Source organism: Schistocerca nitens, chromosome 9, assembly GCF_023898315.1.
Source record: "Schistocerca nitens isolate TAMUIC-IGC-003100 chromosome 9, iqSchNite1.1, whole genome shotgun sequence".
In the NCBI taxonomy this organism is placed as follows: domain Eukaryota; kingdom Metazoa; phylum Arthropoda; class Insecta; order Orthoptera; family Acrididae; genus Schistocerca; species Schistocerca nitens.
In genome coordinates this window covers 484,328,977-484,443,367 of record NC_064622.1, presented here as the reverse complement: position 1 = coordinate 484,443,367, position 114,391 = coordinate 484,328,977, and the positions used below count along the sequence as shown (strand labels likewise).

At 43.0% G+C, this 114,391-nt stretch overlaps 1 protein-coding gene across 1 annotated transcript; it reads right to left on the bottom strand.

Moving 5' to 3' along the window:
- Window positions 1-1,661: 1,661 nt before the first annotated feature.
- On the bottom strand, window positions 1,662-103,597 carry LOC126204369 (fatty acyl-CoA reductase 1-like). Its single transcript, XM_049938743.1, has 7 exons — window positions 103,376-103,597; window positions 81,528-81,776; window positions 71,113-71,258; window positions 54,596-54,705; window positions 49,577-49,769; window positions 26,909-27,151; window positions 1,662-1,797 (listed from the first exon to the last, which is right to left on the bottom strand). Exons 1-7 carry the CDS (start codon window positions 103,595-103,597, stop codon window positions 1,662-1,664), a joined length of 1,299 nt encoding a protein of 432 aa, XP_049794700.1.
- Window positions 103,598-114,391: the final 10,794 nt, after the last annotated feature.

The window sequence follows — 114,391 nt, the reverse complement described above, 5'->3', positions numbered from 1 at the left end:
ACGTGTTTTTTCAAGATTTTCAATATTATTACAAAATCTTCTATATTTTACATATTTCCCACATTTTCCTGTATTCTCCGTGCAAATGTACAAGAATATATCTCTATTTATTGCTTATCCTAACATGTTTCCCCCATCAATATAGAAGGAATCCACAAAGTGTCTGAATACTTGGGTGGTACATTATAGCTGGTATGCTTACTAATGAAATTGTGTGTATTTTTCTTTCATGCAATGCAGACTAATACAACTTAGTGGAGTGTAAAAGTTGTTGCAGGTGCGCTATTACTACTTCATGAAGCACCTGTTAATAGATGATACAGCTAATAGTTACAACAGTATTGTGTGCGGAGTGCAATAAAACATTGTTTTTAACCCTATGTGAAAAAAGCGGAAGTACTGTCTGCCAAGTCTAAATTCTGACACTGCAATCTCAATACCTTAATAGTGGTCAGTGTAGGTAAGAATTATAATTAGTATGTTACAGATGGTTAATGTGATACCAGGATCAGATATTTTTCTATGCAATACACACCATTGCCGCATCAAGTCGCGGTTTATAAATAGTTTTTTTTTTTGGGGTATTCTCTAATGTGCTAAACCTAAAATAAGATTACAACATTATCCATCAAAATCACTGACGTTTGTATACATTTAAGCCAGTTCTCCACAGTGGACAACAGACAAGTCGTGCATAATCACACGGCTTTCTTGATCATTTCCCCACATATGTAAGTCATAGTTTGATATTAAGTAACTACACGTCCCCATTCCTTCAGTTAATGGAGGAGATTGGATGAAAGTAGAATGGACGTATCATCTGTTTAGTGGTCATGGTATGAGTCCTACAAAAATCCATGAGTTACCTAAGAGACAGAAATAATGTCATTGAGAGACTACAGATACCGATCAGTTGCCCCATAACCACCCCTGCTGTCAGCGCTGGTTATACGAAATGGAACAGATCCCCTCCAAAATTGCATTGTCTTCGCATAAACATACTCATCTGCAGATCATCAGGGTGAAGTATTGTTTAATAGCGTTTTTGTGAGTATTAATGCAATGGTTCCTATGCTGTCTGAAACATACTGCCAGGAAAGTATCTACAGGCTCGTTAGAGTGAAACAAGGCTTATAGTGTTTCGTTGGAATGAAAACGTGTACACATCTGAAAATAATAGCCGTAAATAAATGTATTCTTACTCCTATTTGGAGAGGAGTGTTACAGAAGTCAGCATAGCTGGATGGCTTCTGTTCATCACGCTAGTCTTCCAACCCATGATATGAGTTGTGCACGTAATAAATCTTTCTGCTGTTGATGTGTGATACGAATATCTCATTACGCATCTGGTCAGCTTGTCAGGTGATATATCAGCCCACGGTGAAAGAGCATGTTAGAATCAGTTGGTGCTCTCTCTCGAGAAGCAGCGAGTCCTCGAATCAATCAGCACATGTGAGTGGAGAGAGCGGTTAGCCACCCAACGGCTACCAATGACAGCAGCCACTATATCAGCGCTCATTAAATGATGAACCACACTGCTGCGCATGTTTCATGTACACAGTCACGTGTAGATTATTTTATTTCTTTCTCCCCAGTCGTAGCAAGTGAAAACATATGTGAAACGTGGAGTTAATCCATTCCGTTAACAATATATCATGTTGTCAATATGAGTAATACATGAACTCAGAGTAGTATATCATCAGTAGACCGACATTACTTCCTGGTACCGGCAGTGGTGGGGGCAGCGGCAGCAGTGGGGGCAGGGGCGGTGCAACTGCGACCCACGTGGCCTGCAATCTGTAGCAAGTTTTCTCAAGACAACATTATTTCCACCAGGTACAAACATCTTGGATCTTAGCATCAGGATTTTTTTTATTTCACGAAGTTTTGCTGGGGGTCATAAAGACCTCAAGTAATTTCCACCTGATGTATTGGATAATTATGAAGAACTAATATGGACACATACATTACAGTGGTTCATTGTAACACTCATCCTTTTATTTCCATAAATGTTACATTCAGAAAACAGGAAGAAATTTAGATTAGGGTCATACTGACCCACCAGTACTCAGTACAACAAAACACCACTTTTAACGTATACTAATTACAAAACTGAACTGAACATTATTGGAAGCTACTGTCTCAGAGGAAGCAACGCATATATTTTCAAAGTAGTAGCTTTGAAAACAAGAGAGAGATATATGTAAGTCTGCAGGCTTTCGTGGCCAGTGCCACTAAATTTAAAATCTTCTGTGTTGTTAGGAAGCGTCATATTTCTTTCTAAAATAATCGACGTTTAGACCCCTCTGCTGGGATTTCCTACAGGGTATTTCGGGGCTCACTATAGCTAGAAGACTGTCAGAGACCAGTGTCGCGTCCTCTTATAAAGGGGAGTTTCACCGAGTGTGTGATTGGTGGTTAAAATTCTTGTGGCCACCATTGGTGGGCCATCGTCACAGGCTAATATTCCCGCGCTGATGCAGAAGAAGGGGCGTTATTGGCTAAACTCTTGTGGATACTATTGGTAGCCCATCGTTATTGGATAGAAAGGCACTATTCCACACATACGTTAGATAATGGTTATTGGTTGAGATGACGCAGCGTAACAACCCAGAAGTTTCTTGACTTTAGCGACAATGGCTACGAAAGCCTGTAGACTCACATAGAACGCTTGTATGAGCAAGAGGTTTCTACCACCAGCAGAAGACTGGAAAACCTCCACAGAAGAAGAGGTAAATTACTAAGCGATCTGGCCTTTCTCTCCCGGTGTCGTGATAGTGCCGACAGTGAAAGCCAGGAGGATTTACCGAAGGGAGAGACAAGTACTTCTTCGTGAAAGAATCCAGCAATTACTCAGACTCTTGAATTATGCTGGCTCCGTTTTAACTGATCTCTCTTTTCACTGGCGGCAGCTCTCTCACCCCAGGACTGGGATAAAGCGGACTGATTAACGTTTGATCATTCAGCAAGGTTTTCGGATTTCAGTGCTATGAAACAAAACGAGAATTTCGAGAAGGTAGCGGTTAAAGTGCGCAAGGAAGACGCCACTGTGGACCCGAAACGAGTAGTGGTGAATCCCTCGTCAGAAGTACTCCATGAAGCTCCTGTTTAACTTCTGGCGAAGGTCTGAATTTCGCAACTACACCGAAGAGAATACCTGTTGAAGAAATCGTAAGTGCCGTCGAAGCACCCTTGTTTCGCCTTCCGAAAGTGCAGGCCGAAGAAGTAAGACACCATGTGTCGAGAGTTCTATGGAAATCGTAATCTCTGAAAGGCAAAATATAGACGCAGGAAGGGGAAACTGTCATTGATCTCATGAGAAACGAAAGCATCTTTGTAACGAAATCGGGTAAGGGGAATGTTACCGCTGTTTTGGACGCTGTGGATTATCACAGGAAGATGGAACAAATACCCGCTGATCCTGTGTATCGCAAGTTGAAAGCCGATCCGACGAACAGAATCATTCGGAAAGTCAAAACCTGATATCAGACTCCAGATTGGACAGCCGTATTGCAAAGAATGTAACACCTCGAATACCTGTGTCGTGTCACCCAGAATGAGTGGACTCCCCAAGATACATAAAGAAGATGTTCCTTTGAGGCCTATCGTAGTGGGATTAACTGGCCAACTTAATTTGTAGCACGTCATTTATCTGGCAAAGTGAGACGTCTAGTTGGTAAAACAAATGCTTTTGTCAAAGAATCGAAACATTTTTTAGAAATTATACGCACACTGAAGATATCTGCAGGTGACATTTTTACTAGGTTCGATGTGATATTTTCATTACTAACATCCCAGTATCAGATACAATGGAGGTCATAAGGGAGAAAGTTGCTCCAGATGTTTGTGACTTAATTAAATTATGTCTTCGTTCGAGCTGTTTCCTCCTGGTCAGTTCTATGACCAGGCTGACGGCCTTGCTATGGACTCACCCATATCGTCAGTTGCAGCTGACATTCTTATGGAACTTTTTGATCAACAGGCATTAAGTGGTGCTCCTTTGGAGTCTTCTTGTTGCCTCAGCTATCTGGTTGATACATCTGCTATATGGCCACATAGCGAAGAAGAACTTGATGCGTTCCACAATTTCTTAAATGAGATTCACCACTACATCAAATACCTTGGAGGTTGAGAGTGAGATCGATCCCTCGTTCCCAGATGTGCTGGTATACAGAAGATTTGATGACACTCTAGGTCACAGAGTGTATAGAAAGCCGACCAACACAAACAGATGCCACTTCGCACCGCCACCCAGCCCAGAAGCAACCAATGCTCAAATCTCTGTCATCACGTGTCTTCCATAAAAGCGATGACGACAACCTGGAATCGGAGTCAGAATTTTTAAGAAGGACAATAGAGGCAAATGGCTATGATTGTTGTTCAATCGTCAGGGCTTTTAGGGGGAATATTAATCACGCTAATAAGAATGACGAGGAACAGCCTTCTCACTCCGTTAGCTTAGCATTCATTTCTGGATCACTGACCACATATGCAGAATTGTAAAGAAAACTGGTGTCCAGCTTTCTTCCTTCAGTCAAAACAAAATAAAAGATCTTTTCTGACGAAAAAGGTCTGCATCTGATTGCCTTCACAATGCAGGCTTCTGTGAAGTGATATGTGGCTGTGGAAATGTATATTAGGGCGAAACAGGAAGAACTGTTAAAGAACGCATTAGGGAACACGAACGGCACATGCGGCTAAAACAAAGTGTGAAATCGGCACGGAGAACATCATGAGAACTGTGGCTGAGGTATGGATTTTAATAACATACGTGCACTGGCTAAGGAAACGAACATTCATAGAAGGAAGGTTCCAGAAGCGGTTGAAATTTACAAGAATTCACCTAATTTCAATAGAGAGGACGGACATAGGCTTCCGGCATCGTGTCTTCCCGCTATCAAGGAAGTGATTGTGCGGCCGTGGTGTGCGAGCAGTACAAACAATACGGTGCAAGTCACGTCGGAGGACAATAATACTCTGGGTAAACATTACCCCTCTCTTGCTCTGTCCGTTTCGCATCTAGCCAGTGCTGATGGGCAACCAAAAGTAGGAGGTGGAATTTGAACCAGTAATCCTTCTCCAGCGTGGGTGTGGAATAGTGCGTTTCTATTCTATGACGATGGGCTACCAATAGTATCAACAAGAGTTTAGCTAATAACGTCCCTTCTTCTGCATAAGCGCTGGAATATTAGCCCATGACGATGGCCCACCATTGTTAGCCACAAGAATTTTAACCACTACTCCACCTTTTCCAGCACAAACTTGAGAAAACGCCCCTCTATAAGAGAACGCGACACTGGTCTAGAAATATTGGACAACGAAATATCCTGAAGAAAATCCCAGCAGAGGGGTCGAAATGTCAATTATTTTAGAAGGAAATATGACGCGGCCTAACAACCCAGAAGATTTAAGAGAGACACATATTTTCAAGGTGTTTATGGGGCCATCTTTTGCCCACTCATACTAGGAAGGGTACAACAACAGTTAAGGCAAGAAATCCTAAAAATACGTACAAAAACTTTCGGAAAATAGTAGTTTCATTGGTGCAGGCGTTTGAAATGGTTCAAATGGCTCTGAGCACTATGCGACTTAACATCTGAGGTCATCAGTCCCCTAGAACTTAGAACTACTTAAACCTAACTAACCTAAGGACATCCATGCCCGAGGCAGGATTCGAACTTGCGACCGTAGCGATCGTGCGGTTCCAGGCTGAAGCGCCACCCCGGCCGGCGAAAATGTGGCATGTGCTAAACTTTTTTTTTCCTTTCATCATTTCATGGGGCTCGCCAGCGAGAAGAAATTTCATAAAGTCTGAAATTAAGTGTGAAGCTTGTTGCTAATTCTAGTTACTCTCATTCTCGAATAGCGGTGGACCAAACAATGGCTATTCTCGCGTCGTGACCGAGCGAGGTGGCGCAGTGGTTAGCACATTGGACACACATTCTGGAGGATGACGGTTAGAACCCACGTCCGGCCATCCTGATTTAGGTTTTCTGTTCTACATCTACATCCATACTCCGCAAGCCACCTAAGGACGTGTGGCCGAGGGTACCTTGAGTACCTCTATCGGTCCTCCCTTCTATTCCAGTCTCGTATTGTTCGTGGATAGAAGGATTGTCGGTATGCCTCTGTGTGGGCTCTAATCTCTCTGATTTTTATCCTCATGGTCTCTTCGCGAGATATACGTAGGAGGGAGCAATATACTGTTTGACTCCTCGGTGAAGGTATGTTCTCGAAACTTCAACAAAAGCCCGTACCGAGCTACTGAGCGTCTCTCCTGCAGAGTCTTCCATTGGAGTTTATCTGTCATCTCCGTAACGCTTTCGCGATTACTAAATGATCCTGTAACGAAGCGCGCTGCTCTCCGTTGGATCTTCTCTATCTCTTCTATCAACCCTATCTGGTACGGATCCCACACTGCTGAGCAGTATTCAAGCAGTGGGCGAACAAGCGTACTGTAACCTACTTCCTTTGTTTTCGGATTCCATTTTCTTAGGATTTTTCCAATAAATCTCAGTCTGGCATCTGCTTTACCGACGATCAACTTGATATGATCATTCCATTTTAAATCACTCCTAATGCGTACTCCCAGATAATTTATGGAATTAACTGCTTCCAGTTGCTGACATGCTTTATTGTAGCTAAATGATATGGGATCTTTCTTTCTATGTATTCGCAGCACATTACACTTGTCTACATTGAGATCCAATTGCAATTCCTTGCACCATGCGTCAATTCGCTGCAGATCCTCCTGCATTTCAGTACAATTTTCCATTGTTACAACCTCTCGATATACCACAGCATCATCCGCAAAAAGCCTCAGTGAACTTCCGATGTCATCCACAAGGTCATTTATGTATATTGTGAATAGCAACGGCCCTACGACACTCCCCTGCGGCACACCTGAAATCACTCTTACTTCGGAAGACATCTCTCCATTGAGAATGACATGCTGCGTTCTGTTATCTAGGAACTCTTCAATCCAATCACACAATTGGTCTGATAGTCCATATGCTCTTACTTTGTTCATTAAACGACTGTGGGGAACTGTATCGAACGCCTTGCGGAAGTCAAGAAACACGGCATCTACCTGGGAACCTGTGTCTATGGCCCTCTGAGTCTCGTAGACGAATAGCGCGAGCTGGGTTTCACACGATCGTCTTTTTCGATACCCATGCTTGTTCCTACACAGCAGATTTCTGGTTTCCAGAAAAGTCATTATACTCCAACATAATACGTGTTCCAAAATTCTACAACTGATCGACGTTAGAAATATAGGTCTATAGTTCTGCACATCTGTTCGACGTCTCTTCTTGAAAACGGAGATGACCTGTGCCCTTTGGAACGCTACGCTCTTATAGAGACCTACGGTACGCCGCTGCAAGAAGGGGGGCAAGTTCATTCGCGTACTCTGTGTAACATCGATCTGGTATCCCATCAGGTGCAGCGGCCTTTCCTCTTTTGAGCGATTTTAATTGTTCCTCTATCCCTCTGTCGTCTATTTCGATATCTACCATTTTGTCATCTGTGTCTAGAGAAGGAACTACAGTGCAGTCTTCCACTGTGAAACAGCTTTGGAAGAAGACATTTGGTATTTCGGCCTTTAGTCTGTCATCCTCTGTTTCATTACCATTTTGGTCACAGAGTGTCTGGACATTTTGTTTTGATCCACCTGCCGCTTTGACATAAGACCAAAATTTCTTAGGATTTTCTGCCAAGTCAGTACATAGAACTTTACTTTCGAATTCATTGAATGCCTCTCGCATAGCCCTCCTCACACTACATTTCGCTTCGCGTAATTTTTGTTTGTCTGCAAGGCTTTGGCTATGTTTATGTTAGCTGTGAAGTTCCCTTTGCTTCCGCAGCAGTTTTCTAACTCGGTTGCTGTACCACGGTGGCTCTTTTCCATCTCTTACGATTTTGCTTGGCACATACTCATCTAACGCATATTGTACTATGGTTTTGAACTTTATCCACTGATCCTTAACACTGTCTGTACTTAAAACAAAACTTTTGTGTTGAGCCATCAGGTACGCTGAAATCTGCTTTTTGTCACTTTTGCTAAACAGAAAAATCTTCCTACCTTTTTTAACATTTGTATTTACGGCTCAAACCATCGATGCAGTAACCACTTTATTATCGTTGATTCCCTGTTCTGCGTTAACTGTTTCTAATAGTTCGGGTCTGTTTATCACCAGAAGGTCTAATATGTTATCGCCACGAGTCGGTTGTCTGTTTAACTGGTCAAGGTAGTTTTCAGATAAAGCACTTAAAAATATTTCACTCGATTCTTTGTCCCTGCCACCCGTTATGAACGTTTGAGTCTCCCAGTCTATATCCGGCAAATTAAAATCTCCACCCAGAACTATAACATGGTGGGGAAATCTACTCGAAATATTTTTCAAATTATCCTTCAGGTGCTCAGCCACAACAGCTGCTGAGCCAGGGGGCCTATATAGACATCCAATTACCATGTCTGAGCCTGATTTAACCGTGACCTTCACCCAGATTATTTCACATTTCGGATCTCCGTCAATTTCCTTCGATACTATTGCATATCTTATCGCTATAAACACACCTCCCCCTTCACTGTCCAGCCTGTCTCTGCGGTATACATTCCAACCTGAGTTAAGAATTTCATTACTGTTTACATCTGGTTTCAGCCAGCTTTCTGTCCCTAGTACTATGTGGGCATTGTGACCGTTTATTAATGAGAGCAGTTCTGGGACGACGCTCCTGCAGTTTACTATTAGCAGATTAATATTGTTATTCCCTGTTGCATTTTGCCTACTCCTACCTTGCCGCGTCTCAGGAGGCGTCGGGCCTAGGGAGGGAATTCTCTAACCTAAAAAATCCATATGTGCACTCCACACATACTCCGCTACCCTTGTAGCCGCTTCCTGCGTGTAGTGCACGGCTGACCTATTCAGAGGGACACTACATTTCTTCACCAGATAGCGGAGGTTGAGAAATTTGCACCCCAGATCTCCGCAGAATCGTCTGAGCCTCTGGTTTAAGCCTTCCACTCGGCTCCAAACCAGAGGACCGCGATCGGTTCTGGAAACGATACTACAAATAGTTTGACTCCACCCCGCGAGCGAGGCTTTCCACCTTCACCAACTCCGCCAACCGCCTGTACGAACTGAGGATGACCTCTGAACCCAGACGGCAGGAGTCATTGGTGCCGACATGAGCAACAATTTGCAGTCGGGTGCACCCAGTGCTCTCTATCGCCGCCGGCAGGGCCTCCTCCACATCTCGGATGAGACCCCCCGGCAAGCAGACAGAGTGAACACTGGCCTTCTTCCCCGACCTTTCCGCTATTTCCCTAAGGGGCTCCATCACCCGCCTAACGTTGGAGCTCCCAATAACTAATAAACCCCTTCCCCCCTGTGCCTGCTCGGACCTTGCTGAAGGAGCGGCCACATGTCCACTCACAGGCAGAGCGGGCGATGCCACACGGCCAGCCTCCACATTTACCCTCCGCCTCGTGAGCCGCGAACGCCGCTGAACCCGCCACTCCCCTTGGGGAGAGGGTGGCCCAACCGCGCCCGTTACCCGTAGGGACAGTGGGTGAAGCATGTAACACCTGGGGTGTACCATGCGACGCACCAGACTCCCCACTGTCGCTACACTCCAAGGCAGCAGCCTGAAGACGGCTGACCGCGGCCATCAACACGTTCAGCTGTTCGCGAACAGTGGCCAGCTCCTCCTGCGTCCGTACACAGCAGTCACACATCCTATCCATCCTAAGAAATCAATTTACTGTAGAGAGTTAATCAACTTTTAACTAGACTGTTAATTCACTAAAGGCGGCTGGTAGTTGAGTAAACTGTGGTTACTAGACACCTCTTGTAGAAAACAACGGAAATAGCACTACCTGTCTCTGGACAGTATTCAAAACAGACACTAACACTACTGGCACAATGGCTGACTACAGGGACTCTCTCTGACTGTATTCAAAACAAACACGAAATCTATGGAACACTATTACTAGACAATTAAAGCTTCCTAAAAGCAAAAACACACGGAAGAAGAAGTGACAAGTAAAAAAAATACACTTAATACTTAAATTAACGTAGCTCGCTGTACAGCAGACGCTTCAAGAAATGCCTGAATGGTTCCTTTGAAAGGTAACGCCCATAATCAGATGGGACTGATGACCTCGCTATTTGGTCCTCTCGTCCGAAACCAACGAACCAATCTCGCGTTTTGGGCTACACTCCTTTTCCACACCCACCCCTATCGGTTTGATAGGAGGGTGATTCTTACTTACTCCCACAGTGATCCTTTACAAATTGAAATCGAGACTCACATGGCCAGGCCACGGTTTTCCGATACTTTCACGGTCCCGGGACGGTCACTGCAGTCTGTGCTGAGCTGTTAACTGAGACACTCGTCACACGTTCCACATTTTCTGTGGTTATTTCACCCAGTGCTGCATGTCTGTTATCACTGACAACTCTACGCAAACGCCACTGCTCTCTTCGTTAAGTGAAGGCCGTCAGCCACTGCGTTGTTCCTGGTGAGAGACAACGCCAGAAGTAACTAAGGGTGTTGCGTATTATTGAGAAATGTAGACTACTGGCTACACATAAAAGGAAAGAAGAAGTGAGTCGGGAACTGGTGGGGGTAGGGGAATACAGTGAGGCATTGGTGTACGTTATTGTTTCTAGTGATGATGATGTGTGGACGACTGATTACCTATTATCGATAATATTGGTAGTTGGAGATTAAGGTCATTGGATGCAGTGCACAGGCTAATGTTACGGCAGCAAAGGCCATTCCATTTCCAAACAACAGTCCTGGCATTTGCCAGGAACGATTTACGGACCTCAGATCCGCCAGAGGTGGGTGCCAAGGAATAGCTAGGTACCTAGAAAGCAGAAATGGTTAGAAGTATACGTAATCTGAGTAACTCTGGTTTTTACAAACCTCACGACAAGTCTAAAAAAAGAACCTAATCATCATGAATGATCACAGTACAGAAACGCGACTATGAACCGCTGAGGCTTTGGCTGACTCGACTAGGCTGGCTCCGTTGCAGCTCCCTGGTGGCGCCTCGCTCACGTGCGGTCGCGGCGTGTCTTCGAGACGGCTTTGGATTGGCGGGGCAGTCACGTGGTTTCCTGCGAACGTCGGGAGGCCCAGAGAGGTTGACCCAAGCCGCGGTATGATACTCTTCCTGACGGGCCATGACCCTCTTGCTACACACTTGCACCGTTTTGGCCTTTGAGAAAGTGGTACATGTGAATGGGGACATGTCTTCGGTCCCCCAGACACGTAACACTACCATGTGCCACCCTCAAACACACGTAAGTCCGATGACAGAGTCGACGACAAAGGGCAATCTTTAAGGAATCCATACAAATGGGGCATGCTTAACTGCATCACTGATAACGTATCGAGAGCGCTACACAAGACTCATAAGCCGTAACGACCACATACATACAAGATCATGACCACAAACCATCTTACACCATCACGTGATGCATGGCACAAAAGTGATTCAAACACCGATATCAAAATGGATGAATGTTCAGACACAAGTGATAACACGAATAATAAAGTGTCACCATATACAGATAGGTATACGGCATAGTAGAGATCACAAGACCACAGCAATACTGAAAGTAATACATACGTGGAATTTAGAAATAATTTAGTAATAAGAAATAAAAAAAAAGACTTTTCTGTTGTTACAAAGTAAAACATGTAATTCTTTGGTTCTCCAAACCGTTATTTTCAAACATCTAAATGTGTAAACATGTAAACCATGTAAGATGAGAACTGAAAACTTGTGAATTTTATAATATCCAACATAGAAATACATATACAGTATAATAAGACGCAACTTCACTTGATAAGATTCGGACCCCCTCCATGAACCATGGACCCTGCCGTTGGTGGGGAGGCTTGCGGGCCTCAGCGATACAGATGGCCGTACCGTAGGTGCAACCACAATGGAGGGGTATCTGTTGAGAGGCCAGACAAACGTGTGGTTCCTGAAGAGGGGCAGCAGCCTTTTCAGTAGTTGCAGGTGCTACAGTCTGGATGATTGACTGATCTGGCCTTGTAACACTAACCAAACCGGCCTTGCTGTGTTGGTACTGCGAACGGCTGAAAGCAAGGGGAAACTACAGCCGTAATTTTTCCCAAGGGCATGCAGTTTTACTGTGTGGTTAAATGATGATGGCGTCCTCTTGGGTAAAATATTCCGGAGGTAAAATAGTCCCCCATTCGGATCTCCGGGCAGGGACAACTCAAGAGGATGTTATCAGGAGAAAGAAAACTGGGATTCTACGGATCGGAGTGTGGAATGTCATATCCCTTAATCGGGCAGGTAGGTTAGAAAATTTAAAAAGGGAAATGGATAGGTTAAAGTTAGATATAGTGGGAATTAGTGGAGTTCGATCGCAGGAGGAACAAGACTTTTGGTCAGGTGAATACAGGGTTATAAATACAAAATCATATAGGGGTAATGCGGGAGTAGGTTTAATAATGAATAAAAAATAGGAGTGAGGGTAAGCTACTACAAACAGCATAGTGAACGCATTATTGTGGCTAAGATAGACACGAAGCCCATGCCTACTATAGTAGCACAAGTTTACATGCCTACTAGCTCTGCAGAGGATGAAGAAATTGATGAACTGTATGATGAGATAAAAGAAATTATTCAGGTAGTGAAGGGAGACGAAAATTTAATAGTCATGGGTAACTGGAATTCGAGAGTAGGAAAAGGGAGGGAAGGAAACATAGTAGGTAAATGTGGATTGGGGTTAAGAAATGAAAGAGGAAGTCGTCTGGTAGAATTTTGCACAGAGTATAACTTCATCGTAGCTAACACTTGGTTCAAGAACCATAAAAGAAGGTTATATACGTGGAAGAATCCTGGAGATACTAGTAGGTATCAGATAGATTATATAATGGTAAGACAGAGATTTAGGAACCAGGTTTTAAATTGTAAGACATTTCCAAGGGAAGATGTGGACTCTGACCACAATCTATTGGTTATGACCTGTAGATTAAAACTGAAGAAACTGCAAAAAGGTGGGAATTTAAGGAGATGGGACCTGGATAAACTGACTAAACCAGAGGTTGTACAGAGTTTCAGGGAGAGCATAAGGGAACAATTGACAATAATGGGGGAAAGATATACAGTAGAAGAAGAATGGGTAGCTCTGAGGGATGAAGTAGTGAAGGCAGCAGAGGTTCAAGTAGGTAAAAAGACGAGGGCTAGTAGAAATCCTTGGGTAACAGAAGAAATATTGAATTTAATTGATGAAAGGAGAGAATATAAAAATGCATTACATGAAACAGGCATAAAGGAATACAAACGTCTCAAAAATGAGATCGATAGGAAGTGAAAAATGGCTAAGCAGGTATGGCTAGAGGACAAATGTAAAGATGTAGAGGCTTATCTCACTGGGGGCAAGATAGATACTGCCTACAGGACCTTTGAGAAAAGAGAGCCACTGGTATGAATATCAAGAGCTCAGATGGAAACCCAGTTCTAAGCAAAGAAGGGAAAGCAGAAAGCTGGAAGGAGTCTGTAGAGGGTCTATACAAGTTCGATGTACGTGAGGACAATATTATAGAAATGGAAGAGGATGTAGATGAAGATGAAATGGGAGATACGATACTGCGTGAAGAGCTTGACAGAGCACTGAAAGACCTAAGTCGAAACAAGGCTCCGGGAGTAGACATCATTCCATTAGAACTACTGACGGGCTTGGGAGAGCCAGTACTGACAAAACTCTACCATCTGGTGAGCAAGATGTATGAGACAGGCGAAATAACCTCAGACTTCAAGAAGAATATAATAATTCCAATCCCAAGGAAATCAGGTGTTGACAGATGTGAAAATTACCGAACTATCAGTTTAATAAGTCACAGCTGCAAAATACTAACGCGAATTCCTTACAGACGAATGGAAAAAGTGGTAGAAGCCGACCTCGGGGAAGATGAGTTTGGATTCCGTGGAAATGTTGGAACGACTTATCTTAGAAGAAAGATTAAGGAAAGGCAATCCTACGTTCCTAGCATTTGTAGACTTTCTAGCATTTGAGATAGCTTTTGACAGTGTTGACTGGAATACTCTCTTTCAAACTCTAAAGGTGGCAGGGGTAAAATACAGGGAGCGAAAGGCTGTTTGCAATTTGTACAGAAACCAGATGGCAGTTATAAGAGTCGAGGGACATGAAAGGGAAGCAGTGGTTGGGAAGGGAGTGAGACAGGGTTGTAGCCTCTCCCCAATGTTATTCAAACTGTATATTGAGCAAGCAGTAAAGGAAACAAAAGAAAAAAATTGGTGTAGGTATTAACATCCATGGAGAAGAAATAAAAACTTTGAGGTTCGCCGATGACATTGTAATTCTGTCAGAGACAGCAAAGGACTTGGAAGAGCAGTTGAACGGAATGGACAGTGTCATGATAGGAGGGGATAAGATAAACATCAACAAAAGCAAAACGAGGATAATGGAATGTAGGCGAATTAAGTCTGGTGATGCTGAGGGAATTAGATTAGGAAATGAGACACTTAAAGTAGTAAAGGAGTTTTGCTATTTGGGGAGTAAAATAACTGATGATGGTCGAAGTAGAGAGGATATAAAATGTAGACTGGCAATGGGAAGGAAAGCGTTTCTGAAGAAGAGAAATTTGTTAACATCGGGTATAGGTTTAAGTGTCAGGAAGTCGTTTCTGAAAGTATTTGTATGGAGTGTAGCCTTGTATGGAAATGAAACATGGACGATAAGTAGTTGGGACAAGAAGAGAATAGAAGCTTTCGAAATGTGGTGCTACAGAAGAATGCTGAGTATTAGATGGGTAGATCACATAACTAATGAGGAGGTATTGAAAAGAATTGTGGAGAAGAGGAGTTTGTGGTACAAGTTGACAAGAAGAAGGGACCGGTTGGTAGGACATGTTCTGAGGCATCAGGGGATCACAAATTTAGAGGGAGACCAAGAGATGAATACACTAAACAGATTCAGAAGGATGTAGGTTGCAGTAGGTACTGGGAGATGAAGAAGCTTGCACAGGATAGAGTAGCATGGAGAGTTGCATCTAACCAGTCTCAGGACAAGACCACAACAACAACAACAACAACAACAACAACCCTTCGGAAAGACGAGGCTCGACGCTGAAACACGCCCGGGAGGAAAGGGGGTAGATATGCTGTGCTAATAAAAGCTAGCCTTTAGCGCTCTAGACTGTACAACACTCCCCGGACACAGAAACGGGGATGTATATTTAACGACCGTATGCTTAAACCCACGTACCGGATCCTACCCGCGGCGATTGATCGGCTGCTCTCAGCGCTGCCTACTATGATGTGTCCTGTAATAACTATTGTCTAGCAGGGAGCAGGAAGAGAAGCCACTCACACCAACAATACCAAGCTGATCTGGCAGAATTCACTGCATTCCATTAAACACTCGCACAGGGGGGGGGGGGGGCTGCACTGCTCACAATTGACATTATTCCACAATGGACTGTAAGTACGTGTCCATTATGACGTATATGGTTGCTGTCTACACGATGGTACCCAAAGCAAAAACACGGTGCGAGGAACACAAAATAATCACCGTTCAACGGATGTTTTATTAGTCGACGACTGGCACAGTTCTTTCAACAGTACTAAACAATTGATTAGCTTATAACACGAGGGTATGCTCCATATAATTTCGTGTACGATATAAGAACGAGACAGAACCTGCGCTCGTGATATTCAGCCAGTCAAGAACTAGCAGTTACGATCATACCAGTCCACATTATGATTCCGTAACCGTTGCGACGCGGTTGATTGTTGTTCTCCCGACACGACACACGAAATCGAGGAATATCACATTTTGGACAGACATTGAAACTGCGTCGTGAACATTGAAATTAAATGCAAAACTTGCGTGGCAAACATTTTAAATTACTTCACCATAACTTGTGATACGTGCGGCAGCTACGGCATCAACACAACACTCCGCCCACGCTCCACGAAAGCTACGCCACGACTCTCCGCTGTTTCTCTACGCTCGGCAGAGGCGACAATCGATAGTCAACGATACAGTTCTATGCGTACAAGGCCATATATCCAAGTCTCTCTCCCACTTATGGCATAGGCAGAATGTGGAAGTAACTGCGGAAACAAATGGTACTGTCATAACTGATACACAAACCACATAGTGCTAATCTCACGACATACATACATATAATGGTGACCATATTAGAACATAATATCCTGTTTCACGTGAGACAGGCTCGAAGTGTATACTGAAGCCCTACCACTCAAAATATCCAGGTACACGGAACTCTTTTATTGGCTAAATGTTTCTTTTCGTCTATTATTTTCTTCTTAAGTATATGGTAAAATTTGTTTTCCTTTTCCAAAATGTACTTAACGCATCCCATTTCTAACTAGCAATTTAGTTATGTAAAAAACAAGAAAAGTAACAGCGCTGAGAGAAGCTGTAGAAAAAGATGAAGAGTCCATCTCTGCAGCTTGTTACTAGTTTTTGGAAGGAAACGATCCTCGATAGTTATCAGTCTGTAATAGTCACTCTGTAATGTTAATGAATAAATAAATAAACAAATAAATTATTACAATTTCAGAAAAAAATCGGTGATTTTTTTCAAGAGAAAAATCTTCACACTTTGAGAAAGTCAATAGTCCACCTCTGGCCCTCATCCAAGAAGTTATTCAGCTTGGCATTAATTGACAAAGTTGTTGGCTGTGCTTCTAAAGGATACACGCCAAACGTCTCCCCTAATGGTCCGTTAGATCGTCAAAATCCCGAGCTAGTCGGAGGGGTCTACCCATAATGTTCCTTTTTTTTTTTTTTTTTTTTTTTTGGGAGAGATCCGGTGATCTTGCTGGCCAAGGTAGGTTTTGGCAAGCATGAAGACAAGCGATGGAATCTCTTGCCTGCTCAAATATAAGCCTAGAATGGCTTGCCATGAAGGGCCACAGAACGGAGTGTACAATATCGTCGACGTACCGCTGTATTGTAGGGTTGTCACGGATGACAACTAGAGGGGTCCTGATAAGAAAATAAATGGCACTCCAGATCACCGCTCCTGATTATCGGGCTGTATGGCAGGCAACAGTCGGGCTGGTATCCCACGGCTGTCCTCGGAGTCTCCATACACGTTTTCAAACCAGACTCTCATTGACTAGAGTGAAACTGGCTGCAGTGACGAGTCTCGCTCCGGATTCAGCCCCAGTGACCGGCGAAGACTTGTCACGAGACGTCCCAGACAGCAATGGTATACCAACCTGACCCGACTGTCGATCGACATACGGCCCGACAACCACGAATGGTAGTCCAGGGTGACTGCCCCTACAGCACAGCATTTCGTCGGCGATATTCTGTGCTCCGTTTTGTGTTCCTTCATGGTAGGCAACCCTGGGTTTATAATTCAGCAAGATAATGCTGGCCTGCTCACGGCAACAGTTTCTACTCCTTGTCTTTGTGCTTGCCAAAACTTACCGCCGGCCGCGGTGGTCTCGCGGTTCTAGGCGCTCAGTCCGGAGCCGCGCGACTGCTACGGTCGCAGGTTCGAATCCTGCCTCGGGCATGGATGTGTGTGACATCCTTAGGTTAGTTAGGTTTAAGTAGTTCTAAGTTCTAGGGGACTGATGACCACAGATGTTAAGTCCCATAGTGCTCAGAGCCATTTGAACCATTTGAACCAAAACTTACCTTAGCCAGCAAGGTCGCCTGATGCCTTCCTAAATGACAATATTTGGAGCGTATGGGCAGGGCTCACCAACCAGCTCGGGAGTTTGAAGTTCTAACACGTCGATCGGACAGGATTTGGGACGATGTCCCTGAGGAGAACATCCAACAATGCTGTCACTCTATGCTAAGGGCCAGATGTGGACTAATCTGTTACTGACTTGCTCAATTCATGAAGGTCTTCTTCTTGCATATATCGTCCAAAGTTTCTAAAACTATAATCATCTGTTGGTCTGTGTATGTACACTCAACAGCAAAAAAAGTGGGTCATGCCTGAATTGCAACGTGTAGGCTGCACCTGAATGTATGCAACCAACATAGCATATCTGTGTTGCACATCGTCACAACCCTCCACAGTACAGTCATTGTAAGATACACAATGAGTACCGCTAGAGACTACTAGAGAACACCGGTCTTTATGACAGTACGTACAGATGTAAAGTAACACCACGATAGTACAGAAGGGATCAGACAGTCCTTAACGTTTGTAAACTAAACTTAATTACAATAAGTGACATTTCAGAAGTTATGGGACAACTAATTCTGTCACATAAATCGTTCAGTAATCCTTAGGCACGATTAAATATTTTAGACAGTATGTGGATTTATAACGTTGTATGGCAATTGGAAACAAGTTCTTTGCTACCTAAAAGGTTTACCTAACACATTCTGAACGTCGTTCAGCGTTCAACGGGGAGTGGTTTCGCATGAACTTTATGTAATACTAAGCTGTTAAAAGAAAACGCGATTAATGGCGGCAAGCACTATACGGAAATCTCAACATTAACAGCGAATCACAAGTGATGTCATTGTTCACATTAATCAACAGTCACTAGGCAGAAAGAGACGTCAAATATTGACGTTTACACCAGTATCGGTTATCAATTCTCAACTTGAACGGAAATGACGATAATGTTTGTACGAAACCATGAACCTTAACATGGCAATTACCTTTATGGTAATTAATCTCGAAAGACGTTGTATATTGTTGCATTGTCAAGGAACAAAGGATGCACATGTTTTAAATTGAAATGCCATCATGTAATGCTGGTGACAAGGATGCGAACCCAGTACCTAATCGAATTGTTTAATAAGTACGTAAAATCAGAATGTAGATATCACAGTTTCTCACCAGTAGTGAGGTTGGAACCTTAAATGACGACTGAAGTTGTATTGCCTGACCGGAATTCGAACCCGACGCCTACCGCCGTCGTTGTCTAACCAGGAACAGATGAGAAATGTCCAATGTTGGTTCACCATTAGCGAGATGTACGACGTTTAACTAGAAATAAGGCGACGAAAACGTCTATGCTGACTGAGAGTCGAACGCCACACGCATGTTTATGAAGACATGTTTATAATCAAATTCTTATTCAGTAGTAGCTAGGAGTAGTATGTTTGGTTGCAAATCTTAAGGCCTTTCACATCCCTAGTGACGTGTTGCCTAATATCTGCGATATCGTGGTGTTAATTTACAAATGGATTGACTGCCGTAAAGAGTAATGTTCTCTAGTAGTCGTGTATCATTGAGATGTAAATGAAGTGCCTCAGCAGAAAGTAATTTCCGTCGTGCAGCACATATTGTTTCAGAGACACTGAGTACATGTTATAAGTGCTCAAAACGTGTATTATATACTACGTAAATACTATTATTTGGAGAAGTTGCCGCCAAACCGGTTTACTTTTACAAAAAAGTGGTTCAAATAGCTCTGAGCACTATGGGACTTAACATCCAAGGTCATCAGTCCCCCAGAAGTTAGAACTACTTAAACCTAACTAACCTAAGGACACCACACACATCCATGCCTGAGGCAGGATTCGAACCTGCGACCGTAGCAGTCGCGCGGTTCCGAACTGAAGCGCCTAGAACCACGGCCACCGCGGCCGGCTTTACTTTTATATTGTTAGTTGTCGTGGCTGAATACACGTTTTCTTAAGGCTACATCTAATGCAGAGCGCTTACAAGGAAGAATAGTTTCCTGCGTCATTGCTAGCTAGGTGAAATATTTTGTGGTAGCTATGTTTAGAAGGAATGTATTTTTGAACGTATTTTTCGTCAAATATTTGAATGAATCGTCAACTGTAGGTGTGCCTGCACATGTTATAGCATAATAGCTGTAGCTAAGTTATACTACAGACTTGGGTAAGCTAGGTGTAACTTTTGATCCTTCAAGGGGTGATCGTGGCCTTCCGGCCCAGGTCTGTACTAGCCGCGACTCGCGAGCTACGGGCCAGCCAGGCTGGCCGAGGCGAGACAGAAGTGAGCGAGCTGGCGGTGGCGTTGGTAGGCCAACAGCCCGGGACGAGCCAGCACGGCTGCGCCGCATGCCTCTGCCTCTGCCGCTCCATTTGACGTAAATATGTTTACCTCCTCTCCTGGCATCAGTGTAAGAGCGGCAGGTAGATATTCACATCAGGCTGTCTGACATAATGGCTCACTGGGAGAGGTCTATTCGAGATACAGTCGTCACCCTCATTGAAGAAGGAGGATGTTCCGTCAGAGAAGCTGGCAGACGGTATGGGGTACCACATACCACTGCAACGAGAAATTGCAAGAGGACCATTCTCCACGTCACAAGTCTGCATTTGTTCAGCAGCGGCTCTCCACGATTGGCATCAACTGGATGTTTGTGATGTCCTTAGGTTAGTTAGGTTTAAGTAGTTCTAAGCTCTAGGGGACTGATGACCTCAGACGTTAAGTCCCATAGTGCTCAGAGCCATTTGAACCTTTTTTTGAAATCCATTCCCAGATCCCGCCCTCCTTCCTGTTACCCTTCCCTTGACATCTGCATCAACATCCAAATGAATACTCAGCAATTCATAATTATGTGTTTGGCAGGGGGTTGTGTGGTCTGGTGGATTAATCTTGTATTGGTGTGTAAAACGTGTAGGTTCACATCTCACGTCAGGCGTAGATTTTTAACAAACACAAGTTTCTTCACCCCTAGTAACGCGATGTGCAGAACGCCAGTAAGCTCCGTAGTTCTGTATCCGCAGTAAAGATAACATCCCTTTGCTGCCGACTGGGGCAGAGCGGCATTCGTTTGAGCTGTTACAGGTGGAGAAACCCCGGAAGGCAGAGGCTCTGTCACCAGGAAGTCGTAAACTAGAAAACGTATTTCATTTAATGAAGAAATGGCCATGTAAGTACACAAGGCTCTTACTTTATTTGAAAATGAGACGTTGGAAATTGTGGTGCTGGACTGGGATTCGAATTCGATTTCACTTTCCCCAAGATTGCAAACTCTTCTAGGCCTCCTCGAAAGGCACCTGTCTGGTTTAGAATCCTGATCAGCACAAAATTTTCATTATTTCATTTCAAGCACTCCGAACTACTGGTGAAAACTAGTTGCATTTTCAACGTCTCTTCGTGCGCCGTCAGCTGTAACGTGTTCGTTTCACCTCACAGCCACATGATGAGCTTTTTATCACATCATTACAAGATCAAACGTTTCCTTACATCTTTTCAAATTCAAACATTTCTCTCCGTCCTACTGGCGAAAACTGATTTGGGTTTGACGTTGTGTTCGTTGTGATCACCAACGACGATATGTTGTGGATTCAACTTCTAACCAGCAGAGTATTTTCCACCACATCATTGAAAGTACAAACATGCCACTCCTAGCTATTACTGGAAAAAAGAATTTGATAGTTAAAGAGTCTTCATGACCACGTGTGCAGGGTTTGAATTCCATGCAGCACAGAACTTTTCGTCGCCTGATGTCTAGCTAAACACGCGCACATCTCGCCACTGGTGAACCGACAATAGCTATTTATCGTGTGTTCCTGGCTAGAAAACGACGGCGCTAGATGCTGGGTTCGAATCCCAGTCAGGCAAAATCAATTCTATCGTCATTTAAGGTTCCAACAGCTCACTATTGGTGAAAACATTTGATATTTAACTTCTGATTTTACGTACTTCGTTAACAATCCTATTAGGTGTTGGGTTCGCATCCCTGTTACAAGCTTTACATGATGGCTTTTCAATTTTAAACATGAGTATACCAATTCCTTGTGAATGATACCATATTAAACGTCGTTGGGGGTAGTTCCCAGGAAGGTAACTGTTATGACAGGATTCCCAGTGCAGTACAAACATTTTCGTCATTTATTTTCAGGATCTGAATTGATAACTAATACTGATGCAAACGTCTATACTTCACGTCTCCTTATGCTTCGTTATCGGGTCTCAATAAGGCACAAAGAAAGCTTAGCTTAGTTAGCAATGGCTATAGGTGCTGGGTTTGAATCCAGGTCCAGAACGACGACGTTGGTCATGTCATTTAAAGTTCAAATTTGTGTACACTTAGCTGTTGACGAGAACAATGATATTACTGGTGATTCGCTGTTAATGTTGAGATTTCCGTTGAGTGCTTGGCCGCGCGAGATTTGCCGAGCGGTCTGACGCGCTGCGGTCATAGACTGTGCGGCTGGTCCCAGCGGAGGTTCGAGTCCTCCCTCGGGCATGGGTGTGTGTGTTTGTTTAGGATAATTTAGGTTAAGTAGTGTGTAAACTTAAGGACTGATGACCGTAGCAGTTAAGTCCCATAAGATTCCACACACATTTGAACATTTTTTTAGAGTGCTTGTTTTCGTTATTCGTGTTTTTTTACTGGTTCGTGCAATATCAAGTTTCCAGAGCAACTCGAAGTTGAGCGACGTTCAGCACGGGGATGGAAAACCTTTTTGAGAGCGAAAATTTTTTTTCCAATTGCCGTACAGCTTTGTAACTCCATATATCGTCTCAAGTATTTAATTTTGACTAAGGATTACTGTACGATATATGTAAAATAATCCGTTTTCTCAGAGCTTTTGGGATATCACTTGTTGTAATTAAGATTAGTTTATTATGAGTGTTATGGGGTGTCTCATCGCTAAGAACGTGTTTTATAATATGTTTTGTATGACGATTTTAGTTGACGCTTAGACTGACTGCGATAAAGATCTTTGGTCTCTAGTAGTCTCTTGCGGTACCCAGTGTGTGTAGTCAAACGACTGTACCCCACGGGGTTTTGGTGTTTAGAGGACCTGAAACACAGCTACGTTATGTTGGTTGTATTCGGCAGTGAAACACTTTTTTTCCTGTCAAGTGTACATCACATCTACCTGTTTCCGTCCCGTTCAGATTATTCATTCGTGGTTCGTCGTTTTTTTTTTCTCTTAGGTGTATTATAAAGAAATATAGACGACTGGCAGTCTGTTATGAAACATTCGATATTGAAATTGTAATGACAGATCATTAGAGAAGTGGCTCAACCCTGGATTATGAAACATTGGGGAAGGAAATTGGCGATAGCTTTTTCAAAGATCCCATACTGGCATTTTCCTGGATATCAGCATTTGGCAGCCTACTATCGATAAGTCAGCACTGGTAATTGGAATTTAACGTCCTTACAGAGGCGAGCTGGTTGGAGGCAATCTAAAAACTAATATTACGGAAGGAGGAGTGATAACGCCATGCTCCTTTCCAAGGCACTACCTTTGCATTTGCCTGGAGTGATCTACAGAAGCCAAGGAATACCTAATTTGGTAAGGCTGCAGGGGTATTTGAATCACCATTCTCGCAAACCCAAATTCAACTCTGCACCACCACGCTGGGTAAGTCAATATGGAGACTGATGAAGGATGAGGGAGCGCAGGTGAGGGATCAGAAACGTAGCTTATTGGGTGATGGAGAACGCCTACCTGTTATTAATATGTCAATTTAGAGATTCAAGATAGTAGAATAGTGACGAAAGGGGGAGTGAGTGTAACTAAGAAATGGGAAGTGTACCTTATTGTATTATTGCGAGTTGCAGACGATTATCTACCTATTATCAATTAGGCAGTTTTGAGAGTTAGAGTTTAAGGTCCTGTCGACAGTGAAGACAATGGTGTCGGAGAGCAAGTTTGGATTACAAAAGGATAGGGAAGAATACTGACTGCGCCCTTTTCATACTTGAATTTGCCTGAAGCTATTTAGTTAAACCACAGAATTCCTTTACCTGGATGGCCAGACATTTATTTGAGCAATTATTCTCCAAAATTCTGGTCCATTCTGCAAATCTCTGTCCATTCAGTGAGCCAACATGGAGGTAGAAGAAGGAGGAGCAGCATTAAAAGTGTCGAGTCAGTGCAAGTGAGAGATAACAAGTGTGTCTTTTGTATCTTCAATTATTAAAAACTCTAACTGACTGCCTACATGTTATCGATAAGTTAATAAGGAGATTGAAGACGGAAGAGCAGCAATGCAGGGGGTGAGCAAGTGTTGTGAGAATTCAGAAACGTAACGTACTGTCTGATGGCAAAATGTAGACGGCTGGCTACCTTTCATCAATAAGTCGATATGCAATATGAAGGTGGAAAAGGAGTGAAGAAATTGGTTGTAGCAGTATCCAACACTTCCTAAATAGTTAACTAATTATGGTGTGAGATGGAATGGCCCTGCCATTACTCCTTAGTGTGTCTGAATCGTCGTTTGGAAACTGTTGCGTGTGGAGGGTTACTCTGAGGAATTTGTAGTCAATATGTCTAGCAATTTTCTTCTTCCCTATATCGGTGGAATGCGACGTTTTCTTACCTTGTGTATTCTAATGTTGTAAAGATGTCCCCATTCGCCTTCTCTGCTGGCTAAAGTTCCTAGCTTGCGTTCAATTAATGAAATGACAAGTGAGAAAATCACAACGCCACTATGATGAGAATCTCAAAATAAAGGGGTGTGGTCTTATTTTATTCTCTATCTAGGTCAACGAGAGGGATAATGTGACAACTTACAGTACAAAATTTTAATCTACTGGTACAATGAAAATTTCCGTAATACTCAGAATTCTTATGAAATAAATATTGGATAATTCTATAGCTCTAACCGAAAATATTTCTGAATACTCTCGCAATACTATCTGTAAGGAGAACAGGGAGGATGACTGACTTGATCAATAGGTACTGTAGAACACGAGTGTTAGAATATGAAACGGTTACATTCTTGTGCTACATATCTTCTTGCATTGTACATACAAAATATATATTAACTACCGCCAGACACAATGCCGACTGATGGCGCTGCGCAGTATCGAAGGTATGTGTATGAGCAGAGCAGAGGAGAATGGCGAATCATCGCAAACGGGGAAATCCACTGACAATGGTCAGGTTGTTTCAGGCAGGTACCTGTAAACGAGCTTCTGAGAAAAGGGGAAGCTGGGTGACTTATTCTGAGCTATAGTCGCGATCATCTGAGGAAAATGGTTGAGAAATGGAGAAACCAGAAGTAGGCGACAAGATGTGGTCGTCAGCGCCTCACAGCAGAAAGTTGCCCACTCTGTAAAGCAGGTTACGTGAGCATATGTGGCGTATCTGACTACAGTGCTGGTACAGACAGGCGCAAGTGCTTCGGACCAAACTGTTCAGTGCACATTGGTGAACGTGAGGATCCACAGCAGGCGACCTTAGCGTTGACCAAACGACATTGTCAATTACGACGCGGGGGAGGGGGGGGGGGGGGGGAGGATCATTGACACTGGATCGTACACCAATGAAATGAAAACATGTCACCCAATCAGATGTATCACGTTTGTTGTTTGTGGTAGTAGTGTTCAGATACGCCAGTATCCAAGCTAACAGCTGTTGGAAACTGCCACCACACCACGGATCTGGGATTATGGGTGCAGTATTATGCTATGGTGGACATTCCGTGGCACCTGTGGTACTAACCACAGGCACCATGACACCCATGGCTCACGCGAACATTACTGTATGCTGGATGTCTTCCACGATGGTCATGGCATCTATCAGCAGGGTGATTGTCCTGTTATGAGGCTAGAATAGTGGTACAATGGTTAGAGGGACAGGATGGTAAAATGCTGGTGTTTTTACTACCAAATTCACCTGACCTGAAGGCGATGAAAAATGTCTGGGATGGTGTGGGTGCCAGTTCCATGCTCTCTAACCACTGGCCCGTAGCTGACCGGACTTTCGTGACTTGTGCCTTGACATCCAAATGCCACTTACGAACGGAAACCTAGCAAGATTCTGTTCGAATTCATGCCACGCAGAATATCTGCTGTATTGCTTTCTACACGTGGATGAAGTTAAGCAAGAGGTCATAACTGGTCCGGGGCCGGGGCTCACAACCCGAACCACACGCCACACGCCACTAAGCACTAACGAAGGACTGGGTCCCTTACTTCGATTGCACATAATTCATTAAGGTCAATCCAGCACATTTATTTCAAATAAGATAAATGAAGCTACATTTGAATCTGTCTGACATTAAACAGGAATAAAAAACAAAAAAAACAATTTTAATATCAGCTGATTTAGTGCGTGAAGCGCGAGTTAAGCCAATAACCAGATAAACTAAACAATTCTCCGTAGTTCAAAGAAAGAGAAAAGCAAAATTGAATCAGTACCCCCCCCCCCCCCCCCCCACTAACATATATCCAAAAAACCTTATATTAAATGCCTTCCAGGCAACCAGTAACCGCCGCAGGAGTTTCACGATTAGCAAACGGCCCCAGCGTAACAGACCATCACACATGTGCTTACGCCCGAGCCACAACTCGCCAGTCTGACCGGCCGCCCCAAACCGACTGCCTCTCGCCGTCCCGTGCGCCCCAGCCGAAAACACAAAGATGCTCATTCTCGGGGACGCACCAAAGATGATCGCTGATGATCGACCAGCGATCTGGCTCAATAACGTTTTGGCACATCAGAATCTCATTCCTTATGAGCCTAATAAAGATTCTTCGTTTTTCCTTCTATAATGTTGTAAGCGCTTGCCATTTCCAAGATTTAATTTACGTATTGTCATATTAAACAGCCAAAGGCTCATAAGTTCCATAAACTTTAAAACTGGTGCCAACACTCGAGAATTGTGTTACAATACATAGCTCACGATAATGATACCAGGATGTTCCATTTGAGCCGGCCGCTGTGGCTTCAGTCTAAAACCGCGCGACCGCTACGGTCGCAGGTTCGAATCCTGCCTCAGGCATGGATGTGTGTGATGTCCTTATGTTAGTTACGTTTAAGTAGTTCTAAGTTCTAGGGGACTGATGACCTCAGATGTTAAGTCCCATAGTGCTCAGAGCCATTTGAACCATTTTGTTCCATTTGATGACAGTCTATCTAAAGTGTACTGCCACAGTATGACACTAAATCACTATCATGATGAGTACTTGAGCGTATGTGTTTATACGTACAATGGTTTCCTTCCACAAAGACGGATGAAGAAGTCGAGAATATGTGCAGGCAAGACTTCGAGGAAGAAGTGGCAGATTGTGTACCACACGACTGAAGTCGTCACAATTGGCTGACAATACCACAGAACTGGTCGTAGAGTAACCTCCGTCGCATTTATCCTCAGCATATTCTTCGTGACGCCTCCCCAGGTGACGTAGTTCTGACGACCGTTAGTTATGTTGCAAACATACGGATTCGGCTGCCTGTAACAAATATCAAGTTAGTGTTGATAGTGAACTGTAAATTGCCCCAGTCCTGGGATAATTGTCATTGTTAGTGTTTAAAATGCTATTTTTCTTTTTTAGTGTTTAAAATATTTTCTATGATTTTATCTACACTACCGGCCATTAAAATTGGTACACCGGTGCACCAAGAAGAAATGCAGATGATAAACGGATATTCATTGGACAAATGTATTATACTAGAACTGACATGTGATTACATTTTCACGCAATTTGGGTGCATAGATCCTGAGTAATCAGTACCCAGAACAACCACCTCTGGCCGTAATAACGGTCTTGATACGCCTGGGCATTTGAGTCAAACAGAGCTTGGATGGCGTGTACAGGAACACCTGCCCATGCAGCTTCAACACGATACCACAGTTCATCAAGAGTTGTGACTGGCGTATTGTGACGAGCCAGTTGTTCGGCCACCATTGACCAGACGTTTTCATTTGGTGAGAGATCTGGAGAATGTGCTGGCCAGGGCAGCAGTCGAACATTTTCTGTATCCAGAAAGGCTCGTACAGGACCTGCAACATGCGGTCGTGCATTATCCTGCTGAAATGTAGGGTTTCGCAGGGATCGATTGAAGTGTAGAGCCACGGGTCGTAACACATCAGAAATGTAACGTCCACTGTTCAAAGTGCCGTCAATGCGAACAAGAGGTGACCGAGACGTGTAACCAATGGTACCCCATACCATCACGATGGGTGATACGCCAGTATAGCGATGACGAATACACGCTTCCAATGTATGTTCACCACGATGTCGCCAAACACTGATGTGGCCATCATGATGCTGTAAACAGAACCTGGATTCATCCGAAAAAATGAAGTTTTACCGTTCGCACACGCAGGTTCGTCGTTGAGCACACCATCGCAGGCGCTCCTGTCTGTGATGCGGCGTCAAGGGTAACCGCAGCCATGGTATCCGAGCTGATACTCCGTACTGCTGCAAACGTCGTCGAACTGTTCGTGCAGATGGTTGTCTTGCAAACGTCTCCATATGTTGACTCAGGAATCGAGACCTGGCTGCACGAACCGTTACAGCCATGCGGATAAGATGCCTGTCATCTCGACTGCTAGTGATACGAGGCCGTCGGGATCCAGCACGGCGTTCCGTATTACCCTCCTGAACCCACCAATTCCATATGCTGCTGACAGACATTGGATCTCGACCAACGCGAACAGCAATGTCACGATACGATAAACCGCAATCACGACAGGCTACAATCCGACCTTTATCAAAGTCGGAAACGTGATGGTGCGCATTTAACCTCCTTACACGAGACATCACAACAACGTTTCACCAGGCATCGCCGGTCAAGTGCTGTTTGTGTATGAGAAACCGGTTGGAAACTTTCCTCATATCAGCACGTTGTAGGTGTCGCCACCGGCGCCAACCTTGTGTGAATGCTCTGAAAAGGTAACCATTTGCATATCACAGCATCTTCCTGTCGCTTAAATTTCGCGTCTGTAGCACGTCATTTTCGTGGTGTAGCAGTTTTAATGACCAGTAGTGTACAAAAGTTACATTCACCAAAAATTTCATAATCATTATAAATTATGTATTCTTTTGATGAACAAGGCCTACATGTTGGTTAGTAATGTCTGCTGGTATCTGGTTAACATCTCTTTTTTTTCTTGTGCCTTTCGCCCACATCTCTGCAGGTTTGCCGTGGCTACTGTTAGAGCTGGCACAGATCATTTAAGGGGGTGACAAGATCCCATCCTCTCGCTACCTCGTTACCAAGTGGATAGTGTGTGCAATTTTACCCATGTGAAAGTCTTCCTAAACATTTGCGAATCGTGTATCTGAGGCGAGACCTGGGTACCAGCCCATCATTCACCTCGTGGGATGTGGGAAACGCCCTAAAGACCACATCCACACTGACTGGCACACCGTGCCTTGTCCCAATCATGAAAGCAGGGTGCTACAACGTGCGACTATCCAGGCGGGTGATGATATGTGATTAACCATTGTCTGGAAACAGTCTTCTGGTTTACATTCGAAAAAAAATCTTATTTGTATCTCATACAGTTACTCCGTCACATTCACAATGAGTATTACCCCAAATGGTATTCAGTGAAGACGGCTGGGGAATGATCAATTATTCGATTGCGTGTGAATAATGGACCTTATAAACCTTTTATTTGTATTAATTATGTGAAACCAGGGCTTGGAGGGAATATGTGGCTGTATTTGTCCGTAATAGTTCCCGTTACTGCGTATCGAAGATACTCTGTTCTTCTGCATAATGTAATCTTCATGTTTGATGGTAGTAATAATGTTTTTAAGGATCCAGTCGTCAAATTTTTGATATATTTAATGTTGCATTTTGAAGTTTACGGCTAACGCAGCACACTAGCTTCATATTCAATTTCAGTTGAAGAGTCTTTTCAAAACTATTACCACTGCGAATTATAGAAAAATATGAAACGAAGGAGGAAGTGTAGAATTGTTGCCAAGATCTTTAGAGATTGTTGATGGAAGGAAGAAGGAGGAGGATTCGAATAGAAGCCTGAATTTTGAGCAAAGACCCAGCCAGGTACTCGCCTCTAGTCGCTTGGAATGACAGAGAACGTAAGTGAGGGCGGCTCCACTGTTCTATCGACTGCGGTAACTATAGTTTATCCTCCATTGGTAGGAGGGCCTATACAAGGGCAATGTACTTGAGGACAATATTATGGAAATGGAAGAGGATGTAGATGAAGATGAAATGGGAGATACGATACGGCGTGATGAGTTTGACAGAGCACTGAAAGACCTGAGTCGAAACAAGGCCCCGGGAGTAGACAACATTCCATTAGGACTACTGACGGCCTTGGGAGAGCCAGTCCCAACAAAACTCTACCATCTGGTGAGAAAGATGTATGAGACAGGCGAAATACCCTCAGACTTCAAGAAGAATATAATAATTCCGATCCCAAAGAAAGCAAGTGCTGACAGATGTGAAAATTACCGAACAGTCAGTTTAATAAGTCACGGATGGAAATACTAACGCGTATTCTCTACAGACGAATGGAAAAACTGGTAGAAGCTGACCTTGGGGAAGATCAGTTTGGATTCCATAGAAATATTGGAACACAAGAGGCAATACTGACCCTACGACTTATCTTAGCAGCTAGATTAAGGAAAGGCAAACCTACGTTTCTAGCATTTGTAGAATTAGAGAAAGCTTTTGACAATGTTGACTGGAATACTCTCTTTCAAATTCTGAAGGTGGCAGGGGTAAAATACAGGGAGCGAACGGCTATTTACAATTTGTACAGAAACCAGATGGCAGTTATAAGAGTCGAGGGGCATGAAAGGAAAGCAGTGGTTGGGAAGGGAGTGAGACAGGGTTGTAGCCTGTCCCTGATGTTATTCAATCTGTATATTGAGCAAGCAGTGAAGGAAACAAAAGAAAATTTCGGAGTAGGTATTATAATCCATGGAGAAGAAATAAAAACTTTTAGGTTCGCCGATGACATTGTAATTCTGTCAGAGACAGCAAAGGACTTGGAAGAGCAGTTGAACGGAATGGACAGTGTCATGAAAGGAGGGTATAAGATGAACATCAACAAAAGCAAAACGAGGATAATGGAATGTAGTCGAATTAAGTCGGGTGATGCTGAGGGAATTACGAGGGCAGTTCAATAAGTAATGCAACACATTTTTTTTCTCGGCCAATTTTGGTTGAACAAACCGGAAATTTCTTGTGGAATATTTTCAAACATTCCCGCTTCGTCTCGTATAGTTTCATTGACTTCCGACAGGTGGCAGCGCTGTACGGAGCTGTTAAAATGGCGTCTGTAACGGATGTGCGTTGCAAACAACGGGCAATGATCGAGTTTCTTTTGGCGGAAAACCAGGGCATCTCAGATATTCATAGGCGCTTGCAGAATGTCTACGGTGATCTGTCAGTGGACAAAAGCACGGTGAGTCGTTCGGCAAAGTGTGTGTCATCATCGCCGCAAGGTCAAGCAAGACTGTCTGATCTCCCGCGTGTGGGCCGGCCGTGCACAGCTGTGACTCCTGCAATGGCGGAGCGTGCGAACACACTCGTTCGAGATGATCGACGGATCACCATCAAACAACTCAGTGCTCAACTTGACATCTCTGTTGGTAGTGCTGTCACAATTGTTCACCAGTTGGGATATTCAAAGGTTTGTTCCCGCTGGGTCCCTCGTTGTCTAACCGAACACCATAAAGAGCAAAGGAGAACCATCTGTGCGGAATTGCTTGCTCGTCATGTGGCTGAGGGTGACAATTTCTTGTCAAAGATTGTTACAGGCGATGAAACATGGGTTCATCACTTCGAACCTGAAACAAAACGGCAATCAATGGAGTGGCGCCACACCCACACCCACCCCCCTACCAAGAAAAAGTTTAAAGCCATACCCTCAGCCGGTAAAGTCATGGTTACAGTCTTCTGGGACGCTGAAGGGGTTATTCTGTTCGATGTCCTTCCCCATGGTCAAACGATCAACTCTGAAGTGTATTGTGCTACTCTTCAGAAATTGAAGAAACGACTTCAGCGTGTTCGTAGGCACAAAAATCAGAACCTACTTCTCCTTCTTCATGACAACGCAAGACCTCACACAAGTCTTCGCACCCGAGAGGAGCTCACAAAACTTCAGTGGACTGTTCTTCCTCATGCACCCTACAGCCCCGATCTCGAACCGTCGGATTTCCATATGTTTGGCCCAATGAATGACGCAATCCGTGGGACGCACTACGCGGATGATGAAGAAGTTATTGATGCAGTACGACGTTGGCTCCGACATCGACCAGTGGAATGGTACCGTGCAGGCATACAGGCCCTCATTTCAAGGTGGCGTAAGGCCGTAGCATTGAATGGAGATTACGTTGAAAAATAGTGTTGTGTAGCTAAAAGATTGGGGAATAACCTGGTGTATTTCAATGCTGAATAAAACAACCCCTGTTTCAGAAAAAAAATGTGTTGCATTACTTATTGAACTGCCCTCGTAGATTAGGAAATGAGACACTTAAAGTAGTAAAGGAGTTTTGCTATCTGGGGAGCAAAATAACTGATGATGGTCGAAGTAGAGAGGATATAAAATGTAGACTGGCAATGGGAAGGAAAGCGTTTCTGAAGAAGAGAAATTTGTTAACATCGAGTATTGATTTAAGTGTCAGGAATTCGTTTCTGAAAGTATTTGTATGGAGCATGGATGATAACTAGTTTGGACAAGAAGAGAATAGAAGCTTTCGAAATGTGGTGCTACAGAAGAATGCTGAAGATTAGGTGGGTAGATCATATAACTAATGAGGAGGTATTGAATAGGATTGGGGAGAAGAGAGGTTTGTGGCACAACTTAACTAGAAGAAGGGATCGGTTAGTAGGACATGTTCTGAGGCATCAAGGGATCACCAGTTTAGTATTGGAGGGCAGCGTGGGGGGTAAAAACCGTAGAGGGAGACCAAAGGATGAATACACTAAACAGATTCAGAGGGATGTAGGTTGCAGTTGGTACTGGGTGATGAAGAAGTTTGCACAGGATAGAGTAGCATGGAGAGCTGCATCAAACCAGTCTCAGGACTGAAGACCACAATAACAACAACATGGTAGGAGAGTAATGCAAGCACTCCAGCCCAGTAACAGGGTACAAGCGGTTGAGATACAGTATCGTAGCGGCTGTTGAGATGAAGCTCACATCCTGGATTCAGCACTGGGAGAGTACACAGTCTGAGACTGCCTCCTCCTCTTTCCCTCCTCACCTTCCCTCAAATACACAGTTATAGCATACTGTCGCCCCCTCCTTCAATGCGCCACAGATACCTAATTTATACTATATAAAATGCACTCTTCTTTTTGTTTCTTTCCTTACTTGTTATGCCTAATTATATGCCGCATTTCAACTTATCAGCTTGGTCTGAGAGGGTGCGGGATTAGCCGAGCGGTCTCAGGCGCTGCAGTCATGGACTGTGCGGCTAGTCCCGACGGAGGTTCGAGTCCTCTCTCGGGCATGGGTGTGTGTGTTTGTCCTTAGCATAATTTAGTTTAAGTAGTGTGTAAGCTTAGGGACTGATGACCTTAGCAGTTAAGTCCCATAAGATTTCACACACATTTGAACATTTTTTTGGTCTGAGGGGTTGGTTCTCTTCTCCTCTTCCAAAGCTCTTAATTCGCTGTATGTGGTTTGTTGCGCCCATCTGTTCACAGTTTTATAGCAGTCTTTCCAGCTTTTCAGCGAATATGGGATTGTCCGCATGCAAAACACGTTTTGGTTATTTACTTTTCCAAAGTAATTTCAACGAAACAATGCCATTACCTCTTGTTTACTTCATTCTTTTTACTTGAAACTCATTGCAAAATTTCTATGTTTGCTGCAGTCTTTTTCATCATAGAGGATCACCCGTTTGTTTATAGAGTTTTAGTTGCTCTAACAACACAAAAAAATCACAACGTTTCATAGTGACAGTAATCCAGTTTGTCTGTTGTACTGTTCTACAAAACACATTATACTTGTCAAGTGCCACATTATTACTTCCATATCTAAAATGTATGCAGAAGCATGTAAGCATTGACATACAAAATGTCTACATGTGCATATCTACATATATACTCCGCTAGCCACCAAGTGGTGTGTGGCGGAGGGCACAATTCGCGTCAAAGTCATATTTTACCCCGTCTGTTCCACTCGCTGATCGCGCGAGGGAAAACGACTGTCTGAACGCCTCAGTACGAGCTCTAATGTCCCTTATCTTTGAATGGTGATCATTGCGCGATTTGAAAGTTGGTGGTAATAATACACTCCTGGAAATGGAAAAAAGAACACATTGACACCGGTGTGTCAGACCCACCATATTTGCTCCGGACACTGCGAGAGGGCTGTACAAGCAATGATCACACGCACGGCACACCGGACACACCAGGACCTGCGGTGTTGGCCGTCGAATGGCGCTAGCTGCGCAGCATTTGTGCACCGCCGCCGTCAGTGTCAGCCAGTTTGCCGTGGCATACGGAGCTCCATCGCAGTCTTTAACACTGGTAGCATGCCGCGACAGCGTGGACGTGAACCGTATGTGCAGTTGACGGACTTTGAGCGAGGGCGTATAGTGGGCATGCGGGAGGCCGGGTGGATGTACCGCCGAATTGCTCAACACGTGGGGCGTGAGGTCTCCACAGTACATCGATGTTGTCGCCAGTGGTCGGTGGAAGGTGCACGTGCCCGTCGACCTGGGACCGGACCGCAGCGACGCACGGATGCACGCCAAGACCGTAGGATCCTACGCAGTGCCGTAGGGGACCGCACCGCCACTTCCCAGCAAATTAGGGACACTGTTGCTCCTGGGGTATCGGCGAGGACCATTCGCAACCGTCTCCATGAAGCTGGGCTACGGTCCCGCACACCGTTAGGCCGTCTTCCGCTCACGCCCCAACATCGTGCAGCCCGCCTCCAGTGGTGTCGCGACAGGCGTGAATGGAGGGACGAATGGAGACGTGTCGTCTTCAGCGATGAGAGTCGCTTCTGCCTCGGTGCCAATGACGGTCGTATGCGTGTTTGGCGCCGTGCAGGTGAGCGCCACAATCAGGACTGCATACGACCGAGGCACACAGGGCCAACACCCGGCATCATGGTGTGGGGAGCGATCTCCTACACTGGCCGTACACCACTGGTGATCGTCGAGAGGACACTGAATAGTGCACGGTACATCCAAACCGTCATCGAACCCATCGTTCTACCATTCCTAGACCGGCAAGGGAACTTGCTGTTCCAACAGGAAAATGCACGTCCGCATGTATCACGTGCCACCCAATGTGCTCTAGAAGGTGTAAGTCAACTACCCTGGCCAGTAAGATCTCCGGATCTGTCCCCCATTGAGCATGTTTGGGACTGGATGATGCGTCGTCTCACGCGGTCTGCACGTCCAGCACGAACGCTGGTCCAACTGAGGCGCCAGGTGGAAATGGCATGGCAAGCCGTTCCACAGGACTACATCCAGCATCTCTACGATCGTCTCCATGGGAGAATAGCAGCCTGCATTGCTGCGAAAGGTGGATATACACTGTACTAGTGCCGACATTGTGCATGCTCTGTTGCCTGTGTCTATGTGCCTGTGGTTCTGTCAGTGTGATCATGTGATGTATCTGACCCCAGGAATGTGTCAATAAAGTTTCCCCTTCCTGGGACAATGAATTCACGGTGTTCTTATGTCAATTTCCAGGAGTGTATATGCTCTACATCTTCGGCGAAGATGGGATTTCGGAATTTAGTCAGCAGCCCCTTCCGCTTAGCGCGCCGTCAATCTACAAGTGTGTCCCAACTTTCTATGAGATTTGTAACGCTCTCGCGATGGCTAAATGTACCAGTCACGAATCTTCCCGCTCTTCTTTGGACCTTCTCAATCTCTTGATTCAGACCCGACTGGCAAGGGTCCCATGCAGACGAACAATACTCTAAGACTGGACGAACTAACGTATTGTAAGCTATTTCCTCTGTTGAAGGACTGCGTCGCTTCAGGATTCTACCAATAAATCGCAGTCTAGAGTTCGTCTTGCCTGTTACTTGTGTAATCTGATCATTCCATTTGAGATCATTTCGAATAGTCACACCCAGATACTTGACGGGTGTTACCGCTTCCAAAGACTGGGCAATTTTGTACTCATACATTAATGGGGATTTTCGCCTTGTTATGTGCAATAGCTTACACTTACTAATATTGAGAGACAGCTGCCGGTCATTACACCACGCATTTATTTTCTGCAAATCCTCATTGATTTGTTCACAACTTTCGTGTGATACTACTTTCCTGTAGACTACAACATCATTGGCAAACAGTCTAATGCCGCTGTCAATACCATCAACGAGATCGTTTATGCAGATCGTAAAAAGCAGCGGACCTATTACACTGCCCTGGGGCACACCTGAAGTTACACTTCTTTCTGTTGAAGTCACCCCATTCAGGACGACATACTGCTCCCTGTCTGTTAGAATACTATCTATCCAACCGCATATGTCATCGGATAGGCCATAAGCGCGCACCTTTGGAGCAAGCGACAGTGCGGAACTGAGTCGAACGCCTTTAGAAAGTCGAGAAATGTGGCATCAACGTGGGATCCGGTATCTAGAGCCTGCTGTATATCATGCACAAAGAGGGACAGCTGTGTCTCGCATGACCGCTGTTTCCCAAAACAGTGCTGGTTTCTGCAGATGAGCTTCTCAGAGTCTAGAAAGGTCATTATGTCTGAACACAAAATATTTTCCATGATTCTACAACAAATATATGTCAGTGAAATTGCCCGGTAATTATGTGCATCGGATTTTTTACCCTTTTTGTAGATTGCTATGACCTGAGCCCTCTTCCAGGCCCGTGGAACTTTCCGCTGTTCCAATGATATGTGAAAGAATCTGGATCCATGTGGAGCACGTGTTGACCTCACCGCGGACTTCTACACTGAGCCACACACAACAGATTTCATCAAAGTGTACGGGCCTGAAGATGGCGTTGACGCAACGTCGAAACTAGTAGTGAAGTAAATAAAAAATCTTAAGTACAGTTGGAGGAATTTCATTTTTAATAAACATTATACTAGCTGTGTTCCACCTTTATCCAGTTTAAATTAGGATGTACGAAGATAAAATCTTACCGTGATACCGTCTGGGTTTAGAACTTCGGTCTTCTGTTTATCATCATCCGTTACATTACCCGTACTGTCAGCAAGATAAGGTACTGAATTGTTTGTAACTTTCATTGATTTTATGTACGACCAAAATTTTTTATCTGCAGATAAAAAAATATTGCTTTCAAATTCGTTAAAAGAATCTCTCATTGACTTTCTGACAGCTGCTTTCATTTCGCTTAATTTCTGTTTGTCAGCGGGGCAGTGACTACGTTTAAAACGACTGTGCAAAATACTCTGCTTTCTCAGCAACTTCCTAATATGTTTGTTGTACCAAGGTGCATCCTTTCCCTCCCCTATATTATTGCTAGGCACATACCTCTCTAGCACATGGTGGACAATACCTTTAAATTCCGACCAAAGATGCTCAATATCTTTGTGTCCCACGATGAATGCTTGGAGCTGACTATGAAGATATTCGTTAATGATAGTTTTATTTGCTTTTCCAAACAAGAAAACTCTACGCTGTTTCTTTAGTTGTTTGGCAACTTCCACTGACATAGAAGCCACAACGACTTTATAGTCGCTAATACCTTCTTCTAGATTAACTTCCTCAAAAAGATCAGGTATGTTTGTCCTAAGATATCTAATATGTTCCCATCTCTAGTTGGTTTACTAACCAATTGCTCATGGTTGTATGTTAACGGCCCTCCTAGAATAACATCACACGAGTTTTTGCTTCTGCCCCCTGTGATGAAAGTGTAATTCTTCCAGTCAATGTATGCCATATTTAAGTCTCCACCTGTAACTAATTTATAATTTGGATATTTATTCCATATTTACTCAAGATTTTCCCTGAAACCTTCTGCGACGATTGTTGCGGATGCTGGTGGTCTATAAAAACATCGTAATGCAATAGTCAATCCTTGTCTGATTGACAGCTTTATCCAGACTGTAATTATTCAGACTTTCCCGACGAGGAGTTGCCATGTTGATTAATCAGGTTTCTGCCGGTTATTCGTGTCTTTCCTGCACGATATTTCAGCTGCTTGACTAGCAGTCTTCTTCAGGTGCTGTCTCATACTGCACGTGAAGAAGACTGCGAGTCACGCAGTTGAAATATCGCGCAGGAAAGACGCCAATAACCGGCAGAAACCCGATGAATCAACATTTATCCAGATTATTTCACAGTCCGACCTAGTATCGATCTCAACTGCGTTTAAACAACTTTCAACTGCAATGAACAAACCACTTCCATAGCATCGGTCCTTTCCTTCCTAAAAATTGTCCAAACGGAGTTCAAATTTTCACTGCTATTTATGCCTGGTATCAATCAGCTATCGGTACCTAATACAATATTGGCATTGCTACTGTTGATTTCGGAGAGTAACTCGGAGATCTTGCTACAGACGCTTCGACAATTTACTAACATGAAATTTAGCATATTTAAATCCTTTGGAATGACCTGTTTAGGCGAACCAACAATTTTTACAGTTGGCACACCCACATCAGTGTCACGAACTGGTAATTTTTCACGCCGACGGTTTGATTCCCGCTGGGATGAAACTAATCTAAAAAACCCCATGTGCAGGCCACAAGTACTGTGCTACCAATATAGCTACTTCCTGTGTGTAGTGCACCCCTGATCTATCGAGGGGCGTCCTAAAACCTTCCACCCCATAGCGTAGGTTGAGGAATCTGCAACCATTTTCGTCACAGCCTCTGGTTTAGATTCTCCACTCGATTCCAAACCATAGGACCCCGGTCCACCCTGGGTACGATGCTGCAGAGAGATGGTGGCCCCCATCGCCAGTTTAGCCAGCCGTCGAAAGGACCCAAAGATTTCCTCGAAATCCCAACAACAGGCATCGTTGGTGCCGATATTTGCAACAATCTGCAGCTGACTGCACCCCGCAAGCTCGATAGCCACCGGAAGAGCGTCTTCCACATCCCAGACAAGGCTCCCCGGCAAGCACACCAAGTGGATGTTGGACTTCTTCCCCGCCCTAGACGATATGTTCCTGAGGGACTCCACGTCCGGCCTAACATTGGAGCTCCCAATAACTAACAAACGCCTAACCACACGTGCCTGTCCGCACCTTGCTGAAGGAGCGGCCACTATCCTGGAAGAAGGTGCATTCTGATCTGGCTCAGCCCCCCCCCCCCCCTCCAGCATCAGAGAGCACACTTTATCTATTATCAGAGTGCATGGGATTTGGCAGGAGCCTGCATCCCCCATGCAACCTTCACCTTGAGGCTCGAGACCTCGACACAGTCCGCCACCCACACTGAGGTGAGAGTGGGCAGGCCGGCTCAGTCGCACCTGAGATCGGCTGAGTGGCAGAGAGCTGTGACATCCCCCCCCCCTCCCCCTGCACATCTCGTACAGCAGAGGCTGCTCCAGGCACCCCATTCCCACCACACCTCAAGACGTGCACTCTGGAGCTTGTTGACTGTGGCCACCAAAGCTTCCAGCTGCGTTTGGACTGCGGCCAGCTCCTCCTGCATCCGCAAACAACAGACACAGTCCCTATGCATCAAGCTAATAACTACAGCTACACTGTAGTTGGCAGAAAGGACATTCAATAATGAAAAACATTAAAAATGTATGGTAGAAGCTAGATCTGGTGCTTATTTTCCTGCTAGGGGCTATCTAGTGAATACTAAAGAATAAGACAGTGACCTACAGTAAACTGCTCTGGGCTATCTAGTGAATATTATTAACGAATTAAACAGTAACCTACGGTAAGTTACACCGACTGATTATCCTCGTATTTATAATGTAAACAAGCTTTTACGTGCACGCGAAAATGACCTAATAAATCTATAAAATCTGATACCTTAAATGTACCAAGTCTAAATGACAATAAACGTGAATACTGAGTATTGTACACTGATAGATGCATATACAAAACAAAACCTTTAGCTAACAATCAGAGTTCAGAATGTAAAGCACAAATACGAACTCTATTTTTTAGGAACTGATGGGCTTACTGTACACTAAAGCCCACAAAAGCTAAGGAATTTAAGCAGACGGCGAGGTGAGTTTTAGTTTTCTGCTAACTAAACCGCATGTAAAAGGGCTCAGAAATTGTATTGTAACACTGATTTACTGAGATATTGTAGTGTAATACTAATTTACCACGTAATTTACGTTTGCTTAACTGTTAACGGTCGCAGGTTGCGCTAGTCAAACGTATACAAGTGAGGATAGAATTCACTGTCAGTATCACTATTCCTAATAAAATGTATAAAAACTGCTACCTTCAATGTACTGAATCTAAATGACACTAATAAACGCGAATACTGAGTATTTTACAGTAACTTAAACTGATTAACTCTTGTGTTTATAATGTATACAAACGTTTTCGTGCACGAGAAAAATGACCTAATAAAACTTATAAAAACTTCTACCTTCAATGTATCGAGTCTAAATCACACTAATAAACGCAAATACTGAGTATTGTGCACTGATTTAATTGATAATCTCGCGTATTTAAAGTCAGTTAAGAATGTAAACAAACGTTTACGAACACGTGGAACTGTCCTAAACAGGAACTTCGCTTATCTTATTCAGACGCAAAGGAAATCTGAAACCTTCAATTTATCACGTCTATATGACACTAATGCACGTAAATACTATATAATAGCAAAAACGATTAATTACTAGCTAAATTACTTATCTCGTAACGCAGCAAGCGAAAAGCGGGGCGTCAGGGTTGACATCTATGTCGATATCTATGTTATTATAATGTCTAATATTTCTGTGAAAAACACGTACACACACACACACCCACACACACACACACAAATGTTTACGTCAATCCTCAAAATATTGTTTCCCCGTCCAAATAACCACCATAATTGGAGACTAAAACATGACTCCGATCTCTGAATTTTTCTAGAACAGTACAACACACACGCAGATAAAAATAACGTGCTAAGCATGCAACTGTCACTTCATTTCAGGGATAAATATTGTTTCCGCGTGCAGATAAAAATAATGTGTTAAGCATTCGGCTGTAACTTCATTTCAGGCATAAATTTGGCTATGTCTAAAAACGATCCTGATCAAATCTGTAGCTGTGCTAAACAATTGTTCTGTTAAGTGATAGTTGACACACGCAAATAGACACTCTGAATTACTCCTTCATAACTGTCAGTTACCAGAAGAGAGCATCTGATGTATAATTTACACTTAATACATAAAAAGCACTGTGAATTACCAAATGAAGTGGCATAATGCTATTTCCGAATTGTCTATGACAGTTATCAAAATATGTCAAGGTACTGGCATTTCGAATGCAGCCTTACTTGAGGCTATGCTACTGATTGGCGACTCCATATTGTCTTGTGCACTACGACCAGATAACAGGTATACTTGAAAAAAGAGACAGCATTGGTCGTATATTTTTTACTATTGCAAAATCGATTACCGGCTATGCTACTATTGGAACTTTCAGCATCTGCGGTGTTTAGAAATTTTTTCGGTAATCCTTCACCTCACTGAACACCATTTTAGGTGGGAAGATGATGATGCATCATATTGTATACTAGGAAAATATAATCGATGTTATTTATTGGATTACATAGCTTTTATTAGAGTTGTTTGGAGTACCACCCATAGTTGCATGTTTATCCATGGGCAATATTTTCTTTCGGCACTTTGACATGACAAACCGTAGAAAAACGATGCATTTTGAAAAAATGTTTAAAGCGTTGTGCCACTGAAACTGCATTAGTTCTAATACTCAGGGATAAAGATGTAATGCCGCAATTGCGAAATGTAAAGACAAATGTAGCCAAAGAGGATGATGGAAAAGATTCCACAAAGAGAGAAAATTTCTATATCTCAACACCAAGATAAAAGTTTTCATCAAATACATAACGATTTCGAGTACAAACCACATGTGGCACTACTGTCACAACATACTCGTAAGAGTTCTGTACATTAATAGAGGACAAAATAACACATGCGATTGTAGCTGCTCTACTGTAACAACTTAGTTTAAGCTGCTCTTATCGAAGAGCTTAGTTCATTTATTGTACCACACATTAAAGAATGTAAAAAATGTCTGTATTATGTATGGAAGTACATAAAAATCGTTCCTATAACATTACAAAACACACATGCAACTCCTGCTGATCTAACGTACATAATGTTGAAGGGGATGGTTGGGTGACTGGAAAAACACACTGAAAATTCAAATAGTTTATTTTAAACAGTAAATAAGTCTGATGAACGTTCACAAAAGAATTTGGCCTGCTCCATAGCACAATGATAATGGACATTTACTTCGCTAATAAGATGTTAACAAAAATAATTTGTCCAAACAGAGACAAGTTAGCGACTGCAACCATAGTTCATAGTATTATTAGCTTAGAGCAAGTATCTTGGGGTAACTATCAAATTTTAACCTTAAAAATTATCGAAAGCAGGATTCTGAAATCTATAGTTATTATAATACAATTTAAGAAAGGTTGACAAGATTGGCTACTAATCAGTTCTGGATATATGGTGTTGGAATATTAGTCTGGCCTTACTGTGGAAACTGTATTGATCTTCACCTTTTTTCCAAACACATCAAAAACAAGTCAGGTTCATGGCCATACCCTTTCATAAATCAATATATTTAAGCGTAATGTGCAACCATTACCTGAAACACAAATACTTTAAAAGCTGAACAGACAAACGATTCTCGCAGCCTACAAAACAGTTCATGCACAGCTATATCGATATTGCAAGACCATCTATCAAGAAGCACATGTAATTTGATATAAGTCGCAGAGCAATAGAAAATTACCCATTCACATATGAGTAACGATTACAAAGGGCTTACAAAGCGTCGTCCACAAATACACATTACAGGAAGGACTCAGCAAATTTGCCGTGCTCTATATAAACCCATTAACAGTGACACGCTAAAACATACCATGAACGTAAAGTCGAGGGCCATGTAATACATCATTATCGTATTACATTACGTTTACATTACATTTATCGTTTTCCATGGATCCCTTGGAGAGGAGTTTCTGGGATGTGGAAAGATTCAAAGTTTTTTTTTTAAACTCAGACAAGTGGATTTTGTATAATTCTAATGCATACAGAGTTATGAGCTATAAACCTTGTGAAGATATTCATCGATGGAGTGGAAGGAGTTGGCCTACAGGAAGTTCTTTAATTCACTCTGAAACAGATCTTTATCACTTACATGACCTTTAATATGCTCTGGTAAGTTATTAAATATTTGAGTACCCATGTATTTGACTCCTTTTTGTACTAATGTTAAGCTTTTATAGTCCTTATACAGATTGTTTTTGGTTCTGGTATTACAATCACCTTTTGCACTATTTTGTGTAAAAAGAGACATATTGGAAATGACAAAGGGCATCAATGTGTATATGTACTGAGAAGTAGTAGTTAGAATACCAAGTTTCTTAAAGAGGTGTCTGAATGATGATCTAGGACTGACACCAAATATAATTCTAATGACTCATTTCTGAATTTTGAAAATGTTCTCTTTGTAAGAGGAGTTTCCTCAAAAGATGATTACATAACTCATTAGTGAATAGAAGCAGGCCGAATAAACTAACTTCTTCATTTTTAAATCACGTATTTCTGCTATCATGCATACTGAAAATGTAGCTGAACTAAGGAGTTTCATTAAGTCTAGAATGTGCGTTTTCCAATTCAGGTTGTGGTCAATTTGTAGCCCTAAAATTTTGACACTGTCTACAGCTTTAATTTCGTTATTTGAATACATTATACTTATAGGGTCAGGTATTCTTAGTGAGGTACTAAACTGTATGTACTGGGTCTTGTCCAAATTCAGTGACAATCCATTTGCTGTGAACCACCCTTTGATACTTACAAATACGTCATTAGCTGATTGCTCAGTGAGATCACAGGTACGGTTTTTGTACCAATCTGCAAATAAAACAAAATTTGCGTTTTGTGACACTGCGTATGGAAGGTCATTAATATATAATAGGAACAACAAGGAACTTAAAATAGAGCTTTGGGGCACACCTTGTCGGATGGTTTACTATTTTGAATGACTATTGTTATGTGGTAAGCCTGATACAGACACACACTGTTTTCTATTAAAAAGATAGGATGAGAACCATGAGCCTGCTACTCCTGTTACCCCACAATATTTTAACTTTTGTAGAAGAATATCATGCTTTACACAATCAAAAGCTTTAGCCAGATCACAGTATATTCCAAGTGGTGATAACTTTTCATTTTTTGATTCTAATGTATCATCTGTGAAAGTGCATGTAGCTTGATCAGTTGGCAATCCTTTCCGAAATTCAAAATGATTGCAAATGAGAATATTTTTCTGTACTATGTGTTTATAAAGTCTATTGTACATAACCCTTTCAAACACTTTTGAAAATATTGCCAGTAATGAAATGGGACAGAAGATTTCCACTGATTTGTCTCCTTTTTTGTGTAATGGTTTGACAATAGCATATTTAAGCCTATTCTGATTTCATCATAACCACTGGAGCATTTTTTTAGGGTAGCTAATAATATTAGAAATCTCTTTCAGTTAGGTAGGATATAGTTGAATTTTGTCAAACTTCTGCGGCTATGCATTTTTTAAATATTTTAAGCTGTCTTCTGAAGAACTGTGCTGCTGAAAGGAAGAAGTTGTTGAAAGTGTCTGTAATTTTGGGGATATCTCTAATAATTATTTATATTTAACATAACCTCTGCATTTTACTGGTTAGTTTTTCCTGTTCCACTTTTTACTATGTTCTATATAGTTTATACCTTGTTATTAGAGGCATTTACTTTTTCTTGATAATAAATACATTTTGAGGTTCTGATTACTTTGTTTAGAACTTCATAATATAATTTGTGATTTGTTTTAGCTCTCTAGTCATCGTTTTCCCTTGACATTAAATACAGTCTTTTACAAGATCGTTTTATTCCATTTGTAATCCAAGGTTTTGAAACATTTAATCTATTTGCTTTGATTACTTTCTTAGGGCAGCAGTTTTGAATGTGATCTATGACTGATTTAGAGAAACAGTTATAGTTTTCATTTATCCTGGGTGAATTGTATACATATTTCCAGTCTGTATTCCTCAAACAGTTTTTTATACCTTCAATTCTTATTTCATTTATTATTCGTATAGTTTCCCACTTCCTGTTATTAGTTGAATCAGACCCCACTATATTAAATGTAAGCAACTTGGCATCATGATCTGAAAGGCCATTAATTATTGGATTTATACTATGAATTTCTAGTGTGGTAGTATCTATGAAAACGTTATCAGTAGCAGTGCTGTTGGTACACATAATCCTGGTTGGGAACTGTACTGAAGGAATGAGATTATAAGAAGTGGTAAGAGACGCTAGTATGGATCTAGAGTAAATATCCTCCAGAAAATTAAAATTAAAATCTGCACTTAACACGAGTTCATTATTTTTATAAGTTAAGAAATATAATACTACATGAAGCTGTTTAGTGAATAGCTGGAAATTACCAGTTGGAGTTCTGTATATTATGACTATAATTATTTTTGTTTTGTGTGTTTCTACTTGTGTGGCACATGCTACAAAATGCTGATCTCTACAGTATTTAAGAATGTCAGTGTTTTTATAATTGTGACCCTTTATAATGTAGATGGCAACTCCTCCTTTCTCCGTCTCTTTTCTACAATACTTTGAAGCTAAGATATATCCTTCCATATTAAGGATTTCAATTTCACTACCTAAATGATGTTCAGAAATACAAATAATATCAACAGGATTTGTGGACCAGCTCATCTAAACAGATCTGAAATTCATTAATTTTGTTTTTTAAACCTTTGATATTTTTATGTAGTAAATTAACTGGTACTTAGTTTTGTCTTCACAAGTATTATGCTTAACACTTTCAGATACATCTTCTTTCAATATTGAATGTGTAGATAATGAGCTTAACCTAAAAAACTAATACTTCCATGAGTTGTAGTGTCCTCCCTTGAAGAATTTGCTATCAACCTAGCCAGATATCCTTCCCTATTCTATTGAGATGCAGGCCATGAGAAGTAAAGCCCCACCTACCAATATTATGAATCGGTAAGGACATAGCAGATGTCACCGCACCTGGTGTCCAATTATATGTCATTGGAACAGCTATTATCGACCACAGTGGTCCCTAGAAACAGTCGTAATAGCAACCACACTTACGACTCATGCCGCTACGTATGTCTGTCACGCTCTCGCTCCAGGAAGCGGCGTGTGATCCACACTACCTAGTCATCTGAGGTACATGAGGGGCTAGTATAAACAACTGCATAGCCACTGCAGTCGTAGTACCGGCTGACTGCCAACAAGAAGTCACTGCCCTCTCTCTTTTCATGGCACACTTCGCATGCAAGAAACACGATGCCCTCTCCAACAACACGTCTTCATCACGGATCTTACTGAGTGGTAGTGCTGGCCTTGGCACAAGGAGAAACATATGCGAACAAGCAGTGCAAGCACGGTGACAACTGGATACACGACGCATATGCTGGCAGAGTCTTAACTAGCTCAGCTGAAATATGGTGACAGAAATTTACAGACCTCTAGCAATTCGACTGACATTTCATACTACGATCTATATGCATGCAAAGTTTTAAATTTCACAATTTTTGGTTTGTTAAAAGTGTGAAACAATAATGAAACTAAGTTCGTTGAAAAGAGCAGCTTAAGCGGTAAGCAAAGTCAGTAGTGCTCTTATGCATGCTGTGTGTATTTTTTAATGTTGCAGAACAATTATCTCATGAAATTAGAGCCACATATATTTGCCACTTGAAATCTCTACATGTTTTGATAAATAATACAGGCAAAATTATATTGGAAAAATGATCATTATTTCGTTTACGATCAGAGAACAGTAATTATACTTGCGCATTATAATAAGCAAATAAATGTGTTTTGTACTCGAAATCTGAACATGTTTGACAAATAATTTTATTTTCGTCCAAAGGTTGTATTTTCGAGGTATTGATCTTTCCTCTCTTTCAAAACTTATCCATCATTGGCCTGGTCCATGGTGTGTATCTCGAAACTGTAATTGGAGCATTACTGGTTTATCCATGTGGGTTACGAAAATATGTAGTTTATAAGACGCAACGCGTTAAATATCACATGAAAACGCATCACGTTTAGTTTGGCTTTTTGTGATACACTGTCAGGAAAATCTCATGGCAGTGGTTAAACATGCTATCATAGGTGGGTCCGAGGTTAATTTAAGAAAAAGTTACGTTATCCAGTCATTTACCTCAATTATATTTGGAAATAATGTCGAACATTATGCATTACTTCCTCCCCTCTCACCTAAAATGGTGCTTAGTGAGAGGAAGGATTGTTGAAAAACTTTCAAAAATATATATTCTCAAGTAGGCCTAAATTTGGAGCGCCAAAAATATTACAGACAATTTAGAAATGGAAACAGTATTGTGGCATTTCATTTCACAGTCCATATTCATGTTTTAGGTGTCAGTTATAAGTTACCTTATACATTAACTGCCCACTTGCAATCGTTGACAGAGTACTGTATTCACTGTGTCTATTGGCGTGTGTCAACTGTCACAGGTAGCCAGTTTACTGTAGTTTTTAAGACAATATGTGTTTAGCACAGCTATAGGCTTTTTCAGCTTCCTTTCTGTATGTAGTGTCAATCATGCCAAAACTGAAGTGTCAGCTGCCTGCTTAGCATACTGTTTTTAACTGCATGTGTTTGGTACAGTTAAGAACAATTTAGATGTGGAAAGAGCGTTGGTGCACTCAATTCAAGAGTCCACAGTCATACTTCACCGATAATAGACATGAAACTAATATTTTGAATCACCTTAATAAACAATGTGTGTTTGTGTGTGTGTGTGTGTGTGTGTGTGTGTGCAAACGTGTGTGTGTGTGTAAGAGAGAGAGAGAGAAAGAGTTTGTGTGTGTTTAGGTATTTTTGTAAACATTTTAAATACGGCAATAGCACTGTGACAAGCACTGTGCTGTGTATGCAGTCATATGATGCACAGTGATGGCAGCAGATGGCACCACCACCTGGGCAATCTCCACAGCAGGTACCACTCAGAGCTGGTCTGTCGCCACATGCATGGTGCTCGTAGATGGAACCTATTTATGCTTCTGCCATTAGATTTTCAAGTAGTCAGCTCCATACACCTCTAGTTTTGTCAGCCACAACAGAGGGGGCTGATATCTCCACCCAGTTTTTTCTCCCCCAAAATAGAGCACAGATGGACATTATTCTGCCAGTCATGGGTAATGCAGACATAAAGGCACACGCATCCAGTTGCAGCCCCACTTTGCCTATTTGGAATTATCAGTTGCATTTGATCAGTTTGCACATTTCCAGTTGCACAGCCAACACAGAGCAACAGTTACTACTATTACAGCCAGCCACAATAAAACAGTGGATAGTAAATGCGAGGTATCAAAGTAATATTCGTATTCAGATCAAGAACACAAAACTGTTAGTTACTGCATTCCATACTGAACTTCTACAGGTTAGATAGTTCTCGTTGACTATGATAGGTTAGATTAGTGAACAAAGTTTTACTACATAGCCACATATAAATCACCACTCAAAGCGAAACATTTCGTTGTACACTATTCTAATAAATGCTGCTATTTGTTTTACGTTGTGTTGCCCGTATCTTTTATTACAGATCGCATAACATGCAAACTAATGGCCGCAAAAAACAACACTTTTTTGAATAATATCAGTTAATCACAACATAACATTTTACATTACTAAATAAGCGTTAAACTATGCATTGTAGTTTATTAATTCAATATTCGAGGCCACATCATACTCCGCTAGCCATTTAATAGTGTGTGGCGGTGGGTACTTTTGGTACCACTATCTGATCCCTCCAACCCCGTTCCACTCGCGAATAGTGCGTGGGAAGTATGATTGTCGGTAAGCCTCTGTATTGGCTCTAATTTCTCGAATTGTCTCCTCTTCATCAATAAGCGAGATGTATGTGGGGAGAAGTAATATGTTGTCCGCATCCTCCTGAAAAGTACTGTTCGAAATTTCAGTAGTAAATCTCTCCTTGAGGCACAACGCCTTTCTTTGTTTAACATCTCCGTAACGCTCTCTCGCCAGCTAAACGATCCCGCGACGAAACGCGCCGCTCTTCGTTGGATCTTATCTGTACCCTCTATCAGACCTACGTGATAGGGATCCCAGATAGATGAACAATACTGAAGAATCTGGCGAATAAGCGCCTTATAAGCCACATCCTTCGTGGATTAGTTACATTTCCAAAGATTCTTGCAATGAGTCTGAGTCTGGTATGTGCTTTCCCCATTATCTGCTATACGTGGTCATTCCACTTAAGGTCGCTCTGGTTAGTTACGCCTACATATTTACGGCTGACGCTGTCTCCAGCTGTTTGTCAGGAATAGTGTAGCTGAACAGTAATGTATATCTTTTCCTATGTAAGCGCAAAATGTTACATTTATTTACGTTCAGGGTCAACTGCCTGAGTCTCCACCATTCATCAGTTTCTGCAGGTCGTTCCGCAAATTCTTACTATTTTCTGGCGTTGCTACTTTGGTACAGACAATTGCATCATCTGCAAATAGCCTTAAAGAGCATCTGGCGCTTTCTTCTACATCATTTATATATATTCTAAACAGGAACGGTCCTGTCACACTTCCCTGTCGTACTCTGGATATTACCTTTACATCTGGTGATTTTGTTCCATTAAGAGCGACGTGTTGAGTTCTATCTGCAAGTCTTGAATCCAATCTCAAGTCTGCTCCAGTATGCCGTCTACTCGAATTTTTTAGTAAACGGATAGTAAATAGGAGTAATACGTACCTCGTTACTGCAACATGCCACGCCACTATGATGATGGCGTTAACCGTGCAGTCGACAGGTATGAGGTCTGATGCGATGTTGAGGTCTGCCATTAAAACCCTCACCACGCCTTTCCCAATAGCTACGAGGAAGCCGACTGGTCCATTCATATTCGCTGTCCAGCCTTCTAGCGGCTCCTTCCAGATCGATACCACTGTCGGAAAGAAAGTTTTTCAAAATAGCTCTTTCTTCAACTAGTGTTGGGTGCTATGAAATATATCCATTAAAGACTTGTGTGTAGAGATGGTTACAGGTTGTGTGCTGATTTTCGTCTCTTTCATTGAGGAAGAGACGGACAATCGTGTACGAAACGTAAGAGATGGAAGTGAACATTCGAAGCTCGTAGGGTACTTGACGACATCTTAACACAGCAACCCTCCTCCAACTCCTGTAAGCAACAAACCGGGAAAGGAAGACAGGCGCCATTTGAGCAGTGAGACAGGTGAGTGTGAGGGAAATAAAAAAGGTTAGTTTTACGACAGAGAATAAGAACGACACCTCATTGTGACTACCGATCTACGTATATCGCATACTAGCTGAAGCAAACCCAGCATTGCCTACGTATTCATGTTGCCAATATTCTATTAGAAACGGAAAAAATGAACTGTGATTGTGGTGAAGTGCCGCCAAAAATTATTTTTCATGTGTCGCTGAAACATCTTTGAGATTATGGAACAATCATACAGAGCAATATGATTAATGGACAAGCTTACGGGTGCAGCATCCATGAAACATGATTACAGACAACTGCTGTACACTAGGGCGGCTGCATCGCGTGTCTACAACGCGTTTTGTGTCTCCATGGCAACGCTTCTTTATACCTTCGTATACAGCTATAGTTTTCGCCTACAGCAGGTTGCGCTTCGCAATTGCAAGCTGGCAAAATGGTTGGCAGGTGTCAGGTATTGCCTTAAGTTGAGTCGTCTGTAGCAGTTTCTCAGCAGTAAAGAATGAATGTATTCAAACTTCATGCATTATGCGGGATTTTTCCACTCATTTAATTATTTATGACGCCATATTTTTTTTAAATGTATTATGATGATACAACTTGTTAGGTGCGTTCAGTGGGACATGTGGATTACGAGATTTTTTCACATTTTCTGTCCCCAGTTTCGCATCCTACCGACTACCTCTTCGGCACCACCTGTGGATACGATGGAGCTGCAGCCAACCCCTTCGTCCGCCGTGAACCCGCCACAGCCGTCGTCATCGCCGCCCTCTCCAACTTTCCTCGGACCTGCTCAGGAAAAGGGCGGGTGCCCTTCGGGGTTATCTGACCGAGGCTCCCGTCAGAGCGCTGGACGGAAATTGGGGCGCGGGCGGGGGTTCGGTGTCGGTCCCAGTTGCGGCCCCCGACCCGTCACCCCTCCCCCCCCGTAATGTTGTCATAAGATGGCGCCCTACATGACAACGGTGTGCGTGGTCACAGACAAAGATATCCAGACAGGCAACCTCCGTAAGGGCCTGTTGACACAGACAGTGATGCGGGATGGGACGGGGGGGGGGGGGGTTACAGCAGTTCTGTCAGATGACACGAGATGGCGCTGGGGTGCGAAACTGCTCGGACAGCGGGCAGCAGGTAACTGCACACGACGCCGTGGCAGTGGAAATACCCACCACCACTTCCCCTCAAATGCCGGCACAGGGCACCATCCAGTTCTGAGACATTTAGTCGCTGCGGAAGGTTACTTTATCGCTACCGAGTATTTTCTGGAAGTGTTTTTGGGAATCTGTGGTGCGTCATGTCAGGAAGAAATTGTGCGTATAAGGGGTGCGGATCCAACCAGAAAGACACGGCGCTGAAATCGTTTTCCTTCCCTGTGAAAGATGAGAAAAGGTACCTTTAAACAAATTGTATTACTTTAGCTGTTGTTGCTTTGAGAATGAGTATCTGTCTTGTGCTACAACTCCCTGGCAGATTAAAACTGTGTGCCATACCAAGACTCTACACTGCTAGGAAGTTTCGTATCAGCTGCAGAGTGAGAATGCATTCTGTCTTGCACTACTCCAACAGATACACAACATTTACAATCTTATTACTAAATCGGTAGAAACGGAACCGTTGTAGTCTCACTTTATCGTCTGTCCGACCATTAAAACGCGTTTTCTTGAGAATGGGTAGAGATAATTAGTGGAAATTTATGTCACAGAATACGGTATAAGGTCATTTCGTTATGTAAAAAAAAATTAGCTTCTGCATCACTCTGTGGCGTGGTGGGACGGTGGAGGGGGGAGGGGAGAAGAGAGAGAGGAATGTGCAGTCCTAAAACATCGACTGCACACCGAAGAGTGCAGTGCAGCAGAATGGAATCAGAATGGTGCTGACCGGCATGCCAGTGGAAAGACACACGTCCAGTAAGACTAAGTTCAGCAACCATTGTTAACGTCCAGTTCGGTAGCAAGCTTAAAGAGCTGAATACTGGAAGCTGATACTTAGCCTGCATACTGCGAGTAGTAATATATTGCCAATGTAATTGCATGCAGCAGGCACAGGAAGTTAAGTACCGCATTCTTCCATTAATAGAAATAAAGTTTCCAGTTAATTACAAAGTGTTTCCTACAGATGATTTTGCTTGTGTCGGTGCTGAAAAGTAGAGCAAGGATGGTGAATACTTACACATAAAGTGTAATTAATCACCATGTGTTTATCTTTGTTGCGTACTGATTGAGATGGAATATTAGGATATGAATTTCACCTTTTTAAGATCTTTCAAAAAATATAGTTTCCATATCGCCATAGATAAATTGTGTTGAATATACACTCCTGGAAATTGAAATAAGAACACCGTAAATTCATTGTCCCAGGAAGGGGAAACTTTATTGACACATTCCTGGGGTCAGATACATCACATGATCACACTGACAGAACCACAGGCACATAGACACAGGCAACAGAGCATGCACAATGTCGGCACTAGTACAGTGTATATCCACCTTTCGCAGCAATGCAGGCTGCTATTCTCCCATGGAGACGATCGTAGAGATGCTGGATGTAGTCCTGTGGAACGGCTTGCCATGCCATTTCCACCTGGCGCCTCAGTTGGACCAGCGTTCGTGCTGGACGTGCAGACCGCGTGAGACGACGCTTCATCCAGTCCCAAACATGCTCAATGGGGGACAGATCCGGAGATCTTGCTGGCCAGGGTAGTTGACTTACACCTTCTAGAGCACGTTGGGTGGCACGGGATACATGCGGACGTGCATTGTCCTGTTGGAACAGAAAGTTCCCTTGCCGGTCTAGGAATGGTAGAACGATGGGTTCGATGACGGTTTGGATGTACCGTGCACTATTCAGTGTCCCCTCGACGATCACCAGTGGTGTACGGCCAGTGTAGGAGATCGCTCCCCACACCATCATGCCGGGTGTTGGCCCTGTGTGCCTCGGTCGTATGCAGTCCTGATTGTGGCGCTCACCTGCACGGCGTCAAACACGCATACGACCATCATTGGCACCAAGGCAGAAGCGACTCTCATCGCTGAAGACGACACGTCTCCATTCGTCCCTCCATTCACGCCTGTCGCGACACCACTGGAGGCGGGCTGCACGATGTTGGGGCGTGAGCGGAAGACGGCCTAACGGTGTGCGGGACCGTAGCCCAGCTTCATGGAGACGGTTGCGAATGGTCCTCGCCGATACCCCAGGAGCAACAATGTCCCTAATTTGCTGGGAAGTGGCGGTGCGGTCCGCTACGGCACTGCGTAGTATCCTACGGTCTTGGCGTGCATCCGTGCGTCGCTGCGGTCCGGTCCCAGGTCGACGGGCACGTGCACCTTCCGCCGACCACTGGCGACAACATCGATGTACTGTGGAGACCTCACGCCCCACGTGTTGAGCAATTCGGTGGTACATCCACCCGGCCTCCCGCATGCCCACTATACGCCCTCGCTCAAAGTCCGTCAACTGCACATACGGTTCACGTCCACGCTGTCGCGGCATGCTACCAGTGTTAAAGACTGCGATGGAGCTCCGTATGCCACGGCAAACTGGCTGACACTGACGGCGGCGGTGCACAAACGCTGCGCAGCTAGCGCCATTCGACGGCCAACACCGCGGGTCCTGGTGTGTCCGCTGTGCCGTGCGTGTGATCATTGCTTGTACAGCCCTCTCGCAGTGTCCGGAGCAAGTATGGTGGGTCTGACACACCGGTGTCAATGTGTTCTTTTTTCCATTTCCAGGAGTGTATTATACATTTTAGTTCTTTTCAGCTTTTCTGTCCTATCAGTTCTATAGACCACTAAGTATATATTATTATTCCTATGATGGAATTTAATTTATTCGAGACATATAAGTCTCAACATTATCTTCAATAATGACAGAAACTGAAGAAATGCATAAATATTTGTGCAACAGTTCCGACTACGCTAGTCCATCGCCCTCCCTTACGCAAACTTCAATTCACACCTTCAGCCTCTTTTCCCCTTCTTAAATCGTCAGTATTCCTGAGGCTCTCCCGTAATTGACTTCCCCATTACGTACAAAGCTAGGGTGCCACATCAATACTGGAGAGGCCTGGCTATAATGACGCTTTAACAAAGGGGAATTAGGCTAAAGGCGTGTTAGGGAGAGCATTGGACTAGGATGGTCAATCCAGCTGTTAGCTACACTGGTACAATACATAACAGCTAGCACATCTGCCTATTAAGAAGAAGATCCATATTCAACTCCTGGCTATGGCCTGGCTATTTTAATTCGTTTCTTGATATTATATCATTGTATAGTAATATGTTATACAAATTTTAAATGCTGATTCACAGGCATTTCACTAGAAAATTGCTCCAAAGCGATACTTTTGCTTGTTAGGGCTGCCACTACAGGTTCAGCCCAGTGGTCCATACAGTTTAAAAATGGCGATGTTCTACTTAGTACTTATCGATATCATTGCCACAAGGGAGTTCATACAGCAGCATTTATACATCGCTGCCTGGAAGGGATACCGAAATAAATGGGTCTGTCACAAAGTGATCCAGGCTCCCACTCACCAATGGACGGCCTGGCAATGACGATTGGCAGCCGGTCGGAGTACCTCGCCACCAGCTCCTCTGTCAGGTTCTTCGTAAAGGCGTACGTGTTTGGTAGGTTCCCCAGCAACCTGTAACAACATTTATTTACATTCACTAATGTGCACATTATTCCACAATCATCTAACTTGTCAGCAAAAACATAGTGATCACCTGCTTGGTAGCCTGTTAGTCTACATTTAAAACACAGTACATCAGTGATTCTGCGTGACTTGTATTCGACAATTTCTTTATAGATTTTCAGAGCTGTCTAGCAACCTACGTGTATTCGCAGATTTTGCAATTCCCGTAAATTACGGGCTGGTTGTTAGTGGGTTTACAGCAGGCATGACCCATGGGCCTCATCCACATACTTATTTAAGTTCGAAGGGCCCTCTCGTCTTGTAAAGTGACAACAACGCTCCTAGCACATAAGTCTAAACTACACGTCCGTGACGTTAACGTTTGTAGCGTAACGCACCAATAAGAATAGAACCGCTTTCCCGACACCCCACACCAGCAAATTATGTCTCAAAAGACGCGTTTTTCAGAGTACATTGATTTTATGTTCACTCCGCCCGAAAATGTTTGCATTTATTTACTGGCTGTGAACACTGTTTCTTCACTTATGACGGTTTACACTTGCTATCTAAAATTCTGTTGCGACATTCTGCAACGGCATCTGTAAAGAAATAATGCTCACAGAAAGTAAACAAATGTAAACATATGAGGGTGGGATGGCAGCAATCTTGATATGTCATCATAGGAAAATAAGCACATGTAAAGGCAACTGGTTTTAGCTAATTAATTATAAATTCTCAACAGTTCCAGCAGTTACAATGTTCCAATCCGTTCACAAAGGACAAGATATATTTACTAATCTTAATACGAGAAAGAGTAGAAAAACAAAATATATCAATGAGATAGGCGGTGTTAGTGAAGAGGCCATTAGGAGTAACTTTACAATTTTTGGACACAGTCAGGTCATTCGTATTTTTGATACTTTGCATGTTAATTAACAACCATTTTTAAAATATTTGTTCAAAAATACTCTTGATGACTGACTGTATATTCATAGGTTTTTTTCTGTTACTCTAGACAAATTAAGCAGTCATTTCATTGTTCACTATAAAACAAAGTCCATGTACAAATGGTTCAAATGGCTCTGAGCACTATAGGACTTAACTTCTGGGGTCATCAGTCCCCTAGAACTACTTAAACCAACTAACCCAAGGGCATCACACACATCCATGCCCGAGGCAGGATTCTAACCCGCGATCATAGCGGTCGCGCGGCACCAGACAAACTCCTATAACGGCTCCGCCAATCCGGCCGGCAGTCCGTGTACACGGTGAGTCACTAACCATTGGCACTTAGAATAACTCCGAAAGTATGACAGTAGCTGAAAAGTTTCTGGGCCAAAAGTTGCATGGGACAGTGGGCCATAATACGACGTTGCATTTAATCTGCACTAGGAAGGAAACTAGCCCTGTAGTTACCAGTGGAATCGCCATGGCGATTGGAGACCTGGGATCTGCATGGCCACACGTGGTTTTTGAACTCAGATCGTCCAGAACGCAGGCCCAGTGCGTTGATCACAGCAACTTCTCGCAACCACCATCAGATTTCACGATAGAGAGGTGGGTAAGAATTACGGACAGGCTGCACACAGGGAAATTAACCGTGCGCAGTGATTAGCACACTGGACTCGCATTCGATAGGACGACGGTTCGATCATCCTGATTTAGATTTCCCGCGATTTCCCTAAATTGCTTCAGGATGGTTCCTTTGAAAGGGCACGACAGACTTCCTTCCGTCCCCATCCTTCCCTAATCTGATGGGACTGATGACCTTCCATTTGGTCCCCTGCCCCAAATCAACCAACCAAACAATGCTCAGGTGGTACTATTGGGAACGATATGGAAAATGATCATCTCTTCCTTCAGCACGTGGATCGTCAAAACCACGCAATCTGCAAGTAAAAAATCCATTGGAGCACAAAATCCAGCTGACTGGGCAACGTTGCTGGACTTGTGCAAGAACTCGCCATCACCCCTATTAGGAGCAAAGACTTCATGGACAACCACAACACAAAGATAATTAATCTCAAACTTTGCTCAAAGCGTGTGATGCATACGCGCCATTTGTCACGGCGAGGGAGCGAGGATGCATTTCTCAGCTTTAATATTGTGTTGCATGCCAACCTTGTATAGGGCAGTAGAACCGGTAAAATATTCCAAGTCCGAGAGCGAAGTTATCTCGCCGCGTTAAGGCAATGTCAACACGAGGCGGCCGTAATAGAAATAATTCACCACCGACACTCGATCAGGGCATAACACATAGGCGTTTCTGGTGAGCCAGACTGGAGGCTTGTGCAGAGAGTAGTGGGTCAGAGCAGCCAAACAGGGTCACGTAACCTTAGTAATGCGACGAAAGAAATACTAAGGCGAATGCAAAAAACGGTACCAAGAGCTTTAACGAACCAGTTCTACTCTATAACAAACTCGTTAAGCAAGCACAGCAGAAAGAAAACCGTTGATACCTTCGTAATAGCAAGCCCTGTGCGATCATGACGAATGACGTCGGGTGAATATTAGCCATTACTTCCCTCCGTAAGTATCCCAGCAGTTTAGCTCGCAAGGCAATCTGATGGCGTACCTGACGTTCGCGCTCGATACCCTGACTGCACCGAAGTGACGTACGGCACAAGTCTGTTGTAGATTTCCTTCACTCTGTGGAAAACAACAACCGCTACTGGGACAGTTGGCTACCTCCCCATAATCACCAGTTGCTGTGGTTAGCACCACAGTCTGCCTTCGTCACAAAAGGGAGGATGTGGAGGTCCCTCCTTCCTACCAGGATCAGGATATCAGCGCTCCGGCGAACCAAATAGCGCCTACCTGGGCGGCAGACGAGTATCGCCGAACTTCGCGAGTACACGGCAACCGTCATCGCAATATAGAGTGAGAAACAGCATGTGATCAATAGGTCAAAGAGGTAAGGTTGTTAATAGTAACACATATGCATGATACTTACTTTTTTTTTGGTTGCACGCATGTCCTAGATCCTAGATGAAAGGCACTGAAGGACAGTAACAGTTACAACAGCAAAATATCAGCATCATGCCCTGAGTGGAAGTTCCACTTCTACACTCCTGAAAATGGAAAAAAGAACACATTGACACCGGTGTGTCAGACCCACCATACTTGCTCCGGACACTGCGAGAGGGCTGTACAAGCAATGATCACACGCACGGCACAGCGGACACACCAGGACCCGCGGTGTTGGCCGTCGAATGGCGCTAGCTGCGCAGCATTTGTGCACCGCCGCCGTCAGTGTCAGCCAGTTTGCCGTGGCATACGGAGCTCCATCGCAGTCTTTAACACTGGTAGCATGCCGCGACAGCGTGGACGTGAACCGTATGTGCAGTTGACGGACTTTGAGCGAGGGCGTATAGTGGGCATGCGGGAGGCCGGGTGGACGTACCGCCGAATTGCTCAACACGTGGGGCGTGAGGTCTCCACAGTACATCGATGTTGTCGCCAGTGGTCGGCGGAAGGTGCACGTGCCCGTCGACCTGGGACCGGACCGCAGCGACGCACGGATGCACGCCAAGACCGTAGGATCCTACGCAGTGCCGTAGGCGACCGCACCGCCACTTCCCAGCAAATTAGGGACACTGTTGCTCCTGGGGTATCGGCGAGGACCATTCGCAACCGTCTCCATGAAGCTGGGCTACGGTCCCGCACACCGTTAGGCCGTCTTCCGCTCACGCCCCAACATCGTGCAGCCCGCCTCCAGTGGTGTCGCGACAGGCGTGAATGGAGGGACGAATGGAGACGTGTCGTCTTCAGCGATGAGAGTCGCTTCTGCCTTGGTGCCAATGATGGTCGTATGCGTGTTTGACGCCGTGCAGGTGAGCGCCACAATCAGGACTGCATACGACCGAGGCACACAGGGCCAACACCCGGCATGATGGTGTGGGGAGCGATCTCCTACACTGGCCGTACACCACTGGTGATCGTCGAGGGGACACTGAATAGTGCACGGTACATCCAAACCGTCATCGAACCCATCGTTCTACCATTCCTAGACCGGCAAGGGAACTTTCTGTTCCAACAGGACAATGCACGTCCGCATGTATCCCGTGCCACCCAACGTGCTCTAGAAGGTGTAAGTCAACTACCCTGGCCAGCAAGATCTCCGGATCTGTCCCCCATTGAGCATGTTTGGGACTGGATGAAGCGTCGTCTCACGCGGTCTGCACGTCCAGCACGAACGCTGGTCCAACTGAGGCGCCAGGTGGAAATGGCATGGCAAGCCGTTCCACAGGACTACATCCAGCATCTCTACGATCGTCTCCATGGGAGAATAGCAGCCTGCATTGCTGCGAAAGGTGGATATACACTGTACTAGTGCCGACATTGTGCATGCTCTGTTGCCTGTGTCTATGTGCCTGTGGTTCTGTCAGTGTGATCATGTGATGTATCTGACCCCAGGAATGTGTCAATAAAGTTTCCCCTTCCTGGGACAATGAATTCACGGTGTTCTTATTTCAATTTCCAGGAGTGTATATTCCACCTCCCTCCAGAGTCAGCAAAATAGTAATGACTTCTTGCAAGCCCTTCTGCTGAATCAGAAATTAGTGGGGAAGGAAACAGTGTGTGCCTGCACATTCACAGAATTTCTTATCTCATGTGAAACGCCTAAAAACAACTCCTCACCCGTTTCCAGATCTGTCTTTAAAGGCAAAACAAAACGTGGCAAGTACCGTCTTTTCAGCATATGCATTATATTTCTCTTCCACATAGACAAAAAAAAAATTTAGAAAGCATGCAGAATCAAGGAAACTGTAAGGCATTATCCAAATTATGCGTTATCACTGTTGTCATCATACTTCATTTCCACATACCAACTAACAGGAAACAGATATGCAGATTCAAGAAACTCAAATGTAAGTGGTGTTGCCTCTCTGCACGTCTGTGCTGCATAGATTACACTGGCTGCTGTACACTGCCTGGCACAATTATAGTTTCACACTGAATCAGCGTCTAATTCTCTACAGCATACAGCAAGTCACGCAAGCTTCGATGACAGCGACTTACCGCACACAGCATCTTGTCAGGACACTGCCGGCCACCCACCACAGCTTCCAGTCCAAACGATCCGTTACAGGAAGCGTGGTGATCTACATACTAAATTTTTTGTTAAGGAAAACTTATGCATAGGAAATCAATCATGTTGAACTAGATCAAACCAGCTGGAAGACCAACAGAGATGACATCCAAATATTTTCAAAACATTTGTTTGCTAGAGGAAATGTGTTACACACAAAGGAGACAAACTGTAATGCGTCACGAAGAGACAAAAGTCCTTTACTATAACATGAGTGCATCAGTGTTAGAATAAAACTATCTTCCTGGCTAATTATGATGTCTGTGTGAATGAAATTCCTTTTGTAAAACTTTTGATGCTATGTGTGAGTGCATGCATTGTGGGAAATTATTTATTAATAGTTTGTGTGAATGAAGTTCCGTGACGAACTTATTGGTATAAAAAGGAGGGGTACACTGTGTTATCAGCAGAGAAACAGTAACAGCAAAATTTGCTCGGACATAGAAGTCAACTAATCATTGGATATCGTGTAAGCAGCAAACCCATCAGGCAAAATTCAATTCTATGAAAGGTGCCCACATCTGTTGATTATGTGCAGCGAAAACGAGAAGGAACAACAAGCCCAGCCACACCTGGTCCAGATGTACTTGACACAGGTTTGTCGTAAACAACATAGTAAAATCAGAAGTTGGAATCAGTCATGAATTCGAAAGTGTTACCAGCAGTCTCATTAGCACAATGAGTATGCACAGGGAAGTAAAAAGAATGGGGTGCGACGGTAGAGCAGCTCAACATAAGCCCAACATTTCTGTAATCAGTGCTAATAGTACTTGAGGTGCTGTAAAGAGCGAAGCCACTGAACACTGGATGACTGGACAGGTAAATCGCAATACACTCTGTGGCAATCCTTTGGATAATGTTGTCTGCCACCAATGAATTACGGAGGAGAAGGTAATTTTAAAGTATGGGCAGGGTTTTCTTTTTTTTTTTTCTTTTTTTTTTTTTTTTTTAGTTAGGATGTGATCCCCATACTGCGCTTAAGAAAACGTTGAATACAGAAAGAGATTAACACATTTTAAAACATGGAAACAATAGAGGAACAGTTTAGTGATTATAGCTGCTTTGTATCAACATGTCAATGCACCCTGTCATAAAGCATCATGTGTGAGGCACTGATTTGTGGACAACAACATTTCTAAAGTGGACCGACTTGTCCAAAGTCCTGATGTCAATCAGACCGAAAATCTTTGTTATGAGTTACATTGCCAGCTTCCCTCCAGGCCTCAATGTCCAACATTCTCAGGATTTTGCTCTTCACGAAGTATGGGCTGTCATTCTTCTGCAGACTTTCAGCCACCTCATTGGAAGCATCTACAGTAGAGATCAAGCCATCATAAAGATGAAGTATGGCTTCACATACTGCTTATGTCCACTGTTGTAACTTTCTCTGCAGGTTGGAGAGAAATTAGTTACAGTTTTACTCTCTAACATGGCAGCAATGGGGAAGTATGCGGCATTACATCTAGGGAACCTATGGCAAGGGATCAGATTAAAATTTATTGGGGGATTGAAATTGCAGGCGGAATGGTGGCGCCAATGTCACATGTTGCACTTGGATTTCTAGCAGGGTGCAGTACGTGAGGCCATGCTTAGCTGGCGTCTGTCTCGTCACGTTTTCCTCGCAATCGCTGACAGGTGGTTAGACATGGCGGCTTGGATTTTCGTAGCTGGACTTATGAGCGATAGTTACAATTTTTTACCGCAAAATTGTTTTCATCCACTGTCATGGGTGTACCACATAGATGGAAAGAGGCAACACATTATATATTTGAGTTCTTTAAATGCTCGTATCTTTTTCCTTGCTGTTGGAAACATATTCGCACAACATGCAGATTTGTGAACGAGTCTCGTCGTTTGTATCACAAAGCATGCATACCTCTGACTTCATGCTCCTTCGAAATGTGGAAATGCGAAATATGATGCTTGTATCGATAAGAGACGACTTGCTGACAAGTCACATTTGTTGTCTATCACAACTTTTTGGCTCTCGATGGTGCAGAGTTATAAAAACTGAATAGTCATTACCAGTAGTTTGTCAAATATGTGAGCATTATTGTAGTCTTCATAGTCATTGTCATTGTTCAATGTGTTATCTTTTTTTGGATACAAAACTTAAATCCGATATGCATCACATACCACTTCTACTAATACAATTCCTATCTTGCTTATCTGTTACTTCTTGTAATACGAGAGACTACGGATTTTTGTGTTTACATGTTATGCAACTTAAGTCATCTGGGCAAAGGGAGGAGTAAAAGGTGTTGGTGAAGGGTGAGCGCCATCTAATACTGAGCGCAAGATGTGTCAATACCAGAGCACGAGCACCAGTACTGATTGATGTCGAGGACTGCACAATATACCTGCCGTCCAGATTCATGATTATCAGTGATAGGGAACTTGACTTTCTCAACACACCTGCATAGTAACCGTGTTATGTTGTGAGAGAGTGAACAACAAGGACACAGCTGATTTCGAAAATAGTGATATGAACTAACATATTTCTTTCAAATGTGTCTAGCAGAAGAACAGTTTGTCCGGAAACGGCAGTTATTATTCGCAGTGTATCATGCAGTGAAGCAATAAGAGGTATTAAAATATGTTTTCTAAAAGAAGAACGTTGTGGCTCCTTGTTTAATCTGGAAGAGTGTTTACTTCTCACATGAAAGGTCATTGGCTTTCACTGCGATCCAAACGCTTTTTCAGAAATGAATGTAAAAATAATACACATGCTTAAAACCGCTGTTCTGTTCTCTTTTACTGTGGGAATGTATTGTATTGTTCACGTCAATTAGAATGCTGAGAAATACTTTTACTAACACGCTTTCCCTACAGTTGCCTACATCCAGAACAAAATTTTCACTGTGCAACGGAGTTTGCGCTGATATGAAACTTCCTGGCAGATTAAAACTGTGTGCCGGACCAACACTCGAATTTGGCACCTTTGCCTGCGGAGGCAAAGGTCCAAGCTCGAGTCTCGGTACGGCATGCGATTTTAATCTGTCAGTAAGTTTCATATCAGTGCAAAATTTTGTTCTGGGAACGTCCTGCAGGCTGTGGCTAAGTCATATCTTAACACTGTCCTTTCTAACAGCAGTGCCAATCTGACAAGTTTCACAGCTTCTGCTAAGTCTGAAAGGTGAGAGACGTGGTGCTAGCAGAGGTTAAGCTGTGAGGACGGGTTATGAGTCGTGCTTGGGTAGTTCTGTCGGTAGAGTACTTGCTTGCGAGAGGCAAAGGTCAGTGTTGACATTTTTATATACCAATACATTGTTGATAATAATAATAATAAGATTAGTACTTAAACTATATTGTTTTAAAAATCTTAATAACAGTGTTATTATTATTATTATTACTTTATACAGAGCTTAATATATGATTTTTTAATTTTAGTATTCACATATGGTAAATTTGGAACAACGGAATGTTTTCCATGAGACTTCTTTCTTAGATAGCATTAACACATTATCTTTCTTTTCATACTCTCTTGTTACCACATTGATTTCAGTTGAGACCCAAGTAGTTACAGAAATACTGGCAAAATCATCAACATGAACAACAGTTTTCAATTCAGGCCTACATATTTGTAAGCGCTGTACATGCGACTGGGGCGAAATTTGAATAGATATCATCTTTCAGATGTAGAGACAATCCTTCCAACTTTCGTTTATGTCGCACAGCTTCTTCTTGGTGTCGCGATTTTTTTTCCTTCAGTAATACATTACATAAAACTTGACACAAAATGCAGTACAGTGCCTGTGGTGTCACCGCCAGACACCAAACTTGCTAGGTGGTTGCCTTTAAATCGGCCGCGGTCCGTTAGTATACGTCGGACCCGCGTGTCGCCACTGTCAGTGATTGCAGACTGAGCGCCGCCACACGGCAGGTCTAATCTAGAGAGACTCCCTAGCACTCGCCCCATTTGTACAGCCGACTTTGCTAGCGATGGTTCACTGACTACATACGCTCTCATTTGCAGAGACGAAAGTTCAGCATAGCCTTCAGCTACATCATTTGCTACGACCTAGCAAGGCGCCATATTCATTTACTATAATTCTGAACAGATAATATTGTGAATCATGTACCGACAAGAGCGACGTTCCTCATTAATGGATTTAAGTTAAGTATCAAACTAATTACGTCCGCTTTCTGATTTCTAATTCCTTGTCATGTTCCAGACCTCACGTCAGTATAGTTCTTCCCTCCTCACGGCAGCCTGCGTGAGCAAAAACGCGTGCATTTCGGCCTCCTCTAGTAACACGGTGTTGGCTCTTCTGCCAACACAACAGTGCCATTTCGATTTTATTAAGGCAGATACAGATAGATACCTGTTGCGTAATGAAAATGTCTGTAGTATCTACGTAAATTAAAACGATCTATTGATTGCAACAGATGATATTCCGAAAAATTGCTGAAAACGGTGATTCTCTTTGTACACTGATAAACTATAACATTATGACCACCGCCAATTCCTGGTGGTGTTGCGGCCACGTGATGCGGTAATAAAGACATGAAAGTGGAGGAAACACGGAATCATTCTAGCGAAGGTATGGTCTGAAAATGAGGAAATCCGTTGAAATAAGCGACTTTGACAAAGGACAGATTATATCATGCAGATTCTGTGAACGAATATCTCGAGAAAGGCGAAAGTGGTCGAATGTTCACGCTCTACTGTCGTGAGCATCTAAGGAAAGAGACAGGAGGACAGTGAAATAACCACTAGGCTATAAATGGCTGGACGTCCACGACTCTTCACAGAACGTGGGGGCTGGATGCTTTTCTACCCTGTAAAGTAAGACAGATGGTGATCTGCAACATGTTTATCGAAAGAGCACAATGCTGGTACATGCACAAGTCTTTCGGAGCGCACTATTCATAGCACGTTGTCAAACAGCAAGCTTCACAGTAGACCCCCTAAGTCCCGTAATTGCAAACTTCTTTATGGAGAAATTCGAAGAACAGGCCTTAGGTACTGCCAGCAAGAAACCAAATATGTGGTTCCGATACGTGGATGACACGTTTGTGTTGTGGAGTCATGGTAGGGAGGAACTAAGCCGGTTCCACGAACATCTGAACAGTATAAACTCAAGAATTCAGTTTACTATGGAGGAGGAGGTAGACGGCAAACTACATTTCCTCGATGTGCTTGTGTTTAGAAACGAAAATGGTAGTTTGGGCCACTCAGTGTACCGCAAACCCACGCACACGGACCGTTATTTGCACCGGGATTCGAACCACCACCCACAACAGAAGCGGGGTGTTATCAAGACGTTAGCGGACAGAGCTAGAAATATTTGTGAACCTGAGTTGCTCGACGCTGAGATGGAACATCTCCATAATGCACTAACGAAGAACGGATATTCGTCCGCCGAAATAAAACGTGCGTTGAGGTAGCCACGCAGAAATCATACTGACGTACAGGCTACTGCAAAATCTAAGGTTTTCCTGCCGTTCGTTAAAAATGTAACGGAAAGAATAGGGAGGATCTTGACGAAGCGGAATATTACCGTAATTTACAAGCCCACCAGGAAGATACAGGAATACCTTAGGCCTGCCAAGGACGCTCGCAAACCATTGGAAAAATCTGGAGTGTATAGGATCCCATGCAACTGTGGTGATGTTTATGTGGGTACCACCAAAAGAACTGTTTCTAAACGTTTGGAGGAGCACAAGGGAAATTGTAGAAGAGGAGAAACGGAACGATCAGCTGTTGCGGAGCATGCTTTCCAGCCAGGGAACCACAATATTCGTTTCGAGGAGACGCAAGTACTAGCGGCCACGAGCGGATACTACGAAAGGCTCTACAGGGAGGCAATCGAAATCGCTAAACACCCAAATAATTTCAACCGAAAGGAGGAGGGCGTCAAATTAAACGGTATATGGATGCCGGTGTTAAAGAAGATGTGTACCACTCGTCCACTACTGTGTGATGGCAGCGGCGATCGACGGCGACGGACAGCGGCCAATTGCACTGACGTTTTCAAAACACGTGACGTCACGCCGCGGCGCGGGGGCGCGCGGACACGGAATTTAGCGGCAGTCAGTAGCGAGCCAGTGTGTGTGTTGGACCATCAAGCTACGGACCCCCTTGAAGATGTCTCCCGCAGTCGGAGACGAAACGTTGGGAATCACCTCAGAATTCATCAAACGACCACGGCATAACAGCCCGGATAATTATAATGGACATGGTATTTCCGGCCGTAAAAGTTTACATTTTTGTGTTATCCATGTTATTTATGTCTTCTGAACCAGAATTAAGAGATTAGGTAAAAAAGAAGGAGAGATGTATATGTATTTTCCATTATGCTAGTTTTATTAGAAATAATTGTACACATATTGGCCTAGATGGCCTTCGATTCAAGTTATTGCTATGGTTGTGCTTCAGTAGGTACAATATATTACAATGAAATAGGTGCCAAAGTTTCATATAGCTATCACAAGTAGGGTTTGATATAAAGGAACATAAAGTATAAAAAATGTCATTTTGAGAAAATCAGATTTAAAGTATAAAATGATAAAAATTGACTTGTAATTTTAAATTAAGTCTCAAAACACGCAGCAGCATAATCAGCATCACCATCTTTGCCAGCTTCCTTCTCCAAAAGCTTCTTTCTTCTGATTGATCTTGGTTCTTTGGTGGTGAACTGAGCTGCACGCTGTGTCTTGGCGAGTCTTATCTTCTTCAATAACTTCAAGCCCTTTACAGTATGGTAGCCTGGAGTAATGTTAAGATGTTTTAAAACTCTTATTCTTCCCATATTTCCATCATTAAATGTTAATACAGCATCACTATCTCCCCATTTTAGTGTATTGAGCCCTACAAAACATTTTTGGGCACTCGTGTCCAGATAATGTTATTGAATGATTCATTAGGATTCTGTGTTCGCCCATGTAGACACTTTCGGAAGAGGTATGGGTAAGCTAGGTCCCTGTAAATTGGTTTTATTGCTTCCATAACAGCTTCAGAAACAGAGTTATTGTGTTCAAAAGACACTCCTGAAACGCCAGCACGATTCAGGTCCAGGTGGGCAGAGTGCATGTGTCGGTTTTCTGTCGGTTAAAAGTTTGTGGAAGTATGTGGCCCAGACTGCTTTCCTCATACTTTCTAAATAATTTCAGATATTTCTGATGGCCGTTCCGTAATGCTTCTAGAGCTATTGTTTTATCAGTCAGTCGACCTCTAAGTGGCTTGCCATTGTGGTGCGAAGAGATCGTTTTAATTTTCTGAGACGTGTGCCCATCCTCTTTTGCACATGCACAACACATTCCACTTTCTTTATATTTTCATATGAGTTTGCTTCAACAACACTCCTATACGCCTTAGAATCTCCATCCCAAAGGAACTGGGTGTATCGTACATACCTTTCCTGCAGTGATCTGCTAAACATTTTCATTGCGGCATCGGCTTCCATTCCTCCGCTAGTTCCATCATAATTTTTCTGTCAGTTTTCATGTTCATTTTTTCCATTTTTGTCATAGGAGCTACAGAAATGTTTTGTAAGTGCCTCAAAATTAATTACTTTGACTGTGTCTACACTTGTCATTGTGGAAACTGAGTTTTTTGACGTGTGACCACGGTTTTGCCATGTCCCATCAAACGTAACTGGTATATTAGTTTTGCCTTCGTTCACTTCAACAGCTTCATTTGTTGCAGCCTTCATTGACAGGGAAGCGACAGATTCAACAGCTTCTCCTATAACTTTAGTATACCTCTGAATTTTTGAAGGTGGTGGTGGTAGATTCATAACCAAAAAGAAATACTGACCTGCACTAAGACCATTTCCGATAGCTCTCGTGGCATAGCAAAGCCTTGCATTTACCCCATAAAGATTATTGTTGAATTCATTTGACGTTACAAATGACTTGTTGTTGTCACAGCCAGTGCAAATAATTGCTAATGTCGTAGTGAGTCCTGTTCTTGCAGAAATATCTTCTTCAATAATTACTTTTCCGCCACAAATATTACAGCACAATTTATCACACAACACCTGAATTAAAATGTTCATATCACACAAAACATAGCCCAGACAAGGAGTACTATTTTCTAAATTATCCTGCAGTAATCGTAGTTCCTCGAATTGTTTATATAATTTAGTTTTACTTGCATTGGGTGAGGTCACATCTCTCTTGTTCTCTGGTGGCACATCAAGGTTATTTGATTTAACACTGCTTTTCGGTTCCAAATCTTGAACAACACATGGTTTTACACTTCTAGTGTGTTGGTTTCCACCAAACTTACGTTTCTTGAATAGACTAGCACTTCTAGGCATGTTTAAATTACGTCAAACTGCACCAGATTACGTCGGTAGTCACTGTTTCACTCAAAATAAACAAACAATTGCCAAGCGACTGCGAAATAACAGTGTGACTAACATCGAGCCCCACGTTTTTTTCTGTCAGAGATGAAAATCAAAGCCTTCTATAAAATGTAGTTTCCGAGATATTCACATACAAACAGATGCACGTCCGAAATTTGGTGATCTCGCGGATACGCATGTAAGACTTCAAAATTAAAAATAAAATACTTCTAAACGTCACACACAGATAATTTATGCACTATTTTGTGGAGGAAAGAGTACGTAATATTCTAGGTCATGTTTTGTAAAACGTGAAAATTTTCGAATTTTTGCCAGCAAACTCCCCTTCATTTTCTCTGTACACATACTCGAAGATACTTTTATGATGTGAATGCTTCTAGCGAAATGATTGGTCTGAGCGATCTACTTACTTGTGCACATTGTGTTACATTTTTTAATGTTTTTAGGCTGTGCAGATCTTCCTGCTACAATTTACTTGCATTGCGGCTTCTGTGTGTATGACAGCATCTTCCTCAAAATCATCATGGAACTTCTGACTAGCTATTTATACATACTGAGAAAAGTAACGATTCAAAACACTTCCCTGACGCAGATACAACGTTAGTTTTATGTTTCCATTCAGGATGACAAGCAGTGTCCTGTTTGCTAGAAACTCAGCAATCCATTCACAGAGCTGGTCTGATGTTCTTACGCTTGTACTTTGTTCATTAGGAGGCAGTACGGAAATGTATCGATTGCTTCCAGCAGTCAAGGAAGACGGTATCAAGGAGGCAGTACGGAATTGTATCGAATGCTTCCAGAAGTCAAGGAAGACGGTATGAACCTGAGTGCCAGTAAAATGAGATCGTCATGTCATGGATCAATAGAGCGAGCTGAGTTTCACACGTTCTTAGTTTTCGGAATTCCTGTTGTTTCCCAGAGAGGAAATTTTTGGTCTCCAGAAATGTCGTAAAACGTGAGAATAGAATATGTTTCAAACTTGAACAGCAGGCCGACCTTAGATACATTTGGCTATAATTTGGTGTGCCTGTACACACCCTTCGTAGAAGTGGGAATGACTCTCGCTTTTATCCGATCACTAGTAACACTTGGCTTCTCCAGCGACTTACGGTACACTTCTGCAGAAGACGACAACAAGATCTTCTGAATACTCTACGTATAATCATATCGGTACTGTCAGAATACGTCTCCACAAGTCAAGCAGACAGCTTGTTGGAGCCCGATCGCAGAAATCTATCCCTCACAGATCGCCTTCGCCCCAGTACAAATGCCAATGATGTTCGTATTATTACATACACGTTACTACTCAAGAAGAACTTCGTTGTGGTCAACAATGCCCTCATAGAAGAAACAAACGGCTACTAACTACTCAAATATCTTCTCCTCGCTTATGAAATTGCTAATTGCATTCATTAACACTACCCAGGACTCACACGCGAATTCTCCTAAATTATTGAGGATACTGGAGGACAGTGGTGTATCGTCTCCTCAAAATTTAGGTCCTAGCGTTGATGTACGTTTTTCCCTCATGACTCAGTGCTATTTCAATCTAATCATAAAGCTATGCTTACCATATGAGCTTCCATATCAGTAACTCCAACAATTTAAGTGTAACAAACTAGGTTTTTTGCACTATTTAGCTAAACAACTACAATCCAGTAACTTAGTTTTAAATCACAAATAAATCAGCTCAGTGTAATCATTTGACGACATACAAATCACTGCAAGATAAGCTAAAAACTATCAATCGAATGCTACTTCCCTTCCTGGGGTTTTTCCGTGGTTTCCACTGGCTGTAAGGTGAAGTGCATGAACTACACCAATCACAAGAGGCTGTGTCCTTTTCTGACACCCTTTTCAATCCGAGCACTTCATTCTTTGTCTCCCATTTTAATTTTTCCCTCCTGGTTCTTGTGCTTATTGTATATTATGACTCTGTAGCTTACACACACGGGAATTCTAACTCCTTATAGCACTTTACATTGTCGAACGCTTTTTCTAGTTCGACGAATTGTATCTCACTGTCCTCCAACAGGTCCCCAGTTTCATCTCAATAAAAAACAAAATTTCATTACCACTGTTAGTTCCATACCCCCTTCGCCTCCATAGCTGAAGTGTCGGGGTGTCTGATGGCCATGTAATTGGCAGAGGAAGAATTCCCGGTACTATGTTTTTCAATTGTGCAAACACTGGAATGGAGAACACTCAGCTTCTCGATACCAGTTGACACTTGACTGAGAAGCATCAGTTGCAGCTGACGCGGGGAGCGTGGGGTGCTCATCTCATGCTACTTCATACCACATTCTGATGACGCCATTGGCGAATGATGACACGGTGACGGGTCGTCGTTCATGGTCCTTAAGGGCTGAAAATGGAACTCATGAAGTTGATCACCTCAAGGCAGTCTGTTTGTGACCGTCAACCGCCATGTAATTTTGACCATAATGGTTTGTAAAAGCTCTGCACGTGCATCTCTTCTAGTCCAACGAAATGGTGTTAAAGTTATAATAATGAGTTCATTCATAAAACTGTTCATGTCATTTCTCCGTCTATTGTCGTAGTGAGATAGGTAGTTCTTGATGTATCTACTTACCTTCAGTTACTGGGCATGTCCCGTAAGAACATGGCCTACATCAAGGGAAGGGGGCTGTCAGGACCACAGAAGAGAATTCCAGTTGACATCTTTCTCTTTACATTGGCCAGATCGTGGTTCTGTCAGATGTAATCGAACACCATTCCAGAGAACACGAGACACCTCTTCATAATACCTGGGTACTATGTGAGGTGAGTGCCAACATTCGGACACGTTCTGCAAACTGGTATAAGCTTCTATGTGATTGCTGACTCGGTGTGATATTTTGTATAAGTGTTTGTTGCTATCTTGAATTTCAGAGCGACCGAAAGCCCACTGGTGGGTGTTATAATTTTTGGCTGATGAAATTAATTTTAATCATTCTAGATTACTAGCTATTTCACAACTGGAAAAATGAACTGTTTTTATTTCCTTACTTTGGTGTTATAATCTCTAAAAGGTCGTCGTCCATTGTCGAAACAATATTCATAATCTTTTCTGGGTCTGCTTTTGCTGGGTACAATTTTTCTTCAACGACTTGATGGTCTGAGTGGCAGAAGGAGGTCGAGATGTACAGGAATACCTGAAAAACAATATTTTTAAACAGTCTATTGGTAAAATTGTTTTATCAATACATGTTGTAATTATAAAGCAGTACGTGTTCCTGAAATAAAAGTGATTTTAAATACAAACAGAACTTTTTATTTAAATGGATACTCTGCCTAATGGAATCCTAGATCGAAAGTCATAACATGCAGTTTAGTAACTTCCTCATGCATCACTGACAGTTTACACAGCGAAGTAGTTATGGAAGTAATGCAAGCTTTCAGGTTCTCAGAAGAGAAGGCAAAACTGTGTACTCAATTCTCGAAAAGGAAATTAAACTGAATATTAAGTTATCAAATTTTAATCCATTATTTAGTGTAGAAGCATTTTAATTTCACTAGTTACAGCTGTCCACACATTTTGAATCAGAATGTTTTTTTCACAAAAGAAGTGTTGATAAGTATCGTATCATACTTTGTTCTGACTTACTCCTGTTAATTAGATAAACTGGACGGTTCTGGACTATAAGGTAAGATCTCAGGAATGGCGACTTGGGTACATTTTGCAATAACTTATTGTCTGGCTGTTTGAGGATAGTTGCAAAGGCATCACTGATTACAGAAGGAGTTGAAGTTATTGTTGAAGTTATTCAGCTGGAGCTGCAGGGAATTATAGGACGAATGAAGGGTGCGGTGGACTGCAGGGAAACTGGCGTGGTTAGCTTACTGATGAAAAAACAGGGAAGAGGGCTCTTATGGGAAGTTGGTTTTGTACAGGAGATAGAGCAGGAGTGTCAGGAGCGGCCTTGACGCATTCCTGCAGCGAGGACGAATATACTGGGGTGGTCACTGTTCACTATTGCGCAACATGGGCCATCAGTTACAAAGGATGCAATTTATCACTTGTTGTCGATTGGAACCACGTACCAGAACCCACCACGAGATTTAATGTCGTTTGGTGGCGTTACAAACACGTGGCTCAGTAAGGAATCATTCAAAAGGAAATAAAGGCCGAAAATAAGGAAATCCAATTGCATAAGCCGCTATGACAGAGGACGGATTTTTATTGTCCGACACTTAACATTCAAATAGTTTACATTCAAAGTGAATGAAAACAGGAGAAAATGGTATAAAGATATTCATCAGAAAAGGTAAAACTATGTATGTGGAAGAGCAATACCTATGAAATTTGATGAAATTGAAATTCTTCTCACCTCTTCTTCTGAAGTTAGGAAAATAATAAACTCATTCAAAATTAGAAGCTTGCATGGAATTGATGGCTTCTCCAACAAAGTACTAAATGCTTATTCTAAACAGTTAAGTAGGATTTTCAGCCACATATGTAATAGCTCACTGAAATAGGACATTTTTATTTGATAGTCTGAAATCTACTGTTGAACCATTGCATGAAAAGGGGGATTGGTCCAAAGGCAACAACTACCGCCCAGTCTCACTTCTGACACCTTTGCCAAAACTTATTGAAAATGTAATATGTTCAGGAGTAACTTCAAGTATTTGAAAAAATAAATTACCAACAAAACGCCAGTTTGGTGTTCAGAAAGGTTTTTCAACAACAAATGCTCTATATGCTTTCCCTGATCAAATTTTGAATGCTCTGAATAACCGAACATCACCAGTTGGGATTTTTGTGGTCTATGAATGGCTTTTTATTGTATAAATCATGGAATTCTTCTAGATAAACTTAAATACTGTGGTATGAGTGGGACAGTGCCTAAATGAATTGATACATATTTAACTAGGCTAGTGCAGAAGGTTAAACACACAGTTCACACAATGCTCAAAAATCAGAAGATTTCTCAGATTTGGGTGGTATCAAGAACGGGTCTGACAAGGTTTAATATTGCGTCCCTTACGGTTCTTAATGTATGCTAATGACATGCCAGTCTATATTCATGATGATGCAAATCTAGTTCTTTTTGCTGATGATACAAGTTTAGTAATAACAGCCAACAAACAGGAAATCGCTGAGGAATTTGAATATAATGTCCTGCAGGAAATTATTAACTGACTGTCAAAAATTTTGATACAACACAGTATATTCAGATCCGTACAGTAAATGGTACAAAACCATTAATACAGAATTTGAAAAGAAATCTGTAGCTATGGAAGAATATTGCAAAATTTTGGGTGGGCACATTGATGGGGATTGAATTGGAAGAAACACATAGATGATTCGATACATTTTCTACTTATATGATTAACGTTATTGCAAATTTTGGTGATAAACATAGAAGTAAATTAGCTTACAGACCTGTTTTCATTTTCCGCTTTCATGTAGCATCATGTTTTGGGTTAATTGATCAATAAGTAAAAACACATTAATTGCACAAAACTTGTACTCAGAATAATCGCTGGATCCAAGATCATCTTGCAGACATTTATTTAAGGAGCTATTCACAATTATATATTTATAAAATTGTGAAGCTACTGTGAATATCTGTAGCTCCTTATATATATATATATATATATATATATATATATATATATATATATATATATTGTGAAGCTACTGTCAGTATCGGTGTAGATATATATTTATTTATGAATTTGGCTAGCTATGACCGCATACAACTTAAGACTTATGGTGTTTCTTTTTCTTCTGTTCTTACCAGTATTTCTTCATTTTCTCGCCCACTGCTCGTCTCTGCTCATCTGTCCACACTCTCTTGAGTCGAGGTTTTGGCTCATCTTCTTCATAGTTTGCGTTTCGTATCAGTAGCCTGTAGTGATTCCTGTCACGTATTATTTCTTCTGTAACACCTATTTTGTTGGCGTCTTGCTTTACTACTTCTATCCATCCTACAGTTGTTTTTTTTCAGCTTACTAACGTAATTAACCCCCCCCCCCCCCCCATGAACCATGGACCTTGCCGTTGGTGGGGAGGCTTGCGTGCCTCAGCGATACAGATGGCCGTACCGTAGGTGCAACCACAATGGAGGGGTATCTGTTGAGAGGCCAGACAAACATGTGGTTCCTGAAGAGGGGCAGCAGCCTTTTCAGTAGTTGCAGGGGCAACAGTCTGGATGATTGACTGATCTGGCCTTGCAACATTAACCAAAACGGCCTTGCTGTGCTGGTACTGCGAACGGCTGAAAGCAAGGGGAAACTACAGCCGTAATTTTTCCCGAGGACATGCAGCTTTACTGTATGATTAAATGATGATGGCGTCCTCTTGGGTAAAATATTCCGGAGGTAAAATAGTCCCCCATTCGGATCTCCGGGTGGGGACTACTCAAGAGGACGTCGTTATCAGGAGAAAGAAAACTGGCATTCTACGGATCGGAGCGTGGAATGTCAGATCCCTTAATCGGGCAGGTAGGTTAGAAAATTTAAAAAGGGAAATGGATAGGTTAAAGTTAGATATAGTGGGAATTAGTGAAGTTCGGTGGCAGGAGGAACAAGACTTTTGGTCAGGTGATTACAGGGTTATAAATACAAAATCAAATAGGGGTAATGCAGGAGTAGGTTTAATAATGAATAAAAAAATAGGAGTGCGGGTTAGCTACTACAAACAGCATAGTGAACGCATTATTGTGGCCAAGATAGACACAAAGCCCATGCCTACTACAGTAGTACAAGTTTATATGCCAACTAGCTCTGCAGATGATGAAGAAATTGATGAAATGTATGACGAGATAAAAGAAATTATTCAGGTAGTGAAGGGAGACGAAAATTTGATAGTCATGGGTGACTGGAATTCGTCAGTAGGAAAAGGGAGAGAAGGAAACATAGTAGGTGAATATGGATTGGGGGGAAGAAATGAAAGAGGAAGCCGCCTTGTAGAATTTTGCACAGAGCATAACTTAATCATAGCTAACACTTGGTTCAAGAATCATAAAAGAAGGTTGTATACCTGGAAGAATCCTGGAGATACTAATAGGTATCAGATAGATTATATAATGGTAAGACAGAGATTTAGGAACCAGGTTTTAAATTGTAAGACATTTCCAGGAGCAGATGTGGATTCTGACCACAATCTATTGGTTATGAACTGCAGATTGAAACTGAAGAAACTGCAGAAAGGTGGGAATTTATGGAGATGGGACCTGGATAAACTGAAAGAACCAGAGGTTGTAGAGAGTTTCAGGGAGAGCATAAGGGAACAAATGACAGGAATGGGGGAAAGAAATACAGTAGAAGAAGAATGGGTAGCTCTGAGGGATGAAGTAGTGAAGGCAGCAGACGATCAAGTAGGTAAAAAGACGAGGGCTAATAGAAATCCTTGGGTAACAGAAGAAATATTGAATTTAATTGATGAAAGGAGAAAATATAAAAATGCAGTAAATGAAGCAGGCAAAAGGGAATACAAACGTCTCAAAAATGAGATCGACAGAAAGTGCAAAATGGCTAAGCAGGGATGGCTAGAGGACAAATGTAAGGATGTAGAGGCTTGTCTCACTAGGGGTAAGATAGATACTGCCTACACGAAAATTAAAGAGACCTTTGGAGAGAAGAGAACCACTTGTATGAATATCAAGAGCTCAGATGGCAACCCAGTTCTAAGCAAAGAAGGGAAGGCCGAAAGGTGGAAGAAGTATATAGAGGGTCTATACAAGGGCGATGTACTTGAGGACAATATTATGGAAATGGAAGAGGATGTAGATGAAGATGAAATGGGAGATAAGATACTGCGTGAAGAATTTGACAGAACACTGAAAGACCTGAGTCGAAACAAGGCCCCGGGAGTAGACAACATTACATTAGAACTACTGATGGCCTTGGGAGAGCCAGTCATGACAAAACTCTACCATCTGGTGAGCAAGATGTATGAGACAGGCGAAATACCCACAGACTTCAAGAAGAATATAATAATTCCAATACCAAAGAAAGCAGGTGTTGACAGATGTGAAAATTAGCGAACTATCAGTTTAATAAGTCACAGCTGCAAAATACTAACGCGAATTCTTTACAGACGAATGGAAAAACTGGTAGAAGCGGACCTCGGGGAAGATCAGTTAGGATTCCGTAGAAATGTTGGAACACGTGAGGCAATACTAACCTTACGACTTATCTTAGAAGAAAGATTAAGAAAAGGCAAACCTACGTTTCTAGCATTTGTAGACTTGGAGAAAGCTTTTGACAACGTTAACTGGAATACTCTTTTTCAAATTCTGAAGGTGGCAGGGGTAAAATACAGGGAGCGAAAGGCCATTTACAATTTGTACAGAAACCAGATAGCAGTTATAAGAGTCGAGGGGCATGAAAGGGAAGCAGTGGTTGGGAAAGGAGTGAGACAGGGTTGTAGCCTCTCCCCGATGTTATTCAATCTGTATATTGAGCAAGCAGTAAAGGAAACAAAAGAAAAATTCGGAGTAGGTATTAAAATTCATGGAGAAGAAGCAAAAACTTTGAGGTTCGCCGATGACATTGTAATTCTGTCAGAGACAGCAAAGGACTTGGAAGAGCAGTTGAACGGAATGGACAGTGTCTTGAAAGGAGGATATAAGATGAACATCAACAAAAGCAAAACGAGGATAATGGAATGTAGTCAAATTAAATCGGGTGATGCTGAGGGGATTAGATTAGGAGATGAGACACTTAAAGTAGTAAAGGAGTTTTGCTATTTAGGGAGTAAAATAACTGATGATGGTCGAAGTAGAGAGGATATAAAATGTAGACTGGCAATGGCAAGGAAATCGTTTCTGAAGAAGAGAAATTTGTTAACATCGAGTATAGATTTAAGTGTCAGGAAGTCGTTTCTGAAAGTATTTGTATGGAGTGTAGCCATGTATGGAAGTGAAACATGGACGATAACCAGTTTGGACAAGAAGAGAATAGAAGCTTTCGAAATGTGGTGCTACAGAAGAATGCTGAAGATAAGGTGGGTAGATCACGTAACTAATGAGGAGGTATTGAATAGGATTGGGGAGAAGAGAAGTTTGTGGCACAACTTGACTAGAAGAAGGGATCGGTTGGTAGGACATGTTTTGAGGCATCAAGGGATCACAAATTTAGCATTGGAGGGCAGCGTGGAGGGTAAAAATCGAAGAGGGAGACCAAGAGATGAATACACTAAGCAGATTCAGAAGGATGTAGGTTGCAGTAGGTACTGGGAGATGAAGAAGCTTGCACAGGATAGAGTAGCATGGAGAGCTGCATCAAACCAGTCTCAGAACTGAAGACCACAACAACAACAACAACAACGTAATTAAAAATTTTCATTGTAATCCGTGTTTCTTCCATTCTTTTTAAATGTCCATAAAATTTTAGCCATCTCTTCCTCATTGTATCTGTGATCTTTTCTGTATTTTTGTATAAGTCTTCATTTCTTCATTTAATCTACCTATTTTCCTTGTTTTTCTCAAGACGTAGAATTTTTCTTAGTATTATGTTAGGCACTCTGGTCCATACGTTGGTTGTGTCCTAATAACTGAATTATAATGTCTAATCTTCGCTTGTATGGATATTGATTTCTTATTGTAGTAGTTTTGTGTTAATTTACATGCAAATTCTAACATTTTATTCTTTCTTTATTTGTTGTATTATCCAGTCCATTGGCTTGGTTCCACTCGCCTAGGTATTTGAATCTATCAACTCTTTTAATTTTTCCATACTTTGTTTTCATACACTTTTCTGTATTATGTTTGTGTTCTATATACTCGGGTTTTTCATAGGATGATTTTAGCCCAGTCCTTTCCGCAATCTCGTAACAGATCATGCATAACTATTGTGTCTGTTAGGTTTTCAGTTATCAATGCCATATGCTCCGCAAAGGCTTAACATTTCACTTCAAATTTGTTCTTTCCTTCGCCCATGCTTATACCCTTTGAGGCTCTGTTTTTTAATGTGCTTTCCCATGTTTTTACTCTTTTATCTAAAACCAAGTTAAAGAGAATTGGGGACAGTTCATCTCCTTGTCGAACTCCTGTTTTGATTTTGAATGGTTCAGAAATTTCGCCTTGAAACTTAATTCTTGATGTTGTATCTGTGAGCGTTTGTTCAAGTCCTCTGGTGTTTTCATCTATCCCTGATTCATAAAGTATCTGGAATAGTGTTTGTCTGTTAACTGAGCCATAGGCCTTCTTCAAGTCCACGAAAGTAACTACTATATACACTACAGGCTACAAAGGCTAAACATTTCACTTCAAATTTGTTCTTTCCTTCGCCCATGCTTATACCCTTTGAGGCTCTGTTTTTTAATGTGCTTTCCCATGTTTTTACTCTTTTATGTAAAACCAAGTTAAAGAGAATTGGGGACAGTTCATCTCCTTGTCGAACTCCTGTTTTGATTTTGAATGGTTCAGAAATTTTGCCTTGAAACTTAATTCTTGATGTTGTATCTGTGAGCATTTGTTCAAGTCCTCTGGTGTTTTCATCTATCCCTGATTCATAAAGTATCTGGAATAGTGTTTGTCTGTTAACTGAGCCATAGGCCTTCTTCAAGTCCACGAAAGTAACTACTATATACACTACAGGCTACAAAGGCTAAACATTTCACTTCAAATTTGTTCTTTCCTTCGCCCATGCTTATACCCTTTGAGGCTCTTTTTTTTAATGTGCTTTCCCATGTTTTTACTCTTTTATCTAAAACCAAGTTAAAGAGAATTGGGGACAGTTCATCTCCTTGTATTCCCTTATGAAATTTGTTATTAATAACCCATCCCAACACAAAAGCAATTGGAAGACAGTCTGAATTCACTACTTTGGCACAGAATTGAGTGAATTTTTCTGCCACAAAAATCTCTGGTCACTTACCAAATAGCATTACAAGTCTGATAGATTGGTAACCAACATTTGAAAAGAAATTAAGAGAATTTCTGAATGACAACTCCTTCTACTGCAAAAGAAAGACTTGAATGATGGCATGTACAGAAATTTTTTGTTAAACTGACATATTCCACATCATTACAAAGTATCATATTCATGATCTATGGATTAAGTATTCATCTAGTCTAATCTAATCCATTCATAAAATGAGCGTCTCCGAAACGTCAAGGCTGATCGGGTGTTTCGTAGCTACTACTGTGAGCATCTATGTGAAGTGGTTGAAAAAAATAGAACTCCTAATCAGGCGACAGGCTGTTGGACTTCCATGTTATTTACAGAACATGGAACTCCGATGCTTGGCCACTCTTTGAAGCAAGATTGGTGGTGGGCGATATGTGGCAGACCTAACGACGGAGTATAATTCTAATACAAGTGTTTCAGCCCTCACTATTCAGTGCACATTTATGAATGTAGTCCTCTACAGGCGAAGAACTTTACATAATCAGATGTCGACCAACAAAGTTGTCAGTTACCATTGCGGTAGTCACAGGATCATCGAGACAGGACAGCGAAATAGTGGCAATGGCTCGCCTGATCAGCTGAAACACAGTTTCTTGTTTCCCCAGGGCGATGGTCATGCCTGGGGAACGGCTGCACAAAACATGCAATGTGCCATGAACACATGCTAATAGGGTTACTACAAAGCTATGCTGGTCATTCACATGGACTCCATGGGACATGTGACAGTAGTGACAGTAATCGTAGGATCCATGACAGCTGTAGACTATGTGAACTTGAATGTGGAGCACCAGCTTCCCTTCAAGTATGATGACCTCCCCCTCCCCCCCCTCCCCAATGGCAATAGCATCTTGCATCAGGATAGCTTCCTTTGTTAGAAGGCCAGAATCGTCCGACAGTGGTTTGAGTAGCATGATAGTAATCATACATAGAAGTTTTGGCAACCAAATTGTCCTTATGTGAACCTGTGGAAATACTTCTGGCTCACTTTTGGGCCCACGCCTCACGCCCAGAAAACACCGGCGCGTAATTTAACTGCATCACCAATGAATAGGCCTACTGAGGTCTTGTCGAATCGACCTCATGCACAATGGCTACTTCATTGCGTTCCAAATGTGGACCATTATGGCATTAATCAGAAAAACAAAGTGCTTGACAAAAAAGTGCAAAACCCAGAATAGGAGGAGGAGGAAACGAAATGAAATTTAAATGGTTTAGAGGGTATATGACATCATTTTAGTGATTACATAGTCTAGTCATTTTTGCAAAGAACATGGCAATATGAGCCCACTTATGACTATGATACCACTGGCCTGGATACACACACTAATCTGGTTGGGAAAGATGTCATAGAGTCATTGGATCCTTTCCTGGGGGAACGTGGCTCACAACCACAGTAACTGGTCCTTGATATCATGAATCCGACACTGTGATGGAGTTGACGTTTGAGTTGTGCCCATATATGTTTTGTTGGGGACAGGTGTATGTCCATACATTTTCTGTCAGTGACATGTGTATGTTGTTGGCCGCAGGAGTAACTTACTGTACCACAGACAGTTCATAGAGACACATGCCTCATACGAAAGATCGTTGTCCTGATGAAAAATGGTATCATGATACTTCATAAGAGAGTTAACACATGATGATGCATGATGTTCATGGTTTATAATTGTGCTGTCACATTTCTACGAATAGATACCAATCAAACTTGAATTCATATACAATGGTTCCCTAACCCATGATGGCAGGAGTAACAGTGTTTTGCCCCTCCAATACATTGGATGTAAGGGACCTCTCCCTAGGTCGTCACCAACTCGCAGAACCGCACGTCACTCATTAGCAGTCCTTACTTCTCGGTCACAGTGTCACCCCAGATGTGGCAAGTTGTGCTGTGGTATTAACTGCAGCCTACGCATGCGACACTAATTTCCTAGTCCAAATGCTACTAGTCCCCAACCAATGATGTGGGTTGGCACAGAACGTTGAAGGGAGCTCATTACCTATTGTCTGCTTGTAGGTACAGATGTCAAGGGGCTATGATGTGCTTGGTGTACTATACCATGATCCTCCCTTGTGGGGGTCAGATGCTGTCCACTGGAACCATGACGATGAGTATGAGTGACCTCACATTTCCACACAGTCCAACATCAGGCCAATAGCGCATCCCAATGCCCCACAAATCTGGAACCAACATGATTCAACTTGGAAGCCAAATGGAGACCCACAATGAGGCCCCTTTCAAACCCTGTCATGTGGTGATTCAGCTACTTCATGACAGTACACAGCATCTTCATGTCCTTCACTGTGATCATGCCGTGGTAACAACAGTAAACATGAATAAAACTAATGCACACTGGTGACCATTCTGCTGGTCAAAAAGAATTGTAACTCTAATCATTTGCATATCCGCTGGTTATGTGTACATGTATCAAGCTACATTGATATCCCACCATGTCTACAGCATGCTTCAATTATTTTCAATGAGTGGCTCTTGGCTCGTCGGTGTAAATACACTCCCTTACTCTAAGAGCATGTTACGCCGTTTTACACATTCCTCAGACCTGCAGGTTGGGCAGCTGCTCGGCCAGCTGCAGCACGCGCTTCGTGCCCACCACGTTGGTGTTGACGGCCTTGCGCAGGCTGTCGTCGAAGCGGACGCTGGCGGCGCAGTGGAAGACGACGCTGACGTCACGCCGCAGGGCAGCCATGTCCTGCTCTGCCAGCCAGAAGTCCGGCGAGCTGACATCGCCGGAGATCACAGACAGATGGCGTGCGAAGTCGGGCCGCTCTCCTCGAAGCTTCGAGAACAGCTGCACAAACAAACGTGGCACTGCTGACGACAGAGCGAATTCCATGTATATTCCGGTAAGCTGATGGATCGAAGACCTTATAAAAGAAGATCTAAAGTCCCTAATCAGATTTGGTTCAATGAGTTGATAAAAAAGTTATTTTAAAGACTTTTGGTTGAGAAGGGAGCAGGAGCAGGAAATTCACACTGAATCCTTCAAGTTTGACTGTGCTAGTGGCACTGACCATTATACTCTATTCAATATAGATTGTCATCCTCCAGTTGCTGTGTAACAAACGCAGAGTGTAAATTACGTCACCAAAAAGGGAAATAATAGCCTTCAGCACTCTAAATGTCGATTTTCTCGAACACCCTTGAACCTTTCCACTCACAGTGATTACAATCATTCACATATTATGGCATCTATGATTAGTAACGGACATTTATTAATCTAAACCAAAACCACATACCGAGCTACGTGTCAAGACCACTATGTGGGGCGGCCGACTGGTTAACTTATTAATAATCATTATTAATCACAGGAGGAAATTGGAACTGTTGTAGATATTGTTCGCAGTCTTTTACGAGAGGCTGGCAACTATTTCTGTGAACAGCCAGAAAGTGATCATAGTTCCTGGTCTGCAAGTACACATTCTTGTCTAGCCAACTGAAAGAAATGTTTCTATTCTTTGTTTGCTCAGCTGGATCAGGACTATGATTATATCATTTAGAACCACTTATTTTTTCCTTAAAATGATGTGTTTAGGTAAAAATATTGACCTAATTAGTCTGAGACTTGACAGTTTAAACATTATTACACTAAGGCATTTGTTGACAGTGTCTGAAAATGCAACTTTAACTTTTAATTTCATTGTTAATTATGGTGCAATACTGGCTTGCTGCGCACAAACACGTTATGGTGACGTGGCGCTACTAGCAGTGAACTGGGGTAAGACCCGGCACACTCCCTCGCCTCCTTATCTCTATAACGATACAGCGCTTGTTTCGCCACACCATCCCTTATTTAGTTTTCTGGAAAAATTTATTTTTGAACACAATGAAATATTAGAAACAAGGTATTTTCTTATAGTTGACCTCTTTTAAATGAAATTGATTTTTATCAAAATTGCTTAAACAGTACACATATATATATATATATATATATATATATATATATATATATATATATATATATATATATATAGAGAGAGAGAGAGAGAGAGAAACATGACATAATGGACTTATACAAATCATTTACATATATTACATAGAAATAATAAAATTTATTATTATTATTATTCACGTTTGGGCCCTACTGGACCACGCGAAGTACAATCACGGGGCATTCAGTTATTTTCTTTTAGACTTTCTCTCTGCCCAAATTGTTTTCATTCTCTCGGAATGAGCTCTTTTCCTTTCATCAGACCATGTGGTTCCAGTTTTCTTTGGTTTTTCAGCTTGACCAACTACCCAGTCATGAATTTTTTGCCTAAATAATTTTCTGTCTTGAATTTCATCTTGTTTTATATCTGCCTCTTTCATGTCCTCTTTTATAGCAGCAATCCATTTTATTGTCTCAAATTTAGCTTTACTTCGATTTTCGTAGAATTCCACTACTTGTTTAGTTAGTCTGGTAGCATCCATTCTTTTAATATGCCCATAAAATTTTAATCTGCGTTTTTTCATATCTGAATATATGCTGGTGTATTGTTGAATTTCACTGTTTGCTCTTAGCCTGTATGTTCCTTCTTCAGTATATTTTGGACCTAGAATTTTTCTGATTACTTTTCTTTCTCTTTTTTGGATTTCTTGAATGTCCTTTTTTCTGTTTAAAATTAGCGTTTCAGCCCCATAAAGGCACTCTGGTTTTATGACCGTGTTGTAATGTCTCAATTTAGAGTACCTCGAGAGACATTTTTTGTTGTAGATGTCTTTTGTAAGTCTAAAAGCTGTCTCCATCTTTTGACAACGAATTTCATTTCCAATTTTTTCTAGACCAGTCTCTGAGATTGTTTCACCTAAATATTTGAATTGTGAGACTCTTTTGATTTTTCCATACTTAGTTTCCAAAAGTTTGGGTGCCAGTTTGTTGCTAGTCATATACTGTGTTTTTTCTATAATTAGAAATTTTTTACATATGTTTTTCAGTCTTTACATGACAGAGAAACACACAATTTTTTTCACTTTTCAGTAGTCACATAATGCATCACTATCGTAGGCACCAATGTGAGCGTCCATACGACACTTTCCCTAAATCATTAGAAGTAGGGGTGGGAATTCACTTATCCATAATTTTTTATTACGAAAATGAAAGGGGATGATTCACTGCGAAGATTGTGTCGTCCTTGCTTCCTTTTCCACTACAGCATGTAGGCTGCGTTTCATGAAGCCTGCATGCTCCTGAGGAACAGATAACATAGCCTAAGCTTCTGTTCTCAACTTAAAGGTAAGGGAGGACAAAACACATTTTATATTTTACTTTCCTGTAATAGTTCAAGTAACCGAGAAGTTACCAGCAGGAATATCGGCAACAGGTTATATCCGAAAAAATAAGATTTTCTACTTCACTATTTAGCCTGAATCAAAGGCTTTATATTTAGCTTTTCCTTTTTTTGCATAAAACATAGCTTTTATGCACTGAAGTTCAATTTATTTTCTTGGTTACCACACTTATAATCATTATTAGTCATAGGAGGAAATTGGAACCGTTGTAGATATTGTTCGCCGTCTTTTAAGAGCGCCTGGTAACTATTTCTGTTGTCAGCCAGAAATCGACCATAGTTCCCAGTCTGCAAGTCCACGTTCTTGTCCAGCCCACTGAAAAAATGTTTCTACTCTCTGTTTGCTCTGCTGGATCAGGACTATGATTACAAATGAAGATTTTGAGTTCTAATTGGTACATATATTTGGTAAAGTTTCAAGCGCACAAGACTGTAATATTCATTATGTTCATACTGACATTAAGTCTCTCTACCCTAAACGGCACTATGAGCAGTTCAGAGGCGACCTTCAAGGTAAGTTCCTACTAAATTGTCTTTCGCCATGACTACTGATAATTAATATAAATGGTCGCCATAAAAGTGAAAAATAATTGTCACCACTTGCCACTCGGATTTGTTTTCATTACGGGCGACACACTAACAGTTACTTTTACGAAATCTAAGCGATCCAGGACGGTGTACAGTCCTTGCGAGTTCACTTTCTGTTATTACTGAAAATAAACGCTTTGTAACAGCCTGTTTGTGACGTCATGCGAGGCAGTGCGCACTCTTGCGTTTGACTGACGCGGGCCTTTCGTTGGCTGGGTGCGAAGTGAAGCCTCGTCTTGCCGAGGGACACCTGCTGTCATCCGCCCTATGCACACGGTAGCAGCCTCTAACGGCCGCTTTCGCGGACACACAATATTTAGTAACAATGTTATGAACCAATTTAGAATCTTCGTAATTTTTTCATGCATGTAGATAAGATGGTTACAATCACAGAAAACGTTTTAGCTCTCGTGCATTAAAACTTTTGCTTCTAGAATTTTCAGAACGGAACTGACACTAGAACAAGACCTCTGAACTACAGCTTTAAGAGACCTTGTATTGGTTGTTATTAACATCAAGGTCCTAAAACTAGTTATAGATATATTATTTAATTGGTTTAATGACGTGCTGTAACCAAAACTTTCTAGCATTAATATAACAGATAATCTAACAGATAGAAGGACGTTTTTGTTCCAGATTTACTTTTCAGTAAATTACTCGAAAACTATTAGAAGTAGCTTAATGGGGTCATGTAGTTATTATTTTCATGTTGAAGTGAAGCGTCATACAAATTTTCACATATATATGACGGTAGTATCTGTTCCCGAAGGAACAGTTACCGTGGATGACCATGCAGCTTTGCTAGAAATACTCATTACTCGTGGCAGAGTATGACGGGCAAACATCTATTAGGCGCACTACGAATGTAGTGGTGTGGACATGTTGGGAATGTGGATCTCACGGGGAGCGTGCAAGGGATAAGTCCCTGCAGACGCACCATCCTCTGTGCCCGCGGTGGCTCAGATGCCGGCACACAGTTGCCGGCACGGTAGCTCAGCGTGTTCGGTCAGAGGGTTATCAGCTCTCTGTAATAAAAAAACTGAGTTAATCGATCAACAACGAACCTAAACGGCTGTCTTACGACGTCCGCCCCGAGCAGATGCAACGAACAAAAGCGAACAAAATGAGATTAAAAAAAAAAAGAAAAGAAAAGAAAAAAAAAAAGATGGATAGAGCGTCTGCCATGTAAGCAGGAGATCCCGGGTTCGAGCCCCGGTCGGGGCACACATATTCAACATGTCCCCAATGAAGTACATAAACGCCTGTTTGCAGCTAGGGTGTCCATTTAATTATCATTAAATTTTCACATATTTAAGTCTAATATTTAGAGCCTTCAGGTTTCCTTAAAAACAACTACGACACCCGTCTGCCGATGCAGAGGTTCGAGGTCCCGGCGATCGTGGCAGGGACACCCGCTCCACTAGCGCACGACACACGTACTTCCGAACAGTGTACTAAATGAAATATGCATTGTATTCACAATCCAGCGCCGTGACTACCGCTCTGTGAAACTGTTAGCTCAGAAAACTGTTATAATGCTAGCAGAATGTTTCTGATTTCGTTCGAAATCGGTTGTCACGCACGTTAGAATTGATCGTACTAGTGTCCTCTGTGCCTTTTATCCTTTAAGGAATGTGTGATATTCCGAGAACCATTCCAGAAAAGCTCAGAGCTCCATCTCCTGCTCCTATACTTTACAAAGAACGATTAAGTTAACCACTACATAGCAAATGAATTATCGTTAAATTGAATTACTTCGCCATTTATGATATACAGTCTGCTTTAGGCAGTGGCACGGACCTGCTGTCCCGGCCGCGGGCGCGCGTGGACGAAGACGTGTTTACACCGCCGGTACTCGCGCGAGTTGTTGTCTGTCTCGATCGCCATGGCACACAATTTTCGAAAGACTACGCTCCAGTTTACGTTCGACAACGAATTTGCCAGACCCAAAGCTTTCGAAATAGAGCGTTTTTTGAGGGAAGAAGTTCGTTTACCTGCTGGAGACATAATTGGAATACACCTATCCATTGTAAGCAGTACATTGTACGTAAAGATGACCGATGAAGCTGCGTGTGAAAGAACTCTCTCCGCTGCTCAAAGAGGATTTAAATTTCGACACTCTGATGGCCATATCAGCGATGTAACAATAGCTCTTTCAGGATTGGGTGTGAGGGTCATTCGGATCTTTGAATTGCCGTTTGAGGTGCCAGAATCGATTGTTACTGAATCGCTGCGACCATATGGAACGGTACTTAGTCATAAGCCTGAACGCTGGACAAGTTTTAGTACCTATCCTGTGCTAAACGGCGTGCGACAGGTGCGGATCGTCATTACTAAACATATCCCGTCTTATTTATACATTGGCGGATGTCGAGCTATTGTGATCTACGATGGCCAGCCACGCACCTGTTCTGGCTGTGGTGGAGAAGGACATATCCGCTCGGAGTGCATACAACGCCGCGTCGTGCAACTGCCACATAGAGAAGCGTCACAGCGAGAAGTTCCCACGCAACTGCCGATGACGTACGTGTCGGTGCCTCGCCGGGAGGTGTTGCCAAGTTCGGAGCGTGACAAGGACGTGTTTATGCAAGAGCAGACCAAGTTACGGGAGCATGGAGGTGACTCGGAGAATGTCCCTACACCCACGTCACGTCAGTTGAGGGAGGAACCTTCCGAAAACTCACATGTAGCACGCGACGTGGAAGTAGAGGTCGAGACAGTGGCGCCGGCAACGGAGCAACGAACGATCGACGAACACAGTGAGGCAGCAGAGGACAGGGCACGCAAACAGCGATCGCTTGCAAAGATGCAACTTCTCCGGGACATGATTTACGCCACAGACGTTGATATTCTGCTGATGCAGGAAACCTTCAATACTGCTTTTCCCGACGTGGATGGATACAACACTTATCTAGCGCCGACTCCAGATGGAGGACGTGGCACAGCGATACTAGTCCGGGAAGGGATTCCGATGTGTGACCTCGATTACCTTCCTTCGGCTCTGGGTTTGGCTATGACCGTGAACGGCATTCGTATCGTCAACATCTATGCACCCTCCGGATCTGACAATCGACAGGCGCGTGCACGATTCTACTCGGAGGAGATTGCCCCCCTATTCCATGGGAGGTATGACCACATCTTGGTAGGGGGGGGGGGGGGGATTTTAACTGTGTACTCACACCGAAGGATCAAACTCCTAATTTCAGCTCCTGCCACGCATTGAACACGATCTGCCGGGACATGGCCCTTATGGACACGTGGGAAAAGATCCATGGGCAGCGAGAGGGCTACACATATTTTACTAGCCACTCGGCGAGCAGGCTGGATCGGATTTATGTTTCTGACGGATTAAGAGATCACGTGTTGGCTGCTGAACGTTGGCCCACAGCTTTTACGGATCACCTTGCATATTTATGCACGTTAACCCTCCCACGGCAGCGGGTCTGGCGGAGTCGTAGTTCCTGGAAACTTAATTCCTCCTTATTGGTGGATCTCGAATGTCGCCAGCGGATCGAAGAAACATGTCAGACTTGCACTCGCCGTCTGCCGCTGCACCGTACGGTTCTTTCGTGGTGGCTGCAGTGTGCAAAACCGGCGATACGAAGAGCTCTCATGACGTATGGCAAGGAAAAAGCGAAATGGCTGCGAGATACACTTGATTATTACTACATGGTGCTCCGCGACCTGTCCTCCAGGGCCCCATCGCCCGAGCGTCAAGCAGAAGTCCATCGCATTCAGGCCTGCATTTTATCGATCACGAGACGTCGACTGGAGGGACTTTCGATCCGTGCTCGGTGCTTGGACAACGTCGATGGAGAACGTATTGGCATGCATCATGTGTCCAAAGGACATGCGCGTAATCGCCGATCCCTAATCACAGTCCTCCATGATGACGATGGTCGGACCTTGACGTCACAACAGGCCATTGCTGCTGAGTTTCTGGAGCATTACCGCCTCCTTTTCACTGGGACGCCGACGGACAATCGTACAGGAGAAGAAATTTTGCGACAGATGCAAACGGAGGTGGATGGTCCGGATGCAGAGGCGCTATTGGAACCCCTAACGGAAGATGACATCCGGGGCGCACTCGCGAAGGGTGCGGTGCATAAATCCCCTGGGCCAGATGGGTTGACACTCGAATTTTACCGCGCATTTGCGGATTTAATGATGTCCCAGTTGGTATTGATGTATAATGAGTTATTGAGCCCTGACACGGACGTTCCGTCGCAGTTCATGGCGGGACTGCTTATACCAATACCGAAATCGTCAGCGAGTGTCAGCGCCCATCAATTTAAACCGCTCACGATGCTCAATACTGACTATAAGATCTTTGCGCGAATGTTGGCGGCAAGGCTCAAGACTGTAATATCCAAGACAATACCACCAGACCAGGCTTGTCCAGGGGCTCGGAGAAACATACATTCTATCCTCGGCGAATACCATGACGTAATTTCCCTGACGGAAGCTTGTCGCATGCGAGTGGCGTTCGTATCGGTGGATTTTGATCGTGCCTTTGACAGGATCAACCATGATATCCTTGACAACCATGCGACGCATGGCGATACCACCGGATTTTATTACCGTCCTCATGCGCCTCCTTCGCGGCGCTTCTTCGACGGTGAGAGTCAATGGCAGGGAGGTAGGAACGATTCCTGTTTGCACCTCAGTTAGGCAAGGATGTCCCTTGTCGATGATACTGTTTACAATAGCGCTCGAACCATTGATGCAGACTCTTAGACGGACTCTAACAGGTGTCCGACTCCGTGCGAGCTCCTTCACGTGTCGTGCATATGCCGACGACTTGATGATACTCGTCCGGTCGGAGAACGAAGTAAGTCAGGTGGTTACCCTTCTTACTACGTACGGAATAGCTGCGGGTAGCAGAGTCAACATGAATAAAACCAAGATCATGCACATCGGTCGAGGGCTGGACGCTCTGCGCAGTCCATTTACGACGGTGGACATCTTGCGATGCTTAGGTGTCTTGTTCACCCGATCGCTACGGCAATCAGTGGCGGCGAGCTATCGACGTCTCCTCCAGAACGTCCGACTGCACATACGCAACAATTCACTCCGAACGCACGACCTGCTCCAAAGGGTGGACTACACCAATGTTCACCTGGCCTCGCGACTGCCGCACTTGGCACAGGTACTGCCAATGCCACATGGTATTGCTGACAGATTAATGGCGGCCTTTGGATACTATGTCAGCCAAGGAATGTTGTTTAAGATCAAATACGAGACTTTAACTCTCCCACACCATTCTGGAGGACTTAACCTCACGGATGTGCGGAACAAGACTCTAGCTCTATACCTGCGAGCGACGCTACGAACTTGGAACCAACGGCAACACACCGTCGGCCATCCTGGATGTGCTTCTTCCCACGTCCTTTGAACCAGCGGTGGCGGTAGGCACAATCTCGCCCTCGTTTCTTAACATCGCGCGATTTTTTCTTCATTTTAGTTATGTTCAGTTACAGATACCTTCTACCAGAATCCCCCCTACCCGTGAAATATATCGATACTTGCGGCGTCATCATGGCAGCAATGTTGTCGAACTTAAATACCCAACACGAAACTGGCGATAGATTTGGCGAGCAGTCCATACACCTCTCCTCACCACAGCAGCGCGATCGTCATGGTATACATTAATCAACCGAAAGACAGTCAACCGCCAACGATTGTATGACATTCGCATGGTAGATTCCCCGCTCTGCCTTATATGTGGCATGCAGGACACCGACGAACATTCTCTGCAGTGCGGTGAGGCAAAGGATGTTTGGCAGCTGACGCAACGCATCATAGCCCTCCTCCGGCGCACCGACGAATCCACGATCACGACGGACGCTTTACTTTTCCCTGACCCTGTATTTTTTCCCTCACAAAAAACATCGGCAATCCGATGGATTGGAGGACACGCATCGCACTACGTGCTCTCGCGGACCTTGATATCGGGCATGGACTACTGGCATTATCTACTAGAACAACACGATATCATCCGACGCCACTCTAAATATAAAACGCATTTTGCGAACTTTCTAGGCAGCATGTTTCATAACCCCCCGAAGCGGTGGGGAGTCCCAGGTTTACGTTGTTTCGAGGGATAGGATTTACTCCCAGTGAAGTGACGAGGATGTAAGCAGGAGATCCCGGGTTCGAGCCCCGGTCGGTGCACACATTTTCAACATGTCCCCAATGAAGTACATAAACGCCTGTTTGCAGCTAGGGTGTCCATTTAATTATCATTAAATTTTCACATATTTAAGTCTAATATTTAGAGCCTTCAGTTTTCCTTAAAAACAACTACGACACCCGTCTGCCGATGCAGAGGTTCGAGGTCCCGGCGATCGTGACAGGGACACCCGCTCCACTAGCGCACGACACACGCACTTCTGAACAGTGTACTAAATGAAATATGCATTGTATTCACAATCCAGCGCCGTGACTACCGCTCTGTGAAACTGTTAGCTCAGAAAACTGTTATAATGCTAGCAGAATGTCTCTGATTTCGTTCGAAATCGGTTGTCACGCACTTTAGAATTGATCGTACTAGTGTCCTCTGTGCCTATTATCCTTTAAGGAATGTGTGATATTCCGAGAACCATTCCAGAAAAGCTCAGAGCTCCATCTCCTGCTCCTATACTTTACAAAGAACGATTAAGTTAACCACTACATAGCAAATGAATTATCGTTAAATTGAATTACTTCGACATTTATGAAACCAACGCTATGGAAGCGAACCGCTTGGCAGAAATATATGTGTGCAGGACGGCAGCGTTTGATGTTCGAACTCAAACAGAACCAGGCGATAAGATGATTATTAAGATGCTTGTTTTTAAAAAAAAGGTGGCACCAAAATACAAATGCTTAAAATCTTTGCAAGTAAACTGCTATTCAAAATAGTTGAAGAGAAAGGAAACCGTTTAAGAGAGGTAATATGGGAAGAGGGGATTACAATGAGTATGGGAACTATAGAGGCATTTCACCATTGTTAGTAGCTGAAAAGTTCTAGGTTGAGCAAGTTTACTAGATTGAGGAATAAGATTGAACACAATTAAAAGAAGGGTACATAAGCTTTCTCCCACACAAAACCAGCCAAGAACTCATCATCATGCTTAGGATGGACAATCAATATCTACTCGAGAAGAAAGCAAGATCTTTCATGCGGCTTCATGAAACATGCATGTGACACAGTCCCAACGGCTGAGCCCTAGATGTCTATAGAGGAACGTAGCGAGGCATTTTACAGGTCTTTTACGTGCTTCCATGCAAATTGCAGGATCTACCCAAGAGCTGTGAATTACGGATTCATGGGCGGAAATATGTTGCAGCAGTCGAACCCCGTTGAAGTTAGCAGCGTTCCCTTGAAGAAGACTTGGTGATAGCAGCCTTCAGAAAACAAAACTTGAAACAAGATGTCAGTGGATGGAAGAGTTGAATAGGAGAGGAAACAAGTAAATGTTGGAAGAACCAAAACCATCGTTATAAACAAAAGTGAAGTTGAAGGGAAGCAATCAGAATAACATTTTAAACCTAAGTATGGAATATGGAGATAATATGACGTTCCAGGCCCTGATCACTTAGTTCATGCTCCTACTTTTAGGTAACGCCACTGCTGGGCGAGGCACTCAGAGTGTGCTCTCCAGAGCCTAGGGCTCCTCTAGGCCTCTGCGATAGCTCCACCAAAGTAATTTCAACCCAAAGAACAAAGTACATCAAGTCTTGGCATACACTGACAAAAACAACTGTCATAAATATTACACCAATGTTGGTTGTGTAAATGTTACTAGCTGAGTGCCCAGTGTTGTCTGGGTGTGTATTTATTTTTATCTCTCCTCCTTTCCCCTCTCTTTACCCGCCTCCACCCACCCCCATCTCTGTCTACCTCCTCCTCCTCGCTGACCCCTATGTTCATCTTCCCTTGCCCCTCTCTCTGTCCATCTTCTCTTTCTTTCTCTGTCCATTTCCTCCTCTCCTCTCTCTATCTCCTGCTCCTCTCACTGTGTCACTGTTTTCTCCACCGTCTCTCTGTCAATCTCGTCCCCTTTCCCTTCTTTCAAATTTCTAATCCCACCTCTCAGTTTATCTCCTTCCCCCATGTCTGTGTCCATTTCCTCTTTCCCCCTTTCTAGCTGTCCTTCTGCACCTCCCACAGCCACTATCCACGTTATCACCGCTATCCCCCAGTATTTCGTTTCAGATAGTAAGCAATATGAGCGCTAAGTTTGGATGAAATCGATCCAGGGGTTTAGGAGTGGTATTTTATGCATGGTTTTTCACGAGTACGCGCTTGTACATATATATTATACATATATGTAACATATTTCACACTTATTTGCACACATATTTCTCCTGCATTGCTAGCAAAATTCACCCTCCAGTTCCGTTTTCAAGCAGATCAATTTTAAGACATCTCCTAAACTATGTATCATACAATGATATAATTTTGCAAGTATATTCAGTGGTGTATGTGAATACTGTCTCAGAAATGTGAATAGAGTTAGTATCAACGAAGTAATCATTTAAAAGAGCATGAATAATATGGCAGTTTTCACACACCTCTGTGCTGATGACGTCATATCTCCTGAACTGCACGTCGTATAATATATGTTTTCCGAAGTACATTGATTGATATATGTGATTACTGTCTGCAAAATGAGTTGGAAATGGAGTCAGCTGCAAATTAAAAGCTCGTGCCTGGTACGGCGGCTTCACAGCAAGTACAGCGAAAATGTAGTCAGCGCTAAACTTGTTTCCTTTTACCATTTTGTGAGGGTATCAGATAGAAAACTTCTCGCATAGGTTTGAAATTATGCGTAAGGTTTGTTGTCTCATTCTGAAATAATGGATGAATGTAGTCTGGATATTTGCGCGTCTTGAGGTACACTAAGTTTTCACTCATTGAGAGTAGACGGTTCTTAGCCCCACACGGGTTCTTGCCGGACAGTAAGTGTTACTTGTAGCAAGTTTTGTTGACATCCAACCAGTGCTTTAGCAGGAGATGTGGAACATACATAAATATATATGCACAGTGCGTAGTAGCCGAAAATGAGCGTATAACGATGCTACTCCGAAAAACTGCAACCAGAAGAATTTGACTTGTACAAGTGGCTATATGGTGACTCTGTACTCGCCACTACACTCGCCACTACCAGCGGTCTGTGCTGACGTTCTCTCCTTTTCTCCCTCTCTCTCTCTCTCTCTCTCTCTCTTTCTTTCTCTCGCTGCGCACTGTCTCATCTACACACACTGTAAATAAACCTCTATGCTCTCTCATCCATTAACACCTCAAACTGCGTGAATTTCGTAATTCAGCCTCCCCTCCTCTCCCGGCACTATATGAACTGCGCCGCGCAGAACAGAGGACACTTCCGACTCAAGTTTTCGACTGCAACGTAAGTACAATTCGGCACAGCGAATCCGCTCACCGCTCTTGGACTACAATATATTCGATTCGTGTTTGTTACAGAGTACGGTTTTAATATTCGCAGTTTTCTGCGATATTATTCTATGTTGTCATATTGCAAAATTAAGCTGTTAATTTTGAAAGATGGAATGCAGTATTGGCTTTAAGGTGCAGCAACAAAATCTTGCATTTAAAGTTCACGGGTATTTCGCCAAGGTGATACATCAACCGCAAAGATTTCTAATCAAGACCACGACTTTCAAAAAGGTGATGTAACGACTTCAGGCTCCATGATTTCACGCAGTAAGATATCTCTCACTTAAAGTGAAAAAAAAACGATAATATAAGAAATCTTACACCAGTCTCGAGTTTGTTGATTCTAACGGCTCTCCTTCCTGCAGTTTGCTATATGTTTACACGCAGTTCCGTGGTATCTGCTAAGAAGACCGATATTTGGAAACTGTAATCGCCGAATCCTTAGAAAATAACGAAGTACTTTTTTATACAAAAGAAAGAACAATTATTAAGATGTAAAAAAGTATGGCGTCCGTAACCCATACTGTGAATACAAAAGCCATGGAGGCATCACGTTTGGTCAGCTATCGCCTTGCACAAGTGGGCGACGCACACACTGTCGCTGAGAATTTAATAAAACTATCTCTGGCAGACATAACGCACGAAAGATCTGCAAAGTATCTTTATACCGTACCAATTTCGGAAGACCCTCTTTCAATAGAGAAATAGAAATGTTTATAATACTGACCCTGTTCGTTGGTGAGACAGCAGAATCCAGACTACATCAAAAAAGAATTAGCTGGCCTCCTTCACCCCAATAATTCGTCTTGAAAATAGATGAGTCGACTTATATTGCTGCACTGGCCATCTTCCTAATAATTGTGCGATATCTATATAAACGTTCATATGGAGAAAACTTGCTTATCTGCGCACTTCGTCCAACTACACTTACGGGAAAGAAGTTTTTTGACATGGTTAACTATTTATTTGAAATAAATCATCACGACTGGAACGATTGTATCTGTATGATCGAGGCGAGGTAAATGACTGGTAAAACAGCTGGAGCGGTATCTCCAACAAAAAGTAAAGCGCCGCTGCTACAGACAAGAGTCCGTGATAAAGAATATTCCGCCCAATCTAAAATCGTTTCTCTGTGAATCAGTAAAAATAGTCAGTTACATTAAATCACACTTTCTCCAGTACTGATAGTTTTCACAATTATAAGAAGATTATGGGAGCAATCATAAAGACCTACTACCGACATTGAGGTCACTTGGATATCTCGAGCTAAGATCTTAGCAATATTATTCGAACTATGAGCTTAATTACAAGCTTCTATGACTGACATTTCTTCCAATTTAAATGATCATTTGACTGATGTACGTTGGTAGTTCAGGCTAAGTTTGTTGGTTGCTCTCTTTGGAAAAATTAATGAATTACTCGTAAATCTATCTTCACGTATAAAACAGACAGTTTTCAATAGTACTACTAATAAAATAGCTACCTTAAAAGACAGATCCTTGGATCATTAGTGTTGGTAATATACCATTAGAAAGCTTTATAATACCGACTGTGTTCGTTAGTGAGACATCAGAGTTATTAGATAAAATACTTGAAGAATTGGTATTATGTCTCTATGATAGCTGAGCATGTTTTGAAACTTATTTTCCTGAAGAGCAGAATACAAAAGTCAAAATAAATTATCGTACAGAATTTGCAGAATCGTTTTAAGAAATGACATCATATTCAAGCGTGCAATCATTATTCAAAACAATGTCACTTGATGATTTCCCCACGACTTCCCACACAAGCTGTGACTGTTCTTATTCCATTTGCGGTACTACATCGGTGTGGATTGGAATTTTCAGCGTATGCAGCTACAAAGACAAATTAGCCCTATAGACTGGATACTAAACATAACATGCGTCTTCAATTATCTTCTATCAAGCCTGGCATTAAACAGTTGGTAAAAAATTAAAACAAAGAACGCTTCGTACCTCCTACTAAAGGGAAACAATTTTATTCATTTACAGTGGAATCAATAGTGTAATCCTGTGTGTTGTGTCCTTATGTGGCGCTTCGTATGTTGTTGTAGAAGTCAATAGTGTATAATGTACGCAATTTTGTATGATGTTCATTAAATGGTTATAATGAAATAGTTAACACAAAACAAGGTTCAGCTTCTTTAGGGTTCAGTAAAATATATATTATTACATCGCTAAAAATTTGGGAGCCTCTGGTCAACAAATTGCGATGCACGAAGAAACGGTAAAGTGCACAATTTTCAAGAAGCACAACTACGAAACAGATATTGGTTGATAACAAAGGACAAGACGATTTAAAGCAAAAATTGAAATCTTCCAAATAATGTGATGAGCAGTGAATGCATGTCATTAGATTTTACACCAGAAGCCTGGAGAGAGTGTTCCAAATGCCATAAGGAGCAACATTTATGTGTGACTTTTTCTTCAAATATTATGTTGTGTTAATTTTCAATATGATGATTCTTGCATTACATACTGTACGTTGAGAAATTCATATCAATATGTATTCAATTAATGTAATGTCTTACAATTTGTAATAGGAATAGTGTATCCAACGTTTTTAATATTGTCATCTTGCTTCACAGTCACTGTCATCTGGGTATACTGGCGGGACAAAATGACACTTCTGAATTCATTTCTAAAACTGACGAAAACGATTGCCATTATATTAAAACAAAATTTTATACAAGTAGGCACAATGCAATAAAAGCCAATGTTAATAGTATGTGCAATGAAACTTTTTCCAAAAACGAATTAGTCTGATATGACAGTGTACCAGTACAGACTTTCCAATCTTTCTACCTAGAATGGTGTAACACTCACAACTATGTAACATGGCGTCAGAAGAGTTCCACTGATTTCAGTTTCTCTTCTGTCCATTTGACTTCTGATTACTTCTTCTATAATCTTCTCAAAATCTGCTGTTTATTCCATAAAACCGTGCCACATCAACATGGACCCTCATGGCGGTGGTCATATCTACCTTGACTGTATGCCCTATGTGAACTTCCTCCTCTCCAGCATTTATTGGCATGTCCACTTCTCCCTCTGGCTCTCCTAATTCTCTGACCAACAACACGTCTTCCTATTCCCATTCTGTTTACAGTTCCCTCACTTACGTTGTCTGTCTTCTGGCTTTTAATGTGAGCTGAGAGTGGCGGAATTTACATTAATCGTATCCATTGTGGGCATAACCGATGCAATGCGGTGTCAAAGGTGATAAATGTATCTTACAGCTACTGTAAATAATAATATCGACGGTACAAGCACAGTTAACAGCATTCCAAAAGCAGTATTTATATTAGAACACCGGTCTGAGCCACGCTTGATAGCTGAGCAGCGATAGGAGTGTCCATAATCAATGCTTGACTTTTCCTCGCTGCCACTGATGATGAATGTCGCGTGTGTTATTGATGAAATACTTTGTGGGCCGGCATAGCTAGACCAAAATGACGACAACTTCACAATTATGTTTGTTTTGGACGAAGTTTGAAATGAACTGACGGTTAAATTTCAAGCAACATGAATATGAAAACGTGAGTAGCAATTGCAATCTGAACTGTATGATCCCGAGAAAGATAAGTTTCAGGAGATTTCGAATATTTGTTGCCCATTAATCGGCAGATGCTTCGTCATGTGAATATTCGTTCGTTTTGGAGCTTGTTTTCACCCTAAGATGTCGTTCAGTATCTCTTTTGTTAATTTTTCTTTGATGCAGTGACACAGAATGTGTCAAAGCCAAGGAAACGGTCAATAGCCAACAGTTTGTAAACAACGTCAAACATGTTAAACCAAAATAGTTACGGTTTTACATCTTCCACGAAAAAGATTTTACATGCTTAACGTCAAATATTTAACACTTAAAAAGACATTTATAATCAGACGTCGAAAATTGTTTTATGTGCAGGAGTTTTATTCTTTAAGGAACTCTGGGTGAAGAGGTTAATAGTTTTCTTTAAGTCTGTACTACTAACTTTCTCTACAGTTAGATTCAGCCCATTCCACTATTCAAAAATTCTTCCATGCTTCCGCATGGCCCACCTCCGGCTGAAATTCCAATGTGGTATGACAATTCCTCCCAGGGTTCATCTAATCCCAAACCATAGTTTAAATGACCTGCAGTATATCTAAACTTACTTAACAATTCCTCACGATGAGATCTTACAGTCTCCACATCCCTACCACAACCTTGAATACTTATAATATGTTTTATTAAATTTGCCTACTTTCACCAGACAAAATTTTGTAGAATATTTATGTATGAATTTTTTAGATGAATTGAAGTTGTCATGCACCTTATATAATCCCTAAATGTGGCCCACGATTGTTAAAAGGATTTGCTCACTGCATCAAAGAAAAATTAACGAAAGAGATACTTAACGTTATCTTAGGGTGAAAACAAGCTCCAAAAGGAACGAATATTCACATGACGAAGCATCTGCCGATTAATGGGCAACAAATATTCGAAATCTCCTGAAACTTATCTTTCTCGGGATCATACAGTTCAGATTGCAATTGCTACTCACGTTTTCATATTCATGTTGCTTGAAATTTAACCGTCAGTTCATTTCAAACTTCGTCCAAAACAAACATAATTGTGAAGTTGTCGTCATTTTGGTCTAGCTATGCCGGCCCACAAAGTATTTCATCAATAACACACGCGACATTCATCATCAGTGGCAGCGAGGAAAAGTCAAGCATTGATTATAGACCAGGCCCGGCCAGAAATTCTGCACGCGTGCGGTGCTCCTGCACGTGTGCAACTTCCGGGTCACAGCGTGCACGCCGCAGCCGTCTGCGTTCATGTAGTGCATGTTTCTACGCACAGATGTCGCTTTATCCACTTGCTGGGATACTCTATACTGGCGCATTATAGTGCTCTTTCCACAGCTTGCAAGCCAACAATGGGAAGGTATTTCGCGTATTAAACATTTAAAATGCTGTCACAGTCTACTCATTGAGACATTTAACAGTTTAACTCAGTAAGACATGTAATACAGTTAACAACCGTGGGTTTTTATTAATGCAGCTTGACTGACGGCACGTAAATACGCGTAATGTTTTTGAGCTAGTATTTAAGAAAGAGAGCACTTAGCGACTTCTAACGAACCTTATTCACGATTTCAAATAACATTAAACTAATGCAAGGTTTTCTATAACTAATTCTCGGTGCTCTCAGTTACACCCACATAATTTCTGTCTCACTGACCTCTGAATAGAATGACAACCGCAGCCCTCTCGATGATCACCTGTTATTTCGATACCATTATTGCTATATCTTTCATCAGTTCCGTCTGAAATCTGCATAATAACCGACAGTTAGATGAATGTTATGTTTTATCGACTTCAGCTGAGCGTAGCCCTTCACACATTAAAAAAAAAACCTAAATGTAAGTATACATTGAAACAATCGGTTTAATGACCAATTTTTTTCTTGCTTGTACAACATAAACAGGGAAGTGGAGCCGTCGCCGTTCATTTAGGACACATGTCTAATAACAGATGTCGCTGTCGCTCGCTGTCGCACACGTGCGCACACGTGCAGCACTTCCGCACGTCTGCACACTGTGCAGCGTTTGGCCGGCCCTGTTATAGACACTCCCAGCGCTGCTCAGCTATCAAGCGCGGCGCAGATCGGTGTTCTAATATAAACACTGCTTTTGGAATGCTGTTAACTGTGCTTGTTAACTGTGCTTGTACCGTCGCTCTTGTTACTTATAGAAGCTGTAAGATACATTTACTACCTTTGGTACCACATTGCACCTGTTATGCCCACAATGGATACGATTAATGCAAATTCCGCCACTCTCAGCTCACAGCAAAAGAGAGTTTCGTCGTAATATGCTCAAGGTAGAGGATAAAAATCTCAAATGTGGCGCCAGCATCCCTCCATCCAGAATGCACTACCCATAGCAAACAGGCTAGCCAGCTGTCTGCCAAGGCTGTAATATCGTTGTTGCAGTATGGCATAATGGTCAGGCCACTGTAGTGGTGACTTGAATCATCCCATGCCGGGACCCAGTGCTGCGCCCCTATGGCGTCTGTTACCAAAAGTGAGGCCAGGTCATAAAAAAGCCAGGCCAAGCTCCTGTAAGTACTGATCACTCCGGCCTAGCTACGTCTCATCCGCAGTCGCCGCCTTCAATGAGACCTACTCCACTGCAGCAATCGGTCCCACGTGGTACTCTCAGTTTCGTCTATGTCAAGCTGAATAATCTTCTATCGGCTATCCGCACATCACTGCTAGATCTAATGCTTCCAGGTCTCGAGTGGCTGCCATCGAAAGAAGTGCCTCCTTCCAGGCAGCCTCATCATGTGTCTGATTGTCCTCAAGGTGTCCAACATGGCCATTTCAGCTTCGTCTATGTCTATCTGCATCATCTACTAATTGGTGTCCATGCTTTGCTACTGGATATCATGCCTCCAGAGCTCGAATGGCGGCTATAAAAAGAGGTGCCATGTTTCGGATGACCTCATCTGGCTTCTGATCGTCGACCAGGTGTCCAGGGTTTGGGATCATTGTGCTACCCAAATTCCTGGGGTGTACTGAGACAGGAAGATGATCACATGTTATTAGGACATATGGTCAAAGAACTGCTGAACGGCAGGTGCTAATCACCACTGGTAGCATATGAGCAAGCAGGATGTCAAGCAGCATGTGAAAAACTGTGTATCATGTGCACACTAACCTGTGCTGAATCATCATTGTATTCCACTATAGAGATTACCTGCAGCCAATGACATATTTGAAATGATTGGTATGGACATCCTGGGACATTTTGAGAAAATTCTGGCAAAGAATCGCTATGTATTTATCATTACAGATTGGCTTTCACCCTAAGTGGGGATGGTAGCTATCCTAAATCAGCAATCCAACACATCGACACTGGCCGTGGTAAATAATTTATTGTTGAAGCTCAGTGTCCCAGAAAAATTAACTATAAATCACAGCAATAGTTTTGTATCAGAACTGATGAAACAGCTTTGTCATCTGCTGCATATTTGTAATTTAAGAAGTACTTGAGATTCACAGACCAATGCAGGAACAGAGTCAGTGCATTGGACAATAAGGAAAACGTCAAGTCACTATGTGAATAGCCATGACAACAATTGAGACTTCCTGGTACCATAATCCATCACATGGTACTACTAAGTTTCAGAACAGTACAGGCCTATCACCATATGAGCCAGTATGTCGCCATAAAATGCCATCAGTGTTGACGTGAATTACGTATAGGGTGGGGAAGAATGGAGAGCATGTAAAGAATTTCACAAACACGTTACAGGAGGGATGGAAATAGGCGTAGAAAGCAAATACAAAGGCCTCAAAACGTCAGGAACAAATGGGACAGTGCAGTGCAAAGGCAGTTGTTTACCAAGTAGGGCACTGAGTAATGTTGATGAGCCTGCACAACATGAAGCGCAAAACAAAGAAATTCCTCACCTGGTATCAGGATCCACGTCAATTAATTGAAATGACTTCAGCAGTGAACATTAGGCTGCAACATCCTAGTCATATGATGGTCATAAATGTTGGGCATGTCTGTACATTTCAGGGAACACTTGACTCTTGTACCATCATTGCCGGCGCCTGTCCAGAAATATTGGGGAGGAGATGGTAATTGGAAGGCAGTGCAACAGGTAGAACAGGCCATCCCCGAAAGTGCTACGTGCATGTTACCATATGTGTTAAGACATAGGATATGCCCTATTTAAAAAGGATCGTTCACTATCAGTTTTGGGGACTTTATTTCTGGGGACTTCGTATTATTTCATAGGGTCTCATTCCCAGATCGCTGAGCAGTTGGCAGTACGCACTCTTTACAAATCATCGACATCATCCTGAGACGACAGCCCTGGCATACATTAGTGTCAGCGGCGCCTATACTATCCAGTCATGAACCGAAACATCATGACTACCGTCTTAATGGCGTACTAATATAGCTTTGGAATGTAATACAGCAGCAGTTCAGTGTGAGCTGGATTCGACAAATACTTGGTACGTTTCTGGAGATACGTGGCACCAGGTACCTACGCATGGCTAACGTAAATTCTATAAATTATGGGCCAGTGTTTTGTGGGCACAGAGCAAACACCCGATAGTGTCCTACATACCTCCCATTGCATTCAGGTCTGGCGACTCTGGCGGCCGTGACATCAACGTGGATTCACTATCGTGCTCGTCTACCCACTGTAACACTATTCTGGCCTTCTTATGTGATTGCTGGCAGATGTCAGCAACCTAGGGAAGACATCAAGGGTGACGGAATCCAGGTGGTTCACAGTAATGTTCAGACTGTGGTTTACATTATCACTAACGATCCCACGAAAATTTAGGTGAACGTCCCCAGAGCGTAAAACTGCCCATACCAGACTGCATATGAGGCACGGTACATGTTATGTACAGCTATGCTTCAGGATGGTGGCGTATCTGGCCCAGCCCATCGACATGGTGTAACAATAATATGTCATCCAACAAGGCGACACGTTTTCATTGCTTCACGGTGCAATCACGATGATCCCGTGCCCATCATAATCGTAACCGAAGATTTCGTTGATAGACACAGGAACACGTGGGTGTTGTCTACAAAAGAGTACCATGTTAAACAATGTACCTAAACAGTGTGCTCTGAAAAAATTGTTCTTACACCAGCATTGTACTCTGTCGACATATGTGCCATAAATCACCACCTATCCTGTTTTGTAGAGTGGGCAAGCCTACAACCTGCACGTTCTGTGGTGTGGCATGGGTGTCCAACAGTTAGTCGCCTACTCCTGGTTTCACCTTTATTCAATGTGAGCCGCCCAGAAGCTTCGCTGTTTCTGAGGTGTTCGTTCCCAGACAGGAGGCCATAAAGCTCTACCTCATTGGATTTCCCCATTTGTGGCCTGTATCATCACTAGAATGATTCTCCATTCGTCTCTCTTCAGCCTCTGAACCTTCTTTAATGCGTCATGTTCCCACAACGCCATGTCAATCAGTATTGAAACGTCAGTATTCCACTGGGGCGTGCTTATAAAGTTTTGGTTCACCTGTGTAGTACATCAAAACGACAGGGACACTCACCACATTGGACACATATTCTTCCAACCTCTCTTGGGGGTCCCGTCCACGCTTGGGCCTCACCAGCATGTAGATAGTGCCAATGTCAGGGCAGGATCGCAGAAGCTTCTCCACGATGACCATCCCCAGGAAACCGGTGGCCCCTGTCACCAGCACCGACCGGTCGGCATACCACTTTGGCACTCGGGGACCCGAACGCACATCCTGTCTTGCCACGGCAACCATTGGAGATATTTCTTCCTATAAAAAGGGGACATGGAATCAGAAAACGCTTCTCTGAAGTTCTGAAAATACATTAGGGAAGGGTTATTCTCTACTTGTACAGAAGCCAGATTGCAGCTATAAGTTTCGAAGGACATGAAAGGGGAGCAGTAGTTGAGAAGGGAGTGACACAGGGTTGTAGGCAATGGCGGCTGGCAGTTCCAGTGCAGCCAGCTGTATCGCGTAAATCTTACCTGTACGCGCTACCACGATCGATTCCTCAACTCTTCACTGTCTCCCTGACATGAGATTTTGGCAAATTCGATGCCGCCGAGTGGGGAGTATATGGTATTCTTTTCTGTTATCTCTCCAACACTTGGAAAGTGTTGGTCTTAGTGCCTGTATCACAAACTACAGTACTGGCCATTAAAATTGCTACACCAAGAAGAAATTCAGATGATAAACGGGTATTCACTGCACAAATATATTATACTAGAACTGATATGTGATTACATTTTCACGCAATTTGGGTGCATAGATCCTGAGAAATCAGTACCCAGAACAACCACCTCTGACCCTAATAACGCCCTTGATACGCCTGAGCATTGATTCAAACAGAGCTTGGATGGCATGTACAGGTACAGCTGCCCTTGTAGCTTCAACACGATACCACAGTTCATCAAGAGTAGTGACTGGCGTATTGTGACGAGCCAGTTGCTCGGCCACCATTGACCAGACGTTTTCAATTGGTGAGAGATCTGGAGAATGTGCTGGCCAGGGCAGCAGTCGAACATTTTCTGTATCCAGAAAGGCTCGTACAGGACCTGCAACATCCGGTCGTGCATTATCCTGCTGAAATGTAGGGTTTCGCAGGGATCGAATGAAGGGTGGAGCCACGGGTCGTAACACATCTGAAATGTAACGTACACTGTTCAAATTGCCATCAATGCGAACAAGAGGTGACCGAGACGTGTAACCAATAGCACCCCAAACCATCATCCCGGATGATACGCCAGTATGGCGATGACGAATACACGCTTCCGATGTGCGTTCACCACGATGTCGCCAAACACGGATGCGACCACCATGATGCTGTGAACAGAACCTGGATTCATCCGGAAAAATGACGTTTTGCCATTCCTTCACACAGGTTCGTCGTTGAGTACACCATCGCAGGCGCTCCTTTCTGTGATGGAGGGTCAAGGGTAACCGAAGCCACGGTCTCCGAGCTGATAGTCCATGCTGCTGCAAACGTCGTCGAACTGTTCGTGCAGATGGTTGTTGTCCTGCAAACGTCCCCATCTGTTGACTCAGGGATCGAGACGTGGCTGCACGATCTGTTACAGCCATGCGGATAAGATGCCTGTCATCTCGATTGCTAGAGATACGAGGTCGTTGGGATCCAGCACGGCGTTTCGTATTACCCTCCAGAACCTATCGATTCCATATTCTGCTAACAGTCTTTGGATCTCGACCAACGCGAGCAGCAATGTCGCGATACGATAAACCGCAATCGCGATAGGCTACAATCCGACCTTTATCAAAGCCGGAAACGTGATGGTACGCATTTCTCCTCCTTACACGAGGCATCACAACAACGTTTCACCAGGCAACGCCGGTCAACTGCTGTTTGTGTATGAGAAATCGGTTGGAAACATTCCTCATGTCAGCACGTTGTAGGTGTCGCCACCGGCGCCAGCCTAGTGTGAATGCTCTGAAAAGGTAATCATTTGCATAGCACAGCATCTTCCTCCTGTCGGTTAAATTTCGCGTATGCTGCACGTCATCTTTGTGGTGTAGCGATTTTAATGGCCAGTAGTGTACACTGATATAGACTTTAAAGCAGTCAATCTGTGACTTAATTTTTCTAACTCAGTTCATTCGATCATTCATGGAGTGAAGGTAGTTCTTTTTTTTACTTTCTTTTCTTCAGAAGTTACTTTTATGTTAATACGGAATGTGTCAAGTTATTTCCTGTGCTGCAAAATAAAACTGTTTTATGGTGTACCTAGTCAACGTTTCATGTGATTTAACTGAAGGAAGGGACATATCAAAAATTTCTAAAATGTGGATAAATATGGTATAGGACAGTAAGGACAAAAACTGTTTCTCATCGTGCAGACGCGATACTTGTTTTTACATGCTTAAACCAACTGAATCCGAAAGCTCCTTAGTTATCCAATTTCCATCGTGTCTCCCCATGAATTACTTAAGTAACATCTTCCCACTTACAAGAGTTCCACTTTCACTTGTTGTCGACATTTATATGTTCTAATATCTTCTAGTTTTCAATAACACTTCTTCCATGAAAGACTCTCCTTCTCTGCACGTGCAGCGCAATTGACAGGCTCACTCCTCGCACTCGACTCCCCACGTACAACTAATCTGGAAATCTAATAACGTGTTATTGTCAGCACGACAATGTTCAGTAAATTTGTGCATCCCAAAGAAGAAGGCCGTCGGTAGAGACACACGTGGTTACTGCGTGAAAGACTCTCATGGGTACAGATAATTCCAAAAGCGCTGGTCCGCAGAATATATACGATTGAATGTAGCATCGAAAACAGCCATTAGCCCCTTGTGGATTGATCTCTGCTTACAGCGTGGAAAACGATCAGCAGTACTGATGGTCCCAAAGAGCTTGGACCTAGTAGTGACATGAACACTTATCAGCCAGAACGTTACGACCACCGACCTACTGTTGATGTAAACCAACTAGGCGATAGCAGAGTCAATAGCAGCGTCACCTGGCTAGAAATGACTGCTGGTCAGGCACACGCGCAATGCATGTAGTGTGAGCATGTTATCCATGTGCAGAACAGATAAGGTGTGCGGTCTATTCAATTTGAATGAGGCCAGAATGTGATGGCCCGGAGGCTCGGCACGAATATTTAGAAACTGCAAGACTCACCGCGTGTCCGAGGAGTGCTGTGACGAGCGTCTTCTACAGTTGACGAAACCAAGTAGAGGTCACTTCCACACTTTGTGGCATTTGGCGGCCACCCCTCGTTACAGAAGTCAGTTGGAAAGAGAGGTAAAACAGGAGAGGCAGGCGGAGCTAACCTCTTACTTTAACGCTGGGCACAATGCAAGAGTGTGATGGAGTGGTTCAAGGAACACAGGGGAGACTTCCAATTGATGTGATGGCCCCCCAACATGCCAGATTTGAACCTGAAGGAACACATCTGGGATGTGATTGAATGTGGCTTCAGAGCTCATCGCCCCCTCCCCAGAATTTACCGGAATTAGGTGACGTGTGTGCAGCTGTGCTGCCAACTCCCTCCAGTGTCCTACCACGGCCACACTGCTTTCATGCCAAGATGCGTTGCTATTGTTATCCGTGCCAAAGGTGAACATACCGGTTATTAGGTACTTGATTGTAATGTTCTGGCTGATCAGTGTATACTTACAGAATTGTATAATGTGGTATGTACTGACAATCCCAAAATCTGTTCCCCAGGTTACAGTGTGATATACGGTCATGTGCACTGATGATCTAACAAACCAGGATCTCAATCGATACATCTTCACTTGAAACGTGGAACATGGTTGTGTGTATTGACGAATCCAAAGGAACCTGCTCCAGTGGCTACATGTATGTATCCTTCACCAACGGAAAATGTCACATGTACTGATATCCACAAAGAACTTCATTCTCAGGAGATACGAGTGTCTTCACTTAAATGGGGCTAGAGGTCACATGAACTGACGACTGATAGGGTTACATATATTGATAATCCCAAAGAACTTCATCCACAGTAGATATATAAATGTCTGGAGTATGGAAGACAGTCATATGTACTGATGTATCGCATATATCATGCTAGTGCGACATTTTCTTGAGTACTGCTCGAGTCTTTGGGATCCACACCAGATCAGATTAAAGGAAGACATCGAAGCAATTCAGAAGCAGTTGCTAGACTTCTTATCAGTAGATATGAACAACACACAAGTGCTATGGAGCTGCTCTAGGAGCACAAATAGGTATCCCTGGAGAGAAAACGTCGTTCTTTCGGAGGAACACTATTAAGAAAATTTAGAGAACCGGTATTTGAAGCTGACTGCAGGAGGATTCTACTGCCGCCAACATAAATTTAATGTAAGGACCACAAAGATAAGATGTGTGAATACTGAGGCATGTAGATCGTCGTTTTTCCCTCGTTCTCTTTGCGAGTGGAACAGGGAAGGAAATGACTAGCAGTGAAACGGGGTAACCCCTGCCCTATACGATATGGTGGCTTGATGTGTATGTAAGTAGATATACATGTAGATGTATGTTTACACCATAGAAACTGGTCACATGTACTTATGATCTTATGATCCCAAACAAATTGGTACCCAGCAGACAAATTTATGCTTACCCTATGTGACTGTCAGTACAGTGCCTTTGTGAATTCCAAAGGATGAAACTGCTGAGGTCATCGGTGAGTAGACTTACACACTATTTAAACTAACTTATTATAACACACACACCCAAGCCCAGGGGAGGACTAGAAGCTCCGGCGGGAGGGGCCGCGAAATCCGTGACATGGCGCCTCAAACGGCGCAGTCACTCCGCACGGCGGACTGTCAGTACAATATTTACTAGCAACAGAACATCATGGCACTCAGTATATACGAATTCACTTGCAGTGTGGGAAGATGTCATGCGTGATGATGATTCCAAGAATGTGGCTAAAGGTAGATACATGTTCAAATGGTTCAAATGGCTCTAAGCACTATGGGACTCAACTTCTGAGGTCATCAGTCCCCTAGAACTTAGAACTAATTAAACCTAACTAACCTAAGGACATCACACACATCCATGCCCGAGGAAGGATTCGAACCTGCGACCGTAGCGGTCGCGCGGTTCCAGACTGTAGCGCCTAGAACCGCTCGGCCACCCCGGCCGGCTAGATACATGTATGTCAGTAGCATGAAAAGTGCTCACATGTTCTGGGAATCCCATAGACCTTTGATCCCCACATGAACAGGTACTGATGGTACAAAGAATCTTGACAGCAAGTAGATATGTGTGTATGTATGACTGACAGCATGGGTAATGATACCATATACAGATTATCTCAAAGAACTCGGCTCCCAATGGAGATGTGTCTTTAGAGAATGGGAAATGATCACATACACTGACGATCACAAAGAAGTAGGATCCCAGATAGATATTGGTACACTTACAGAATGGAAAGCATTCACATTTACTGATGATTCCAAAGATCTCGAGTGGCAGCGTGCGCGTATGTGCCTACAGCAAGTGGTCACATGTACTGATTAACGTAAGAACTTGGTTCCCAGTGGATATGTGCACACTTACAACTTGGGGAGCAGTCATATGCTCTGACGATCCGAAATAAGAGGCTTCTAGTAGATAATTATACACTTACAGCTCATAAAGTGGTTACCTGTACTGTCGATTCCAAAGGGTGTGATATCCAGTATATTTGTGCATGATTACATCATGGGAAGCGGTCATGTTCACTAGTGATCCTATGGAACCAATCTTCCGGTAGGTGTGTGTACAGTTACAACCTGGGGATGCTTCACATGTATTGTCAGTCCCAAGGAACTCAGGTCACAGGAGATAACACATACAGTTAAAGCATGGAAAATAGTCACATGTACAGACATTCGCAAAAATTTGACACCTGGTATATATGTGTACACTTACAGCACGCAAAAAGGTCACATGTACTTATGACCCCAAAGAACTTGTCGCCCAGTATATTCATATATGCCCTTCATCATGGGAAACGTTCACATGTTCTGATGACTCCAAAGAGCCAAGTTCTCTGGGATCATCAATTCACATGACCACTTTCCACACTGTAGGCATACACGCATCTACTGGATAGCAAGTTCTTTGGTACCATCGGTGCAAGTGGCCCTTCCCGTGCTGTAAGTGTGAACGTTCCTGTGGGCAGCGAAGTTCTTGGGGATCATCAGAACATTTGACCACCATCCATGCTACAAAAATGCACGTATCTACTGGGAGGCACGTTCATTGAGACCACAAATCCACATGATGCCTTGCTGTATGAGATTGATCGGAACCGACTCAAAAACATACACAGAGTTTAATAGGGAACAGGATATGAAACAACAGCTTACTAGTGGTGAAAATGTGACCAGGTGCAGGTGCTGGCAGAAAAGTTGCATTCGGCACTCACGAGGAAACCATGAATAAATTTAAACTGGCTCAAAAACGTATGTGATATGCCTACCACTGAACAGAATTAGTCCTCAGACATCGTAGCTCAGTTATAGAATCAACTGAATCTGTGGAGAGGCTGTACACTGATGACGATTCCTTTCTTTGAACTTCGACCCATCAGTGTGTTTTGGAGCTTTCTGCTGCAGAGATTAATGATTCTAAAGTATTCAGTGCTAGGTAGTTCACATGACTTACTGAGCCAGTTTAATTTCATTGGTGGTTTTTGTGTGGGGAGTAGCTACACCTTTATCTGCCGGCACCTCACATGTTCATAGTATTTAAAATTCCTCTGAGGGCCTTATTGGAGAAAAGATACGTTTGATACTGACACCACCACTTGTCTGGTGTACTTTTATATTCACTGAGCTTGTCCACAGCAGCCAGTAGTAGATATGACTGCCCAGCGTGCAATTAACTGCGTACAAAAATCGCTTTTTGATGAGAAGCTGTGTGCCTCACCAAACCCATTACGAGACTTATAATACTTGAAGGACTTTTGGGACGCATAATTTTGTAACGACTGTATCTATAGTGTTCCAGTTTACTCGTCCGAACTCCTGGATTTAATAAAATAAATGATGTTTATAAATGCAGTAGAAACCCTGTAATTAACACAAATAACGTTCCAGTCACTGAATTCAAGGATATTTCCTTCCATATCGTCTATCCTGTGGAGTAGCTAATATGCTTTGGAAACAAGGAGCCGGCCGCTGTGGCCGAGCGGTTCCATGCGCTTCAGTCCGGAGCCGCGCTGCTGCTATGGTCGCAGGTTCGAATTCTGCCCCAGGCATGGATGTGTGTGATGTTCTTAGGTTAGTTAGGCTCACGTAGTTCTAAGTCTAAGGGACTGATGACCTCAGATGCTAAGTCCCATAGTGCTTAGAGCCATTTGAACCATTTGAAACAAGGAATTGAATAAATAACACAAAAATAATGCATAAAAGTAGAGAGACGCTAATGATGTGTCTCCTGCTCTGAATACTCCAACTCCTTACTTAATCCGTTGCGTGCGTCATTACCCTTTCGAGAATAATTAGGCTACCGAGCCAGATTACACACGTTTTCTTTGTCCATGCGACTGTTTTTTTTCGGTACGGCAATGAGTTAACTGTTGACATTAGACAGGATATACACTCCTGGAAATTGAAATAAGAACACCGTGAATTCATTGTCCCAGGAAGGGGAAACTTTATTGACACTTTCCTGGGGTCAGATACATCACATGATCACACTGACAGAACCACAGGCACATAGACACAGGCAACAGAGCATGCACAATGTTGGCACTAGTACAGTGTATATCCACCTTTCGCAGCAATGCAGGCTGCTATTCTCCCATGGAGACGATCGTAGAGATGCTGGATGTAGTCCTGTGGAACGGCTTGCCATGCCATTTCCACCTGGCGCCTCAGTTGGACCAGCGTTCGTGCTGGACGTGCAGACCGCGTGAGACGACGCTTCATCCAGTCCCAAACATGCTCAATGGGGGACAGATCCGGAGATCTTGCTGGCCAGGGTAGTTGACTTACACCTTCTAGAGCACGTTGGGTGGCACGGGATACATGCGGACGTGCATTGTCCTGTTGGAACAGCAAGTTCCCTTGCCGGTCTAGGAATGGTAGAACGATGGGTTCGATGACGGTTTGGATGTACCGTGCACTATTCAGTGTCCCCTCGACGATCACCAGTGGTGTACGGCCAGTGTAGGAGATCGCTTCCCACACCATGATGCCGGGTGTTGGCCCTGTGTGCCTCGGTCGTATGCAGTCCTGATTGTGGCGCTCACCTGCACGGCGCCAAACACGCATACGACCATCATTGGCACCAAGGCAGAAGCGACTCTCATCGCTGAAGACGACACGTCTCCATTCGTCCCTCCATTCACGCCTGTCGCGACACCACTGGAGGCGGGCTGCACGATGTTGGGGCGTGAGCGGAAGACGGCCTAACGGTGTGCGGGACCGCAGCCCAGCTTCATGGAGACGGTTGCGAATGGTCCTCGCCGATACCCCAGGAGCAACAGTGTCCCTAATTTGCTGGGAAGTGGCGGTGCGGTCCCCTACGGCACTGCGTAGGATCCTACGGTCTTGGCGTGTATCCGTGCGTCGCTGCGGTCCGGTCCCAGGTCGACGGGCACGTGCACCTTCCGCCGACCACTGGCGACAACATCGATGTACTGTGGAGACCTCAGGCCCCACGTGTTGAGCAATTCGGCGGTACGTCCACCCGGCCTCCCGCATGCCCACTATACGCCCTCGCTCAAAGTCCGTCAACTGCACATACGGTTCACGTCTACGCTGTCGCGGCATGCTACCAGTTTTAAAGACTGCGATGGAGCTCCGTATGCCACGGCAAACTGGCTGACACTGACGGCGGCGGTGCACAAATGCTGCGCAGCTAGCGCCATTCGACGGCCAACACCGCGGTTCCTGGTGTGTCCGCTGTGCCGTGCGTGTGATCATTGCTTGTACAGCCCTCTCGCAGTGTCCGGAGCAAGTATGGTGGGTCTGACACACCGGTGTCAATGTGTTCGTTTTTCCATTTCCAGGAGTGTAATAATAATAACAATTTCGTGTAGCTAAGTGACCTGGTGCAAGTCGTTCTATTGGACGACACTTTGGTGATTTGAGTGTCCCTAACCTAGCCCCAGTTATCCGAGAAGGGAAAGGGGACCTGCAGTTTGATATGGAATCTGAACCAAGTGTCATTTCTGGTGATTTCACATATAGTTGATAGGGTTAACCTAACTTGAAGTGAAGATGGAAGAATCCGTCGTCCGACCGATATTCGATAACGCGACTTCTCGGATTGAACTAACGCTCTTTACTGCTAGGACAACAGACCCAAAATGTACGTGGCCCTGCTGAAAACGCCAATGTATTATGTGAAAACCCTTAAAGTTTTTTTAAAATAAAAAGTTATGTTGTAATGAGTTCGTCCACACAGGGAGAAACCACTTCTTCAACACGACAATGACCGACCATACACGAGCAGCTGCGACATATGCAACAATCTGATGCCTTGGGTTCACCGTCATCGATCTCCCTCCCTAAAGTCTCGACCTGGTCCCATCAGGTTTTCATATGTTTCAGAACTTAAAGAACACCATAAGGGAAATTCACTTTGACAGTGATGAAGTGGTGCAAGCAAAGATGTGCTTGTGGCTTAGTCAGCGAAATCAAAAATTCTTCTATGACGGTATAACCAAACTGGTCTCTTGTTGGGAGCAATATATTGACTATGTAGAGAAAAAAATATATAGAAGCGTTAACGAGGTTTCTTTTACTTAAAAAGCCTTAAGACCTTTCAAATAAGAAATTCAGAGACACTACTATTCAGAATTACCTCATATATATACACTGAAGTGACAAAAGTCATTTGGAAGCGATAGGCACTTGTAAAGTGGCGGTAGTATCACGTACCAAAAGGGTAGTGCATTGGCTGAACTGCCATTGGTACTCACATGATTCTGTAAAAGGTTTCCGTCTTAATTATGGCCGCACGGCTAGAATTAACAGACTTTGATCGCGAAATAGTAGTTAGGGCAAGACGCATGGGGCATTCCATTTCAGAAATCGTTAGGGAATTCAATGTCCAGTGGTGAGGGTGTGCCGAGAATACAGATTTCAGGCATTACCTCTCACAAAGGACAATCCAGCGGCCGGCGGCTTTCACTTAACGATCGAGAGTAGTGGCATTTACTTAGAGTCATCAGTGCTAACAGACAACCAACACTGCGTGAAGTAACAGCAGAAATCAACGTGGGACGTATGACGAACGTGTCCGTTAGGACAGCGCAGCGAGATTTGGCGTTAATGGCTTACAGCAGCAGACGACTGACTCTAGTGCCTTTGCTAGCAGAGCGAGATCGCCTGCAGCGTTTCTCTTGAGCTCGTCACTATAGCCGTCGGACGACAGACTTCTGGAAATCGTGTCCTGGTCAAATGTGTACCGATTTCATTTGTTAGGAGCTGATGGCGGGCTTGCAGTGTGGTGCAGAATCCACGAAGTCATGGACCCACCTTGTCAACAACGCACTGCGCAAGCTCGTGGTGGCTCCATAATGGTCCATCTGAGCCGGTCACTGACTGGAAAGAGTCATGTTTCGCTAATTGGAGACCATTTGTAGCCATTCATGGACTTCAAGTTCCCAAAAAAGTACGGAATTTTTATGGATGACAATGCGCCATGTCACCAGGCCACAATTGTTTGCCATTTGTTTGAAGAATATTGTGGACAGATCGAGTGAACGGTTTGGCCATCCAGATCGACAATATGAATTCCATCGACTTTTATAGGATATAATCGAGAAGTCAGTTCATCCACAGAATCGTGCACCGGAAACACTTTCACGATTATGGATGGCTTTAGAGGCAGTATGGCTGAATATTTCTGCAGGGGACTTTCAACGACTTGTTGAGTCCATGCCACGTCGAAATGCTGCACTAAAACGAGCAAAAGGAGATCCGACACTGTTTTAGTAAGTATCCCATGACTTTTGTCACCCCATTGACAGTATGTGACGTATATGCCCGTTTCTTTTTGTTGCATTACTTAAAAGCTTAAATTTTGCGCCGCTAAGAGACTGTAGACCTTAATAATTAACACAACGT

Coding starts and splice junctions, on each gene's coding strand:
- LOC126204369 (XM_049938743.1), bottom strand. CDS start 103,597: ATGGTTGCCGTGGCAAGACAGGATGTGCGTTCGGGTCCCCGAGTGCCA. Junction 81,777..103,375: donor AAGAATATGTGTCCAATGTG/GTGAGTGTCCCT, acceptor TTGTTTGTGCAG/CTGTTCTCGAAGCTTCGAGG. Junction 49,770..54,595: donor CATTGCCAGGCCGTCCATTG/GTGAGTGGGAGC, acceptor TCTTTCCGACAG/TGGTATCGATCTGGAAGGAG.